Here is a 144,179-nt window from a genome sequence, read left to right as displayed (position 1 = left end):
GAAGAGGAGAGGAGCAAGAAGGAAAGAGAGGATCCTAGGGGTACGGGCCATGCTGGAGGCCACCCGTACGCCCGAATCTACCATGAGTGGAAGGATCAGGCCGCAAAGGGGACCGGCCCCTAACTAGTGAGAAGTGCAATATTCAACTAGAAACCGGAGGCTTCTGCATTTTCAGGGTGTAGTTGCCACAGCCGCAATTAATCGCCAAAAAGGTAGCCACACAAGATCCAGGGAACTTCAGGTTGCCCGCCAAGATCTGCGGTTACCGGCTTGGGACACTGTTTGCGAGGAGCAGGGCAGGAGGGTGAGAGCCAGCGCAGGATGACGACCAGGAGGGACACACAGAAAGGGGTCCCGCTAAGTGCTCTTGAATTACCTGAGGGTTTGCTGAACCCCTCCCTGAGTAAACACCGGAGGACGTGGGTGGTTATGAACTGCAGTTGTAACCAGGAGCAACGTGAGAATCGTGAGTAAAAACCCTGAAGACTGCACCCCACTGTCTCTGTGAATCATTGCAGCGCCATCATCCCCTGCACCACACTGCACAACCACAGTTACTTCATCATCTACCATCACCGCACCGCCCTGGAGCTTAGCTCTACCTGTGGAGAGCTGATCCAACTCTGCTGCATTAACATCAGCTCCAGAGGACCTGGTGCGCAGCGGCGGCTCCATATAGCCGCATACCACAGGTGGCGTCACGAACATTTCATAAAAACTATAATCCCCTTTCCCAAATTCCCCTTTTATTGACCGCCCCGGGTCACCGCCACTGTGACATCTCCCCTAGCAACGACTGGCCCAGCTACCGAGTACCCCACGGCCCAGGGGGCGCATCACGTTAACCCTATAACAGTGTCAGCAGCAGATCCTCACCCCATAACAGTGCTTCATGACATTTTTGCTTCAATTCTTTTTTTCTATTTTCCTCCTCCTAAAACCTAGTTGTGTCCTATGGTCCAGTGTGTCTTATAGTCTGAAAAATACGGTACTCCAATCCCTTCTTGGAGTGATTTTATGTATGCCAGATATTTTAGGGCAAATTTAAAAATACTTCAATGGAACGTGCAACTTTTTGAACTAAAAAATTGCGAAACAGATAAGACAAAAAAAGAGCATAAAGTGCATTGTTATTTTGCACAAAAGTTATGAACCACTTACACCAATTTTAAAAATTTGGCTCAAAAAACAGAACATGACAAAAAAATAAAACTGACTTAAAGAACCAGAACTGCTCTTTGCTCTGATTCATAGATAGGGGACTGATCTATGTCCTAATAGGAAATATATACAGGGTTGTTTTCATGATACAACCCCTTTAAGGAAACACTAAACATGCAAAAGTGAAAAAAAAAGTTTTATACAGTATATGCCAGTTATTCCTTTTTTATTCTCATCATCCATTTTAATCCTATTTTGTTTCATTAGCATTAAAAATAAGAAATATGAGTATAGAAAGAAATCCTCTATGTGTCATAAAATATCAAGCATCCTCTCTCCCTTTTCCTCATTACTATGCTGAGTCTAGCTGTAAGACAACTGACTGCAGCAGGAGCCACCCCCTCCGCCCTGCTTCTGCATGTTGCTTAAACAAAGACTGGGCAAATTTATCTCCTGTTTACTTTTATCATTCATTTCTAGGTTTAGCGTACCTTTATCTAGTATTTTTAAATATATGTCGTTATACAGCAAGTATTAATCAACTGGGAACAGATTGTCCAACGTGAGCTTGATCATAATCACCATATTGGTGTTGGACTCTCTAGTTTTATGACATACCACACTTCCTATAGCTAGGAATACATGCAAATCCCCAGTAAAATTATTGTAGATCTCATTATTACATAAAAGTTAGCATTATTCTCATCCATACTTGTGCAGGATAAGCTGCTGCCCTGTTCTAAAAGTTTTCAACTACAGACCAGAAAAACCAACCACCTGATCTTGCAATTGGGGTCCTCCAATAAAGTAAACATGATGGAGAGGCTTTGAAGGCAAATCTACCCCCAGAACAGCCATACTCATAAGACTACATACATCGTTTTCCAGTATATTTCGCCTCCCCCCAAAACGCAGTTATCAGTCCTTTTTAATATTATTTACAAGTGTCAACCACAGCTGCACATGTCCTAGTGATATATCAGAGGCCTCACAAACTGTGATAGGATTAAATCACCTGTCTAATTTGTAGTGATTTTGCCTGGAAATGGGTGTCAAAGTCACGGATGTTGCGCAGTGAAGTGACAAATATTCAATCAGGGTTCTCTAGTGAAGACTACGAGGCTAAACTATACATCCTCTTTTTGGCAAAGAAACCAAGATACCTCATGGGGACTGTAGCAACAAGACCCCTGTGAAGTTCCTCTTAAACCCATTACTCCAAGGATGGCATGCTTGACTTACCCATTTCAAAGACACTGTGCTGTTTCAGTGCAGGGATTAAAGGAGTGAAGTTGTTAAAAGCAATTTTATCTTGCACCTACATGAGCAGTGCTTTGACATTCCTTTCAATGAGTCAAGATCCTTGTTGCGCTACCAATTTATACACCACTGAAAATCTAAATCCTATTTGATTTGCATTGCGAAAATGTAACTGGGAAGGTTCCTAACCATCCAGCAGTAAACATCAAAGGTTCCCTTTTGCCACTAGTTATATTGCTTTGGGGCCTGGGGCGCTTGGTTTCAAAAAGGAAGAATTCCCTTAGGTACATCTTGCAGAGCATATAACAAAAATTCATAACTTAACTGAGAACAGAATTGTATGACTTGCATCTTCCTAAGGAAAGTTAGGGTACGCTTTTAAAAAAATTAAAAAAAATGTTCCTGTGATTTTTTTTTTTCTCTACAATATATGCGTTTAAAAAATGAAAAACGATTCACTGGTATAAGTTATAGTGCTGTTTTATATTCTAACCCCTGGAAACTCCATTACACACAATCTGCGCTTTATCTTACAAGATGCAGTCATTGTTGGAACAGTCAGTGACTGTCACAAAAAATTATGTTCAAAAGATTGTCTAATTGTGCATGCTCATATTAATAAGCATAATAGACTATTAAACCTTGCATTTTCCAACAGTATGAGACTGGGGTGCAGACTACAGATACAAGCAAAAATACTTATTAGGTATTATCCAATTTAGAGTGTAGTGTCAAATGTAAAATACAGATTTCTTCGGCACATCTGTACCCATACCATACCTGTCATATACTATACAATTGTGGCAGTTTGCATTAACCCCCCCAGGCCATTTTCCGTTTTTGCGCTTTCGTTTTTTGCTCCCCTTCTTCCCAGGGCCATAACTTTTTTATTTTTCAGTCAATATGGCCATGTGGGGGCTTATTGTTTGTGGGAAAAGTTGTACTTGTGAACGACACCATTGGTTTTACCATATTATGTACTGGAAAACGGGAAAAAAATTCAAAAGTGCAATTACACAGTTGTTTTTTTTTTTTTTTTTTTTACCAAGTTCACTATATGGTAAACCTGACATGACATTATGATTCTACAGGTCATTACGAGTTCATAGATACCAAATATGTATAGGTTCTTTTTTATGTAAGTGGTGAAAAAAAAATCCAAAGATTGTTAAAAGACATTTTCTGAGACCCGTAGCGTCTCCATTTTTCAGGATCTGAAACCAAGTGAGGGCTTATTTTTTGTGCGCCGAGCTGACATTTTTATTGATACCATTTTGGGGTACATACAATGTTTTGATCGCCCGCTATTGCATTTTATTGCAATGTTGCGGAGACCAAAAAAACATAATTCTGCCATTTTGATTTTTTTCTCGTTACGCCGTTTACCGATCCAATTAATTCTTTTTATATATTGAAAGATCGGGTGATTCTGAATGCGGCAATTTATTGTTTTATTTTGAATGGGGCAAAAGGGGGGTGATTTAAACTTTTATATGTTTTTAATTTTTTTAATATTTTTAAAAACCTTTTTTTTTACTTTTCACTTGCTTCAATAGTCTCCATGGGAGACTAGAAGCTGCGATATTCTGATCGCCTGTGCTACACACAGGTGATCATCAGTTCGCTTGTGTGTAGTAGAAATGTTCACTTGGTATGAGCGACAACCACTGGGCGGCGCTCATAGCATCCCGGCAATGACAACCGCAGGGGTCTTCTGCAGACCCAGGGTTGGGACTTATGATGTCCTTCTGCCGCGGATGTTAGGGGCACATGACAGCTAATCAGATCAGCTATCATGTCCCCGGAAAGGTGCGGGCTCATCGCCGGAGCCCACACCAAAAAGAGAGACCCGACATGTACCATGTCATGTATGGCACATGTCAGAAAGGGGTTAAGTGCATCTCTGCTAAAGAATATTCTTATTGATAGCAGAGAGAACAAGTTATCTCCATTCACAACACAATAGCAGTGACTAGGGAATTCTAGCAAATCATGCCACACCATGACCAGACCACATGTTATCACCACATAGTGACCAAATAATACTGATCACTAACAAAACCTCTAGTGCTCAGTCCTGCGTCTCGTCACGTCATTGCTTTTGTCCTGGCTTCTATACTCACCTCTTCGACGTTTTCATTCTTTCATTTTTCATTTCACGTTTTTGTGTACTTGATCTGTATAGCAGGCTCTGACTCCACAGACAGATTATACTGTTGTATTATACACAGCTTTGTATTTCTATGTATTGTATTCTAGGGAGAAGAAAGGAGATTTTTTTTCTTCCTATAAAATTGCTAAAAAATAATGAAAAAACAGTTAAATATTGTCATGTTTAATGTGCTTTTTAAAATATAATGAACATCACAAATCTCACCTCTATACTCACCTCTCCGACGTTTTCATCGCTCCGTAGCTCCTCCTCAGGGGCTGGGCCGCTTCTCTCAACTCTGTGCATAAATTAAGTTTAATTTATTCACTTCACTTGCCATTGAGTCTCTCCCAGGACTCAAACTTTTCTTTGTTGGCAGGCGGCAGCTTTTTCTATGAGCTACAGATCATAATGATACGATTTTGGTAATCTTGACCTCTATTGAAGGCAGTGAACCCAGGAGCAGATTATACATGTACATTGGATACAGCAGTGTATTTTTTAGTACCTGTATACTGAGGTGAAAAAAGTCAGATTTTTTATTCCTATAAAACTAATAAAAATAATAAGCGATTACAAAACTGTAGTTTTTTTTGTGAGAGCCTCCCCCAAGTCTCAAACCCACAACCCTCAACATCCCAAGCAGGAGCTGAACATACTAAGCCACAACAGGGAATGCAGTTAGGAGAATTTTGTCTGCTTGATCTGCATAGCAGGCTCTGACTCCACAGACAGATTATACTGATGTATTATACACAGCTGTGTATTTATATGTATTGTATTCTAGAGGGAGAAGAAAATAGATTTTTTTTCTTCCGATAAAATTACTAAAAAATAATGAAAAACACTTAAAATATTGTCATGTTTAATGTGTTTTTACAATATAATGAACATCCCAAATCAGCAAATAGCACGGACATATTTGGTGTCCCTGTAATCGCAACGACCCGCACAACACAGCGATCAGATTATTTACGTGAATCGGTAAATGACATAAAAATTGGCTGCTTCTTGTGCAAGGATATTGGACCTCTTTCACTGCCATAATTCTAAAATCTGGGTTTGTATTGCCCGTAATATTTGTCCAGCTTCGATCCCCACTCTTCCTTGGACATGATCCTCTCTCTCACAAAATAAAATCCCCGTGTCCTATGGTGTCAAGCAAACATTAAAGACAATTTACTTAACCTCAATGAGAGGTGTTTTGATCATCGATCCTGGGTGTCCCTTGATTCCTATCATTGACAATCCTGGTTTCCACCAGGGCTGTTGGCACACTCCTTTCTAGGGGGCTCCAGGAAATCTCCTCTTAGACTTAACCACATAGCCCCAGATGGTGAACTCCTCCCTCTCCCCACTATTTTAGGGAATCATACTATACTGCCTTGTCATAAGTTTGAATACGTTCAACTTAAACACTTTCATACCTCCTTGAGTGTGGGATCTGGCTGCCTCGCTCCTTATCAGTCTTTGAGAGATCATGTGTGGCTCCCTCTTCCACCCCGCATGCCATTGCATTCATTTATAAGTTATTATCGGAACCAGACACAGCTCAACTTCCATCATTCTGTAGGGCTTCGGAAAGAGAACTACGCAAAACTTTCACACATGATCAATGGACTAAATGTCCCACTTGTCCCACAAATCAGATATTGCATCCAAATCGCAAGAAACTAGTTCTCATGGGCGTACCCAGGATCAAAACTAGGGGGGGGGGCAGCCATGGTCGTTCAGGTTGTAAAATTTTAAAACGAAAAAGGTGAATGAAATGAAAATTATATGTAATTATAGAAGTGCTTTATTAGTTATTACAATTAATTGCTTGCAAAAAATTTTGATTTTTATTCTAATTACATGTCTTATACTAATATCATTTTTCTTGGGTTTGAAGAAAACTTGTTCAAAATTTAGTTTCAATCCAGTCCTGATTTTCCTTGAAGAATTTCCGATGTCAGTCTGTCCTCTCCCATTGTACTTCTGAGCCAGGTCTTTACCCTTCGAAGGGTACTGAAAGATCATTCAACAGTAGCTGTGGTGGACGGGAAAGCACTTAAAATGAAGAGTGCGTGTAGTAGACGGGCATGGCGTCAGGAGATGGAACAGGATCCTTGAGGTGAACAACTGGCTGAGACGATGGTGCAGACAACAAGGATTTGGATTCCTGGACCACGGTGTGAATTACCTCTATGACGGACTCCTTGCTAGAGACGGACTACACCTCAACAAACCCGGGAAACACACATTCGCCAGGAGACTCGCAACACTCATCAGGAGGGCGTTAAACTAGAAGAAGAGGGGATGGGAAGAAAAACGTCAGACACGAACATGCAACCAGAGAACATACTAATGAAAGATATGAAGTGCGACAAAGAAGGTCCAAGACAAGATACTTGGAAGGGAGGTAAGAAAATTTCTAATACAATCCACAGGGAGAAGATTGGAACAAAACAAAATCGTGTAAACTGCGTGCTAGCAAATGCCAGGAGCCTGACAAACAAGATGGATGAACTGGAAGCAGAAATATCTACAGGTAACTATGACATAGTGGGAATAACCGAGACATGGTTAGATGAAAGCTATGACTGGGCAGTTAACTTACAGGGTTACAGTCTGTTTAGAAGGGATCGAAGAAATCGGAAAGGAGGTGGAGTCTGTCTATATGTAAAGACGTGTCTAAAGCCTACAATACGGGAGGATGTATGGGAGGGAAATGAGGAGGTCGAGTCCTTATGGGTGGAGATACATGGGGCAAAAAACAATAATAAAATTATCATAGGAGTCTGTTATAAACCACCAAATATAGCAGAAGCCACGGAAAGTCTATTAATGAGACAAATAGACGAAGTAGCAAAAAATAACGAGGTGATTATTATGGGGGACTTCAACTACCCCGATATAGACTGGGAAACCGAAAGTTGTAGATCTCAGAAAGGAAACAGGTTTCTATCAATTATCAAAGACAATTATTTGTCACAACTTGTGCAGGAACCAACTAGAGGGACGGCCCTTTTAGACTTAATATTAACTAACAGGCCAGACAGAATAACTGAGGTGCAGGTCGGGGGGCACCTGGGAAATAGTGACCACAACATTATACAATTCCACATGTGCTTCAGTAGGGTGCCCAGCAAGGGAGTCACAAAAACACTGAACTTCAGGAGGGCAAAGTTTGATCAGCTAAGAGATGCCCTTCACCTTATAGACTGGGATAGTATCTTTAGTAATAGGAGCACGGAGAGAAAATAGGAAATTTTCAAAACAGTCCTACATAGTCACTGTAGAAGGTACATACCTTATGGGAATAAAAGGGCTAGGAATAGGAGGAAGCCAATGTGGCTAAATAAGGAAGTCAAGAGGGCAATGAAAAACAAAAAAAGGGCTTTCGGTAAACTTAAACAAGAAGGCAGTGAGGAAGCGCTAATATCTTATAGGGAAAAAAACAAAATCTGTAAGAAACAAATAAGAATAGCAAAAGAGGAGACAGAGAGACTAATTGCCAAGGAAAGTAAAACGAATCCCAAACTGTTCTTTAACTATATAAACAGTAAAAGGATTAAAACTGATGGCGTTGGGCCATTGTAAAATAACCTGGGTAAAATCATAGAGGGCGATGAGGGTAAAGCAAACCTACTCAATAGCTTCTTCTCCACTGTTTTCACAAAAGAAAACAATTTATCGGAGGAAATGCAGAGTGATAAAGTAAACCCTCCGCTAAATATCACCCACCTAACCCAGGAGGAAGTTCAGAAACGCCTAAATAATATCAAAATAGACAAGTCACCAGGCCCAGATGACATACACCCCCGGGTACTAAAAGAATTAAGTAATGTGATAGACAGGCCGCTGTATCTTATATTCAAGCACTCTTTATGGACAGGGACTGTCCCACTAGACTGGCACCAAGCAAATGTGGTACCAATATTCAAAAAGGGGTCTAAAAGTGACCCTGGGAACTATAGACCAGTCAGCTTAACGTCTGTTGTGGGTAAATTGTTTGAAGGATTTCTTAGAGATGCTATTGTAGAATATCTTAATGATAATAACTGTCTAACTCCATATCAACATGGATTCATGAGGGATCGCTCCTGCCAAACAATCGCCTTCTACGAGGAGGTGAGCTCACAGCTGGACCGGGGAGAGTCAGTGGATGTTGTATACCTTGACTTCTCCAAAGCGTTTGATACCGTGCCACACAAAAGGTTGGTATATAAAATGAGAATGCTTGGTCTGGGGGATAATGTGTGCAAGTGGGTAAATAGCTGGCTGAGTGATAGAAAGCAGAGGGTGGTTATCAATGGAGTAAGCTCAGGGTGTGTCAGGGTTACTAGCGGGGTGCCTCAAGGGTCTGTCTTGAGCCCTATATTATTTAATATATTTATTAATGATCTAGTGGAAGGGTTGCATAGTAAAATAGCAATATTTGCAGATGATACTAAACTTTGTAAAGTAGTTAATACAGATGAGGACAGGGCACAGCTACAGGAGGATTTGGAGAAATTGGGGAGTTGGGCTAAAAAATGGCAAATGGGGTTCAATGCCGATAAATGTAAGGTCATGCACATGGGAAAGAAAAACAGCAGTCACCCATACATATTAAATGGGAAACCGTTGGGGAAATCTGACATGGAGAAGGACCTGGGCGTCTTGGTTAATAGCAAATTAAATTGGAGTGCCCAGTGTCAGGCAGCAGCTGTGAAGGCAAATAGAGTCATGGCATGCATCAGAAGAGGAATAGGGGCATATGATGAGAACATTGTTCTTCCTCTGTATAAAGCGCTGGTAAGGCCGCACTTAGAATATTGTGCACAGTTCTGGGCTCCGGTGCTCAGGAAAGACATATTGGAGCTAGAGAGGGTACAAAGGAGGGCGACTAAGGTAATAAAGGGAATGGAGGGACTAGAATACCCAGAGAGGTTGTCAAAATTAGGCCTATTTACATTGGAAAAGAGAAGGCTTAGGGGAGACCTCATAAACATGTATAAATACATCAGGGAGCAGTACAGAGATCTCTCCCATGACCTGTTTATACGAAGGATGGTGACAAAGACGAGGGGGCACACTATGCGTCTGGAGGAAAGGAGGTTCCTGCACCAGCATAGAAGGGGATTCTTTACGGTCAGAGCCGTGAGACTCTGGAACTCTCTGGGAGAGGAAGTGGTGATGTCCAACTCACTTAAATAGTTCAAGAGAGGCCTGGACACCTTTCTTGAGAACAATAAAATTACATCTTATGCTTAGTTAATTAATCCAGGGATTTAATCTGACTGCCAGATTGGAGTCGGGAAGTGAATTTTTCCTCAATGATGTAAATTGGCCTATACCGCATGGTTTTTTTGTTGCCTTCCCCTGGATCAACGCTGCGGAATAGCTGCAGTGCACAAGAAATAGGCTGAACTGGATGGACGCTTGTCTTTTTTCGGCCTTATAAACTATGTAACTATGTAACTATATAACTATGTGCCTTGTTGCAGGGAAAAAAATATTAGCCTCCTCAAAAAGTGCAGCCACTTCAATGTTTTTAACCACTTGTCCTTTCTCCAGGTCCGGACCGGTTCCTACTCCCAAGGCCCAGGCCCTTCCAAATTTCAATAATTACACAGTGAGTGAGTGTATTGTGTAATTTACACTGCCTGGCTGCCACAGTCACTAGCAGCCGGCCCACAGTAACAGGACAAGCACTCCGCTCCGGCGGGATTCTCAGAGACAGGAAACAGGGGAGGCAGGCAGCGTGCTACGTCAGCACGCCTCAGGAGTCAGGACCCTGATCAGGTGACATGCGGCGTGCTGTGTCACTCAGCATGCGTTAAAGGTAATCCCGGACAGACCCTATGCAGTGACACTGCGCAGTTCCGGCCGCCGGGTGCAGAGCAGAGCAGTCACCTGCGGCCGGCCGCAGAGGGAACTTTCGCTGGCCGCGACCGCCGGTGATCTAAGTGTGTGTGCGGCAGGGCCGACTGCAGGTTTTTGTGGGCCCCGGGCGAAAGAGTCTCAGTGGGCCCCTTTAACACATACCACTATTCATGATGCACAGATACCGAAGAGAAATATATATATAGTACAATGCAAAGATTTCACTTCTTACATTACATGAGTGATATCTATTGTAAATTCCACAATAGCTCAGAAACCAGCAAATCGCTCCAAACAGTATACTGGCCCCCATAAAATGCTCCATACAGAATACTGGCCCCCATAAAATGCTCCATACAGGCTACTGGTCCCCATATAACGCTCCATACAGGATACTGGCCCCCATATAACACTCCATACAGGATACTGGCCCCCATATAAAGCTCCATACAGAATACTGGCCCCCATATAACGCTCCATACAGAATACTGGCCCCCATATAACGCTCCATACAGGATACTGGCCCCCATATAATACTCCATACAGAATACTGGCCCCCATAAAATGCTCCATACAGAATACTGGCCCCCATAAAATGCTCCATACAGAATACTGGCCCCCATATAATGCTCCATACGGAATACTGGCCCTCATATAACACTCCATACAGGATACTGGCCCCCATATAACGCTCTATACAGAATACTGGCCCCCATATAACGCTCCATGCAGGATACTGGCCCCCATATAACGCTCCATGCGGGATACTGGCCCCCATATGATGCTCCATACAGAATACTGGCCCCCATATAACGCTCCATGCAGGCTGTTCCCCACACATAATGCCCCACGCAGGCTGTTCCCCCCACATAATGCCCCATGCAGGCTGTTCCCCCCCATATAGGATGTCACTACCCCTTATAATGCCCCATGCAGAATGACACATACCCCGCCTTCCTTATAATGCCCCATGCAGGATGTCACACACCCCACCTCCCTTATAATGCCCCATGCAGGATGTCACACCCCCCCTTATAATGCCCCATGCAGGATGTCACACACATCCCCCTCCCTTATAATGCTCCATGCAGGATGTCACACACCCCCCCTCCCTTATAATGCCCCATGCAGGATGTCACCCCCCCTTATAATGCCCCATGCAGGATGTCAATCCCCCCTTATAATGCCCCATGCAGGATGTCAAACCCCCCACCTTATAATGCCCCATGCAGGACGTCACACACCCCCACCTCACCCCCCTCCCTTATACTGCCACAGGCCTCCATACAATAAAAAAAAATAATCAAATACTCACCTCACGTCTCACCTGCTGCCGCTGCTCCGGACTCCAGCGTCACCGGCCTCATCCCGCTCTGCGCTGTGAATGCTCAGGAGAGAGCACGGTGTACAGACGTCACCGCGCCCTCTGACCTGAGACGTCACAGTGCAGCTGCCGCGGAGGATGCAGGAGCTGCTGCGGAGGCACGGGGAGGGGTAAGTATTGTGCCGGGTGCTGGGGCCCTGAGCAAGCGGGGGGGAGAGGGCGCTGTCACCGCTCTTCTCCGCTCATGGGTCCCATAGCGTGCGGGGCGCCCGACGGGTGCACCAGGTGCTGACGCCGGCCCTGGTGTGAGGCGTGCGTCCCTGCTTCTAGGGGGGGGCAGCTGCCCCCCCCGCCCCACGGTGGGTACGCCCATGCTCCACATGGTAACGTGTCCCCTCTGCCTTACACAGGTGGTACCCGAGTGTATCTAACTTATGCTGGCACTGCGGTGTGGAGGAGGGAACTATGACTCACATTTGGTGGTACTGCCCAGTCCGGGAGCCTTTTGGGAGGGAGTTATTAAACTCATTAAAGAAATTACTGGAGTAATGATCCCCACTACCCCGGAAGCAATACTTTTGCATATGTTCCCCATGTCCAATTCTCTTACAAAAAAATCTTTATTATGTCATCTTTTGCAAGCTGCTAAAAAGGTAATTCCATGCCATTGGAAATCGACCCTCCCCCCCTCTATGGAGGAATGGTTTGCTGAAATAGCCTTGACTCACTGCATGGAATCCTTTATTACTCAGTCTCAACTCGAAAAGAATACCACGGCTACCAAATGGTTTCACTGGGAGGTTTTTCTTTTGTCCCCTTTGTACAGAAATATTCTGAAATAGTCCATTTTATTTCTAAGCATACTCTTTGGGTCTTCATCTTATCCAATTAATTGTAGGCGTTATTTGTTCCTCAGGTCCGAATTTCTGCCAAAACTGTCTTCCCCTTCTTTACCTTCCTCTTATTTCCCCCTCTTCCCGTCTTCTTCCTTTCCATGGCCCTTTTTGTCACAGCTTATTTCCCTCCTTTCCTTTATGATATTGTCAGGTTATTTTTGCACCTGTATGCATAACAAATCTTCTCTTTATACATATTGTTGTATCTTATTGTAATTCCATGTAATGTGCTTAAAGGGGTATTCCCATCTCCAAGATCCTATCCCAATATGTAGTAGGTGTAATAATAATAATATTAGCAAATACCTCCAATTAGAAATGTAGTATAGTATTTTTGATTCGCTATATCTCTTTCCTCATGTGCAGGCATTGCAGGACCTTAGGTATCTATGGTTACGACCACTAGCAGCTAGCTGTCACTTTATCAGTGGACGTAACCATGGATACCTAAGGTCCTGCATTGCCGGCACATAAGGAAAGAGACATAGCGAATCAAAAATACTATACTACCATTTCTAATTGGAGGTATTTGCTAATATTATTATTATTACACCGACTACATATTGGGATAGGATCTTGGAGAAGGGAATACCCCTTTAACTTCTCTATATTGATTGTCTGTTTTTGAAAAAATTTTCAATAAAACTTTAATTTGAAAAAAATCTTTTTTGTTAACGTATTTCTGCTGGATCCGTTCTAACTGATGATTACAGGACATTTGAACATAGCCTAAATTTAGGGAGTCTAACATTTTCTGTCCTTGGGCCATCATGGTCTTATCTCCTCACTGAGCTCATTCTAGAGGTCATTAGACTATCTTTTTTAAAAGAATGGTTACAATATGTCTGAGAATAGATGTGCCAGCCATTCTTCCATTTCTTTTTTGCTTGTATGTTACATTATATAGAGTTCCTCAATATATTTATATGTCATCCCCCATTACCTTTTACATCTCTCCTTATGTCTTGTATCTTAGCTAAAACATGCTAGTAAGTAGCACAATAGACACTTTTATAATGGGTAGTGCATAATCACTGCATATTTCTGGGTTATGTGCTTCTGAGGACTAATTAGTGATGCCTTCCTCAGGAGAAACCTGGTTGTGGCCTCGTATAATATGGGGCTAGCCGGTGTCACCTACGAGTTTGGGACACAGACCCTTTTTCTGTTTGCTTTGATGTTTTACTCATTGAGTATTATGTTTACACCCCAAATCCCTCCTAATCCTGGAAATCAAACCTATGAAAGCAATTTAGGAATGATCATAACCCCTCTATGAAGGCAATTACTGTATCTCCTTAATATTTGTATCCCTGTGCCCCACATTGCCACATGAGACACTTAATAATCTGTTGAGGCAGTGTGGGCTGCAGTGAGCTGCAGAGATGTAAGCATTAAAGGGAATCTGTCAGGTTTTTGCTATGTAATCTACGGACACCATGAAGTAGGGGTTAAAACACTGAACTCAATGATGTGTCACATGTCCGGCTGTGTGCTGTTTACTTAGACTCAACCTTTAATTACCTTGTGATTAACATTGCTGTGACTAGCTGGTCTTGTGAGCCCTGGTCCGACTTCACCCCCTTCTGTGATAAGCACCTCACTGTCTATAGCTATGTGCATGAGAGCCTGGTGTGGGCGGGGTTAGCTGTGGTGGGGGCAGGTTCAGCTTTCTCACCTCTGCTGTATTGCTAAATCTAAAAACTCTGATTGTGTCAGAACGGTTGCACCCAGTAAACTAAGTGATACATCGTTGGATTCAGGGTCTCTTTTCCTACATTATGCTGCTCTCAGATGAAATAGCAAAAAACTGCTGACAGATTCCCTTTAAGTAAAAATTATTTTAACTCCGCAGCTGTTCTGAATCTAAAAGTAATGGATCTAGGCAATAAATGAGAGCGTGATCCAGCTCACCCACGTTAAATTAGCCAGCGAATCCTCAGCTCGGATGAAAAACCACTCCTGCTTGGTGGTGGCAAAGGGAAAAGATAGGGATATCCAGACGTTTTTTGGATAAAAAATTTCAAAACAGTTTTATTAGTAGAATTCAATAAAAACAGAACATTCCAAGTACTATAGAAAAAAAATGTGAGAAATGTGAAAATGTTCTGTTTTTATTCAATTCTGCTAATACATTTTTTTCACATTTTTTATCCAAAAAACTGCTGGATGGATCAAGGCACCCTCCAAACTGCATCTGTTGATTATTAACCTCGGACTCCGTTATTACAAAAGGATCTGGAAAAGATTCCTGCAAGGGCAAACACATGGCAGATGAAGTTTAATGTTAATAAATGTGGAGTAATGCACCATGGCCGGGGTAATTATATTGCTGCATTAAATGTAAATAAATTAGAGATTACAGAACAGGAGAATAACTTGAGTATTCTGGTTAAAAGTAAGCTGTACAGCAGTGCTCAATGTCAGGAAGCAGCTACAAAAGCAAACAAGATTTTAGGGTGTATAAAAAGAGAGATAAAATCTTGTGATCCAAATGTATTATTATTAAATAATTATTACTCGTCTATAAATCCCTTGTAAGGCCACATCTAAAATATGGGATCCAATTTGGGCTTCACATTTTAAAAAAGATATTTGGAATTTAGAGTCAGTTCAAAGGCAGAAACTAGATTATAACAAGATCTCATTTATATGTATAAATACATATGTGGTCAATGCATGGTACTGGCACATGACTTATCACTTTCCAGGACCTTACAAAGGTTAATGGAACATTTGTTACATCTGAAGGAAAGACAACTCTGGCAGCTAAGTAGGAAAGGGTTCTTTACAGTCAGAGCAGTCAGATTGTGGAATGCCCAACCACAAGAGGTAGTAATGGCAGACACTATAGCAGCATTTAAAAAAGGTCTGGATAAGTGTTGATCAAGTATGTATCATTAACCCTGTCTGACAGGCAATCTCAGCATGTGTCAGAGCTGTCTAACAGCCGTGAAACTTTCAGGCACGGCGACAGTGAATGAAATGCCGAGCACGACAAAATACTCGGCGAGCACCCAAGTGTGCTTGCCGGAAAGGGTTAATGATACATTCTCGATCAACACTAGTCTGGATACTTGTTTAACAAAAAATGACATTGTGAGTTATAAGTAATCTTGCAACAGAAAATGTATAACTTTGAAGTTAGTTTGAACTTTATGGTCCTAGGTCTTTTCTTTTTTCAACCTATATAAACTATGTAACTGTGTAGAATATACATTAGGGAAATGCTTGAAGTGCAATTCCCTATAATATTATTCTACAAGTAATTTCCACTTAAATGGTTTCATTGTAAAGTGCTAGTTATAAGCCCAATCTCTGGATCTAAAAAGTGCAAAACACTCCTGAAAAACTTGCACGTTTAATCTGTAATTTGTATTTCTTATGGTGCCTAAGGGAAGTCATAATCATAAGGCACCTGCCTGGTGACAAGTGCAGTTATTTGCCTCTATAATGAAAGCAAATTTCCAATGATGAAAGGGTGCAGTTATTTGCCTTTATAATGAAAGCAAATTACCAATGATGAAAGCAGGGCCAGCGTCAGCACCCCGCGCACTCGGGCAAATGCCGGGGCTCTGAGCAGGCGGGGGGGCCCTCACCGTCGGGCACCCCGCGCGCTATGGGACCCGTGAGCGGAGAAGAGCGGTGACAGCGCCCTCTCCCCCCCGCTTGCTCAGGGCCAGCACCTGGCACAATACTTACCCCTCCCCGTGCCTCCGCAGCAGCTCCTGCATCCTCCGCGGCTGCTGCACTGTGACGTCTCAGGTCAGAGGGCGCGGTGACGTCTTTACACCGCGCTCTCTCCTGAGCATTCACAGCGCAGAGCGGGATGAGGCCGGCGATGCTGGAGTCCGGAGCAGCGGCAGCAGGTGAAACGTGAGGTGAGTAGTTGATTTTTTTTTATTGTATGGAGGCCTGTGGCAGTATAAGGGAGGGGGGTGAGGTAGGGGTGTGTGACATCCTGCATGGGGCATTACAAGGGGGGGATGACATCCTGCATGGGGCATTATAAGGGGGGGTGACATCCTGCATGGGGCATTATAAGGGGGGTGACATCCTGCATGGGGCATTATAGGGGAGGGGGGGTGTGACTTCCTGCATGGAGCATTATAAGGGAGGGGTGTGTGTGTGACATCCTGCATGGGGCATTATAAGGGAGGGGGGGTGACATCCTGCATGGGGCATTATAAGGAAGGCGGGGTGTGTGTCATCCTGCATGGGGCATTATAATGGGTGGTGACATCCTATATGGGGGGAACAGCCTGCATGGGGCATTATGTGGGGGGAACAGCCTGCGTGGGGCATTATGTGGGGGGAACAGCCTGCGTGGGGCATTATGTGTGGGGAACAACCTGCATGGAGCGTTATATGGGGGCCAGTATTCTGTATGGAGCGTTATATGGGGGCCAGTATCCTGCATGGAGCGCTATATGGGGGCCAGTATTCTGTATGGAGCATTATATGGGGGCCAGTATCCTGTATGGAGTGTTATATGAGGGCCAGTATTCCGTATGGAGCATTATATGGGGGCCAGGTTTCTGTATGGAGCATTTTATGGGGGCCAGTATTCTGTATGGAGCATTTTATGGGGGCCAGTATTCTGTATGGAGCATTTTATGGGGGCCAGTATTCTGTATGGAGCATTATATGGGGGCCAGTATCCTGTATGGAGCGTTATATGGGGGCCAGTATTCTGTATGGAGCGTTATATGGGGGCCAGTATTCTGTATGGAGCTTTATATGGGGGCCAGTATCCTGTATGGAGCGTTATATGGGGGCCAGTATCCTGTATGGAGCGTTATATGGGGACCAGTATCCTGTATGGAGCATTTTATGGGGGCCAGTATTCTGTATGGAGCATTTTATGGGGGCCAGTCTCCTGTATGGAGCATTTTATGGGGGCCAGTATGCTGTTTGGAGCGATTTGCTGGTTTCTGAGCTATTGTGGAATTTACAATAGATATCACTCATGTAATGTAAGAAGTGAAATCTTTGCATTGTACTATAAATATATTTCTCTTCGGTATCTGTGCATCATGAATCATGGTATGTGTTAAAGGGGCCCACTGAGACTCTTTCGCCCGGGGCCCACAAAAACCTGGACCGGCCCTGGATGAAAGGGTTAATACTTGGGCCCTGCATCAGTAATAGCTCCTGTGGTAACTATGACAACTATTATGAGATCATAAACAAGTGTCATAAAGAAGATTCCATAAAAAAAAGGGCGCACTGCTACAATCAGGGACATTACTGATGCGCCTGAGGACGTTGAGCTTGACCACCCCATGTAATGTGCCAACCTTGGTGTAATTTGGAGGTTCTAGCAGGGAAAGGGGTTGTCTGCTATAGAGACCCCCAGGGCATAGGAAGGTAACAGAGGGGTATCCCCAGCACAGGATTCCCTTCTGTTACCCTCTACAAAGAGCTGCTCTCTTTTGGGAGTTCATGAACGGATCTATGACTTTAATGGGTGATAAATTGGGAGGGCAAGAAGGAAAGGGGAGGGGGTATTTATCCTATTAGGGGTTTCCATAACAACAGTCCTTTTAACCAAGTGTCCAACTTCTTGAGACTTGGACCTGGATCTGTAAGTGAGAAATGATACATCCACCTGAGCAATCAGATCAACCAAATTCGTTCTAGCAGTCAATGTGGTGACAGATATCGCAGCCAGATCTCTCCCATATCCAATTTATTACATTTATAGTCTATGTTTGGAATGTCATTCTTTGTAAATCTGGTAAAATGTACAAATTGTAAAATTCTGCAGTTACATCTGTTATATATCGGCATTAACTCTCTAAGCCCAAGGGAAGGGCAATCTTCCAGCCATGGTTCCCTGGAGGTTTCCTCCACAGGGGGTTTTCCTCTCCTGAGTGCTGGAAGGTGACTATTCATGAGTCGGGGGTTGTGCTATTTTCAGTGTCATGTGAATTTAAATAAAGTTGAGAATGTTTGACACCTAATTGAAATGCTTTGGGCATTTATTTTCTGTGCTTCGGCCTGATTCATTTTGTTTGGGATTCGTGGTCCAGCACCCATCACTAAGTTATACTTCTGGATATCTGCCGGCCGCAGTTTTGCCACAGGGGTTGCCCCTGCTCTGGGTAGTATAATTGAGCAGAGAAGACAAGCATTACAGCACAGCACCTGCAAGTGTGCACTCATCCTCGAAATAAGGACTTATACTACAGCAGTGTTACAATCAGCTTCCTCGCCTCATTCACACAGTGAGTATTTTGGGCAGTAATTTACATCAGTATTTGTAAGCTAAAATCCATAGGGAAACAAACACGGAGAAAAATTAATAACTGAAACAATTTTACCTCTTCTGTGTTTTAGATCCACTCCTGGCATCTGTTAACAAATACGGATACAAAATATCGCCATGTAAAAGTGCTCTAAATCCTTACTGACTGATTTGACAGTTTGAGTTGCATTGAAGCAGCAGCAGAGGTTGAAAGCATTAGGCCACGGCCCCACTATCAGTATTTGGTCAGTAATCGATCAGTACTTTTTCTCAGGAGTGGGAGCCAAAACCAGGTGAGGAACAATCAGAGAAAAGTTATAATAGAAACAAGTGCATCAATTCTGCATTTATCACCCACTCCTGGTTTTGGCTCCCACTCCTGAGAAAAAATACTGACCGAATACTGACCAAATACTGATAGTGGGGCCGTGGCATTAAAGGTGTTTTCTTGTTTCAAAAACCCCCGTCCACCGGTTGCCATTTAAAAAACAAATTACTTTCCTCAGCCTCCCCTGGAAAGACTGTGCAGAATATGATCACTTTTATGATAAGTGCCTCGATATCCTCACCTCACAACCAGCTACTGTATCTGAGTTAAAGACACACTCATTTAGGCCACGGCCCCACTATCAATATTTGGTCAGTATTCGGTCAGTATTTTTCTCAGTAGTGGGAGACAAAACCAGGAGTGGGTGATAAACGCAGACTTGGTGACTTGCTTCTATTATACATTTTCTCTGATTGTTCCTCACCTGGTTTTGGCTCCCACTCCTGAGAAAAAATACTGACAGAATACTGACCAAATACTGAAAGTGGGGCCGTGGCCTTAGGCTAAGTTCTGCTGTAATATGCAAAAAGTTCTGCTGTAATATGCAAAAAAAAACATATTACAGTGTATTACAGTTCCAGCAAAGTAAATGACATGTACAGTATATAATCAAAAAGGCAAAAAAAGTCAGCTCACCCATAAGAAGATCCATGCACAGAGACTTGTAATGTGGCGAGAGGTGGGCAGAAGCAAAAAACAATGATCCAGCATCAGAATCTTCTATTATAAGCCATACTTTATTGTGCAGAAATAGAGAAAGGAAGTCACAACTTTATCTCTAAAAAACATTAAAAACGCATTTGACGACTGTCTTAATCATTGCATGTTTCTGCTTCTGACATGTAAGTAAATCTCACGCCCCTGTGCCTTTTTAACACTAAATTATTTGAAATGCATTGAGTTTTGGAAATCTGCAGCAGTCACTTTCTCTATCCTGAACCTGTGCTGTCTGCCCCGACCTCAGACCTTCTGACCTCGTCCTGGTCTTCTCCCTCCTGTACCTGGTACCTGTGCCTGTCCCTGCTGCAGTTCCAGGGACTGCCCTGGAGTGGTACCTGGTGTCTACCGGCAGCCCAGCCTATCCTCACCACCAGAGGCGCTAATGAAGACTCAGTAGACACCTAGTCACACCCCTCCAGGGTAAGCCCAGCCCGTTGTGCAGTGGGTCCACATCCACCAGCGTTACATTCACCCACAAGCATTACAGCTGCATAGCAAATGTGCTACCAATATTCAAGAATAGGACAACATCTGAGCCTGGAATTTACAGGCTGGTAAGTTTAACCAGTACTGTGGGCAAAATCTTTGAGGGTTTTCTAAGAGATGCTATATTGGAGTATCTCAATAAGAATAACTAAATTTCCCAATATCAACATATGTTTATGAGGGATCTGTCCTGCAAACTAATCTGCTAAGATTCTATGACGAGGTAAGTTCAAGATTGGACCAGGAAAACACAGTGGATGTTGTCTATCTGGACTTTTCAAAGGCATTTGATATGGTGCCACACAAAAGGTTGATACATAAAATTATAGCAATGGGACCAGGGCAAAATATGTGTAACTGGATTAACAACTGGCTCAGTGATTGGAAACAGAAAGTGGTTATTAATGGTACACACTTAGATTGGGTCACAGTTAACAGTGGGGTGCCACAGGGATCAGTAATGGCAGGGGTGGACATATCGCCGGTGCAGCTGCCCCGAGGCCCTGAGTTGAAGGGGTCCCACGACAATGGCGCACATCAAGCTGATATGTATTGCGACGCAGGGAACCTGCTGGCTCCCTACATTGTCATATATGCCGGTGGTCAATCAGAGGCTGGCAGCTGACGTCGGCGTGCCCCTGACTCGGGGAACATGGCAGTGACATCATGCGCCATGGCTCGCATGCCGAAGATCATGTTTCGCAAGATGGGAGCAGCAGATCAGAGGCAGGACCCGCTGGACAGAACAGAGGACAAGCGTTTCACCTAACACATCCTTCCGCACATCGGGAAAAAGTCCTCACCAGCTGGACTGGGGCAGGGTTCCTGGACTAACGTGCTGCTACTCTTCAGTGTGTGGAAGCTACATACCTCAGCCTGCTCCTGCGAGGTTGGCTGGCCATAGGTAATGATCATGCTGACTGGCTGATGCGTCATCTCTTCTTTCATCCTTCACGTTTATAACATGAATGTGAAGAAAAGGAGGTTACGTGGGAGAAGGGGTGCGGCGTTGTTCCCTGCGCAGCGGAAGATACCAGGAGACACCAAGTGACACTGTAGTGTAGCTACAAGCCCATCTGGCAATTGCCAGAATTGCCAGATTGCCAGTCCGGCCGTGGAAACATGTACAAGATTATCTCAGCACAGAAGCATTATTTTTTAAACATAACCAATTTTGGAACTTCTTATTCAAAGATCTATTGATTTAAACTTTGATTAAAATTAACTTTGTTGGTAGGAAAACCCCTTTAAGTGAGGCAATTTCTTTCAAAGAGCAACATGACCATGTGGGGGTGAACCGTCTTGACACACTAACAAAAATAAAACCTCTCCCGGACTACAAAAATGGTAATAATCAATAATCTAGTACCCACAACAAGACATCCAGACACCTTTGAAACAATGAATCATCCAGGTTCCAAACGCTCTAGCAGTAAAGAATCTCCTTTTGTGTTGATGATTTCTCCCTTGTTCAGTCCTTCGTAATGATAATTAGACAGGTCTCTGTATTGACTTTTGATATAACTATTCAGTTATTATGTCACTACTAAACCATGTAATTTTTCAACTGAATAGCCCCAATTTTATTCATCTTTTTGGGTGCTGCAGTTAATCACCTCTGAGCCTCTTCACTTCAGTTATTTCTTCTACAGGTGCTAAAAACTGAACACAGTGGTCCACATTTAATATGGAGCATATTTTGTCCCAGTGTGTTTGGAGAGTGACGATGGTGAGAATCGCTCCTATTTTATTAAACGGAATGTGCCATCAGAAAATGGCCTATTGTTACAATCAGGTCTTTTATAGTAAATGTATTTTTAAACCTTTTTGATAATGTTTTTCTTCCAAATATTTCATATCACTATATATCAAAAATACTATTTTTCACACTAACCACTAAGCATAAAACAAAAGCACATGCAGATTAGATATCTGAATACAGGGGTATAAATAGTGGGTGGCTGGTAGATATGATCACCCCTTGAAGAAGGTTTTCTACCGAAACGTGCGTCGGGGTGACGCTAACAACGGTTCAATTGGTGGCCGAGCAACGATCCAGGTATACCTTTCCCTAATATCTGGACACAAACTATTGGTACTATTTATATATGTACTTTGGGAGTGACAATTTTTAGTATATTGGGTATCCTGGATGCCTTATAGGGACGCATATGTATCATGGGGAAGGAACAATCTCTAATTTTGAGTTATTCAATCATGTGGTTACACTATTGGCATTAATAGGATACTAATATTGTCGATTGAATATAGATATTTTCATTCTCCCCATAAGCATTTGCGCTATGTTAGTCCACCATTTGTGGCGGGTGCGTCACAAAATTTTATTATTTTTGTGATCATGGTCTTAGCACTCTGTTTTTCAGGACATGTTTCGTATGTGTATTTACATGATGGGATATTTTTCAATAAAGGATTATTTTTTTACATATGAACAAGTGTGACCATCCTTTTCTCTGCTCAGCAGAGACCTCCTTTTTCTAAGCATAAAACTAGAATTATAGTTCCAGTTCTGTACAGATGTTTCAGCAGTTTCATTATCATCACAGACAGGTTCACAGTGAAAACTGACATCTCCATACCCAGCTGATAACACAGGATACAACATTCACAACAAATGATGTCACAGCTCACCTCCCTTTTCACATTGACCTATGCATAGATTACAACATGCCTAGTTTATGGCTAGGCATGGATAGTTACAAACTACAGAAAGCTTAGTATACCACTTTACAAACAAATAGGGTCTCAGCAGGCTATTGCTACTAATGGCTGTGTGAACAACAAACAGCAACGCCTCATTCAGTTGTTTATGAATCATTTACGTGTTCTATCCATAATTTTCATGGACAGAAAAGGTACCCATTAAAGTCTATGGCGCTGTTCACATTATCATGCATTTTAGAGACCATGAGTCCGCTATAAAAACATGGAGATGTCAGTTTTTAATCAGAATCATGGATCAAAATTACCCATACAAGTCTATGGGGATGTGAAAATTACAGACAGCACAATGATAGCAACGTTGGGCCATTTGTGTGCTATCCGTGATTAACAATGCAATGAATAGGAGAAACTCTGCAGTTGCTTTATTTTGTTTTTTTAATACTTATGGTAAAACTGAGACACTGACCAAACTTGATGAAACTTGGATCCAAAACACTGATGAACAACAGTCCGTCAAAATAAAGGATGTGTGAATGATGCCTTAGGAGGAAATTAATATTAGGCCTAGTGGCCAGTGTAAAAAGCGCAAGAATTTCTTTTTTAAATATACAAAATGAAATACAAAAAAATGTACAAATTTTTACAAAAATACATTTAGCATAAAAACTAATTTAAACAGCAGGTCATTACCTAATTACACATTCACTTTAACAAGCGCATGTCTCTTTAAATGTAGTGCTTTTTAAAATATCGGCCTGTTGAAACTACCTTTTACACTGGCTGTTATCAGCCGATTTAATGAAAATAGAATAGTAAATATGCGCAAACATTCCATATTAGATTTATGAGTTGTAAAGTTGGAGAACTATGTACTCCACATCTATGCCCCTACTGAGAATCTTGCCTGGTGGCGCTACAACATCTTTTCCAGTCAGTTAAGCCCAGTGTTTTCCCATTAATGTGAAATGCTGATGAATTTTCTCAAAGTACATCATTTTACCTTTATCAGGATTAGGCCAGGGTCACACAGCCATCCATTCTCTCATGTGAGAGAATCGGGGTCAATTATGCAAATACTCTCGGATAAAACTGTCAGAGTTTGATCCAAGTGTCAGTGCACTGTGCTGCGATGCTCTCACAGAGCATCGCAGCACAGGTGAGGAGAAGACTGAGAATTTAAATTTCTCCATCGACTCTGTGCGAGTACATCGGACTGCACTCAGATGACATCCGAGTGCAGTCGATGTTTCACACACACCAATAGACTTGTATGGGTACGCGTGTGGCGAGTCTCACAGCACGCTGAGATTGTTTTTTCATGCCAAATTTAAACTTGTATTTTTTTAAACTTTTTTTTACTGTGTTCAATAGTCCCCTTAGGAGACTTGAAGCTGCGATCGTCCGATCATAGCAAGTACTTCAGCAATGCTATGTAGAGCAAAATTCACGATCTCCTATGAACGGGCCGGCGTTCACAGGAGGATCACGTCAGCAGACTCCCGGCTGTGATGACAACACATTGGCATCCCATGATCATGTGACAGGGATCAATGACGCGCTTCCTGTCTGCTCGTGTTCAACGCCACTGTCAGTGATGGACAGCAGCATCAAACTGGTTAATAACCACGGGTGGATCTCAGATCCACCCACAACTGTTAGAGACACTTGATGGCTGATTAAATCAGTCATCAAGTGAGGGAAAAGATACAGGCTTAGCATATGAGCCCGCAACAATGGCAGGGACACGGCCAATGATGTAAATATACATCATTAGTTGTGAACAGGTTAAACAGCAGAATTTCTGTGCAAAAAAGCAGCATTCCCAAGTAATTAGCGTTTTCAGTCAAATGCAAATGAGGCATTAAGTGCTCGGTCACACCCAGAGCTATTATCAAGCCACTGTCTCCTGAAGTGGTTTCCCCACCCAGCACTTACCTCTTTAGTATTTCACGTTCCATATATGGACCACAGGGAGTGGAATGATTATGGGGTTCACAACCCGAAATTACAGCTTATAGATACATATGAGGATGTATGTTCAACTTGGGAGACTTGCGGGTAGACCAGGCATTGCAGTCCGTGTATGGACTGTATAATACACTCGCGTCAACCCAGGTTTATCTGGACTAATAGCTAACATCTGTGTGACAATGCAAGGGAATCAGACAATCAGCTCTTGCTATCAAGATAAAGAGGCAAGTGCTGGGTAGGGAAACAACCTCAGGAGGCAAGGACTTGTTAAGTGCTTTATCACACCCAGAGCATTTAAAAGGAATCTGTCACCCCCTGGGACCTATCAGACCTCTAATAAGGGCATACAGGTGATAGAAATGCGAATCCATACTTACCTGTATGTCCCATATTAGAGAACAGAAATCGGCCTTCATATCTAGGATCAGGTTACCAGGCCACCAGTCAATACATTGTGCCTATCACCCATGCGCCTACTCAAATAAACATGAAAAAAACAGAGGAATAGCAAGTATATATGGCAGTAAGATAGATTTTTATTTATAATTGATTAAAATGCATCCATCAACAGTCATAAAATATTTAGTCTCCAAATTTCAATCAAAAATAGAAGAAAGTGCAAAGTGTTAGAAAGGCCATTGAATCACCCTAATATAGGTCCCCCGGTAGTATTCATAGGTCCAGCCGAAAGCTGAAGTATATAGTATAAAGTAGTATGCATCGATGCTACATCCTGTAAATCAAATAAGTCCTACTTACCACTAGGTGTAATGGGGGAATATATGGGGGACAGCAATGAGTAGTATCCCGGCAGAAAAGGAGCCCCGACGCGCGTTTCGCCGCTAAAGCTGCTGGCTTTCTCAAGAGGCATGTGTGTAATTGAGCAGCAGGACCTTATATGTACCTCCCCGAAAAATCACATGACACAATTGCGGTCATGTGATTGGGAGGTTACCTAGCAGTAGGTGCTCAATGGCGCATGCGTCAGGTCCCGGGATCCCACGTCACCCGGCGGCGCACATCCGGAAGCACAGGAGCCTGCATACCGGAAGTGCGCGGCCGAGGGAGAAGACAGCAGAGCGTGGGCCAGGTAACCAGGAAACCATGGCGCATGCGCACCGCACCATGTACTGCAGGGTAGCGGAATATTGGACAGAACTGAATAAAGTGGTTAAAAGATACATATAAAAGTAGCCAGTGATGTTCCAACACCTCCAATGTAGTAAATCAATCTGGATAACAGTATTCATGTTGGTACATATCAAGGGAAAATACAATTTCCAATACTGGAAAAACAACGCTGCTTGCAAATGACAAACAATTTCTGAAAGCGAATAGATGAAATGATCCATCAAATTCTCCCTGTAGTGAAGATGATTCAAAGACTACAATCACGTCCCACTCCGATACTAATAAAAAAAGAAAACAGAAATAAACAATGAATAATTAAAAATAAATAAAATAAAAACTAATAATGCCGGGATTTAAATAATGGGGCAAGTAAGGAACTTGGACCGGAAATGAGAAGGTTCATAGGAAGGAAGCGAAACCTAATGCCTCATTCAGACCTCGCGGAGCCATGGAATCGATGCTGGTAATCCATTTGGCCTCTTTCTGGACTAGGACTCTTCCCCAATCACCTCCACGGGATCCCAAATGCAGAATATCAATTCCACGTATCCTCAAGGATTTAGGGTCACAATTATGATTACGTTGAAAGTGACATGGGAGAGTCCTAAGTTCCCAGCGGTCGGTCACTGACCTGGCCGCACGAATGTCACGCACATGCTCCCGCACTCGCACTCTGAGCTCCCTAGTAGTCAGGCCAATATAAATTAATTGACACGCACACGTGGCGTAATAGATTACATGTGTCGAGCTGCATGAGATGTAATTGCGGATCTGAAACTCACGGGAGCCATCAGATGAGGTGAAGGAGGCATAGCGCACGACATTGGCGCATGCCAGGCAGTGACCGCATGGATAGAGGTCTAGTTGCTTCGTAATAGCTTTTTATTAAATTAGTTTTGACAAGCTTCCCGTCCAGGGAACAAAAAAAATTTTTCCGCCTATTAGCTTCATTTCCATATCCCCCCCCTGCACATCACAGGGTCCTGCAAAGTTTACCCTGTATGGAAGGCACAGTAATCCCTGCCGTCTGTGTAGCCTTGTAGAGTAGGGAACTTGTGCGCAGGCGCTAGGAAGGCAGAGTGACTCACCGGCGCCTGCGCACAAGTTTCCTGTTCCACGAGGCTACACAGAAGAGCGACTTCCGTACAGGCGCGGGATCCGGCCGGGAACTTCACGTCCCAGGCCCTGTGACGTACAGGGGAGGGGGTGGGGATATGGAAAGCGAATAGGCAGAGATTTCTTAGCGAGCCCCGGACGCGAAGCTTGCCAAAACTAATTTAATAAAAAGCTATTACAAAGCAAGTAGACCTCTACTATGGAGCATACAGGTAAGTATAGATTCACATTTCTATCACCTGTATGCCAATATTAGAGGTCTGATAGGTCCCAGGGGGGTGACAGATTCTCTTTAATACCTCCTTTACATATGAATTAAAATACTATTTACTCTGGAATATAGTGACAGATGATACAAAGGTATCAATGGATTTACATTTTAAAGACCTGCATTCCCATATAAGGGTTTGCTTACTGATAGATTCCCTTTAACCCCTTTACTCCCGAAGGCTGTTTGCATGTTAATGATCAGGCCAATTTTAACAATTCTGACCACTGTCACTTTATGATGTAATAACTCTGGAAAGCTTCATGGATCCCACTGATTCTGAGATTGTTTTTTTCATGATAGTGGTAAAATTTCTTCAATATGACTTGCGTTACTTTGTGAAAAAAATGGAAATTCATCAAAAATGTTGCAATTTTCAAACTTTGAATTTTCATGCCCTTAAATCAAAGAGATGTGTCACACAAAATAGTTAATAAATAACATTTCCCACATGTCTACTTTACATCAGAACAATTTTGGAACCAACATTTTTTTTTGTTAGGAAGTTATAAGGGTTAAAAGTTGCCCAGTGATTTCTCATTTCTTCTACAAAATTTATTAAACCATTTTTTTTTTTAGGGACCAAATCACATTTGAAGTGACTTTGAGGGGTCTATATGACAGAAAATACCCAAAAGTGACACCATTCTAAAAACTGCACCCCTCAAGGTGCTCAAAACCACATTCAAGAAATGTATTAACCCTTAATTTTTTTATTTTTGCAAGGATAGCAGTAAAAAATGGACCACAAAATTTGTTGTGAAATTTCTCCTGAGCACGCCGATACCCCATATGTGGGGGAAAGCCACTGTTTGGGTGCACGGCAGGGTTCGGAAGGGAAGGAGCGCCATCTGACTTTTTGAATGTAAAATTTGCTTGAATAATTAGCGGACGCCATGTCACGTTTGGGGAGCCCCCGATGTGTCTAAACAGTGGAAACCCCAAACAAGTTACCCCATTTTGGAAACTAGACCCCTCACGGAACTTATCTAGATGTGTGGTGAGCACCTTGAACCCCCAGGTGCTTCACAGAAGTTTATAACATGGAGCAGTGAAAATAAAAAAAATCAAACTTTTTCCACAAAAATGATGTTTTAGCCCCAAATTTTTTATTTTCACAACGGTAAGAAGAGAAAATGGACTGCAAAAGTTGTTGTACAATTTCTCCTGAGTACGCCGATACCCCATATGTGGGGAAAATACATTGTTTGGGTGCACGGCAGGTGTTACGACACAGCTGTCAGGTGACAAGGGATCAGTGGCTCCTACCCTGACCCTAACACTAGGGGGCGCCCTAGCTCGCCCTATTCCCCAGGATACCTCTGAAGGTGAGGATGCCATGGCCTCCGCCCTCGCCCTAACTCCTGAGTTAGCCCTCCACTTGATAGGGGATCAGGGGATTCTGTGGTCTCCTATTCTGGTCCAGCCAGGGCTGATGCTGCTCAGCATTTTCATTAGTCCCAATGCCTAGCTGGTGCACGAGATGGACGAGTTGTTTCCCGGGTCTTTATCCCTAGCAACATGAAGCGTAGGTTGCGGAGGGAAACAGGGCTGCTACAGCCTAAGTCCAGGATTCTCTGCACTGAGGATGCCTGTGACATGGCGGACCGTGATTGGTGGTTTGGGAGTCAGCTGATCCGGTGACCTGGCACCGCCTGATTGGTCGCGGGTGACGTCACCAATGATGCGACGGTGGGCAGGGCTTAATCTTTAAAAAGCCCGCCCACAAACATGGCGGTGCGCTCTGATCATTGAGCAGTGATGTTGTTGTGTGGACGCTTGGTCGTTTGAGCTCCACGGGTGCTTTAGTGGAAATAGGCAGGTTTAGTGGAAATAGGCAGGTAGCTTCGTCTGACAGTCTGGCTCCGACTAAGGCGTCGCCATACACCCCGAGCAGTCTGCAGACGCTGTATTCCCAGAACCGCTTGTAAGCCACGTGGAGAGATTCTCCTCAGTCCGGTAGCACGCCGGCTGAGAGCACTTATACGCCGGCGTGAGTCACACATGCATCCTAGCGCCAACTGTGTAGTCCCTGTGCTGCAACAGGACTACAGATACTTTATTTATCACACATCTCTCGTGCAGTTAACGGAGATAGTGCGAATTCCTATTCCCGCTCCGGTGTGCTGTAACACGGAAGGGATTGTTATTTAAGCTGGTTGTTTTACCTTCTCACCCGGAAGGTGTTCGGCCGCAGTCCACCAGGCTGCATCGCGGACCCCGGGGTCGGTTGCGTTCCATTATAATAAAGTTGTTTGCAACCATCCCCTTGACAGTATCAGAGCGCCAGGGTCTTGCCGAACATGGCTGACAACCAGCAACTGCAGCGCTATATACAGCAGCTTGAGGCCAGACTTAGGACTCTGGAACAAGCTGACCCGGTAGCTGATATCACTGCAGTAGCTACCCAGGCGGCTTCTCAAGCAGCCAATCTGGATAACTCGGCTGCGATAAATGCTGCGGCAGCTGCAATTGCTCCATTACCCCGTTTTGCTCTCCCGGAAAAATTTTCTGGTGACAGCAGATTTTGCAGAGGTTTCATTAACCTATGCTCCATTCAATTGGAGATGATGGAGGCACGGTTCCCCTCCGAAAGGGCCAAAGTGGGTTATGTCATCTCGTTACTCTCCCACAGGGCTCTGGAGTGGGCTACTCCTCTGTGGGAGCGCAATGACCCGGTAGTGGCTAATGCGGGTCTCTTTCTTAATGCCCTAAAGAGTGTTTTTCTTGGTCCTCAGGTGACGCATGATACGGCTCTTAAGCTTCTTGCGTTGGTCCAGGGTTCGGTAACCGCCAGCCACTATGCCATCCAGTTCAGAACCTTAGCGGCTGAATTGGATTGGTCTGAGCGGTCTTTAATCCCGGTGTTCTGGAAGGGTCTGGCTGGGCACATTAAAAATGCTCTACCAGAGAGATTCCAACCTCCCTGGAGGAGTTAATCTCTCTCGCTAACCGAATAGATTTGCGTCACGCAGAACACAAGTTAGAGCTGGAGGTCGCCAGACCTCAGTGTCTGTTGGCACCATCCTTCTCTAGACCCATTTCCAAACCCATGACTCCCGACCCAGAGCCTGAGGCTATGGATATATCCCGAACTGAGTCTAGCTCTTCTTGTTCCCGACCTGTATAACAGTCGCGAAACATATGGGGCGGAGACTTGAGTATATCATTCAAGCACACGCGATACTCGATGCATACCCGAGCACCCGATACAAACTCAAGTAGCGAGCACTTGCGCTTAACACTAGTCGCCATATCGTCATTTTTTTTATTTTGAAAAAATCCCAACCCTAATACAACCCTAACCGTAACACTAATCCTGACCCTAACACAACGCTAATCCTAGAGTTTATTTTTTACACAGTTCCTCGTGCGGTATAAGTGATTAGATGACTTTATTATTATTGCGATTTCAGCGATATCAGCTTCAGATCAGGTTTTTATGATTGGCAGCTGTCACACACTAAAAGACGCTTTTTTTTTGCAAAGACTAGTTTTTGTATCGTCATATTTCGATAGCTATCATTTTTCCATATTTTGGCCGACAATCATGTAAGAGCTTGATTTTTGCAGGACAAGTTGATGTTTTTATTGGTACCATTTTCGGTCACGTGACACGTTTTTTGATCGCTTTCTGTTCCAATTTTTGGGAGACCGAACAAAAACCAACAATTCAGGAATTTTTTTTTTATGCCGTTCCACATGTGCTAAAATTGATAAGGCAGCTTTATTCTTCGGGTCAGTACGTTTACAGCGATACCACATTTATATTGTTTCTTTATGTTTTGGCGCTTTTACACAATAGAAAAAGATTTTTTTTTGCATCGCTTTATTCTGAGAGCTATAACTTCTTTATTTTTCGGCAGAAAGAGCTGTAGTGCAGCTTGTTTTTAGAGGGACAAGATGACATTTCCAGCGGTACCATTTTTATTTACATTCATCTTTTTGATCACATTTTATTCCATTTTTTGTTCGGCGGTATAATGATAAAGCATCATTTTTTGCTTTATTTTTTTTTTACTGTGTTCACTAAAGGGGTTAACTAGTGGGACAGTTTTATAGGTCAGGTCGTTCCGGACGCGGCGATACCAAAATACAGGTGCGTCTCACAAAATTAGAATATCATCAAAAAGTTAATTTATTTCAGTTCTTCAATTCAAAAAGTGAAACATATATTATATAGAGTAATTACAAACAGAGTGATCTATTTCAAGTGTTTATTTCTGTTAATGTTGATGATTATGGTTTACAGCCAATGAAAACACAAAAGTCATTATCTCAGTAAATTAGAATACTTTATAGCAACAGCTTGAAAAATGTTTTTAAAATCTGAAATGTTGGCCTACTGAAATGTATGTTCAGTAAATGCACTCAATACTTGGCCGGGACTCCTTTTGCATCAATTACTGCATCAATGCGGCGTTGCATGGAGGCGATCTACTTGTGGCACTGTTGAGGTGTTATGGAAGCCGAGGTTGCTTTGATAGCAGCCTTCAGCTCGTCTGCATTGTTGGGTCTGGTGTCTCTCATCTTCCTCTTGACAATACCCCATAGATTCTCAATGGGGTTAAGGTCATTGGTACTGGTACTTTTGTCAGTGTGGACAGGTGCCAAGTTCTGCTGGAGAATGAAATTTCCATCTCCACAAAGCTTGTCGGCAGAGGGAAACATGAAGTGCTCTAAAGTTTCCTGGTAGACAGCTGCGCTGACTTTGGTCTTGATAAAACACAGTGTACCTACACCAGCTGAGGACTTGGCTCTCCAAACCATCACTGAGTGTGGAAACTTCATACTAGACCTCAAGCAGCTTGGATTGTGGCCTATCCACTCTTCCTCCAGACTCTGGGACCTTGATTTCCAAATGAAAATTGGAACTCTGGGACCTTGTGGAATGTGTCAATGACAGCCTTCTGGACATCTGTCAAGTCAGCAGTCTTCCCCATGATTGTGGAGCCTACTGAAACAGACTAAGGGACCTTTTTAAACGTTTAGGAAGCCTTTGCAGGTGTTTTTTGTTAATTATTCAAATTCACTGAGATAATTGACTTTTGTGTTTTCATTGGCTGTAAGCCATAATCATTAACATTAACAGAAATAAACACTTGAAATAGATCACTCTGTTGGTAATGACTCTATATAATATATGAGTTTCACTTTTTGAATTGAAGAACTGAAATAAATTAACTTTTTTATGATATTCTAATTTTGTGAGATGCACCTGTATGTATACTTTTATTGTTTTTTTCATAATAATATTTATTCATGGGCACAATATATTTTTATTTTTTTGGCTTATTTTTTTAATATATATTTTTATGATTTTTTTTCACTTTTTTACTTTGTCCCACTATGGGACTTTCATTTTTTGCAGGCTGATCGCTTGTATAGCATAGGGATGCAGTAGCTGTCAGCTCTGCGCATGATCTAACTAACTTGCTGATGCCAGGTGACCTGGATGTCATCATGACAACATCGGGTCACCATGGCAATGATCAGGACCCAGCGTTGACAGCGCGGGATCTCCGATCCAAAGTCAGAGAGACTCTCTTACCTCTGACTGCCCGGAAATGTTGCAATTGACTTCATTTTGGGGGTTAATGTGCCAGGAGCGGTGCAGAACCGCTCCTCGCACAGAGTGCTGGGTGTCAGCTGTCAGAATCAGCTGACACCCGACGGCCATCGCCGAGGTGTAATAATACATACTTGGTCATTAAGGCCCAGGGCACAGGGTTGTATTATTACACTTCACATCAGAAAGGGGTTAAGGCAGGTGCACATCCACATATATTCTCATTCGAGGGAATCAGGCCAATTATGCAGATCACACTCTGATCACACACTGATCAGAGTTTGATCAGAGTGTGATCCAATTCTCTAAGATGAGAATATGGAGAGAAAAAATTCTCAATCTTCTCAATTTTCTTAGTTCATTCATGTCATTAGAGTGCAGTCCAATGGTTTCCACCCACTCAATGACATGCATGGCCAAGTGCAATCCGAATATTGGATCCAACTCAGGCATGCAGCAATTTTTCCCTCGGACCGTCTCAATTCAAGGAAATAATCGGACATGTGCACGGCCCCATAAAATAAAATTGGTCTGACCAAAAACACAGCCATGTGCACGAAGCCTTAAAGAGGACTTCTCACTAGATTTTTTTACTTAAACAGCACCTCCTCCAATAGGTGCAGTGCCATTGACTCTGGAAGTCTATTTTTTTCTTTTTACTTTTGAGCCCCTTAATTCCAAAGTTATGCTCCCTGCCCAGTAATAATGATGGTGATTCCACACCAGATGTCCCATACCTCTGAACCAAACACTCTTGTTTGGAAGAAGAAAACCACTATGACTTGCCAATAAAAAAGTACAATAGATGGCAACAATTTTTACTAGTTGAATTAGTATTGTAGAGCAGTTCTTCTCTTTGGTGTGAGTTCACATTGAGCTCAGGTACTTACATACTTTCTTTTGCAAGAGAAGGTGTCCTAAATAACATCATCTCTCTGGCCAAAGCCATTGAAATCATAAGTAGGTGCGGTTTCCTGAACTCACTCGATTGAGATACCGAAAATACACAAGACACAAACAAAGCAGGAAGACAAACACAGTTAAGAAAACATTGCATTCAGATCTTTCAATTGCTTCCCATAGGAATCTTGTTGGTAGGACAACCTGTGTGACCTTTGTTAACAGCTTCTGTGAGCAAACAGCCTCCAGGTGTAAAAGATACCTTGGCTGTGCAAACCAAAATAACACATTTCACTAGGCGGGGTACATGAAATACATCCGGGGAGTTGTAAAGGGATCAAATTGTTTTCCATTCTGTGCAGGTAGGGAAATCACTGAGAAGAGGTGTGTGCCAGCCAGGGTTCATGTCCTACAAAAACAAGCTTTGGCTGGGTAGCCATTGTTAGCCTTCTACAAGTACACGCATCACCATTTTCTGCATGGCATAGCAGATTAAACAGCACAGATATGTGTGGCAATGCAAAGGATGGGTTTATACAGTATTACATACAAACACATGGAAGTTGGATGTGATGGATCATGTGATCTAGCAAAAAATATCCTATTATACCTCAAGTTACAATATTATATACTTCTGGGAGAACCATAGTTAGTTGACCATTCTGTAACATGAGACCTTAACTATGGAAACAGTAGTAAATGGTTCCAAAGCCCAAAAAATGTCACTGAAAATATATAAAAAAAAAAATATGAATGTAAATTAAGCATATATTTAATACAGATATAGCAAATCATTAGATATAAATGGTTAGTCATCTGCTACTGGAGGCTCTAAATCACTTTCTACATTGAGGATAGAAGCTTCTTCGGGGTCCGTACTGAAGAAACATGTACCAGTTGAGATCTTGAAAAAAGTACAGTAGATAGCAGTATAGTGTTATAAATCTTACCAAATTCCAGCATTTGTCCTCTGCCCAGGTCCACTGGCCACCTTGGTAGGATGAGAAGCAGAGCTTCTGGCCAATCGGACATCTGAGTGACCAGAACAGGGTAGCAGCTCAGCAGGCAAATTGAAGATTAGGTGGCAAACAGTGTTCCCATCAACCTATTTAACTCTCCTACCTGTAATGCTCTGTACCAGCAAGGGTATTCTGTATAGTACTTGGTGCTTATTTGGACTGTTAGGCCACACTCACACGTAGAGTATTTGGTCAGTATTTTATATCAGTATTTGTAAGCCAAAACCAGGAGAGGAACAATCAGAGAAAAGGTATAATGGAAACACCTCACCAATTCTGTATTTATCACCCACTCCTGGTTTTGGCTTTCAAATATTGATACGAAATACTGACCAAATACTGACCGTGTGACCGTAGCCTTATTTTAATTTTCTGTCCCTGACCATTCTTCTAGATTGACCAATGGATGGCCACTCTGGCTTGACTACTGACTGTCTCACTATAAAATACCTGACTCCATTCTTAGTTCTGATTCTGGCCATTTTTTTTTTTTTTTGATTCTCAACATTTTATTTTAAGCTAGTGTGTGGTTTTCCTCAGCTCCCTCACTCACTCAACATCTCCTCTGTAGATGCAATCTGGGGTCCCTTGTAGAGAAGAGCGGATCGATCTGCAGAGGATCAAGTTTGAGTCGAATTTCCGGAAATTCATGGTTTCACGCAAAGTTGAACACTTAAGATTAATTTTGTGGTTAGCAAAAAAAAAAAAATTGCCCAGCACCTTTTCCCACACTCCTGAAACATCAAAGAGAGGGCTAATTTCTTTTTGTGAGGCTATCTGGGCTTCCCCATAATGCACTGCAGCTATAACATCTTATGGATTATCATACATTGTACAGTGGTGGTTAGTACCTGGGCCATCACAGATCAGCGGTTCCTAGCAGATCACAGTTTGTAGAGCATAGTCATTTTCCATTCCCAGTTTCACTGGGTAAGACTCTCTCTCTTTCCTGCAGAGTGTAATCTCTTATGATCATCAGGGTCCTCTCTCTCCTATAGAATAGAAGCTCTTATGATCAGCAGGATTTTCTTTCTCTCTCCTCTCCCCCACGTGTATTTTCTTAGCAATTACAAGATTTCTGGTATCGAGATTCGTGCAAGCTTCTTCATCACAAATTGAATTTTCAGGGAAAATTTGGTGAAGATGTTGAACTTGAATTGCAAAAGATCGGCTCATCTTTAGTCCTTTACTTCTTTAGTCCTTTAAAGGCCTGATACAAGTTAACTAATCAGGATCACCTTAGAATCTAAAAGAGTGACCAGTGCAAAACCTTCATGGAGCTAATGATACATTATATGAAGTATATGTAGTAATTTACTGTATTGTAGAGAATGCATATGTTCACATAACAAGCTAGTAAAGACATAAATAAGTATACTCTGCAAATTGCTACATAAGTGACATTTATTAATGTTCTGCTATATTTACACTTTTAACATCGTAAAATTTTAAAGTGAATTGCCCCATGGCAAATAAAGGTGCATATCAGTCTACACAAAATGCAACGTTTTGCTTACAGATTTTAAAATCACATGAAAGTACACGTAAGTTATGTATGACCCCCACCCAATCTATAGCAGACAGCCCGACCCATGTTAAAAAACAAATACATCCAGCTACTTAAATTTTCCAGTCCCAGTATACAGGTTAAAGCCAACGACAGCAGAATGTGCCTTCAGTTTAGATGCCATCTTATTCTGCCAGTGACTGCAATATAATATGAATAGTCTACAACTATTTCTTAGATTCAAGGAATTTCCTGACTAGAACAGCAAAGTAATGGCTTTTCTACACAAAAGGTTAATTAATATCTTAAATGTTAAATCTTAATGTGCAGGAAGATGATGAAGACAGAATCACAAAATTATTATAGCAGTATATCAGATAAAAAAAATAACTATTATTTATAAATTGTTAAAATACTAAAGTGCATGTGCTCACAAATTTGTGAGCACGTGCACTTTAGTATTTTAACAATTTATAAATAAGTTACTTTTTATCTGATATACTGCTATAATAATTTTGTGATATCCTGTATCAGTGTTGACAAGCCTATTTGCTAGATTATGAAAACAGAATCAGTATATACGAAAGCTAATCAATCAATCATTCTGGAAGTTATGCCCATTTCCACCATGTGTCTATTACAGGATAAATTAAAGGGCACGGACATCTGCCACATTTCTAATCCCACATAAGATTAGAAAAGTATCATTATTAATGATTCATTAACAGTTAAAGGGGAAACAGACCTTACTGCGACCTTCCAATGTGGTGGAGACCTATCAGGAGATCACATCCTTAGCATCTTAGCGCTCACATATCCTCCAATTCCCAAACTTATAGGAGCAGACAAAAGCCCAATCTCATCACCATATTCTACAAAGGGATTTGGGAACTTATATGGTGTCACCGACATTCTGGAAACCAGTGGAGGTCCAAGCTCATAGATTCCTCTAGTGTGATCTGCTTAGCATTTCCCCACTAAATAACGTCTCATTAGGGTTTCTATTTATATGACTGATTCCAGTTGCAATAGTCAAGCTCTTGGGCCAACATTTTGCAGCATATAAGCTAATTCCAGCTCATCCAGTTATATTTCAACATATGTTCCTCAAAAGTCATCAACTTCTGCTGACATACAGTATAAAAAAAAAAAATGATTCACAGGGTGCACTATAGACAAAAATTACATATCAGGCTTATGTCCGTTCAGACATTCCATTTGTCTCTTCCGCTTTAGGAGCATACAAACCTAATAACTGATCCGTTGCATGGGATTTGTTTGGTGCTTTTTTTTAGAAACAAAAAAAGGCCTGCATGCAGGAACTTTTTCTTCTGTTCAAAAATATGGAACCCTAAAGGACCCCATAATAAACAATATAGTCCCTTTGCTTCCTCTTGTATAACTAATGCAATGGATTGCCTATTACTATGGTCTGCTTCTTAAAACGGAAGAGACAAAGGGAATGTCTGAACGGATATGTGAACAGCAGTAGTCCGCTCCTTACTAGACTGGAATCACACATGCAGTTTTGATACAGTTTTTTGGACTTCTAGCTAGGAGAGGAACCCAAAAGACAGGAAAGTATAAAGGGAAGACTTGTATTTCTTTCTTTTGTGTCCAGTCCTGGGCTTGGATCAGAAGACTGCAGGGTGTGTGAGAGATATACGGTACATGTTATTACACTGCACTCTAGGCTTAGGTATAGGTAACTAATGAAGGTCACTGCCACGGTTTATGGTGTACTTTTCATTTTTGGGAAATATATTGGGCGATATTGAACTCCTTTAAAAAAAAATCATATATTGTATATAACCTCATGTGGTTATTAATTAAAGAACTTATCACTAAATAATTGCCAATGATTCATGCAGGACTAGTACAGCATTTCTAAACTTATCTTGGGTTTAGCAGCTCCACATTTAAAGTGAACCTTATACAAAGAGGCCGCCATTTTTTTCTACATTCATAAGATTGAAACCTCTCGATAATCACAAATATCAAATGCTGCGACCCCATGAATAATGGTTCAGTTTACTGAGCATATGTACATGGAGGTGTATACATACTAGGAATAGCAGATCTTAATTCCAAACATCCTTCCTTTGCAAAAGCAAGTCTAGTGTACTCTAGAGATTGCGCTGTGAAATTAAGAAGTCAATATCTAAAGCTTGTATACTTTTTTTTTTTTCTTCCCCCAAAGCGGAACACAATACAATACACGAAAAACATCTGTACGGCAGTTGGATGAAGAATATGGAAAAACAAGGTAAAGCGAGACTGCCCTCTGCTGGCAGAAGGAGTGCAGGTTAATGTTGTCTTTGTGTGTTACAAACAATATATAAGGCTTTATTAGTAATTCACAAACTCGATTGCAATAGCTTTGATTTATACAGTAGCCACTAATGATTCCAGAAGAATAACAACAAAATTCTGCAAGAACTATTCAAAGTTTACACCTAAAAACAAACAAAAAGGAAATGCTTATTTTCTCCTTCCTCGACCACAGTAACTTTGCCTATTTAAGATGTTCAGTTATTTTAAAAGGACTTTTATTTTACTTTTCTTTCATAAAGCAGATATTTTTTCCCTCTTCGGTGTGTGGAACTCCGAGCCTCTTCCTGCAGGTGCCATTGCTTTTCATCAGTTGGTTTTCTGGAGAGGCAGGAAGGCAGGGACGACAACACTGCAATGAGAAGCGGATATGGAAGGTCACACCAATAATAGGGTCTATTTCCCTTATGCAGAGCAGAGAACTGTATGCGTCACTAAAGGTATTGGTAAAGTCACAGAATGTTTCAGGACACTGCCAGGTACCCTTCATATCATGGGTTAGTAAGTCATAGATTGTAAGCTCAGGATTGTAAAGTGCTGCAGAATATATTATAGAAATAAAAATCATTATTATTATTATTATTATTAACTGCTAAGCTCACTGTGATATGTAGACTCATGAGTAACAATTGTGGCCGACATGAATGTATGACACTGGAAATCCCCACCAAAGAGATCCAAAGTTTCCTAAAGTTATCTGAACCCATCATTATAAGTGGGATTGGATGACAGTCTAACGTGTATGGGGGTACTCCAGGCTTTCCCCACCCCCGACAGATGATGCCAGGGGAGAAGAATATCAGAATTCCATCAGCCGATTCTTTTTGTTCTCAGTGGAGATAAGCCGCTGCCAGAGGAATCGTTTGGCCAAGTGGAGAGTTACTACATATGCTAGTCAGGAGGAACGTCAATCGATCGTTCAGATGACAGCTGTCTAGTGTGTATGGGGACCCTGAGATGTCATAGATACCTATCAGAAAAGCATAACATTGGGGAGTATGAATGGAGACCTTCACTAATTTACAAAATCAGGCTGGGTGCAGACGACCGTTTATTCTCTCATCCGAGAGAATCGGGCCGATTATGCAAATCACTATATTCTGATCAGAGTATGAGCATATTGTGCTCCAATTCTCTTGGATGAGAAAAATGATGAAGAAAAAAAAATCTCCATCTTCTCCATTCTGTCAGTCTGTGGAAATTGGACTGCACTTAGATGTCATGTGAGTGCATTGCGATGTTTTCCATGGACTCATTTACCTGCATGGCCGAGTGCGTTCCGGATATCAAATCAAACTCGTGCATGCTGCAATTTTGCCTTGGACTGGCTTGGTCAAAGGAAAAAATCTGACATGTGCACAGCTCCATAGAATAACATTGGTCTGAGTGTGATCTGATGTCTTGTTGGATCGCATTCGGACCAAAAATACGCTCGTCTGCAAGAGCCATCAGGGAGATTATGCACAGTAAACTTAAGACTTATGCGCCACAAATTTAAGCTAAAATGTGTGTGCAAATTTGGTGGACATTGTCACATCTTAAAAAGGGAAGATAGGTTTAGCTTTACATTAACAAATATCTTGAATATACAGTCATGGCCAAAAGTATTGAGAATGAGACAAATAGTAATTTTTCCAAAGTTTACTGCTTCATTTTTTGTAATGGCAATTTGCATATACTCCTGAATGTCAAAGAGTGATCAGCTTAACAGCAATTACTGTACTTGCAAAGTCAATATTTGCCCAGAAAATGAACTTTAACCCCCAAAACACATTTCAACATCATTGCAGTCCTGCCTTAAAAGGAGCAGCTAACATCGTTTTAGTGATTGATCCATTTACACAGGTGTGGGTGTTGATGAGGACAGGGCTGGCGATCAATCAGTCATGATTAAGTAAGAATGACATCACTGGACACTTTAAAAGGAGGCTGGTTCTTGGTATCATTGTTTCTCTTCAGTTAACCATGGTTATCTCTAAAGAAACACGTGCAGCCATCATTGCACAGCACAAAAATGGCCTAACAGGGAAGAGTATCGCAGCTACAAAGATTGCACCTCAGTCAACAATCTATCGCATCATCAAGAACTTCAAGGAGAGAGCTTCCATTATTGTCAAAAAGGCTCCAGGGCGCCCAAGAAAGAGCAGCAAGCGCCAGGACCGTATCTTAAAACTGTTTCAGCTGCGGGATGGGACTACCAGCAGTGTCGAGCTTGCTCAGGAATGGCAGCAGGCTGGTGTGAGTGCTTCTGCACGCACAGTGAGGCGGAGACTCTTTGAGCAAGGGCTGGTTTCAAGGAGGGCAGCAAAGAAGCCACTTCTCTCCAGAAAAAACATCAGGGACCGACTGATATTCTGCAAAAGGTACAGGGAGTGGACTGCTGAGGACTGGGGCAAAGTCATTTTCTCTGATGAATCCCCTTTTCGATTGTTTGGGACATCTGGAAAACAGCTTATTTGGAGAAGAAGAGGTGAGCTCTACCACCAGTCTTGTCTCATGCCAACTGTAAAGCATCCTGAAACCATTCATGTGTGGGGTTGCTTCTCCGCCAAGGGAATCGGCTCACTCACAGTCTTGCCTAAAAACACAGCCAAGAATAAAGAATGGTACCAGAATGTCCTCCAAGAGCAACTTCTCCCAACCGTCCAAGAGCAGTTTGGCGCCCAACAATGCCTTTTCCAGCATGATGGAGCACCTTGCCATAAAGCAAAGGTGATAACTAAATGGCTCATGGAACAAAACATAGAGATTTTGGGTCCATGGCCTGGAAACTCCCCAGATCTTAATCCCATTGAGAACTTGTGGTCAATCATCAAGAGACGGGTGGACAAACAAAAACCAACAAATTCTGGCAAAATGCAAGCATTGATTACGTAAGAATGGACTGCTATCAGTCAGGATTTGGTCCAAAAGTTGATTGAGAGCATGCCAGAGAGAATTACAGAGGTCTTGAAGAAGAAGGGGCAACACTGCAAATATTGACTTGCTGCATTAACTCATTCTAACTGTCAATATAACCTATTGGTACTCATAATATGATTGCAATTATATTTCTGTATGTGATATAAACATCAGACAAACACTAATAAAAGCCAGAGGCCAGCAGATCATGTGAAAATATAATTTTGGTGTCATTCTCAAAACTTTTGGCCATGACTGTACTATATTTTGAGGATTATAAGTCGCTCCGGATTCCACTTTGCCAATGATTTTCTCATGGTGAGCTTCAGGAAAATGGCCGCCACGGGCAGCACATGCACAGATTGAGATTTTGGGAGACGAAATCTCGTCTCCCGAGATTGTGATCTGCGCATGTGCCATGTTTCCGAAGCCCACCACGGGAAAATCACTGGAAAAATGGACTTCGCTCACTGGCACCAACATCTGAGAGCCCAGGGCCCACAGCATCGCCCCGCTCCTGTCGCCGGCCTCCTGAAGCAGTGACCTGCCTCCTGTTACCCCGCTCCGCCGCCTGGTAAGCTCACTGCTCACTTCAGATTATAACACGCACCCTCATTTTCCTTTTTTGGAGGAAAAAAAGTGAGTCTTGTAATCCAAAAAATACAGTAATTTTGTGGCAATACTACACTATATATCATTAGTAACCCCTTCCCTCTGCAAACAATTTTCGTTTTTACATTATTGTTTTTTCCTCCCCCTCTTTCAAGAGTCACAACTTTTTTTTTATTTTTCCGTCGACATTGATGTACGAGGGCTTGTTTTTTGCAGGACGAATTGTAGTTTTGAAGGACGTCATTCATTTTTTCCATTCATTGCACTGAAAAACGAGTGTGGTGAAATTGGGGGAAAAAATGTATTTCCATCGTGTTTTTTTGCGTTTCGTTTTTACGGCGTACATTCTGTGGTGAAGGTTACTCTGAATCACGATTCTCCAGGCCAGTGCAAATGCAGCAATACCAAACTTGTATAGATTTTTTTTTATATATGGAGAAAAAAAAATCTGAAATTTGTTAAAAAACAAAACAAATATATACAATTTTTTTTTTTTTTTGCTTGTGTCACCATTTTCCGAGACTCATAATATTCTTGTTTTTCCATCAACTGAGCTAGGTGAGGGCATGTTTTTTGCATAACACGCTAATGGTTTTATATTTTATATTTGGCTATATACAATGCTTTTATTGCTTAATTTTTAGGGAGGAGTAGTGAGCAAAAAAAAAACAAAAGACCACATTCCTGGCATTTTGATTTTTTGATTTTTTTTTCTAGGTCATGGCATTTACCAAACAGGTTAATTCATTTTCTATTTTGATAGACCAGAAGACCGAACTTTTATAAACATCCTGATACTAAATATGCTTATACTTTTTATTTCTTTATTTTGAATGGGGAAATGGGCAATTTAAGCTTTTATAATTTTATTTTTATTTTTTTATATAGTTAAAAAAAAAAATTACTTTTATTTTAAAGGTCCCCCTAGCTGACATGAACCAGCAATAGTCTGTTCGCTTTTACTATATACTGTAATGCTACAGTATTGCAGTATACAGTATTACTCTTGGTCTCCTTTGAATATAATAGCTGAGCTTCAGAGGAGTACCAAGATGGCAGCAAATTGTGCCTTCAGCAGGCCCCCGGCTACCAAAGTAAGCCATTGGCACCCCATTAGCGCATCACAGACCACTGATAGGAGCTGGTAAGTGCAAGAAGCAAAGCTCGTTCCATTTAAATGCCGCTGTCAAGAGAATGACAGTGGCGTGTAAATGGTTAACAGCCGCGGCCTGAGCTCCTACTTAGCCATGTGTGTTAGAGACAGATTCCGGCATTGTAATATAACCGGTATCTGCCGTGTGTGGAGCAGAGCTGTAGAGTTGGTACAACTCCGAGATTTCCCTGACTTTCGCCTCCACACACCTGCCTCACTACTGAGTACATAAACTGCAGCACAGATTCATCTCACTGCCTCACTACTGAGTACATAAACTGCAGCACAGATTTATCTCACTGCCTCACTACTGAGCGTGTACATAAAGTGCAGCACAGATTCATCTCACTGCCTCACTACTGAGCATGTACATAAAGTGCAGCACAGATTCATCTCACTACTGAGCGTGTACATAAAGTGCAGCACAGATTCATCTCACTGCCTCACTACTGAGCATGTACATAAAGTGCAGCACAGATTCATCTCAATGCCTGACTACTGAGCATGTACATAAAGTGCAGCACAGATTCATCTCACTACTGAGCATGTACATAAAAGTGCAGCACAGATTCATCCCACTGCCTCACTACTGAGCGTGTACATAAAGTGCAGCACAGATTCATCTCACTACTGAGCGTGTACATAAAGTGCAGCACAGATTCATCTCAATGCCTCACTACTGAGCATGTACATAAAGTGCAGCAGAGATTCATCTCACTACTGAGCATGTACATAAAGTGCAGCACAGATTCATCTCACTGCCTCACTACTGAGTGTGTACATAAAGTGCAGCACAGATTCATCTCACTGCCTCACTACTGAGCGTGTACATAAAGTGCAGCACAGATTCATCTCACTGCCTCACTACTGAGCATGTACATAAACTGCAGCACAGATTCATCTCACTGCCTCACTACTGAGCGTGTACATAAAGTGCAGCACAGATTCATCTCACTGCCTCACTGCTGAGCGTGTACATAAAGTGCAGCACACATTCATCTCACTGCCTCACTACTGAGCGTGTACATAAAGTGCAGCAGATTCATCTCACTACTGAGCATGTACATAAAGTGCAGCACAGATTCATCTCACTGCCTCACTACTGAGCGTGTACATAAAGTGCAGCAGATTCATCTCACTGCCTCACTACTGAGCATGTACATAAAGTGCAGCACAGATTCATCTCAATGCCTCACTACTGAGCGTGTACATAAAGTGCAGCACAGATTCATCTCACTACTGAGCGTGTACATAAAGTGCAGCACAGGTTCATCTCACTGCCTCACTACTGAGCGTGTACATAAAGTGCAGCAGATTCATCTCACTACTGAGCATGTACATAAAGTGCAGCACAGATTCATCTCACTGCCTCACTACTGAGCGTGTACATAAAGTGCAGCAGATTCATCTCACTGCCTCACTACTGAGCATGTACATAAAGTGCAGCACAGATTCATCTCAATGCCTCACTACTGAGCGTGTACATAAAGTGCAGCACAGATTCATCTCACTACTGAGCATGTACATAAAGTGCAGCACAGGTTCATCTCACTGCCTCACTACTGAGCGTGTACATAAAGTGCAGCACAGATTCATCTCACTGCCTCACTACTGAGCGTGTACATAAAGTGCAGCACAGATTCATCTCACTGCCTCACTACTGAGCATGTACATAAAGTGCAGCACAGATTCATCTCACTACTGAGCGTGTACATAAAGTGCAGCACAGATTCATCTCACTACTGAGCGTGTACATAAAGTGCAGCACAGATTCATCTCACTGCCTCACTACTGAGCGTGTACATAAAGTGCAGCACAGATTCATCTCACTACTGAGCATGTACATAAAGTGCAGCACAGATTCATCTCACTGCCTCACTACTGAGCGTGTACATAAAGTGCAGCACAGATTCATCTCACTGCCTCACTACTGAGCATGTACATAAAGTGCAGCACAGATTCATCTCACTGCCTCACTACTGAGCGTGTATATAAAGTGCAGCACAGATTCATCTCACTGCCTCACTACTGAGCATGTACATAAAGTGCAACACAGATTCATCTCAATGCCTCACTACTGAGCGTGTACATAAAGTGCAGCAGATTCATCTCACTGCCTCACTACTGAGCGTGTACATAAAGTGCAGCACAGATTCATCTCAATGCCTCACTACTGAGCGTGTACATAAAGTGCAGCACAGATTCATCTCACTGCCTAACTACTGAGCGTGTACATAAAGTGCAGCACAGATTCATCTCACTGCCTCACTACTGAGCGTGTACATAAAGTGCAGCACAGATTCATCTCACTGCCTCACTACTGAGTGTGTACATAAAGTGCAGCACAGATTCATCTCACTACTGAGCGTGTACATAAAGTGCAGCACAGGTTCATCTCACTGCCTCACTACTGAGCGTGTACATAAAGTGCAGCACAGATTCATCTCACTGCCTCACTACTGAGCGTGTACATAAAGTGCAGCACAGATTCATCTCACTGCCTCACTACTGAGCATGTACATAAAGTGCAGCACAGATTCATCTCACTGCCTCACTACTGAGCGTGTACATAAAGTGCAGCACAGATTCATCTCACTGCCTCACTACTGAGCATGTACATAAAGTGCAGCACAGATTCATCTCAATGTCTCACTACTGAGCGTGTACATAAAGTGTAGCACAGATTCATCTCAATGCCTCACTACTGAGCGTGTACATAAAGTGCATCACCGATTCATCTCAATGCCTCACTACTGAGCATGTACATAAAGTGCAGCACAGATTCATCTCACTGCCTCACTACTGAGTGTGTACATAAAGTGCAGCACAGATTCATCTCACTGTCTCACTACTGAGCGTGTACATAAAGTGCAGCACAGGTTCATCTCACTGCCTCACTACTGAGCGTGTACATAAAGTGCAGCACAGATTCATCTCACTGCCTCACTACTGAGCGTGTACATAAAGTGCAGCACAGATTCATCTCACTGCCTCACTACTGAGCATGTACATAAAGTGCAGCACAGATTCATCTCACTACTGAGCGTGTACATAAAGTGCAGCACAGATTCATCTCACTACTGAGCGTGTACATAAAGTGCAGCACAGATTCATCTCAATGCCTCACTACTGAGCGTGTACATAAAGTGCAGCACAGATTCATCTCACTGCCTCACTACTGAGCGTGTACATAAAGTGCAGCACAGATTCATCTCATTGCCTCACTACTGAGCGTGTACATAAAGTGCAGCACAGATTCATCTCAATGCCTCACTACTGAGCGTGTACATAAAGTGCAGCACAGATTCATCTCACTGCCTCACTACTGAGCGTGTACATAAAGTGCAGCACAGATTCATCTCAATGCCTCACTACTGAGCATGTACATAAAGTGCAGCACAGGTTCATCTCACTACCTCACTACTGAGCGCGTACATAAAGTGCAGCACAGATTCATCTCACTGCCTCACTAGTGAGTGTGTACAAAAAGTGCAGCACAGATTCATCTCACTGCCTCACTACTGAGCGTGTACATAAAGTGCAGCACAGATTCATCTCACTGCCTCACTAATGAGCATGTACATAAACTGCAGCACAGATTCATCTCACTGCCTCACTACTGAGCGTGTACATAAAGTGCAGCACAGATTCATCTCACTGCCTCACTACTGAGAGTGTACATAAAGTGCAGCACAGATTCATCTCACTGCCTCACTACTGAGCGTGTACATAAAGTGCAGCAGATTCATCTCACTACTGAGCATGTACATAAAGTGCAGCACAGATTCATCTCACTGCCTCATTACTGAGCGTGTACATAAAGTGCAGCAGATTCATCTCACTGCCTCACTACTGAGCATGTACATAAAGTGCAGCACAGATTCATCTCAATGCCTCACTACTGAGCGTGTATATAAAGTGCAGCAGATTCATCTCACTACTGAGCATGTACATAAAGTGCAGCACAGATTCATCTCACTGCCTCACTACTGAGCGTGTACATAAAGTGCAGCAGATTCATCTCACTGCCTCACTACTGAGCATGTACATAAAGTGCAGCACAGATTCATCTCACTGCCTCACTACTGAGCATATACATAAAGTGCAACACAGATTCATCTCAATGCCTCACTACTGAGCGTGTACATAAAGTGCAGCACAGATTCATCTCACTGCCTCACTACTGAGCGTGTACATAAAGTGCAGCAGATTCATCTCACTACTGAGCATGTACATAAAGTGCAGCACAGATTCATCTCACTGCCTCACTACTGAGCGTGTACATAAAGTGCAGCAGATTCATCTCACTGCCTCACTACTGAGCGTGTACATAAAGTGCAGCACAGATTCATCTCACTGCCTCACTACTGAGCGTGTATATAAAGTGCAGCACAGATTCATCTCACTGCCTCACTACTGAGCATATACATAAAGTGCAACACAGATTCATCTCAATGCCTCACTACTGAGCGTGTACATAAAGTGCAGCACAGATTCATCTCACTGCCTCACTACTGAGCGTGTACATAAAGTGCAGCACAGATTCATCTCACTGCCTAACTACTGAGCGTGTACATAAAGTGCAGCACAGATTCATCTCACTGCCTCACTACTGAGCGTGTACATAAAGTGCAGCACAGATTCATCTCACTGCCTCACTACTGAGCATGTACATAAACTGCAGCACAGATTCATCTCACTGCCTCACTACTGAGCGTGTACATAAAGTGCAGCACAGATTCATCTCACTGCCTCACTGCTGAGCGTGTACATAAAGTGCAGCACACATTCATCTCACTGCCTCACTACTGAGCGTGTACATAAAGTGCAGCAGATTCATCTCACTACTGAGCATGTACATAAAGTGCAGCACAGATTCATCTCACTGCCTCACTACTGAGCGTGTACATAAAGTGCAGCAGATTCATCTCACTGCCTCACTACTGAGCATGTACATAAAGTGCAGCACAGATTCATCTCAATGCCTCACTACTGAGCGTGTACATAAAGTGCAGCACAGATTCATCTCACTACTGAGCGTGTACATAAAGTGCAGCACAGGTTCATCTCACTGCCTCACTACTGAGCGTGTACATAAAGTGCAGCAGATTCATCTCACTACTGAGCATGTACATAAAGTGCAGCACAGATTCATCTCACTGCCTCACTACTGAGCGTGTACATAAAGTGCAGCAGATTCATCTCACTGCCTCACTACTGAGCATGTACATAAAGTGCAGCACAGATTCATCTCAATGCCTCACTACTGAGCGTGTACATAAAGTGCAGCACAGATTCATCTCACTACTGAGCATGTACATAAAGTGCAGCACAGGTTCATCTCACTGCCTCACTACTGAGCGTGTACATAAAGTGCAGCACAGATTCATCTCACTGCCTCACTACTGAGCGTGTACATAAAGTGCAGCACAGATTCATCTCACTGCCTCACTACTGAGCATGTACATAAAGTGCAGCACAGATTCATCTCACTACTGAGCGTGTACATAAAGTGCAGCACAGATTCATCTCACTACTGAGCGTGTACATAAAGTGCAGCACAGATTCATCTCACTGCCTCACTACTGAGCGTGTACATAAAGTGCAGCACAGATTCATCTCACTACTGAGCATGTACATAAAGTGCAGCACAGATTCATCTCACTGCCTCACTACTGAGCGTGTACATAAAGTGCAGCACAGATTCATCTCACTGCCTCACTACTGAGCATGTACATAAAGTGCAGCACAGATTCATCTCACTGCCTCACTACTGAGCGTGTATATAAAGTGCAGCACAGATTCATCTCACTGCCTCACTACTGAGCATGTACATAAAGTGCAACACAGATTCATCTCAATGCCTCACTACTGAGCGTGTACATAAAGTGCAGCAGATTCATCTCACTGCCTCACTACTGAGCGTGTACATAAAGTGCAGCACAGATTCATCTCAATGCCTCACTACTGAGCGTGTACATAAAGTGCAGCACAGATTCATCTCACTGCCTAACTACTGAGCGTGTACATAAAGTGCAGCACAGATTCATCTCACTGCCTCACTACTGAGCGTGTACATAAAGTGCAGCACAGATTCATCTCACTGCCTCACTACTGAGCGTGTACATAAAGTGCAGCACAGATTCATCTCACTACTGAGCGTGTACATAAAGTGCAGCACAGGTTCATCTCACTGCCTCACTACTGAGCGTGTACATAAAGTGCAGCACAGATTCATCTCACTGCCTCACTACTGAGCGTGTACATAAAGTGCAGCACAGATTCATCTCACTGCCTCACTACTGAGCATGTACATAAAGTGCAGCACAGATTCATCTCACTGCCTCACTACTGAGCGTGTACATAAAGTGCAGCACAGATTCATCTCACTGCCTCACTACTGAGCATGTACATAAAGTGCAGCACAGATTCATCTCAATGTCTCACTACTGAGCGTGTACATAAAGTGTAGCACAGATTCATCTCAATGCCTCACTACTGAGCGTGTACATAAAGTGCATCACCGATTCATCTCAATGCCTCACTACTGAGCATGTACATAAAGTGCAGCACAGATTCATCTCACTGCCTCACTACTGAGTGTGTACATAAAGTGCAGCACAGATTCATCTCACTGTCTCACTACTGAGCGTGTACATAAAGTGCAGCACAGGTTCATCTCACTGCCTCACTACTGAGCGTGTACATAAAGTGCAGCACAGATTCATCTCACTGCCTCACTACTGAGCGTGTACATAAAGTGCAGCACAGATTCATCTCACTGCCTCACTACTGAGCATGTACATAAAGTGCAGCACAGATTCATCTCACTACTGAGCGTGTACATAAAGTGCAGCACAGATTCATCTCACTACTGAGCGTGTACATAAAGTGCAGCACAGATTCATCTCAATGCCTCACTACTGAGCGTGTACATAAAGTGCAGCACAGATTCATCTCACTGCCTCACTACTGAGCGTGTACATAAAGTGCAGCACAGATTCATCTCATTGCCTCACTACTGAGCGTGTACATAAAGTGCAGCACAGATTCATCTCAATGCCTCACTACTGAGCGTGTACATAAAGTGCAGCACAGATTCATCTCACTGCCTCACTACTGAGCGTGTACATAAAGTGCAGCACAGATTCATCTCAATGCCTCACTACTGAGCATGTACATAAAGTGCAGCACAGGTTCATCTCACTACCTCACTACTGAGCGCGTACATAAAGTGCAGCACAGATTCATCTCACTGCCTCACTAGTGAGTGTGTACAAAAAGTGCAGCACAGATTCATCTCACTGCCTCACTACTGAGCGTGTACATAAAGTGCAGCACAGATTCATCTCACTGCCTCACTAATGAGCATGTACATAAACTGCAGCACAGATTCATCTCACTGCCTCACTACTGAGCGTGTACATAAAGTGCAGCACAGATTCATCTCACTGCCTCACTACTGAGAGTGTACATAAAGTGCAGCACAGATTCATCTCACTGCCTCACTACTGAGCGTGTACATAAAGTGCAGCAGATTCATCTCACTACTGAGCATGTACATAAAGTGCAGCACAGATTCATCTCACTGCCTCATTACTGAGCGTGTACATAAAGTGCAGCAGATTCATCTCACTGCCTCACTACTGAGCATGTACATAAAGTGCAGCACAGATTCATCTCAATGCCTCACTACTGAGCGTGTATATAAAGTGCAGCAGATTCATCTCACTACTGAGCATGTACATAAAGTGCAGCACAGATTCATCTCACTGCCTCACTACTGAGCGTGTACATAAAGTGCAGCAGATTCATCTCACTGCCTCACTACTGAGCATGTACATAAAGTGCAGCACAGATTCATCTCACTGCCTCACTACTGAGCATATACATAAAGTGCAACACAGATTCATCTCAATGCCTCACTACTGAGCGTGTACATAAAGTGCAGCACAGATTCATCTCACTGCCTCACTACTGAGCGTGTACATAAAGTGCAGCAGATTCATCTCACTACTGAGCATGTACATAAAGTGCAGCACAGATTCATCTCACTGCCTCACTACTGAGCGTGTACATAAAGTGCAGCAGATTCATCTCACTGCCTCACTACTGAGCGTGTACATAAAGTGCAGCACAGATTCATCTCACTGCCTCACTACTGAGCGTGTATATAAAGTGCAGCACAGATTCATCTCACTGCCTCACTACTGAGCATATACATAAAGTGCAACACAGATTCATCTCAATGCCTCACTACTGAGCGTGTACATAAAGTGCAGCACAGATTCATCTCACTGCCTCACTACTGAGCGTGTACATAAAGTGCAGCACAGATTCATCTCACTGCCTAACTACTGAGCGTGTACATAAAGTGCAGCACAGATTCATCTCACTGCCTCACTACTGAGTGTGTACATAAAGTGCAGCACAGATTCATCTCACTGCCTCACTACTGAGCGTGTACATAAAGTGCAGCACAGATTCATCTCACTGCCTCACTACTGAGCGTGTACATAAAGTGCAGCACAGATTCATCTCACTACTGAGCGTGTACATAAAGTGCAGCACAGGTTCATCTCACTGCCTCACTACTGAGCGTGTACATAAAGTGCAGCACAGATTCATCTCACTGCCTCACTACTGAGCGTGTACATAAAGTGCAGCACAGATTCATCTCACTGCCTCACTACTGAGCATGTACATAAAGTGCAGCACAGATTCATCTCACTACTGAGCGTGTACATAAAGTGCAGCACAGATTCATCTCACTACTGAGCGTGTACATAAAGTGCAGCACAGATTCATCTCACTACTGAGCATGTACATAAAGTGCAGCACAGATTCATCTCACTGCCTCACTACTGAGCGTGTACATAAAGTGCAGCACAGATTCATCTCACTGCCTCACTACTGAGCATGTACATAAAGTGCAGCACAGATTCATCTCACTGCCTCACTACTGAGCGTGTACATAAAGTGCAGCACAGATTCATCTCAATGCCTCACTACTGAGCGTGTACATAAAGTGTAGCACAGATTCATCTCAATGCCTCACTACTGAGCGTGTACATAAAGTGCATCACCGATTCATCTCAATGCCTCACTACTGAGCATGTACATAAAGTGCAGCACAGATTCATCTCACTGCCTCACGACTGAGTGTGTACATAAAGTGCAGCACAGATTCATCTCACTGCCTCACTACTGAGCGTGTACATAAAGTGCAGCACAGATTCATCTCACTGCCTCACTACTGAGAGTGTACATAAAGTGCAGCACAGATTCATCTCACTGCCTCACTACTGAGCGTGTACATAAAGTGCAGCAGATTCATCTCACTACTGAGCATGTACATAAAGTGCAGCACAGATTCATCTCACTGCCTCATTACTGAGCGTGTACATAAAGTGCAGCAGATTCATCTCACTGCCTCACTACTGAGCATGTACATAAAGTGCAGCACAGATTCATCTCAATGCCTCACTACTGAGCGTGTATATAAAGTGCAGCAGATTCATCTCACTACTGAGCATGTACATAAAGTGCAGCACAGATTCATCTCACTGCCTCACTACTGAGCGTGTACATAAAGTGCAGCAGATTCATCTCACTGCCTCACTACTGAGCATGTACATAAAGTGCAGCACAGATTCATCTCACTGCCTCACTACTGAGCATATACATAAAGTGCAACACAGATTCATCTCAATGCCTCACTACTGAGCGTGTACATAAAGTGCAGCACAGATTCATCTCACTGCCTCACTACTGAGCGTGTACATAAAGTGCAGCAGATTCATCTCACTACTGAGCATGTACATAAAGTGCAGCACAGATTCATCTCACTGCCTCACTACTGAGCGTGTACATAAAGTGCAGTAGATTCATCTCACTGCCTCACTACTGAGCGTGTACATAAAGTGCAGCACAGATTCATCTCACTGCCTCACTACTGAGCGTGTATATAAAGTGCAGCACAGATTCATCTCACTGCCTCACTACTGAGCATATACATAAAGTGCAACACAGATTCATCTCAATGCCTCACTACTGAGCGTGTACATAAAGTGCAGCACAGATTCATCTCACTGCCTCACTACTGAGCGTGTACATAAAGTGCAGCACAGATTCATCTCACTGCCTAACTACTGAGCGTGTACATAAAGTGCAGCACAGATTCATCTCACTGCCTCACTACTGAGTGTGTACATAAAGTGCAGCACAGATTCATCTCACTGCCTCACTACTGAGCGTGTACATAAAGTGCAGCACAGATTCATCTCACTGCCTCACTACTGAGCGTGTACATAAAGTGCAGCACAGATTCATCTCACTACTGAGCGTGTACATAAAGTGCAGCACAGGTTCATCTCACTGCCTCACTACTGAGCGTGTACATAAAGTGCAGCACAGATTCATCTCACTGCCTCACTACTGAGCGTGTACATAAAGTGCAGCACAGATTCATCTCACTGCCTCACTACTGAGCATGTACATAAAGTGCAGCACAGATTCATCTCACTACTGAGCGTGTACATAAAGTGCAGCACAGATTCATCTCACTACTGAGCGTGTACATAAAGTGCAGCACAGATTCATCTCACTACTGAGCATGTACATAAAGTGCAGCACAGATTCATCTCACTGCCTCACTACTGAGCGTGTACATAAAGTGCAGCACAGATTCATCTCACTGCCTCACTACTGAGCATGTACATAAAGTGCAGCACAGATTCATCTCACTGCCTCACTACTGAGCGTGTACATAAAGTGCAGCACAGATTCATCTCAATGCCTCACTACTGAGCGTGTACATAAAGTGTAGCACAGATTCATCTCAATGCCTCACTACTGAGCGTGTACATAAAGTGCATCACCGATTCATCTCAATGCCTCACTACTGAGCATGTACATAAAGTGCAGCACAGATTCATCTCACTGCCTCACTACTGAGTGTGTACATAAAGTGCAGCACAGATTCATCTCACTGCCTCACTACTGAGCGTGTACATAAAGTGCAGCACAGATTCATCTCACTGCCTCACTACTGAGCGTGTACATAAAGTGCAGCACAGATTCATCTCAATGCCTCACTACTGAGCGTGTACATAAAGTGCAGCACAGATTCATCTCACTTCCTCACTACTGAGCGTGTACATAAAGTGCAGCACAGATTCATCTCAATGCCTCACTACTGAGCATGTACATAAAGTGCAGCACAGGTTCATCTCACTACCTCACTACTGAGCGCGTACATAAAGTGCAGCACAGATTCATCTCAATGCCTCACTACTGAGCGTGTACATAAAGTGCAGCACAGATTCATCTCACTGCCTCACTACTGAGCGTGTACAAAAAGTGCAGCACAGATTCATCTCACTGCCTCACTACTGAGCGTGTACATAAAGTGCAGCACAGATTCATCTCACTGCCTCACTACTGAGCGTGTACATAAAGTGCAGCACAGATTCATCTCAATGCCTCACTACTGAGCATGTACATAAAGTGCAGCACAGGTTCATCTCACTACCTCACTACTGAGCGCGTACATAAAGTGCAGCACAGATTCATCTCACTGCCTCACTACTGAGCGTGTACATGAAGTGCAGCACAGGTTCATCTCACTGCCTCACTACTGAGCGTGTATATAAAGTGCAGCACAGATTCATCTCACTACTGAGCATGTACATAAAGTGCAGCACAGATTCATCTCACTGCCTCACTACTGAGCGTGTACATAAAGTGCAGCACAGATTCATCTCACTGCCTCACTACTGAGCGTGTATATAAAGTGCAGCACAGATTCATCTCACTACTGAGAGTGTACATAAAGTGCAGCACAGATTCATCTCAATGCCTCACTACTGAGCGTGTACATAAAGTGCAGCACAGATTCATCTCAATGCCTCACTACTGAGCATGTACATAAAGTGCAGCACAGATTCATCTCACTGCCTCACTACTGGGCATATACATAAAGTGCAGCACAGATTCATCTCACTGCCTCACTACTGAGCATGTACATAAAGTGCAGCACAGATTCATCTCACTGCCTCACTACTGAGCGTGTACATAATGTGCAGCACAGATTCATCTCACTGCCTCACTACTGAGCGTGTACATAAAGTGCAGCACAGATTCATCTCACTGCCTCACTACTGAGCGTGTACATAAAGTGCAGCACAGATTCATCTCACTGCCTCACTACTGAGCGTGTACATAAAGTGCAGCACAGATTCATCTCACTGACTCACTACTGAGCGTGTACATAAAGTGCAGCACAGATTCATCTCAATGCCTCACTACTGAGCGTGTACATAAAGTGCAGCACAGATTCATCTCAATGCCTCACTACTGAACATGTACATAAAGTGCAGCACAGATTCATCTCACTACTGAGCGTGTACATAAAGTGCAGCACAGATTCATCTCACTACTGAGCGTGTACATAAAGTGCAGCACAGATTCATGTCAATGCCTCACTACTGAGCGTGTACATAAAGTGCAGCACAGATTCATCTCAATGCCTCACTACTGAGCGTGTACATAAAGTGCAGCACAGATTCATCTCACTGCCTCACTACTGAGCGTGTACATAAAGTGCAGCACAGATTCATCTCAATGCCTCACTACTGAGCGTGTACATAAAGTGCAGCACAGATTCATCTCACTGCCTCACTACTGAGCGTGTACATAAAGTGCAGCACAGATTCATCTCACTGCCTCACTACTGAGCGTGTACATAAAGTGCAGCACAGGTACATCTCACTGCCTCACTACTGAGCATGTACATAAAGTGCAGCACAGATTCATCTCACTGCCTCACTACTGAGCGTGTACATAAAGTGCAGCACAGGTTCATCTCACTACTGAGCGTGTAAAGTGCAGCACAGATTCATCTCACTGCCTCACTACTGAGCGTGTACATAAAGTGCAACACAGATTCATCTCAATGCCTCACTACTGAGCGTGTACATAAAGTGCAGCACAGATTCATCTCAATGCCTCACTACTGAGCGTGTACATAAAGTGCAGCACAGATTCATCTCACTGCCTCACTACTGAGCGTGTACATAAAGTGCAGCACAGATTCATCTCACTAACTCACTACTGAGCGTGTATATAAAGTGCAGCACAGATTCATCTCACTGCCTCACTACTGAGCGTGTACATAAAGTGCAGCACAGATTCATCTCACTGACTCACTACTGAGCGTGTACATAAAGTGCAGCACAGGTTCATCTCACTGCCTCACTACTGAGCGTGTACATAAAGTGCAGCACAGATTCATCTCACTGCCTCACTACTGAGCGTGTACATAAAGTGCAGCACAGATTCATCTCACTGCCTCACTACTGAGCGTGTACATAAAGTGCAGCACAGATTCATCTCACTGACTCACTACTGAGCGTGTACATAAAGTGCAGCACAGATTCATCTCAATGCCTCACTACTGAGCGTGTACATAAAGTGCAGCACAGATTCATCTCAATGCCTCACTACTGAACATGTACATAAAGTGCAGCACAGATTCATCTCACTACTGAGCGTGTACATAAAGTGCAGCACAGATTCATCTCACTACTGAGCGTGTACATAAAGTGCAGCACAGATTCATGTCAGTGCCTCACTACTGAGCGTGTACATAAAGTGCAGCACAGATTCATCTCAATGCTTCACTACTGAGCGTGTACATAAAGTGCAGCACAGATTCATCTCACTGCCTCACTACTGAGCGTGTACATAAAGTGCAGCACAGATTCATCTCACTGCCTCACTACTGAGCGTGTACATAAAGTGCAGCACAGGTACATCTCACTGCCTCACTACTGAGCATGTACATAAAGTGCAGCACAGATTCATCTCACTGCTTCACTACTGAGCGTGTACATAAAGTGCAGCACAGATTCATCTCACTGCCTCACTATTGAGCATGTACATAAAGTGCAGCACAGATTCATCTCAATGCCTCACTACTGAGCGTGTACATAAAGTGCAGCACAGATTCATCTCACTGCCTCACTACTGAGCGTGTACATAAAGTGCAGCACAGGTTCATCTCACTACTGAGCGTGTACATAAAGTGCAGCACAGATTCATCTCACTGCCTCACTACTGAGCGTGTACATAAAGTGCAGCACAGATTCATCTCACTGCCTCACTACTGAGCGTGTACATAAAGTGCAGCAGATTCATCTCACTGCCTCACTACTGAGCGTGTACATAAAGTGCAGCACAGATTCATCTCACTGCCTCACTACTGAGCGTGTACATAAAGTGCAGCACAGATTCATCTCACTAACTCACTACTGAGCGTGTATATAAAGTGCAGCACAGATTCATCTCACTGCCTCACTACTGAGCGTGTACATAAAGTGCAGCACAGATTCATCTCACTGACTCACTACTGAGCGTGTACATAAAGTGCAGCACAGGTTCATCTCACTGCCTCACTACTGAGCGTGTACATAAAGTGCAGCACAGATTCATCTCACTGCCTCACTACTGAGCATGTACATAAAGTGCAGCACAGATTCATCTCACTGCCTCACTACTGAGCGTGTACATAAAGTGCAGCACAGATTCATCTCACTGCCTCACTATTGAGCATGTACATAAAGTGCAGCACAGATTCATCTCAATGCCTCACTACTGAGCGTGTACATAAAGTGCAGCACAGGTTCATCTCACTGCCTCACTACTGAGCGTGTACATAAAGTGCAGCACAGATTCATCTCACTGCCTCACTACTGAGCGTGTACATAAAGTGCAACACAGATTCATCTCAATGCCTCACTACTGAGCGTGTACATAAAGTGCAGCACAGATTCATCTCAATGCCTCACTACTGAGCGTGTACATAAAGTGCAACACAGATTCATCTCAATGCCTCACTACTGAGCGTGTACATAAAGTGCAGCACAGATTCATCTCAATGCCTCACTACTGAGCGTGTACATAAAGTGCAACACAGATTCATCTCAATGCCTCACTACTGAGCGTGTACATAAAGTGCAGCACAGATTCATCTCAATGCCTCACTACTGAGCGTGTACATAAAGTGCAGCACAGATTCATCTCACTGCCTCACTACTGAGCGTGTACATAAAGTGCAGCACAGATTCATCTCACTAACTCACTACTGAGCGTGTATATAAAGTGCAGCACAGATTCATCTCACTGCCTCACTACTGAGCGTGTACATAAAGTGCAGCACAGATTATATACACGCTCAGTAGTGAGGCAGTGAGATGAATCTGTGCTGCACTTTATGTACACGCTCAGTAGTGAGATGAATCTGTGCTGCACTTTATATACACGCTCAGTAGTGAGGCAGTGAGATGAAAGTGCAGCACAGATTCATCTCACTGCCTCACTACTGAGCGTGTACATAAAGTGCAGCACAGATTCATCTCACTGCCTCACTACTGAGCATGTACATAAAGTGCAGCACAGATTCATCTCAATGCCTCACTACTCAGCGTGTACATAAAGTGCAGCACAGATTCATCTCACTGACTCACTACTGAGCGTGTACATAAAGTGCAGCACAGATTCATCTCAATGCCTCACTACTGAACATGTACATAAAGTGCAGCACAGATTCATCTCACTACTGAGCGTGTACATAAAGTGCAGCACAGATTCATCTCACTACTGAGCGTGTACATAAAGTGCAGCACAGATTCATCTCAATGCCTCACTACTGAGCGTGTACATAAAGTGCAGCACAGATTCATCTCAATGCCTCACTACTGAACATGTACATAAAGTGCAGCACAGATTCATCTCACTACTGAGCGTGTACATAAAGTGCAGCACAGATTCATCTCACTACTGAGCGTGTACATAAAGTGCAGCACAGATTCATGTCAGTGCCTCACTACTGAGCGTGTACATAAAGTGCAGCACAGATTCATCTCAATGCCTCACTACTGAGCGTGTACATAAAGTGCAGCACAGATTCATCTCACTGCCTCACTACTGAGCGTGTACATAAAGTGCAGCACAGATTCATCTCACTGCCTCACTACTGAGCGTGTACATAAAGTGCAGCACAGGTACATCTCACTGCCTCACTACTGAGCATGTACATAAAGTGCAGCACAGATTCATCTCACTGCTTCACTACTGAGCGTGTACATAAAGTGCAGCACAGATTCATCTCACTGCCTCACTATTGAGCATGTACATAAAGTGCAGCACAGATTCATCTCAATGCCTCACTACTGAGCGTGTACATAAAGTGCAGCACAGATTCATCTCACTGCCTCACTACTGAGCGTGTACATAAAGTGCAGCACAGGTTCATCTCACTACTGAGCGTGTACATAAAGTGCAGCACAGATTCATCTCACTGCCTCACTACTGAGCGTGTACATAAAGTGCAGCACAGATTCATCTCACTGCCTCACTACTGAGCGTGTACATAAAGTGCAGCACAGATTCATCTCACTGCCTCACTACTGAGCGTGTACATAAAGTGCAGCACAGATTCATCTCACTGCCTCACTACTGAGCGTGTACATAAAGTGCAGCACAGATTCATCTCACTAACTCACTACTGAGCGTGTATATAAAGTGCAGCACAGATTCATCTCACTGCCTCACTACTGAGCGTGTACATAAAGTGCAGCACAGATTCATCTCACTGACTCACTACTGAGCGTGTACATAAAGTGCAGCACAGGTTCATCTCACTGCCTCACTACTGAGCGTGTACATAAAGTGCAGCACAGATTCATCTCACTGCCTCACTACTGAGCATGTACATAAAGTGCAGCACAGATTCATCTCACTGTCTCACTACTGAGCGTGTACATAAAGTGCAGCACAGATTCATCTCACTGCCTCACTATTGAGCATGTACATAAAGTGCAGCACAGATTCATCTCAATGCCTCACTACTGAGCGTGTACATAAAGTGCAGCACAGGTTCATCTCACTGCCTCACTACTGAGCGTGTACATAAAGTGCAGCACAGATTCATCTCACTGCCTCACTACTGAGCGTGTACATAAAGTGCAACACAGATTCATCTCAATGCCTCACTACTGAGCGTGTACATAAAGTGCAGCACAGATTCATCTCAATGCCTCACTACTGAGCGTGTACATAAAGTGCAACACAGATTCATCTCAATGCCTCACTACTGAGCGTGTACATAAAGTGCAGCACAGATTCATCTCAATGCCTCACTACTGAGCGTGTACATAAAGTGCAACACAGATTCATCTCAATGCCTCACTACTGAGCGTGTACATAAAGTGCAGCACAGATTCATCTCAATGCCTCACTACTGAGCGTGTACATAAAGTGCAGCACAGATTCATCTCACTGCCTCACTACTGAGCGTGTACATAAAGTGCAGCACAGATTCATCTCACTAACTCACTACTGAGCGTGTATATAAAGTGCAGCACAGATTCATCTCACTGCCTCACTACTGAGCGTGTACATAAAGTGCAGCACAGATTATATACACGCTCAGTAGTGAGGCAGTGAGATGAATCTGTGCTGCACTTTATGTACACGCTCAGTAGTGAGATGAATCTGTGCTGCACTTTATATACACGCTCAGTAGTGAGGCAGTGAGATGAAAGTGCAGCACAGATTCATCTCACTGCCTCACTACTGAGCGTGTACATAAAGTGCAGCACAGATTCATCTCACTGCCTCACTACTGAGCATGTACATAAAGTGCAGCACAGATTCATCTCAATGCCTCACTACTGAGCGTGTACATAAAGTGCAGCACAGATTCATCTCACTGACTCACTACTGAGCGTGTACATAAAGTGCAGCACAGATTCATCTCAATGCCTCACTACTGAACATGTACATAAAGTGCAGCACAGATTCATCTCACTACTGAGCGTGTACATAAAGTGCAGCACAGATTCATCTCACTGCCTCACTACATCCTGCATTGTACTGCTGTACCCAATGTATTATATATTTTAGGAGTCAGAGTCGGTCCATTTTATACCAACTTCACCAAAATGGACACCGACTCTATAGCCCTGGTGTGGAGAGAGCTTTTTCCTGTGCCTCCTACATGTACGTGATATTGCGCTAAGGGGTAAAAGTTTTCCTCCTTCAGGAAGCAACATTTCCATGTTAGTGGCTTTAAATCATATGTGCTTTAGAACATGGCGTGTTATCCTGCCAGAAGTAGCCACCATAAGATGGGTAGATGGTCTTTACAATACTGCTCAGCTGGTATTAAGGGGCCTGTTTTGTAGTAACAAAAAAAAATCCATTGACCCCAAGTCTGGCCTGCTGTTTTAAATCTATGTGACTTACACTGATCGGAACTGCTCTCAGTCACAAAGCGTTCTCTCCCTCAGGCCTAGTGGTCGCAGAATGTCTTTGTTTTACGCTATATTCTCTAGACCAGGAGCACACAACCTGTGGCCCAGTGGCCACATACAGCCTGACCTGCCACTTTGTGTGGCCCCATTCATCTGCGTACAGTATTTACCATGACAGAGGGAAGAAGATAAGCACTGCTCAGGAGCCAGGATGGACAAACATGAATAGATTGCTGTGTAACCACATCTGGATCCCCAATACATCAAGAGAAAGGGGTTCCTGGATACCTGTTTAGCATTCCAGACAGACAAATGTGAGGGAGTGCTTCTCTCACTAATCCATTTTATGGAAAGGTGAAATTCAACTAGCTACTACAACACCCATAGTCTTCAATGGAGAGAGTTATAGGCGTGCAGGGTCTCCTCCTCTGATTGGGGGAGAAGAATACCCCCATTCGCCAGATGTGTAGGAGTTCGGGTAGTGGAACCTGCATCTCTTAGACATTCATGGCATATACATTTGACATGCCATAAAAATCTCAAAAGGTAATAGTCCTTTAAGTTTCACTGCAGTCCTTGGAAGCAGTTCAATAGGGCAAAGTGGCCCTTGGACCAGAGCAGGTTGGGCACATCTGATCTAGAGACTATTGAGCATGAAAATCCCAGGGGATCACCAGTTTCTGACATATTGCCTGGCACCAGCACAGCCAGTCACTAAGATGACTTATTTTCCCCTTTCTAGTGTTTGGGTCGAACAATCACATGAACCTCTTGACCAGGTCTGAAGTGGCTGATATCTGCCAGTGGATGGGTCTACCATGTAAAAAGGCAACTGAGTGTATTACATAATATATATGGGTTTGTATAAAGAGGCTACAAAATGTATTACGTAATACATACACACAATCATTTACAGCTATGTACAATTACCAATGACTTACCATTAATAAATAAAGAGAACCCTAGTTCTGGGAAGAGTGGAAAAGTTTTCTGGCATCTTCCGAACCTTTGCATAATTAATAAATCCTCTAAGAAACAGGAGGAATCCTAGAAAAAAAATATTGTATGTATATGAGGTTACATTCTCTGTAACATAACCGACATGGCAATCGCTGCTAACAGATCACTGATGAAGGCTCCAAAAGTATTTAACCCCATATCATCATATGTTGGAGAAATGTAAATCACATGGCATGGCTGAGTATGAAGCTGCCATTGTTTTGGGCAAGCTGATGGCTGGGCTGTAAGTCATGCATTATCAGGGTGTATTCACAGTGCGTAAATCAAATATATCCATAGCCTCCTCCTTATTCACCAAATGGACGCCAAAAGAGTGTTTTTTGATCTACATTGGGCCAATGCATATCAGTACACCATTTTTTTTACTGCAGAGTGTACTTTTTCTTTATTTTAACATGAAAGCCAATGAGTAATGCATGCCACTGCATACATATATATATACAGAGAATGAAAAATCAGCCTAATGAATACATCTGATATACAATGTAAATGCACCCGTATGAGAAATATGGGGTCTGGCTAAGTTAGTTCAAAGATCTTGTTTCACTTGTAGAAGCCTTATAGCCAAAAACAGTGACTATTCGCACATGTGGAAGCACCCATAGGGTGACCACAGACCACATCCTATCACATTTGGCTTAAAAAAATCGGGTGGTAATTGGCATCACGGTGGGCAGTTTCGAAATCCTGTAGCAAGGTATAGAGTCAGCAATCATCCTTTCACTTATTAAAGGCCAAGTTAAAAATGTGCAAATTAGTGGTGCACTTTTATGGATGCTCATATCAGGCATAAAAAGAAATTCCAAATGCAGTATGCGCCTTTTATTAGACACAGTTCTCATCCCTCTTTGATCTCATTGGTCTAAAATTACTAATTAGTAAATGTTGGCCACGGTGTCCCCATATACTGGCTAAAATTCCACTTTCTGTAGAATAAAAATACTACAAGACTTATACTTACCCAATACCAGGAACACCCACCAGAGCCAGTATTGTCCATCAAAATATCCAGGAAAGTAGGTGGAAAACTGTGTGGGAAAATAAAAAAGCAGCATGTTGTGATCATGTATAACAAGGGTATAACTTATTTTTAAATGAGGACATGCCGATCTTTTATATCAGCAGATATGAAAATCTGAAGATTAAAATACACTACATGTACAGACTATGGACGGAATGAACTTCTAGTCTTGCTATATACATCTTCCCCACTAGAGGTCAGGCTTAGCCATAACAAGTCCTTATTACAAAGGAAAGCAGAATGCAGGAAAAGAAATGGGAGGCAGTAAGAGAAATGGGGGCGCACAAAATCTAAGGCCCAACCTAAACCTTAAGCCTCATTCAGACATCCTTGTACGAACCGTGATGAATGGACTGGCCACGGGTCTCCTCACCAGAACTGGACAGCCTCAGACTTCAGTGTAGGAACAGTGCAGTCCCTACACTGACCACAAGGTGTTACACAAGACGATGATGAGTTATAGAGAAGTCAGTAATTGAAGTAAATATATAAGTATTTTTATGTATCAGTTGAAATGACAACAATTGTAATACTAAGCAGTCCATCCCTTTCGGACAATTTTCTACAGCATATCTGCATTTGTACATTATTGCATTTGTATATAATAGATAAAACCTGTGTAGTGCCATGGAAGAGTATAACATTCTATAGCATAACTAGGAAATCTATGGCCTCTGAACACATCCAGCCCTTTGGCTGTTGCTATCCGGCTCGCGGTCCAGGACAGTCAGTCAATGGGCTGGAAACAGTGGCATACCACCACTAAGTTGGGGGAGCTCGGTGCTGAAAGGCACTATGATCTCTTTGCCTTGCGTGACACTTGCAAGGGTATGTGCATCCTATAGATGCAGATTCCATTTAATAAAATGGTGGAACAGGGAGAAGTTGGCTGCCTCTGCGATTCGAGACTCCGCACAGAAGGCGTGATGATGTCACTAAATCGCGCCTGATGTGCAGAGCCACTGCCTGCAAACAGCAAAAATAGAGCCGTGCAACAAGGTAAAAAGGGCAAGGTGAGTAGCAGTTATTTATTTATTTTTTCTTGTCAGTCACTCGTGGAATATGTGGGGCCGTCATACTGAGTGCATGGGGGAAGGGGCATCATACTGTGTACAGGACCTGTGTGATCCATCGTACTGTGTGGGGTAATCACACTGAATTTTACGGTGTATGGTGGGCTGTTGATCTAGGTACAAAAACTAAACAGTAGGAGCAGTATGATTTACTGTTGGTTTTCTGTTTTTTGTTGTTTTTTTTTTTTGAACTTTATAAAAACCAGTGAATTGTACAGTTTTGTTTAGCTGTTACTGATGAGGATACATGTTACAATAAGCCCTATTGTAACATGTTTTAGTAGTAGCAGCTAGCCAGCTTACAAATTTCTCAAAATTAAGTGAATCTGTCAGCAAGTTTTTGCTATGTAATCTGAGGACAGCCTGAGGTAGGGGTTAAAACACAGAATTCAGCCATGGGTCATTTCTGAGGCTGTGTGCTGCTGTTTACTTACAATGAAGGTTTTATCAGTAGGTGATTATCATTGCTGGGACTAACATACTTACTAGACCAACCATGCCCCTTCCAGTAATAAGCACCTCACTTGTCTATAGACTATGTACATAGAGAGCCTGATGTGGGCGGGGGCCGCTTTCTCTGCTCTGGATATGTCTAAGAACTCTGACGGTGTCACAACTGCTGCACCCGGTAACCTAAGTGATACATCCTTGGATTCAGGGTCTGTGTCTCTACATCATGCTGCTCTCAGATGAGGCAGCAAAAACCTGCTGATAGATTCCCTTTAAGTGATGAAATTCATACTTCTATAAAATAACAATAATAAAAATTTATTGATCAGAATTAATTTCATATTGGTTAGGCCCTGCATAACAGTCACCTTCTCTTGTGTGGCCGCTTGGACAAACTAATTGTTCGTCCCTGTTCTAAAGGAAACCATTAGTATCACTGATAATAATAATAATCTGATGACAGATGCACTTTTCTGCTACACAAAGTGGTGTACATCATGTGATATTGCAATACAGAAGAAGTCTATAGGTAAAGGAAGCTTCTTGCTATGTAGAAGCACTGCCCAGACTAACACCTATTATAATTCAGCACTATGTATCAGCATTAACAGGAATGGTGACAGCTTTGCACATGATGATAGAAGCTGCTAATTAACTGGATGATTAAAATACCCATCCATCTAATGATGACTCAGGGTCTAATCATTTTACCTCATTTGCATAGATTTACAAAATGTTTGGACTACACCTTTGTGCGGTGATTGGCTGAAAGTTTATTTTGACGCCAACGTAGTTATGTGATTAATATCCTGTAGATGTGTCATCAGGATTCTCAATACTAAATTACAGGTGACTGAAGAGCTGAATATTCTCTATGTAGCATATGCCATACATGTTAATGCCTCCGGCTAATCCTTTGGGTTTGGACATTGTAAAATACTTGCAATCAGGAGCGGACATATCATTGGTGCAACCTGTGCGGCCGCACATGTGTCCAAGAGTTAAGGGGGCCCATTCTACCTCCAAAACAGGTGCAATTTTGCATTTTTAGGAGCTCTCGGGCTGCAAAGGGCCCATGTATTGCTCTTGCACAGGGGCCCTTTTCTGTCTATGCCCACCAGTGCTTTCAATAACACTTACTCTCACAATTAAGATCCATTTAATCAAGGAGAGGCCAAATCCAGAAATGGCCCCGTATCTTCCAGCCGCTGAAGTAGTCAGACAGAATGAGAGGAAGAATCCGATCCAGTTAAACAGGAATGCCACTGGGAAAGGAAAAGATACACTTGTTACATTAGATATTAGAATAAGCGACACTATTACCTTGCTCATTTACCTTATTATAAATGGCAAGATTCACCTTCTAGGAAAAAAAAATACTAGAAAAAAAAACTGTGGCTATGTTTTTAAAAAGCATGCCTACGAGTTGTGTCTGATATTCTGGTATTGGAGCTCAGTCCCATTTACTTACAATACCACACGCAGACATCTGGTGCAGTTTCTGGAAAAAAAATACACTTTATTGATCCTAGAACTCCCTTAAAAAAAATAAGAGGGAGTCGTAGAGGACAAAATTCTCTCCTTGTAAGTGGGTCACATTCACTTGTGTCTTTTTTCTTCTAATCATAATTAGTCCTTTGCAGAGGAACTTAGTTTGTCTTCCATACTTGTGTTCCCATAACAATTGCAGAGCCTCTTTTACTATAACTGCTTTGTGCGGTCAACTGGGCATTACCATTACCAATGTCAAAGGAAAGTGTTCGTTAACTGGCAGCAATGATTGGACAGGGTAATAAATGTATAGGGATATACCTCCAACTAGTAAAACCCAGTCACCTTATTAGTAAATTTGTAGGAGGACTTACAGAGGACCAGAACCATGCAGAATTGTTATATTGATGGAAACAGTTATTTACTAAAACAGGCATACCAGGGGAGTCGACAGGTCCTCTTCAAGGACAAGACGGGAGATAAGATTTATATTTATTACGTTTTATTAATTCTTCTGAGCATTTGGACAAGTGGACAATCTATTTATCATGATGGCCACGAGTCCAGTTGATGAGACCCCTGCTGATTTTGCCAGAGATGGATGAAGTCAGCTGCTGATTGTCTCCCCACTGCCTGCTGCAAAGTGGTATTACATTCTCCTGTTTATCCCACAAACTTTTTTTATACCCTCTCCACTTCAGCCATTTTTCTTTTCTTTTTTTTGCGCTTTTGTATTTCCCCTCATCTTCTGACAAAAGCCATAACTTTTTTTATGTTTCCATCATCATAGCCAGGCCTGTTTTAGGGGGAACAAGCTGTAGTTTTGAATGTCACTATTCATTTTACCATACATTGTACTAAAAAGTTGGAAAAAAATCCAAGTGGAGTGAAATGGTGAAAAGAATGCAACTTTGCCATTTTGGGGGTGTTTTGCTTTTACAACGTTAATGTATGGCAGATAAAAATGACTGGATCTGTAACTTTTATTTTTCATTTGATGGAGCTGGGTGAGGGCTTACTTTTGCATAGTGAACTGACATTCTTTTATACCATTTTGTCTTACACATTATGAGCCCAATTAATCAAAGCTTTCATGCCAGAATTCTGTCTTAAAAGCTTTGCAAAGGTGCAAAATTAAGGCGCAACTCGAAGTCAATATACTTACTGAAAAATGTGAGCATAAATATTCCATCGTTTCCTATCCTGAGCTGGTCTGCATCATCAAAATCATCCCTCGCCACAAAATCGTCATCCTGTCACATATAGAAAGTCACTTATCAGAACACAATGATTATCCAAGGAAGAAGTCTTGACTGTCAAGATAACAACACATTAAAACGATGGGAGAGATTGATCAGTAAAATGCTTGAATCTACAAGAATGAAAATGATCCAACTGCTGCGGCTTTGAAAATGGCGCATGTGGCATTATAGTGTGCAACTTCCTAGGAATGTTAGAGATTTTTTTTAATCAAAGGGGTCAGATAAAGGGGTTGTCCACTATTAGGGCAACCCCTTCTTGAAGTAAATGTTTTGGCCCAGATAATATAAAAAAGCCTATACTCCCCTCCGGTGTTGGCGCCATTCCAGCGGTGTCAGCACTTGCAGTCCCGGGACTCCCATGCGGTATTTGTGACACGTGAGCCCGGCGCCCAATCAGTCCTGGTGTCACTGTTCCCGCCTTTTGTACAAACTGAACATGAAGAAGTCCGGGCTGCAGCTTTGTCTTCAGGTTCAATCTGACAGGAGGAGGGGACAGCGATGCCAGCCCTGATTGAGCGCCAGCATCACGTGTCGCAACAACAGCACAGCCCTGGGACCGCAAGTGCCGACACCTAGGGAACGGTGCCAGCATGGGTGGAGAGTATAGGCTTTATGATTTTATCAGAACCAAGGGTATGAGAAGGAGTTGTCCAAATAGTGGACAACTTCTTTAAGTACAAAAAAGCTCTCTCAATACAGAAAGCTATGTTTTACAGCCTAAGAAATGAGCTAAGCATGGGGAAAGGAGTCTAGGCACTGGCACGAGTCCACTGGATGGCTACCTCCGGCTTCTCCCCACTTAGCTTGGCTTACCTTAGAGGTCCTTCCTACACAGAAATAGTGGAAAAGCTGTCAATCTAGCCAATCTAAGTGGGAAGAAGCCAGAGGGACCCACCCTGCAGTCACTTACACCTGTGCCTGGAATACTCTATCCATGCCTGACTAGTTTTTCCATCTGCATTTTCTCATCACAGTGTTTCAGAGTAAAACATACTATAGCTGTCTGTAATAAAGGAATCTCTGTATTGTATCCTGGCAGTATTTCAGGCAGCATGAAATGACCGACAAATTCACTTCAAGCATTCTCAAGACTACACGTTTAGACATTAGTACGTTTTTAATATTCATCTTGTATGTTTGGCTTCTCTTAGCCACTTCCTTTAAAGGGGTTTTCCCACAAACAAAATACATTTTAATTAATAGATCTCGGAATAATAATAAGTTTCACAATTGGATGTGTTAAAAAAATATGTTCCTGTGCTGAGATAATCTTATAAATGTGCCCCTGCTGTGTACTGTGTAATGGCTGTGTCTGACCGTGAAGGAACATGGTCTGATCATACCACAGATACTGGACAGGGGGGAAACATAAAAGAGAGGATACAGATATTACAGCGCCTCTTGATAAAGATAAGCGAAACGCGCGTCGGGGCGCGTTCCTTACTGGCAGCACTGTCTGGGGCTCTCCTGGCATCCTGTGGGCTCTCCCTCACCTGTGTTTATGTAGGCTGGGTGAGTAATTTATACCATACTCTAGGTACGTGTTGGACACGGCAACCTATAATAATATGGTGTAAGATATGTGTATATTTCATTCTTAGATTTGAATCCCATCTCGGTTACCATTTACTATTTTGCGATTTGCACATGATATTTATTACCATATTGACTGAGCTGATTTTCGTCCCATAATGGGGTATTTTTTTTACTAATGGATTGTCCATATCTTTTGATCGATTTGGCTATATACCCATTAAGGTTTGGACTGCCCAGCATTTGATTCCCAGGAAATGCCTTGTTTCTGGCACCTTCTCTCCCTATCCCCTTGCCTTGTTATCTTTGCATAACTTTTATCACTTTGGTAATGTATTATGAATAAAGACTTTGTCCTTTTGCCAAATTACTCTTTTGTTCTCCCTTTTTTTGTTGCATGTTACTAATGAGTAGGCAATACGAACCTGGTGCCTGAAAATTATGTCTTAGCACCATGGTTCGTCTTATATTATGTATTTGGCCAGTTTTTTTCTTAGATATTACAGCACGGGATCACAAATGATTCTGTTTGTGAGTAAAACATTTTACTGACCATTTTTAAACAATGTTTTACCTCACAGAAAGAATCAGATGTGATCCCATGCTGTCCTATCTGTATAGTATTTCGCTTCCTCCTCTGCCCAGGAGCTGTGGTATGATCAGACCATGTTCCTGCACGGTCAGACACAGCCATTACACAGCACACAGCAGGGGCACATATATAAGATTATCTCAGCACAGGGACATTTTTTTTAAGCACACCCAATTGTGAAGCTTATTATTTTTCAAAGATCTATTGATTAAAGCATTGATTAAAATTAACTTTGCTTGTGAGAAACTCCTTTAATTTCTTGTGAGAAAACTCCTTTAACCCCTTTACTACCTTGGGTTTGTCCATTTTCGTTTTTCAGTCAATATGGTCATATGAGGGTTGTTTTTTTTTGCGGGACGAGTTTTACTATTGAATGACACCATTTGTTTTACCATATCTTGTATTGGAAAACAGGAAAAAAAGTCAAAGTGCAGTGAAATTGCAAAAAAAGTGCAATTTCATTTGTGTGTTTTTTAAACCATGTTCACTAAATGCTAAAACTGACCTGACATTATGATTCTCCAGGTCATTACTAGTTCATAGATACCAAACATGTATAGGTTCTTTTTTATTTAGGTGGTGAAAGAAAACCCAAAGTCTGCAAGAAAAAGAAAAATGGCGCCATTTTCCGAGACTTGTAGGGTCTCCATTTTCCGGGATCTGGGGCCGAGTGAGGTCTTATTTTTTGCGCACCGAGCTGATATTTTTTTTAGACGATTTTAGAGTAGCTACAATCTTTTGATAGCCCGTTATTGCAATGTTGCGGCAAACAAAATACTGTAATTCTGGCATTTTCATTATTTTCCTCATTACACTGTTTACCGATCAGATTAATTATTTTTATATATTGATAGATCGGACGATTCTGAACTCTGCGATACCAAATATGTGTATATATATATTTTTTTATTGTTTTATTTTGAATGGGGCGAAGGGGGGTGATTTGAACTTTTATATTTTTTACGTATTTTTAAAAACTTTTTTTTTTCTTTACACATGCTTCAATAGTCTCCATGGAAGACTAGAAGCTACAATCCTCCGATCGCCTGTGCTACACACAGCAGGGCTTCAGCTGGGCAGCGCTCATAGCATCATGGCAATGACAACCACAGGGGTCTCCTGCAGACCCCGGGTTGTTATACCAACCCATCGCCAACCCGCAGTTATGTGACATGGGCACTGATGGGCCAGATTAGTGCTGCGCTTCCGGTAAGCGGAGGTTAAATGCTGCTGTCCGAGATTGACAACGGCATTTAACTATTTAACAGCTGCGAGTGGATCGCGATTCCACCTGCAGCTGTTAGGGGCACATGACAGCTGTACTGATCAGCTGCCATGCGCCCGAAAACATGCGGGCTCAGCGCAGGAGCCTGCAAAGAGTGCAGGTATATGACCTTGGACATACTCATACGTCCAACGTCATTAAGGGGTTAATCTATACTGTGTGGAACATTCAAAATTCCACAAACTGAGGTCAATAAAATAAAGTCTTAGTACAGAAGACTTACTCTTCCAGGAACCAAGGGTATTGTGGCTTCTGCTTTAGTCCTTTCTGCTTCATCATAGCTAGGGAGCGATGTTGCCACATTGTATGATGGTGGTTTTGGAAATCCTGGCTCATCCTTATAGTCAAAAAATGCTGTAATGAAAGAAAACAAAACACATTCTAAGGAAAAAAACATGTAACACAAATATCCTCAAAATGCACATTTTTAGTAAATTCTTGCCAAGTGGTAAAGAAATGTAAGCAATTTAAGATGTATCATGTAAACTATAGCAAGGAAAGAACAATGGAGTGGCTAAGAAATGACCACTTAAATAACAAAAACATGATTTTATTAAGATATCATTTAAAAATAGGTAAGAAGGAATGCAGCTTTCACATTAGTAGCATGATCCCAAAAAATGTCACATTTTAGCCAATATAACCAAAAGTAAGTTTATTGTATTGTTGATAAATATCTAGGGTACTTGAGGTGATCTGATTGTCAGTGAATGATTAGATAAATATAAAACACCATGATCAATAAATGGAGCTAAATCAAAAGGTAGCATGCAACATGTAACAATCAGCGCTAGAATGAATATACTGGTCTAAATATGCAATGAGAATATTAATAAGTATATATGAATGTATGCACAGTAATCATAATGCGCACCAATCGCACATGAGAATGCAGTTATAACAACCAATTACAGATCTATGAAAGTATAGTTACAACATAGAGCTTGAGAATGATTAAAGAAGCACTCCCACCAAAGTTTTTATTCCCTTAATATATTGCAATCATCACATTATATAGCACTGTGTACTTACAATTGCTCATTTTGCCCTTCTACCCAGCTAATTCTTCTCTTTTCTCTGCTCTATGTAGAAACAGGAGTTCTCTTCTCCCTGTATTTATTATTCCCCTCTAACTCTTCACCAAGCTGCTCCACTTCTCCCCCTGCCAGGAACTTTTGCAGTAACTCATGCAGGGAAAATTTACCTCCCGTTTCTACATAGAGCTTACAAGGGTTAATCATATGAAGTCATATACTTAACGGAAAACAGAAGAATTAGCTGGGTAGAATGGCAAATTGAGTAATTGTAAGTACACAGTGCTGTATAATATGATAATTTCAATACATAAATAGGATAAAAATTTTGATGGGAGTGCTTCTTTAATTACAACTATAAAATGTAATTAACATTATGTAGAAATCACTATGTAGTTAGTAGTATCTAAATAAGTCAGTGTGGATCAGTGGTTAGCACTGTTGCCTCACAACGCTGGGATCCTGTGCTCAAATCCCACAAAGAACAACATCTGTAAGGAGTTTGCATGTTCTCCCCGTGGTGCATGGGTTTCCACCAAAGACATGCTCGTACAGAATGCAGATTGTTAGTCCCAATGGGGAAAGTGATGATGAGGTCAGTAAAGCGGTGTGGAATTAATGGTGCAATTAAAGTGAGTAATATACTGTAAATAAAGTGTCATTAATGAGTAGCCCATGTAGTTAAAAAGCAGACATTGTCAGATACAGATATAAAGCTGTCCTTACACATGATTAGAGTGAATATCCTCCATCCTACCCAAGAAGCATCTCTCATCCGGCTTTATCGAGGTTTATCCACCCCTCAGCTCTTATCAGCTTCGCTGGTGGCCGGATATACATATTGTATGGAGCTGCACTGCATAGCTCAATATGTACCAACTGCTGCTGACTAGTAGTGCAGCTCTTCACAGCAGCCGCTACACGTTGCATAGGATGTGCCATATGTCCGGAAAACCCTTAAAGGGAATCTAACAGATTAATGCATGCCGCCAGCATGTATCAGACACTGACAGCATGATTTCAACCATGTACGGTTAAAGAGAATCTGTCAGCAGGTTTTTGCTATCTCATCTGACAGCAGCCTGATGTAGGCAAAGAGAAGCTGAATCCAAGGATGTATCACTTAGATTACTGGGTGCTGCCGTTCTCACACAATCATAGTTTTCAGATTACGAATGAAGCAGAGCTAAGAAAGCACCAGGCACTCCATGTACAAAGTCCATAGACAGTGAGCTGCTTAGTTGCGGACTAGTCCAGGAATATTAATCTCTTAGCGATCAATCCTTCACAGTTAGTAAACAACAGCACACACTTTGACAAGTGACACATCCCTGAATTCTGTGTCTCAGCCTCTATGTCCTGTTGTCTTCAGAAACCTGCTGACAGTTTCCTTTTAACTCTGAAACAGATAATGGACGGCCTTGTAAATTATTGTTAGTGATTTAATCTGGATTCGATGAGAAATTGGAAGCCAGTGAAGTATTTTGCAGCAGGCAGAGGAGTAGCGAGAGGAGAGGTGGATTAATCGGGCAGCAGAGTTGAGATTGATTTGGAGAGGTGCAAGAGTGTTATTTAGGAGACCACAGAGAAGGATATTGCTGTAATCAAGGAAGGCCATGATGGGGCATGCACTAACATTTTAGTATATTCATGGTTGAGGAAGTAACGGAGTCTGAAAATATTTTTGGAGCTGAAGGTTGCAGGAGGAGGTAATAACTTCGAGGAGCGGTTTGAAGGACAGGACTGAGTCCAGGATTACACCGAGGCAGTGGACCTCCGGTACAGGGGAAAGCATGATGTCTTATATTGTGCTAAATCGGGTAGGGTGGTGGAGTGAATGAGATGGAAGAAAGATGATTAGTTTTGTCCACATTCAGTTTTAGAAAACATTAGGAGAAGCGCGATGATATGACTGGTAGGAAGGCAGGTATATCAGCGTATAGGTGGTACAGGAAGCCATTGGACTTCATCAGTTGTCTCAGGCCCAAGAAATAGATGGAGAAGAGAAGGGGTCCCAAAAATTAGCCTTGAGGATTGAAGTAGTGGGGACGGAAGCCAGATTGTAGGTTGACGAAGAGTGTGTTAGAGGAGAGGCGGGAGGAAAGTTCAATGTTCACTGTCAACTGCTGCCAGTGTAGAGCAAAGCAGTTGTGACAAGTTTGACATCAGGTTGCTGCAGTCTGTTAAGGCAGTGATTGAGATGACAGAACTCAGTCATCTCAAATGCTGCCTATGCAGACAGCAGCTTCCAGATGACAAAGTCATCATAATTGGTAGGCTTTGCACTGGTAGAAGACAAACACTACTGGTTTAGCTCCCCTCTTCAAGAAGAAGGGTCGGGAGACACGGTGATTTTAGACACTTCCCGTGCCTAATAACAGCTTTCAGTCAGCTGGACGAGATCAGGCTGAGGTGTAGGCAGCTCCTGCGTGACTGAAGGAAAGGGAAAGGCGCATGCTCGACAACTAGAAGAGAGAATGAGATGGATGGACGTAGTGGTGAGTAATATTAATACTAGAGTGCCTCAAGCTAAACCTTGAGGGTACATATCTTTTGAAAGGAGAATGATTTTTAATAGGTTTAAATTGCAAGTATTTCTTTCTATGAGTCATCAACATTATCTACATGTTATATGGTGAACCAACCCTTTCAAATGTACAAAGCTAAAGACGTGCACACGTGTAACCATCGGTTCTCTATATGGTTAGACGGGATCACGAGAGCCCCAATTCTCGCGAATGGCAGGGGTATTTGACCCGCCTATTACACAATTAAAGGGGTTGCCCACTACTAGGACAACTACTTCTTGATCTAAATGTTTGGCCCCAATAAAATAAATAAGTCTATACTCACCTCCCCCATGCCAGAGCCATTACAGCGGTGTCGGCACTTGAGATCTTGGTGCTCGTGCGGTTGTTGTGACCTGGCGCCCAAACAGCACTGGCGTCACTGTCACCACCTTCGAACAAATCGAACATGAAGAGGAAAGTCCAGGCTGCAGGTGATCTCTGTCTTTTTCTTCGTGTTCAATTCGACAGGAGGCTGGGACAGTGATGCCACAGCTGATTGGGCACTGAGGTCAAGTGTCACAACAACAGCACGGGAGCCCCGGGGAGAGCGAGTGCCGACACCGCAGGATTGGCGCCGGCATGGGAGGGGAGTATAGGTATTTTTATTTTATCGGGGCCAAGCGTGGGGTATGACAAAGAGTTATCCAAGTAGTGGACAACTTTTTTAAGGTCAATCATGTGAATATGGCATTAATGTGGGAAAAAACCCTTAGTAAGTTACTGAAATCTATATGGCTACAAACAAAAATATGTGGAAACTTGAGTAACAACTGACACTATTATCTGTCTTCTGGTAGTCAGATAAGATCAGTAACATATGACTGGTCTGAGTACAACGGTGCTTGTACTGATACTAATGTGTATGTTTCCTGCATAACAGAGGAAATATTGGTTTTAGTGCTGCTAATTATTTCTTTTTTTTTTGTTACATTTTTAACACAGTATGATGCACAGCTCGTATAATGGAAAAAAAAATGAATTCACCTGCGTTCTCTCCAGCGATGCTGCTATAAGGAGGGGGAGCATCTGACGAAGCCTGGGGACTTTCTACGGGTTCTTCTTCATTCTGCAACTGTGATTAGAAACATCAGTAAGGACTAAAACCCACACAAATGACTGTACAAAAGCATTGCAAGAGATACATTTAAAAGGAGAGGATAATGGAGGCAGCCACCATGCCTGAACAGCTGCATAAGGGTGCCCACGATCAGGAGCCGCTGCAGGTTTGACGCTGCGTGCTTATGCAGCGCCAAACCTGCAGCGTACAGATGTTACAGAATAGTGGATGGGATTTGTAGAAGTCCCATGTCCACTATGCGGCCATCTGTGCCTGCGGATCACCCACAGACATGCAGCACGTCTTTCAAGACCGTACCGTGTCAATTTCTCTTACGGAGTCGCTAGTCTCCGCAAGAGAAATCTGATCAGTACAATGTATAGGATGCGGTGAATCAGCATGGTTCAATGAATACATGCGGATTCACCTGCGTTCAATAGAACGCAGCGCTTTGGACGCAGCATAAAGTATGCTGCGTCCAAAGCTCCGCTTGTCCGGATCGTGTGCACATACCTAAGACAGAACAGAAATTTCCTTTAAAGCAGTCATCTGGACCGAACATCATGTTATAAATAAAAGTTAGATAAAAGTAGATAAAAGTTAGCTAAACTCGCCGACCATCTAATGTGTGTGGGGCCTCCTGACTCTCCTCAAGCAGATGATGTCAGGGGTGAAAAGGATCTGGTAGATGGAAATTCAACATCTGATCCTTTAGTTCGGCAGGGTGATACACAACACAGGAACGTTCGGCCGAGCCAAGCATTCAGGTGTATGGGGAAGACAGGAGAGACGGTCGTTGACCGAATGATCATTTGGCCACCAGCTATCTACGGTGTATGTCCAGCTTTACAGTAGCAATATAGGCATTCATGAGGCTGTTGGTTCCGATGAAGAAACTATTATCATTATAGCATTATAGTTGTGTGAATGTACATTAACTTATTTTCAAGAAATCTTATCACGGAAGCAGCTTTTGCTGCATTAGTGACAGCTTTCTATGCAGAGTCACAGAAGAGCGTGCAATAAGCACATGTATGTTTGGCTCCTCTGTTATTGATACGGTCATATTTTAAGGGTACAAACAGCACCACATGAGACAGACACCTCTGCATAACCCGACGGACTCCATCATAAGTCATGGGGTGGTCCGATGGGTGTTGCTGGTTTGGCTCACATACTAGCAAACAAGTCCTCTGCATCAACAGCCCCCAAGATCATCTTTTAGGGTCCAAATTCTTTTATGAAACATATATTAGAAATGAGAGCACTATATGTATACAGTCAGAAGGATTTCATGCCTGAACTGATTATTTTCTTTCTATTCTATTGCTTGTAACATGATGCTTTTACAGAGCAGCTCTCTTTAAAAGCAATAGCAGCATTTGCACTTAACCCATTCTTCCCTGCAGGACTGCAGTATCTTATATATTATTTAGTAATCTTAGCATTTCATCTGAGAGCACTTAACAGAAGAGCTGTACATCAGGAATATGTTTTCTTCTTCCCTTACATTATCTAATCTAATCCATTTCCACCACAAATGAGGCAGCATAATGTGGAGCAGGGCAGGATGGAGCACTCCGAGATACCGGCTTTCCAAACTGTGGGTTTGGAAGAAATGTTGGAAAGTAGATCTCAGAAATATAACCGGAGTCATTAAATAAAGACGTAAATAAATAAATAAATAATAATAATAATAAAAAAAAGATACTGCAAAATGGCACAAGAAAAAACACCATATGTTGTATGTGTGACGCGTAATAGTTCTGGCTGTATATAGATTTTAATCATCCTGAAACAGCTTTACGTATAAAAGTTTATTGTTCTATATTATATAATAAGTAACATCCCTATGTATAGCTAACTGCACATTGTGACAGAACCTTGTTCCCATATCTGCCAGGCCTGTTAACCAACGTGCTAATCCTTTCTCAGGAAAGATGCTATATATAGGATATCTGTAGAACAGCACATTACAACAACAGCGCATGTGCTTTATGTAACAGCTCTACTCCCATTGTATGAGATAGATATATTAGATATCCATCTTGCTATCTACACATATACAGTTAGGTCCAGAAATATTTGGACAGTGACTCAAGTTTTGGCATTTTAGCTGTTTACCAAAACATATTCAAGATACAGTTATATAATCAATATGGGCTGAAAGTACAGACTCTCTGTTTTAATTTGAGAGTATTCACATCCTAATTGGAGTAAAGGTTTAGGAATTACAGCTCTTTAATATGTAGCTGCCTCTTTTAAAGGGACTAAAGGTAATCAGACAATTATCTCAAAAGCTCTTTAAAGGTCTGCATGGGCTATTCCCCCATTAATCCATTATCAATTAAGCAGGTAAAAGGTCTGGAGCCAATTCCAGGAGTGGCATTTACATTTGGAAGCTGTTGCTGTGAACCCACAGCATGCGGTTAAAGGAGCTCTCATTAGACGAGAAACAGACCATTAATAGGCTGAAAAAAAAGGAAATCCATCAGAGAGATAGCAGAAATGTTAGAAGTTAAAAAAAAAAAAAAAAAAAAAAAAAAAAGAGTGCACTGGTGAACTTGGTAACTCAAAAAGGACTGGACATCCATAGAAGACCACAGTGGGGATGATCATAGAATCTTTTCTATAGTGAAGAAAAACCCCTTCAAAACATCCACCCAAATGAAGAACACTCTCCAGGAAGTAGGTGTTTCAGTATCTAAGTCTATCATAAAGAGAAGACATCATGAGATCTAATACAGAGAGTTCACCACAAGGTACAAACCATTAATCAGCCTTAAAGAAGTTGGCCACAACTTTTTATTATGTCCCCAATGTATCCCCAATGGAAAAGTGTCTTTGTAATTACCTTCTGTTGCAGGTTCTGCCTGTGAGTGGCGCTATCGGTGGCTGCTCACAGGCATCATGTGACCCCGTGCTGACATCACGACAAGTGAGGCATAACTCAGCGCTGGGGTCCCCGCGGTGGCAGCTGGGTTGTGGGCAGGGTTATTCCCCGCGTCACACCCAGCATCCATCGCGCGCATTCCCAATGAATGGGGAGAGGGAGAGCGCATGGTGGATGCTGGGTGTGACGTGCGGGGTAACCCAGCCCACAACCCAGCATCCACGGGTGGAACACAGAAGAGGGACCCTCGGCTGCAGCCTGGACTTGTCGTGACGTCAGCGGATGTCAGAGCCAGCTGCAGCCGGGGGGTCACGTGATGCCTGTGAGTGGTCAGCGATAGCACTGCTCACAGGCAGAACCTGCAACAGAAGGTAATTACAAATACACTTATGGGCCCGGGGAGGATACATTGGGGAGGGGATAATAAGTAGTGGACAACCCCTTTAAAAATAGAAAGGCCAGATTGGAGTTTGCCAAAAAAAAAACATTTAAAGAAGCCAGCACAGTTCTGGAAAACAATTAAAATTTCCCATCATTCTGTACCCGAATGATGGGAAGAATAAAGTATGGAGAAGGCTTTGGACGGCTCATGATTAAAAACACACCAGATCCTCTGTAAAACATGGTGGCGGCAGTCTGATGGCACGGGCATGCATGGCTTACAATGACACTGGGTCACTAGTGTTTATTGATGATGTGACTGAAGACAGAAACAGCAGGATGAATTCTGAAGTGTATAGGGCTGTATATTCTGCTCAGATTCAACCAAATGCAGCATGGTTGATTGGATGGCGCTTCACACTACATATAGGCAATGACCCAAAACTGTGAAAGCAACCCAGGAGTTTATTAAGGCAAAGCCGTGGAATATTCTGCAATGGCCGAGTCAATCACCAGATCTCAACCTCATCGAGCATGCATTTCACATGCTTAAGACAAAACCTAAGAAGAAAGACCCACAAACAAGCACCAACATAAGTAATTTGTAGTAAAGGTCTGTTAAAGTATCATAAAGGAAGAAACGCTGTGTTTGGTGACGTCCATGGTTTCCAGACTTCAGGCAATCATTGCCTGTAAAGGATTCTCTACAAAGTAATAAAAATGAACATTTTATTTATGGTAAAGTTAATTTGTCCAATTACTTTTGAGCCCGAAATGAGGAGGCTTTGTAGAAAAATAGTTGCAATTCCTAAACATTTTACAGGAGATTTTTGTTAAACCCCTTTAATTAAACCTGAAAGTCTACACTTCAACTGCATCTCAGTTATTTCATTTTAAATCCAAAACCGTGGTATGCAGAGCCCAAATCACAAAGATTCAGTCACTGTCCAAATATTTCTGGACCTAATTGTATATACACATACAGAAGGATAACACAATCAATACCCCAAAAATTTACCCCAACACGCATAGTATGATGAACCCACAGACCTTCCCGCACACAGTATGATGTCCTCCCAGAACTCCACCTCACATACGGTATGATGACCCTTCCTCCCACCCCAGCTCCACACACACACACACACACACACACACACACACACACACACACACACACACACACACACACACACACACACACACACACACACACACACACACGCACAATATGGAGGCCATCACATTGTGTGGTGGCCATCATATCGTGTGGAAGGGGTTGTATGAAGCCTCCCCACAGTCTCTCACAAACAGTATATTTACCCCATAGCATCATGCCCCCACAGACACCCACAAAATCCCACAAATGAAGGCCCCCCACTGCACACCACACAGTATAATGACCACCACAGCACCCCCCCCCCCCCACACACACAGTATAACACCACACAGGCAGTATGATGGCCCTTACAGACCCCCACACGCAGCATGATGGCCCCCACAGACCCCCACATGCAGTACGATGGCCCCCACACAAGTACTGACACTATCATCTCTGCAATTCTGAACTATTGTTATACATTGCATTCATTCCTTTAAAGCCAGCATGGTCATCTCTGCAATCCTGAGCTATTGGTATATATTTTCATCTCTTACTGAATTTGTAGCCTGATGTTTTCTTTAGTTTATGAGCCATGCTGGTCTGTAAGCCTGTTTATTTCTCCGTGGATTTATGACCTCCTGCTGTCTTAAGCTAGTTGATTGATTGTTAACGAGCTAATTTAGGGATAGATCTAAGAGTGAACTTTCCTATATATTCAGACACAGCTTTGGGGAAGCATTTATGTAGGGGGGCATTTATGTCCATTTTATCCAATTCCATTTATCAAAGTCCCAGGCAGTTAATCATGGCAGGAGGCAGGTAAGACATTCAAAGAAAACTACTTTCACAACATTTGCATTGCAACAAATAAGCAGCATATGTATTTGTATAATTTATATTCTAGCTGCTGCACTCACTCACATACACCGTCCTTACACACATTCTATGTACTCTATCCATATCGGCCCCTCTCTCCTCTCCTATGTACAGCACTCATGCTCTTTTCACAACCCTAAACTGCACAGATCCATTCACTCCCACCATATAAAACAAGAAATGCTCTCACAAATCACTTAACCATCTGCTCAGTCTATCCTCCTTCTCCTAGTCGCAGGAGATATCTCTCCCAACCCTGGCCCTTCTTGTAATAGTAAGTCGATCCCCTCCCCTGCTACACTCAGAAACCCTGCTAATCTCATTAATATTCCTTGCATGCCTTCTGTCTCCAACTGTGCCCTTTGGAATGCTCGGTCAGTATGTAACAAACTCTCCTACATCCATGACTTTTTCCTTTCAAATTCCCTTACCTTCTGGCTCTTAATGAAATCTGAATCCAGCAGCCGGACAACACCGCCGCTGCTGCTCTCTCATATGGTGGCCCAGTTTTCACATACCCCCAGACCTGAGAGCAGACAAGGTGGAGTCGTTGGTCTGCTCCTATCAGCCAAATGTACTTTTCAGGTTATCCCCCCAGTACTCTCACTTATCTTCCCTTCTTTTGAGGTCCACACTGTCAGACTCTACCAGTCCTCCTCCTTGCTAGCGGCGGTTGTGTATCGCCCTCTGGGCCCCTCTCATCAGTTCCTGGATCACTTTGCCACCTGGCTTCCTCACTTTCTATCCTGTGACATCCCAACCCTCATCATGGGAGACTTCAACATCCCCATCAGTAACCCACTCTCCACATCTGCCTCCCACCTTTTATCTCTAACCTCCTCCTTTGGCCTTTCGCAGCTTACTAACTCTCCTACTCACAAAAATGGAAACACGTTGGACCTGATCTTCACTCGGCTCTGCTCAGTGCATGATTTTACTAACTCCACTTTCCCGCTCTCTGACCACAACCTTCTGTCATTCTTTGTCAGTAACTGTAGCTCAGCTCAGGACACCTCCACTTACCACACTTAAAAAAATATACGTGGCATTAACACCCAGAAACTTATAAAGAAAATGCAGTCATCATTGGCCCCGATCTCCTCCCTCTCATGTCCTGACTCTAAACTAAAACATTATAATGATACACTGCAGAGTGCCCTGGATGAAGCTGCTCCTCCTACACTTAGAACAACTCGGCACAGACCGCGACAACCCTGGCACACGTTACAAACACGTTTTCTCCAGCAGTGCTCCAGGTGCGCTGAACGTCTGTGGAAAAAATCCAATCTGGCCGAAGATTTCATCCATTATAAGTTTATGCTTAAAACATACAACTCCGCCCTTCACCTCTCCAAACAAACCTATTTCAATACCCTCATCACCTCACTTTCCAAAAATCCTAAACGCCTCTTTGACACTTTTCATTCCCTGCTCCATCCAAGAGTGAAAGCCCCGACTACCGACCTCAGCGCTGACGATTCGGCTAATTATTTCAAAGAAAAAATTGACCATATCAGACAGGAAATTTTCTCCCAATCCCCTAATACCATGCACGGTTCTCCCTCTCCCATGGCATCTAGCTCACTCTCTGTCTTTGAACCAGTCACAGAAGAAGAAGTAATCAGGCTCCTTGCATCTTCTCGCCCTACTATCTGCACCAGTGACCGTATTCCCTCACATTTCCTTCAGTCCCTTTCCCCGGTTGTCACCACTCATCTATCTAAAATATTTAATCTCTCTCTATCTCATCCAGTATCTTTCCCTCCTCATTTAAACACTCCAGCATACATCCATTACTTTAAAAACATCTGCTGACCTTAACTGTGCTGCTAACCTGTCTCCAATCTTCCAATCATATCTAAACTCCTGGAACGCTTGGTCTACTCCCGCCTAATCCGCTATCTCTCAAATAACTCTCTTGACCCTCTACAATCCGGTTTCCGCTCTTTACACGCCACTGAAACTGCCCTCACTAAAGTCTCTAATGATCTACTAACAGCTAAATCTAATGGTCCCTACACCCTGCTGATTCTCCTGGATCTCTCTGCAGCATTCGACACTGTGGATCACCAGCTCTTCCTCACGATGCTCCACTCTATCGGGCTCAAGGACACTGTTCTATCCTGGTTCTCCTCCTACCTATCTGACCGCTCCTTCACTGCATCTTTTGCTGGCTCCTCTTCCTCCCCTTTTCCCCTTACTGTCGGGGTTCCTCAAGGATCTTTCCTAGGCCCCCTCCTCTTCTCCTTATACATCACCCCTATTGGACAAACAATCACTAGATTTGGTTTTCAGTACCATCTCTATGCTGATGACACCCAATTATACACATCGTCTCCTGACCTCACCCCTGAATTAATATAAAACACCAGTGATTGTCTTTCCACAGTCTCTAACATTATATCCTCCCTCTATCTGAAAGTGAACTTCTTGTGTTTCCTACCTCCACTAACCTACCTATGCCCAATATTGCCATCTCCGTGTGTGACTCCACCATTACTCGCCAGCAACAAGCCTGCTGTCTTGGGGTCATACTTGATTCAGATCTTTCCTTCTCTCCCCAGTCACTCGCCCGCTCATGTCATCTCCACCTCAAAAACATTTCTAGAATTTGACCTTTTCTTACCTTTGACACTGCAAAAACTCTTACTGTCGCTTGGATTCATTCTCGTCTGGACTACTGCAACTCTCTACTAATCGATCTCCCTCTTACTAAACTCTCCCCTCTCCAATCTGTCCTGAATGCGGCAGCCAGGATCATATTCCTCGCCAAAAGCTACACTGATGCCTCCACTCTGTGCCAGTCGTTGCATTGGTTACCCATCTGCTCTAGAGTTCAATATAAACTCATCACCCTTACCCACAAAGCACTCCATGCTTCAGCATAGCCCTACATCTCCTCCCTCGTCTCAATCTACCACCCTACCTGTGCCCTCCGTTCTTCTAATGACCTAAGATTAACATCCTCAATAACCGAACATCCCACTCCTGTCTCCAAAACTCACGTGCTGCGCCAAATCTTTGGAACGCACTACCCAGGACTTTTCGTTTAGTCCCCAATACCCATAGTTTTAAGCATGCCCTAAAAACGCATTTCTTTAGACTGGCCTATCGCCTCACCTCACTTATCTAACTATACCTTTTTTTTTCCATACAACACTTCCTTCCAAATCACGAACCTCATATCATCTGTTCACACACTGCCATGTACTTAATAGACTTCTGTGTCTATACTTGTTCACATAATGCTAAATGAACCAGTCACCAACCAGATTACCCTATTTATTTCATTGATGCTTGACCGTACAACACAAGCAATTGTTACCATCCACCTTTCAATCCTCAGATTGTAAGCTTGCGAGCAGGGCACTCTTTCCTCCTGGTATCTGTTGATTTATGTGATTATTGTTATTCTGTAATGTCTTTTATTGTCTATACAAGTCCCCTCTAAAATGTAAAGTGCTGCAGAATATGTTGGCGCTATAGAAATAAAAAAATATTATTATTATTAAAAATAAATCATCCCCGTTCTTCCGATGCAGTGCTCCGCTCTGTGCAATCCAGTAGAGAGGGAAACCTAACAGAGCCATAATAAGTGTACTGGTGAAAAAAAAACCAATGGATTAGTCATGGATTTTGTTCCATGACCCCAGTCTGAACAGAGCATTAGATTTCAATGGTATATACAATATAATGGTTGGTTACTCCTAGAACTATAGTATTTTGAAAAAAAAATTCTGCTTTACTCTATTGTCCTTCCAGACAGTGTATAGCATCAATATATCCTGGGGATTTATGAACACAGGGCCTTAATGAGGATTTTTTAACAGATTTGTTGCTTCAGAGTGGCACAACAAGATAGAGACGTGCCAAAGGACAAAGTAACTCTGCAGCTCTAAGTGGATTTCAGCCAAACCCTGCTGGGTTCTTTAAAGGGGATATCTTACTGCTCGGAGATTAGCATGGCCAACTATTTATAGCCAGGCTTTTCTATTTCTCAGTGTTTTTGTGCACTGTTCCATTTACTAATGCCGCAAAGTTACGCTTTCTCAAGGGAAATCCCACCTTATGCATTAAATCAATAAAAGGCACTGAGTGGCTTCAGTAGTCACATCTTTGTGTTGGGTCTCTGACAGAGACTGGCGGACAGTGATTATGGGCAGACTTGGAGAAGGAAAGGCAGGGGTAAGGAATTGTACCTTTTATGGGGTTTTTTTTTACCCATTTTGAGACTTTTGTAAAAAAAAAAAAAAAAAAAAAAGTTACTCTCCAAAAAACCATTTAAGGCAAAATAAATATTACAACCAATAATAAAATAACTAACCAAAAAAAGTAGAATAAAAATAAAAGTCACAATGCTCAAGATGAACAAATTAGGAGGTTCTCAAGCAAGAAATTAATAACATGTCATGCCACTATTGATCCTTTAAACAGAGCGGCCAATCTCATACAGAGAGGTAAATGCATATTCTGGACTAGGCTCTCCTGCTCAACAATTTCTCATTTGTGTCTCAAATTGATAAATGGCATAAATATCTTATCACATTACTCCTTTTGAAAACAGAAATAAATAATGCCATGCTGACACTTCTGTATGTGTTATAAAGAGGACCTTTGCCCAAAATTGGACACATGATGTAACTGCAGAGCGGAATAAAACATTTGTTTTTTTTTTTACTTCGCCTCTTTGTTGTGGAGTATTTGGCATCTAATAGTGCCCAATTGGACACTATCAGATACCGTAGTTTTTACTGTGGGTGTGTACTTCTCCTCCCCATATGATGCGAACCAATCATAAGCAGGTAGCAGAACAGCAGAAAAAAAACGCCCCATCATAGCTAAGAGCAAGTTTCTCAGTGTGTGAGATGTAATGATATAGCTCTCATCTCATGGTCTAACACAGTGCACTATTCAGTGGGAGGGGAGGGGAAGTGCTGCAGAGTTTAGTGGTGTCACATTACAAACCCTTCTGTCAGATCTCCTAGCATGGTTACCTCTGCTTTACTGTTCCTCCCCCACACTGCGTGTCTGAAGATCTCAGTAATAACACTTGTGTCTGCTGAACTCAACTTGTATTAGCTCTGCAGTGGGACCAGACCAGGCTGTCATTAAATCTCACACAAGAGTAGCCCAAAACAGACTGCTTCTGTGTGACATGTAATGACATCCTGCTCTCACTGCAAAGCGATTACAAGTTGCCCTGAGAACATCAAATATAAATCTGATTACATCTCACATGCTGAGATACATGCTCTAAGCTATAGTTGGAGCGTGTTCTTCTTTCCTTTGAGTGTTGCTGCCTGCTTCAGATTGGCCAGCACTACACAGGGAGAAGTACATACCCTCAGTAAAACCTGTCTGCCATAGGCAACGTTCACACGTTCAGTATTTTACATTAGTATATGTAAGCCAAAACCAGAAGTGGGTGAAAAATGCAGAAGTGGTGCACATGTTTCTATTATACTTTTCCTCCGATTGTTCCGCTCCTGATTTTGACTTGCAAATACTGATGTAAAATACTGACCAAATACTGAACGTGTGAACGTGGCCTTAGGGTATAAGTCTGCAGTCACTATGTGAGTATGCACTCTGTGAGGATTCCCCGGTGACAGGAGCGGAGGGAGCGTGACTATGTGAGGGGAGCACAACTATGTGATTTGCATACATGCGGTCACGTGCCAACTACACCTGCGTGGCCTTGCTAAATACAAGTGTATTGATCAAGGATGACATGTCTAGCTGGGAGCTGTGAGTGACTGCAGACTTGTACCTTAAAGCTGGACAACCCTTTTAAAATAGATAATTCATTAGGAGTCAAATACTTTAATTGCTGATATCTCCGTAATGATTTAGTCCGCTCTGCAGCCACTATTACATATTGAGTCTAGCTAAACAAGAAACTTTTGATGAAAGGTCCTCATAAAGGCTTGTCTTCTGTTCTCCTAGCATCTTTCCAGTTGACCCTGGTAAGACTACCATTTGGTTTGCCATTTATGCAGTGCAAATGTCTGGCACACAGTGGTCACATGTGGTCATGTTACTTTTTGAAATGGAAATAGAATATAAGCAGAGAAGGCACAATCCCTTCCGCCAAAAACACATTTGCTGAGTGCCAGACATCTCTACGTGAAAAATAGGAAGGATCACAGATAATCAGTGTCACAGCACACTAAGCCAAACTCGGCACATCTGTGGACACATCATTTATATAAGTATTGCTTTAGTAGACACCAGAGGCCTCTGGCACTGCTTACCTGGGCATAAAGCAATGCAACCAAGCAATTAAGTAACTTACTTTTTCCTAGAGAAGAGAAGCCCCGAGATCAAAGCACTAGTAGGTGCTGACAACAATGACATTTATAAGGCCAGTGTAAACCCCTTAAGGACAGGGTGATTTTTTTGTTTTTGAGACCATGTTTTGGGGGACAAGATGTAGTTGTGAATGAAACCATTCAATTTACCATACAATGTACTGAAAAACAGGAAACAAATTTCATGTGCAGTGAAATGATGAAAAAAAACAAAACATCATTTTTTAGTGTCTTGTTTTTACAGCGTAAGAGCAATAACAAACACATAGTTTTAGATATTTTATATTATATTTTAGTGGATACAAATAAAAAAGTGGAACTTTATAATTATATATATATATATATATATATATATATATATATATATATATATACACACATACATATATACATACATATATACACACACACCGTATAAGCTCGAGTATAACTCGACCTGAGTATAAGCTGAGGTACCTAATTTTACCACAAAAAAATGGGAAAACTTATTGACTCGAGTATAAGCCTAGAGTGGGAAATGCAGCAGCCAGCTACAGGTAAATTTCCCCATCGTGGTAAGTATTGCCCCCTCACCCCCAATCCTGGTATTCATGGCCCCCTCACCCCCAATCCTGGTATGCATGGCCCCCTCACCCCCAATCCTGGTATGCATGGCCTCCTCATCCCCCAATTCTGGTATGCATGGCCTCCTCATCCCCCAATCCTGGTATGTATAGGACCCCCTCATTCCCCAATCCTGGTATGTATGGCACCCCTCATCCCCCAATCTTGGTATATATGGCACCCCTCATCCCCCAATCCTGGTATGTATGGCACCCCTCATCCCCCAATCCTGGTATGTATGGCACCCCTCATCCCCCAATCCTGGTATGTATGGGACCCCTCATCCCCCAATCCTGGTATGTATGGGACCCCTCATCCCCCAATCCTGGTATGTATGGGACCCCTCATCCCCCAATCCTGGTATGTATGGGACCCTTCATCCCCCAATCCTGGTATGCATGGGACCCTTCATCCCCCAATCCTGGTATGCATGGGACCCTTCATCCCCCAATCCTGGTATGCATGGGACCCTTCATCCCCCAATCCTGGTATGCATGGGACCCTTCATCCCCCAATCCTGGCATGTATGGCACCCCTCATCCCCCAATCCTGGTATGTATGGCACCCCTCATCCCCTAATCCTGGTATGTCTGGCCTCCTCATCCCCCAATCTTAGTATGTATGGCCCCATCACCGCACACATAAAAAAAATAAACACTTATACTCACCTTCCTTCCTCACCTCTGCTCCAGCGCTGCGTCCTGTTCTCCTGCAGCAGCTCATTTCAGCATCTGAGAGTACATAGCGTCACAGCCATGCACTCTGACACTGATGTGAGCTGCTGCCGGCATATTCACTCCTCTCCACGCAGGGACTATGTGCGTGGAGAAGAATGAATATGCATTCTCTTTAGTAGCGGGCACAGTCAGAAGGAGCCACGGCTCAGCGCTCCTCCGTGTCCGCTACTAAAGAGAATGAATATTAATTTCCCTTTAGCAGCGGGCACACATGGTAGCTGCAGCAGCGGCTACTGCGTGTGCCCCGCTCCTCCACCACGGCAACCCCCTCCCCCCCCACCATCCACCAACGGAATCTCTATATACTCTATACCCGAGTATACCATATACCCGAGTGTAGTGGTGGGGGGGGGGTGTTGCACAGTGGGGGGGGGGTGTTGCACAGTGGGGGGGGGGGGGGTTTGCACAGTGTATATATATATATATATATATATATATATATATATATATATATATATATATATATATATATATATATATATATATATATATATATATTTTGTTTGTGTCCCTATTTTTTGACACATACATTTTTTATTCTTTTTGAAATGCACCTTATGAGATACATTAATATTTTATTTATTTGGGCAATTACACATGCAGTAATATTATATATGTAATTTTTTTCATTTTTACATTTAGAATTAATCCCCATTGGGGACTTGAAACTGATCACCTATTAATTTAACGCAATAACCATAGTATTGAAGTATATGACGAAATTGACAATCTCTGAGAGCGGCAGCTGAGCTTCAGTTCTAACATGGCAGATAAGGGGATCTTCACTAGGTCCACGGCCGCCATGACAAACGGCATCCCGTTTGCATTAGATGTGACAGTAGTCATTCCGATTGCATCGGCTGCTCTCAGGTCCGGCCGGCTATATAACAGAACCCGTTGTATGAAAATGACTTGGTTTATTACCCTGCTCCATATAGTAATGGTGTTACATGGGTTAAAGGGAGTGTATCATTAGAAAATGATTATTTAATCCATGTAACTATCTACATAAAAACATTGAAATCTTCCAGTTTTCTCAACAGCCGAAAGAGCAGTCATGATATAGATTTTTCTTTAGCTCATCAAGAGAATGCCAAGAGTGTGCAAAGCAGTCATCAAAGCAAAAGGTGGCTACTTTGAAGAACCTAGAATATAAGACATATTTTCAGTTGTTTCACACTTTTTTGTTAAGTATATAATTCCACATGTGTTAATTCATAGTTTTGATGCCTTCAGTGTGAATGTACAATTTTCATAGTCATGAAAATACAGAAAAATCTTTACATGAGAAAGTGTGTCCAAACTTTTGGTCTGTACTGTAGCTCACTTATTAGCTTTGATGTATAGACCAGATATACAAAACGTGCAGCGGTATGTCAGTATTATTAAAGGGGATATCCACTACAATAGTTCTATATAACTGTATGTACTTTGTATTTTTTTAATCGACAGTACGTTGTAAATTTATTTTATTATAACTATCCACATCACAAAAAAATATAGACAGGTCATGCGGAAAATGTTGTCTAAACTCAGTTGCATGGGTAATATCCATGTTGCCACTTCAGGCAATAATCACACTCAATATAACGTCATGGCGGGTAAAGTGGGTGCCAGTGAGTAACATTATTATTACTGAATGCTTTACTTTGGATAGGATTATTACAATAATTTTTAGCTGTCAGAATACCAAATGCCACAAATGATTACAAACAGAGTAGACTATTTTATGCTCCGACACAACAAATAAAAAAACAAAATAGAATAGCGTAGTGGAATTTTTCTCTACATTTCCACATGCATACTGTATTTCATGCAGAGAAGTCATCAACTGCTTCCTAATTGTGCTGACTGCTGTGGAGAAGTTATGAATCAATCCCTGGTTTTTGCTGTAATTACAGGTATATGAGATCATTACCATTCATATGAAAGCCAGCTTCCACAACGACATCCTCATAGCAGCAAACAGCGCTATTCCCAGGACTACTGTATACCAGCTGAAAAATCCAGCACACTCACATTTTTTTCAAGCAGCTACTGATACATTATTTCTTTGTTAACCTGTTGTTATTTTTTACTTTTTATTTTGTATAATAATGGGAGAGACCATCTTGCCTTATCAGCAATTAGCAGAATTCAGAGATCTGCTTTACAGCAGCCATATTGCTCATAGTAAGCAGAAGAGTGGAGATCATCAGTTATTTACATCAATAGATGACAAATCTGAGAATCACAATAATAAATTCAGTGGGACGCAACGTCAAAGCTACATGGAGTACCTCAAACTATGTATTCTTTAAAGGGTTGTCCGATAGAAACACGTTATCATCATCATCTATCCACACTGATCAGCAGAATGGGGCAGTTTTATGCATGTTAGAATGGATTCACTCTCTATGGGACTGCACTCGGCTTATTCTAGCAACCCCATAGAGAATGAATGGAGCTGCAGTCGAGCATGTGCAGTGCACTGCCACTCCATTCTAAAAGGCATAAAACTTTTGCGGATCGGTCCCAGTGGTCGGACCCCTACCGATCAATAAGTTATCACCTGTCCTGTGGATAGGTTATAACATGTTTTCACTGGACAACCCCTTTAAAAAGGGAAACTGATAATTGATCGGGACTAGAAGAAGCTGCCAGAAACCTGCCTTTTGCACTAGTTACCCGTGCAGCGCGATCCTCGGATGGCTTTTAAATGTATGTTTTTTTGCTGAAGCACAGCAGCATTTCAGAGTAAAACATACTTGGCTGAAATTACACATCCAGTTTCTGATACATATTGCCTGTTGTTCGGGCAGCATATTAGGTTTCTTTAGCCCTCCCTCTCCATGTCTTCTAAATGCTGGGATCGCTATAGATCGCGGCATTTAGGGGTTAAATGGCTCGGGGCAGTGACAGCCAAGGCTCTGTTTTCACTTAAGCCGAGCTCACAGCGGGGATCATGCAGGCGCTGCTCGTGTTCCCACATGATCGCCATGACGTAAATTTATGTCATTTTGCAGGAACCCCTTCCCGACCATATCGGAAACTTATGTCAAATGTCGTGAAGGGGTTAAGAGGACCAGACAGCTCTCCTGACATGTATACCTGGTATGCCCCATGAAAAAATAATTCTGGCTCATATTTTCTTGTGGTGCTGTTCCCGACGTCTGATATTGGCTGCAGCGCTGACGTCACGTCAATAGCACTGCAGCCAACAACTGAGCTCAGTGGCTCCGCCCGTGTACACGAAAGACCCCACTCAGAAGAACTGAGCTTACCAATTGGCAGCTGTGCTCTCGACACTGTCACTGCTGCACCAGACACCGAAAGCAGCGGCGGGGACACACTGGTGGACACAGGGGCTCTAGTAAAACAAAGTTTATTTGTGTGTTTTTTTTTAAACAATCTGCAATCAGGGGACAAATATTCACAGAGAAACAACACAATGCTAAGTTACAGAAATGGATTCTACATGATTGCTTTTGTCATGGGCAATAGAAAAATAGACATATCACACATGGTGACATGACACTGAAATATTCCTCAATGATAAGCTCCTCACAACATGCTAGGACCCTGGGCAATCAGCTCTAGTCTGCAGGGAAATACAGCAGAAAGCATTACATTTCACTGCAGAAATGAAGAATTAATCAGTTCCCAGGATACAGATGTGCTGGTTCCTACCATCATATATCAATTCATTATTCCCTATTTAAAATTGGGATTACAGAAGAACCCCATACTGATATCAGCCAACTGTAATCTAATATGTATGGGGGCCCTGACCCAAATGAGGGATCATCTGGTCAAGGGCCCCCATTCACATGATATCAGTTTTTAAGGCTTGGACAGACCAAGGATAATACACTGCTCAGAAAAATAAAGGGAACACTCAAATAACACATCCTAGATCTGAATGAATGAAATATTCTCAATGAAGACTTTGTTCAGTACAAAGTTGAATGTGCCGACAACAAAATCACACAACAATCATCAATGGAAATCAAATTTATTAACCAATGGAGGCCTGGATTTGGAATCATCCCCAAAATTAAAGTGGAAAAACACACTACAGGCTGATCCAACTGTGATGTAATGTCCTTAAAACAAGTCAAAATGAGGCTCAGTATTGTGTGTGGCCTCCACGTGCCTGTATGACCTCCCTACAATGCCTGGGCATTCTGATGAGGTTGCAGATGGTCTCCTGTGGGATCTCCTCCCAGACCTGGACTAAAGCATCCGCCAACTCCTGGACAGTCTGTGGTGCAACGTGACGTTGGTGGATGGAGCGAGACATGATGTCCCAGATGTGCTCAATCGGATTCAGGTCTGGGGAACGGGTGGGCCAGTCCATAGCTTCAATGCCTTCATCTTGCCGGAACTGCTGACACACTCCAGCCACATGAGGTTTGGCATTGTCCTAAATTAGGAGGAATCCAGGGCCAACTGCACCAGCATATGGTCTCACAAGGGGTCTGAGGATCTCATCTCTGTACCTAATGGCAGTCAGGCTACCTCTGGTGAGCACATGGAGGGCTGTGCGGCCCTCCAAAGAAATGCCACCCCACACCATTACTAACCCACTGCCAAACCGGTCAAGCTGAAGGATGTTGCAGGCAGCAGATCTCTCTCCACGGCGTCTCCAGACTCTGTCACGTCTGTCACATGTGCTCAGTGTGAACCTGCTTTCATCTGTGAAGAGCACAGGGCGCCAGTAGCGACTTTGCCAATCCCGGTGTTCTGTGGCAAATGCCAAGCGTCCTGCACGGTGTTGGGCTGTGAGCGCAACCCCCATCTGTGGACGTCGGGCCCTCATACCACCCTCAAGGAGTCGGTTTCTAACCGTTTGTGCAGACACATGCACATTTGTGGCCTGCTGAAGGTCATTTTGCAGGGTTCTGGCAGTGCTCCTCCTTGCACAAAGGCGGAGGTAGTGGTCCTGTTGCTGGGTTGTTGCCCTCCTACGGCCCCCTCCACGTCTCCTGGTGTACTGGCCTGTCTCCTGGTAGCGCCTCCAGCCTCTGAACGACACGGCAAACCTTCTTGCTATAGCTCGCATTGATGTGCCATCCTGGATGAGCTGCACTACCTGAGCAACTTCTGTGGGTTGTAGAGTCCATCTCATGCTACCACAAGTGTGAAAGCACAGCCAACATTCAAAAGTGACCAAAACATCAGCCAGAAAGCATTGGTACTTAGATGTGGTCTGTGGTCCCACCTGCAGAATCATTCCTTTACTGAGGGTGTCTTGATAATTGCCAATAATTTCCATCTATTGTCTATTCCATTTGCACAACAGCATGTGAAATTGATTGTCAATCAGTGTTGCTTCCTAAGTGGACAGTTTGATTTCAAAGAAGTTTGATTTACTTGGAGTTATACTCAGTTCCCTTTATTTTTTTGAGCAGTGTATATAGCCAATTGCTAGATTCCTATAAACAGGTGAATATTAAGGCACCTTAGTAAGTGTAGAACGTAGCATTCTTCACATACAATACTCCTTCCAAGCCAGCAAGCACGGCTAAGAATGCAAAGCTATGTATATTGATATTTAGCAGAAAGTGGTAAAGCTTTTGACCATGCATTACAATTGGCCAAAAGACAGCGTCACTGTGAAAGTATTGTGTTTCCATGAGCGGCTGTAATAGCAGAGATAACATGTACTAATTGTTGTCGGTTATTTCTAAGGAAGTCATGGTCTAGATAGAGATGGAAGTGAACACTCATTACTTGGCTGATCATGTCTATACTGCCGACATCATGGCTATCAGCATAAGGAAATACTATTACTGATTTATAGAGAAAAATGAGATATAAAGAGAATAGCAAGTAAGTGGTGTCTAGTAATATGCAATGTGAGTATTATAATCCATCTCCACAAGTCTTACAAGATGGTGTCCACTGAGTCATCCGATGTGCCTCTGATGGTGCGACGGTCAAGTCACCTGACCGCTGCAGCCAATGAGAGGCCTCAAGAAACTGTAAGTAAGTGGCCTCCAAACCCCGGCTTTTCCCCAGTATTTGCCTGCCTTCAGCTGCATTAATACTCATTTGGAGTACAGATAATGGCAGTGAAAGGGACAGCTTGGCACCTGGGTCTCACTAATTCTGGGGATAAATCCGTTTAAATGTCGAAGTGTTGCCCAATTTTTCATTGCCCACTGGGTACCTTAATATCGGATCAGAAAAGGACATTCTCCAAGTTTCATGGATCACATTCTCACAGATGAGTGAATGGATCTGTGAGACTATGGGTCCGATAAAAAAAAAATATATATATCAGATTGCATTTTACACAGACAGAGCCTGCCGCAGGAGATTCTTCTGATAAGTACAAGACTAAGGCTGTGTGCCCACTATGCGTTTTTTAAGCGTTTCTGCAGTGGCAATTTCGCCACAGAAAATGCTTGGTAGAAGGTCTGCCATGTTGCCCAATGATAATCCACATGTGCTGTGCACATGCTGCGGAAATTTCCACTGCGGATTATCAATGGGGAAAAATCCACAGCACTACCAATTATTTTGCTTAATCGCGGCGTTTTCGTCGCCATTGACTTGCATTGAATCGCTTAATATCCGCATCACTGCATCTGCACATGGGGATATTAAGCGATTCAATGTGGGATGGTACCCGGGTCTGGAGAAGAGGAGACTCATCCAGACCCGGGTACCATAGAAACTGTAAAAAAATAAGAATTTTAAATAAAAAAATACATTATACTCACCTTCTGATGGCTCCCAGTCTCCTTAGTGATGCGTTCTGGCTCCCCGGCAGCCCGCAATGGTCTAAAAGGACCTGCCATGAAGTCATTTAGTCATGTGACGGGTCACGCGACCGCTGACACCGGAGGTCGCGTGACTTGTCACATGACTAAATTAAGTCATGGAAGGTCCTTTTACATAACCGTGAGACACTGGGGAGACCGGACGCATCGGATAAGGAGACTGGGAGCCATCGGAAGGTGAGTATAATGGGTTTTTTTTTGGTTTTTTTTACCATTTTTATTCTTTTTTTTTTAACTAACTTGGTCACACTATATAAAATCCATGCCGTCTGCATGGATTTATATAGTGTGACCAAGTTGACAAGCACTTTCCAAGTGATGCTAAAATCGTTTGGAAAGCGCTTGATAACCCGCATGCGAAATCGCATGATCAAAAAGCTTCACATCCGCATGTCCCTGGCAGGAAAAACGCATTACAATAAGCATGTACAATCCGCATGCGCTTTTTCTGCCAGGGAGATGCAGAAACGCTCAGGAAAAATCTGGAGCATTTCTGCATCGTGGGCACATAGCCTTAGAGGAGGCTGGTGGTGACCTTTTCACTGCCATCACCTGTACTCCAAATGATTACATTCTGATATCAGTGCAACTAAAGGCAGGCAAATAGACAGGAGAAAACCAGGGGTTTCGAAGCCAATTGCAAACTATTTTTGGTTTACAGAAATGAAGACAAATCCCGTTACAAAGGACAATAACTTTCCATGCTGGACAAAATTAGAAAAAAAAAGTTACTTTTTGGGTTTATGCAGGCGAATGTATAAATTAGACGTTAGCTGTCAGATTTTTGATCAGATAGCACAAGGACGGCACACTGACATCTTCAGATGAATATTTTTTCTCTCAGACTGTCAGTGAGCAAAAGTAAGAAAATAAAAAATTGCAGCATCCACTATTCTCTTAAGTCTTGGATGAGACTCGCCCAAGCAAGTCTTTGGTAAGGTAAAAAAAATGAGATCCCACACAGAACATCCGTGTGGCATCCAATATGTACAGATACATTTCTTTTATAAACCCAGGAAACTGTATAAGCTCATGTACATTTTTTAATGTAGATGTTAGAAAACGGATAACACAGGCGTTAAAAACACACATACGGCTGGCACACGGATAATACATGGACGTAAGAAACACACATACGGCTGGCACACGGATAATACATGGACGTAAGAAACACACATACGGCTGGCACACGGATAATACATGGACGTAAGAAACACACATACGGCTGGCACACGGATAATACATGGACGTAAGAAACACACATACGGCTGGCACACGGATAATACATGGACGTAAGAAACACACATACGGCTGGAACATGGACGTAGAAAAAACAGACATATGGCACATGGATAAGACACGGACGGTCTTTAGCAGATATATACAGACACACTATTTAGCTTGATATTATATCATAGTTTTACAATGTACAGACATATATGAGACATAGGGGGTGGTGCTGTCACTGAGGCCGGCTCTGTCATGTGAGGCAATAAGAGGATGTGCACACCAGGCCTTTTAGAAAATGGTGTAACCGCCAAGTTTTTCAAGCAGAAGACGCTCCAGGAAGACGCTGGCAGTGTAATTCTGGTGCCTCTGTGGTAGAGTTTTGTAGCGGCTTTGGTGCCAGTGTTTGTTTTTTTTCAAAAAATAGGGTTTCCAAGCAGGAAGGCGTCTGAAGAATGGTCACATCACTCTTTACAACTGTATCAAGTCTTTAGGAACATGAAGGGGATAAAAGACAGAATATATGCCCAGCAAGCACTTTACATTACAGTGCACATGTTCATTCTTTTTAAGCCTTTATTTAACGCTTTTTCAGATGGTCAGACAGTATCTGCCTGAAAAAGACGCGGTGTACACCAACCCTCACATGGTCCATATAATTACTGATATAGCGGATATATGGGGGTAGTGGCATCACCACACGTTATCAGACATCCATCATGTACACTGTGCTCCCTGACACATATGGAAATCATGACATTACAGTCACTAGAATTAATTAGTAATGCAGCTTCGCCTGTAGTTGCAGATACATAACAGACATGTTACATGCCACTATGTGCTTTACCATATAACGGGAGATCCCCACAGTGATTCACCTTGAGCTCTATGAAAATGCTTGTGCATATCACGGAAACATGTGTGATCCTAAAGAGCACACTTGTGGTTTATATACAGAACAAGAGTGTTATAGGTGGCAGTGCCCGTATATGTACAGTATATGGTGTACATAAAGGACATACACCATATACATGTACGGGCACTGTCGCCTGTAGGGTATGTGTAGGACATGCCCCTACAGGCGGTAGTGTATATATAGAACATGACGCTATAGGTGGCAGTGCACATACATGTATACAGTGTATATATAGAACATGACGCTATAAGTGGCAGTGCACATACATGTATAAAGTGTATATATAGAACATGACGCTATAGGTGGCAGTGCACATACATATATATAGTGTATATATAGAACATGAAGCTATAGCTGACAGTGCACATACATGTATATAGTGTATATATAGAACATGACGCTATAGGTGGCAGTGCACATACATGTATATAGTGTATATATAGAACATGATGCTATAGGTGGCAGTGCACATACATGTATATAGTGTATATATAGAACATGACGCTATAAGTGGCATAGCACATACATGTATATAGTGTATATATAGAACATGACGCTATAGGTGGCAGTGCAAATACATGTATATAGTGTATATATAGAACATGACGCTATAAGTGGCAGTGCACATACATGTATACAGTGTATATATAGAACATGACGCTATAAGTGGCATAGCACATACATGTATATAGTGTATATATAGAACATGACGCTATAGGTGGCAGTGCACATACATGTATACAGTGTATATATAGAACATGACGCTATAGGTGACAGTGCACATACATGTATACAGTGTATATATAGAACATGACGCTATAGGTGGCAGTGCACATACATGTATATAGTGTATATATAGAACATGACGCTATAAGTGGCAGTGCACATACATGTATACAGTGTATATATAGAACATGACGCTATAGGTGACAGTGCACATACATGTATACAGTGTATATATAGAACATGACGCTATAGGTGGCAGTGCACATACATGTATATAGTGTATATATAGAACATGACGCTATAGGTGGCAGTGCACATACATGTATATAGTGTATATATAGAACATGACGCTATAGGTGGCAGTGCACATACATGTATATAGTGTATATATAGAACATGACACTGTAAGTGACAGTGCACATACATGTATATAGTGTATATATAGAACATGACGCTATAGGTGGCAGTACACATGCATATATATAGTATATATATAACTTGACGCTATAGGTGACAGTACACATACATGTATATAGTGTATATATAGAACATGCCCATATAGGTGGCAGTGCACATACATGTATATATAGAACATGACGCTATAGGTGGCAGTGCACATACATGTATACAGTGTATATATAGAACATGACGCTATAAGTGGCAGTGCACATACATGTATAAAGTGTATATATAGAACATGACGCTATAGGTGGCAGTGCACATACATATATATAGTGTATATATAGAACATGAAGCTATAGCTGACAGTGCACATACATGTATATAGTGTATATATAGAACATGACGCTATAGGTGGCAGTGCACATACATGTATATAGTGTATATATAGAACATGAAGCTATAGCTGACAGTGCACATACATGTATATAGTGTATATATAGAACATGACGCTATAGGTGGCAGTGCACATACATGTATATAGTGTATATATAGAACATGATGCTATAGGTGGCAGTGCACATACATGTATATAGTGTATATATAGAACATGACGCTATAAGTGGCATAGCACATACATGTATATAGTGTATATATAGAACATGACGCTATAGGTGGCAGTGCAAATACATGTATATAGTGTATATATAGAACATGACGCTATAAGTGGCAGTGCACATACATGTATACAGTGTATATATAGAACATGACGCTATAAGTGGCATAGCACATACATGTATATAGTGTATATATAGAACATGACGCTATAGGTGGCAGTGCACATACATGTATACAGTGTATATATAGAACATGACGCTATAGGTGACAGTGCACATACATGTATACAGTGTATATATAGAACATGACGCTATAGGTGGCAGTGCACATACATGTATATAGTGTATATATAGAACATGACGCTATAAGTGGCAGTGCACATACATGTATACAGTGTATATATAGAACATGACGCTATAGGTGACAGTGCACATACATGTATACAGTGTATATATAGAACATGACGCTATAGGTGGCAGTGCACATACATGTATATAGTGTATATATAGAACATGACGCTATAGGTGGCAGTGCACATACATGTATATAGTGTATATATAGAACATGACGCTATAGGTGGCAGTGCACATACATGTATATAGTGTATATATAGAACATGACGCTATAGGTGGCAGTGCACATACATGTATATAGTGTATATATAGAACATGACGCTATAGGTGGCAGTGCACATACATGTATATACAGAACATGACGCTATAGGTGGCAGTGCACATACATGTATATAGTGTATATAAAGAACATGACGCTATAAGTGGCATCGCACATACATGTATATAGTGTATATATAGAACATGACGCTATAGGTGGCAGTGCACATACATGTATATAGTGTATATATAGAACATGACGCTATAGGTGGCAGTGCACATACATGTATATAGTGTATATATAGAACATGACGCTATAAGTGGCAGTGCACATACATGCATATAGTGTATATATAGAACATGACGCTATAGGTGGCAGTGCACATACATGTATATAGTGTATATATAGAACATGACGCTATAGGTGGCAGTGCACATACATGTATATAGTGTATATATAGAACATGACACTGTAAGTGACAGTGCACATACATGTATATAGTGTATATATAGAACATGACGCTATAGGTGGCAGTACACATCCATATATATAGTTTATATATAACTTGACGCTATAGGTGACAGTACACATACATGTATATAGTGTATATATAGAACATGCCCATATAGGTGGCAGTGCACATACATGTATATATAGAACATGACACTATAGGTGGCAGTGCACATACATGTATATAGCGTATATATAGAACATGACGCTATAGGTGGCAGTGCACATACATGTATATAGTGTATATATAGAACATGACGCTATAAGTGGCATAGCACATACATGTATATAGTGTATATATAGAACATGACGCTATAGGTGGCAGTGCACATACATGTATATAGTGTATATATAGAACATGACGCTATAAGTGGCAGTGCACATACATGTATATAGTGTATATATAGAACATGACGCTATAGGTGGCAGTGCACATACATGTATATAGTGTATATATAGAACATGACGCTATAAGTGGCATAGCACATACATGTATATAGTGTATATATAGAACATGACGCTATAGGTGGCAGTGCACATACATGTATATAGTGTATATATAGAACATGACGCTATAGGTGGCAGTGCACATACATGTATATAGTGTATATATAGAACGTGACGCTATAGGTGGCAGTGCACATACATGTATACAGTGTATATATAGAACATGACGCTATAGGTGGCAGTGCACATACATGTATATAGTGTATATATAGAACATGACGCTATAGGTGGCAGTGCACATACATGTATATAGTGTATATATAGAACATGACGCTATAAGTGGCATAGCACATACATGTATATAGTGTATATATAGAACATGACGCTATAGGTGGCAGTGCACATACATGTATATAGTGTATATATAGAACATGACACTGTAAGTGACAGTGCACATACATGTATATAGTGTATATATAGAACATGACGCTATAGGTGGCAGTACACATACATATATAACTTGACGCTATAGGTGACAGTACACATACATGTATATAGTGTATATATAGAACATGCCCATATAGGTGGCAGTGCACATACATGTATATATAGAACATGACGCTATAGGTGGCAGTGCACATACATGTATATAGTGTATATATAGAACATGACGCTATAAGTGGCATAGCACATACATGTATATAGTGTATATATAGAACATGACGCTATAGGTGGCAGTGCACATACATGTATATAGTGTATATATAGAACATGACGCTATAAGTGGCATAGCACATACATGTATATAGTGTATATATAGAACATGACGCTATAGGTGGCATAGCACATACATGTATATAGTGTATATATAGAACATGACGCTATAGGTGGCAGTGCACATACATGTATATAGTGTATATATAGAACATGACGCTATAGGTGGCAGTGCACATACATGTATATAGTGTATATATAGAACATGACGCTATAGGTGGCAGTGCACATACATGTATATATAGAACATGACGCTATAGGTGGCAGTGCACATACATGTATATAGTGTATATATAGAACATGACGCTATAAGTGGCATAGCACATACATGTATATAGTGTATATATAGAACATGACGCTATAGGTGGCAGTGCACATACATGTATATAGTGTATATATAGAACATGACGCTATAGGTGGCAGTGCACATACATGTATATAGTGTATATATAGAACATGACGCTATAAGTGGCATAGCACATACATGTATATAGTGTATATATAGAACATGACGCTATAGGTGGCAGTGCACATACATGTATATAGTGTATATATAGAACATGACGCTATAGGTGGCAGTGCACATACATGTATATAGTGTATATATAGAACATGACGCTATAAGTGGCATAGCACATACATGTATATAGTGTATATATAGAACATGACGCTATAGGTGGCATAGCACATACATGTATATAGTGTATATATAGAACATGACGCTATAGGTGGCAGTGCACATACATGTATATAGTGTATATATAGAACATGACGCTATAGGTGGCAGTGCACATACATGTATATAGTGTATATATAGAACATGACGCTATAGGTGGCAGTGCACATACATGTATATATAGAACATGACGCTATAGGTGGCAGTGCACATACATGTATATAGTGTATATATAGAACATGACGCTATAAGTGGCATAGCACATACATGTATATAGTGTATATATAGAACATGACGCTATAGGTGGCAGTGCACATACATGTATATAGTGTATATATAGAACATGACGCTATAGGTGGCAGTGCACATACATGTATATAGTGTATATATAGAACATGACGCTATAAGTGGCATAGCACATACATGTATATAGTGTATATATAGAACATGACGCTATAAGTGGCATAGCACATACATGTATATAGTGTATATATAGAACATGACGCTATAGGTGGCAGTGCACATACATGTATATAGTGTATATATAGAACATGACGCTATAGGTGGCAGTGCACATACATGTATATAGTGTATATATAGAACATGACGCTATAAGTGGCATAGCACATACATGTATATAGTGTATATATAGAACATGACGCTATAGGTGGCAGTGCACATACATGTATATAGTGTATATATAGAACATGACGCTCTAAGTGGCATAGCACATACATGTATATAGTGTATATATAGAACATGACGCTATAGGTGGCAGTGCACATACATGTATATAGTGTATATATAGAACATGACGCTATAAGTGGCATAGCACATACATGTATATAGTGTATATATAGAACATGACGCTATAGGTGTCAGTGCACATACATGTATATAGTGTATATATAGAACATGACGCTATAAGTGGCATAGCACATACATGTATATAGTGTATATATAGAACATGACGCTATAGGTGGCAGTGCACATACATGTATATAGTGTATATATAGAACATGACGCTATAGGTGGCAGTGCACATACATGTATATAGTGTATATATAGAACATGACACTATAAGTGGCATAGCACATACATGTATATAGTGTATATATAGAACATGACGCTATAGGTGGCAGTGCACATACATGTATATAGTGTATATATAGAACATGACGCTATAAGTGGCATAGCACATACATGTATATAGTGTATATATAGAACATGACGCTATAGGTGGCAGTGCACATACATGTATATAGTGTATATATAGAACATGACGCTATAAGTGACAGTGCACATAAATGTATATAGTGTATATATAGAACATGACGCTATAGGTGACAGTACACATACATGTATATAGTGTATATATAGAACATGCCCATATAGGTGGCAGTGCACATACATGTATATATAGAACATGACGCTATAGGTGGCAGTGCACATACATGTATATAGTGTATATATATAGAACATGACGCTATAGGTGGCAGTGCACATACATGTATATAGTGTATATATAGAACATGACGCTATAGGTGGCAGTGCACATACATGTATATAGTGTATATATAGAACATGACGCTATAGGTGGCAGTGCACATACATGTATACAGTGTATATATAGAACATGACACTATAGGTGACAGTGCACATACATGTATATAGTGTATATATAGAACATGACGCTATAGGTGGCAGTGCACATACATGTATATAGTGTATATATAGAACATGACGCTATAGGTGGCAGTGCACATACATGTATACAGTGTATATATAGAACATGACGCTATAGGTGGCAGTGCACATACATGTATACAGTGTATATATAGAACATGACGCTATAGGTGGCAGTGCACATACATGTATATATAAAACATGACGCTATAGGTGACAGTGCACATACATGTATATAGTGTATATATAGAACATGACGCTATAGCTAACAGTACACATACATATATATAGTGTATATATATAACATGACACTATAGGTGACCGTACACATACATACATATAGTGTATATATAGAACATGACGCTATAGGTGGCAGTGCACATACATGTATATAGTGTATATATAGAACATGACGCTACAGGCGGCAGTGCACATACATGTATATAGTGTATATATAGAACATGACGCTACAGGCGGCAGTGCACATGTATGTCATCTGTATAGTGTGTGTATATATATAGAACATGACGCTATAGGTGGCAGTGCACATACATATATAGTGTATATATAGAACATGACGCTATAGCTAACAGTACACATACATATATATAGTGCATATATATATATAACATGACAATATAGGTGACAGTACACATACATATATATATATAGTGTATATATAGAACATGATGCTATAGGTGACAGTACACATACATATATATAGTGTATATATATAACATGACGCTATAGGTGGCAGTGCACATACATGTATATAGTGTATATATAGAACATGACGCTATAAGTGGCAGTGCACACACATGCATATAGTGTATATATAGAACATGACGCTATAGGTGGCAGTGCACATACATGTATATAGTGTATATATAGAACATGACGCTATAGGTGGCAGTGCACATACATGTATATAGTGTATATATAGAACATGACGCTATAAGTGGCATAGCACATACATGTATATAGTGTATATATAGAACATGACGCTATAGGTGGCAGTGCACATACATATATATAGTGTATATATAGAACATGAAGCTATAGCTGACAGTGCACATACATGTATACAGTGTATATATAGAACATGACGCTATAGGTGGCAGTGCACATACATGTATATAGTGTATATATAGAACATGACGCTACAGGCGGCAGTGCACATGTATGTCATCTGTATAGTGTGTGTATATATATAGAACATGACGCTATAGGTGGCAGTGCACATACATATATAGTGTATATATAGAACATGACGCTATAGCTAACAGTACACATACATATATATAGTGCATATATATATATAACATGACAATATAGGTGACAGTACACATACATATATATATATAGTGTATATATAGAACATGATGCTATAGGTGACAGTACACATACATATATATAGTGTATATATATAACATGACGCTATAGGTGGCAGTGCACATACATGTATATAGTGTATATATAGAACATGACGCTATAAGTGGCAGTGCACATACATGCATATAGTGTATATATAGAACATGACGCTATAGGTGGCAGTGCACATACATGTATATAGTGTATATATAGAACATGACGCTATAGGTGGCAGTGCACATACATGTATATAGTGTATATATAGAACATGACGCTATAAGTGGCATAGCACATACATGTATATAGTGTATATATAGAACATGACGCTATAGGTGGCAGTGCACATACATATATATAGTGTATATATAGAACATGAAGCTATAGCTGACAGTGCACATACATGTATATAGTGTATATATAGAACATGACGCTATAGGTGGCAGTGCACATACATGTATATAGTGTATATATAGAACATGATGCTATAGGTGGCAGTGCACATACATGTATATAGTGTATATATAGAACATGACGCTATAAGTGGCATAGCACATACATGTATATAGTGTATATATAGAACATGACGCTATAGGTGGCAGTGCACATACATGTATATAGTGTATATATAGAACATGACGCTATAAGTGGCATAGCACATACATGTATATAGTGTATATATAGAACATGACGCTATAGGTGGCAGTGCACATACATGTATATAGTGTATATATAGAACATGACGCTATAAGTGGCATAGCACATACATGTATATAGTGTATATATAGAACATGACGCTATAGGTGGCAGTGCACATACATGTATATAGTGTATATATAGAGCATGACGCTATAGGTGACAGTGCACATACATGTATATAGTGTATATATAGAACATGACGCTATAGGTGGCAGTGCACATACATGTATATAGTGTATATATAGAACATGACGCTATAGGTGGCAGTGCACATACATGTATATAGTGTATATATAGAACATGACACTATAGGTGGCAGTGCACATACATGTATATAGTGTATATATAGAACATGACGCTATAGGTGGCAGTGCACATACATGTATACAGTGTATATATAGAACATGACGCTATAGGTGGCAGTGCACATATATGTATATAGTGTATATATAGAACATGACGCTATAAGTGGCATAGCACATACATGTATATAGTGTATATATAGAACATGACGCTATAGGTGGCAGTGCACATACATGTATATAGTGTATATATAGAACATGACACTGTAAGTGACAGTGCACATACATATATATAGTATATATATAACTTGACGCTATAGGTGACAGTACACATACATGTATATAGTGTATATATAGAACATGCCCATATAGGTGGCAGTGCACATACATGTATATATAGAACATGACGCTATAGGTGGCAGTGCACATACATGTATATAGTGTATATATAGAACATGACGCTATTAGTGGCATAGCACATACATGTATATAGTGTATATATAGAACATGACGCTATAGGTGGCAGTGCACATACATGTATATAGTGTATATATAGAACATGACGCTATAAGTGGCATAGCACATACATGTATATAGTGTATATATAGAACATGACGCTATAGGTGGCAGTGCACATACATGTATATAGTGTATATATAGAACATGACGCTATAGGTGGCAGTGCACATACATGTATATATAGAACATGACGCTATAGGTGGCAGTGCACATACATGTATATAGTGTATATATAGAACATGACGCTATAGGTGGCAGTGCACATACATGTATATAGTGTATATATAGAACATGACGCTATAAGTGGCATAGCACATACATGTATATAGTGTATATATAGAACATGACGCTATAGGTGGCAGTGCACATACATGTATATAGTGTATATATAGAACATGACGCTATAAGTGGCATAGCACATACATGTATATAGTGTATATATAGAACATGACGCTATAGGTGGCATAGCACATACATGTATATAGTGTATATATAGAACATGACGCTATAGGTGGCAGTGCACATACATGTATATAGTGTATATATAGAACATGACGCTATAGGTGGCAGTGCACATACATGTATATAGTGTATATATAGAACATGACGCTATAGGTGGCAGTGCACATACATGTATATATAGAACATGACGCTATAGGTGGCAGTGCACATACATGTATATAGTGTATATATAGAACATGACGCTATAAGTGGCATAGCACATACATGTATATATAGAACATGACGCTATAGGTGGCAGTGCACATACATGTATATAGTGTATATATAGAACATGACGCTATAGGTGGCAGTGCACATACATGTATATAGTGTATATATAGAACATGACGCTATAAGTGGCATAGCACATACATGTATATAGTGTATATATAGAACATGACGCTATAGGTGGCAGTGCACATACATGTATATAGTGTATATATAGAACATGACGCTATAGGTGGCAGTGCACATACATGTATATAGTGTATATATAGAACATGACGCTATAAGTGGCATAGCACATACATGTATATAGTGTATATATAGAACATGACGCTATAGGTGGCATAGTACATACATGTATATAGTGTATATATAGAACATGACGCTATAGGTGGCAGTGCACATACATGTATATAGTGTATATATAGAACATGACGCTATAGGTGGCAGTGCACATACATGTATATAGTGTATATATAGAACATGACGCTATAGGTGGCAGTGCACATACATGTATATATAGAACATGACGCTATAGGTGGCAGTGCACATACATGTATATAGTGTATATATAGAACATGAAGCTATAAGTGGCATAGCACATACATGTATATAGTGTATATATAGAACATGACGCTATAGGTGGCAGTGCACATACATGTATATAGTGTATATATAGAACATGACGCTATAGGTGGCAGTGCACATACATGTATATAGTGTATATATAGAACATGACGCTATAAGTGGCATAGCACATACATGTATATAGTGTATATATAGAACATGACGCTATAGGTGGCAGTGCACATACATTTATATAGTGTATATATAGAACATGACGCTATAGGTGGCAGTGCACATACATGTATATAGTGTATATATAGAACATGACGCTATAAGTGGCATAGCACATACATGTATATAGTGTATATATAGAACATGACGCTATAGGTGGCAGTGCACATACATGTATATAGTGTATATATAGAACATGACGCTATAAGTGGCATAGCACATACATGTATATAGTGTATATATAGAACATGACGCTATAGGTGTCAGTGCACATACATGTATATAGTGTATATATAGAACATGACGCTATAAGTGGCATAGCACATATATGTATATAGTGTATATATAGAACATGACGCTATAGGTGGCAGTGCACATACATGTATATAGTGTATATATAGAACATGACGCTATAGGTGGCAGTGCACATACATGTATATAGTGTATATATAGAACATGACGCTATAGGTGGCAGTGCACATACATGTATATAGTGTATATATAGAACATGACGCTATAAGTGGCATAGCACATACATGTATATAGTGTATATATAGAACATGACGCTATAGGTGGCAGTGCACATACATGTGTATAGTGTATATATAGAACATGACACTATAAGTGGCATAGCACATACATGTATATAGTGTATATATAGAACATGACGCTATAGGTGGCAGTGCACATACATGTATATAGTGTATATATAGAACATGACGCTATAGGTGGCAGTGCACATACATGTATATAGTGTATATATAGAACATGACGCTATAAGTGGCATAGCACATACATGTATATAGTGTATATATAGAACATGACGCTATAGGTGACAGTACACATACATGTATATAGTGTATATATAGAACATGCCCATATAGGTGGCAGTGCACATACATGTATATATAGAACATGACGCTATAGGTGGCAGTGCACATACATGTATATAGTGTATATATATATATAGAACATGACGCTATAGGTGGCAGTGCACATACATGTATATAGTGTATATATAGAACATGACGCTATAGGTGGCAGTGCACATACATGTATATAGTGTATATATAGAACATGACGCTATAGGTGGCAGTGCACATACATGTATATAGTGTATATATAGAACATGACGCTATAGGTGGCAGTGCACATACATGTATACAGTGTATATATAGAACATGACACTATAGGTGACAGTGCCCATACATGTATACAGTGTATATATAGAACATGACGCTATAGGTGGCAGTGCACATACATGTATATATAAAACATGACGCTATAGGTGACAGTGCACATACATGTATATAGTGTATATATAGAACATGACGCTATAGCTAACAGTACACATACATATATATAGTGTATATATATAACATGACACTATAGGTGACAGTACACATACATACATATAGTGTATATATAGAACATGACGCTATAGGTGGCAGTGCACATACATGTATATATAAAACATGACGCTATAGGTGACAGTGCACATACATGTATATAGTGTATATATAGAACATGACGCTATAGCTAACAGTACACATACATATATATATAGTGTATATATATAACATGACACTATAGGTGACAGTACACATACATACATATAGTGTATATATAGAACATGACGCTACAGGCGGCAGTGCACATACATGTATATAGTGTATATATAGAACATGACGCTACAGGCGGCAGTGCACATGTATGTCATCTGTATAGTGTGTGTATATATATATATATATAGAACATGACGCTATAGGTGGCAGTGCACATACATATATAGTGTATATATAGAACATGACGCTATAGCTAACAGTACACATACATATATATAGTGCATATATATATATAACATGACAATATAGGTGACAGTACACATACATATATATATATAGTGTATATATAGAACATGACGCTATAGGTGACAGTACACATACATATATATAGTGTATATATATAACATGACGCTATAGGTGGCAGTGCACATACATATATAGTGTATATATAGAACATGACGCTATAGCTGACAGTACACATACATATATATAGTGTATATATATAACATGACACTATCGGTGACAGTACACATACATATAGTGTATATATAGAACATGACGCTATAGGTGACAGTACACATACATGTATATAGTGTATACATATAATATGACGCTATAGGTGGCAGCGCACATACATATATATAGTATATATATAACATGATGCTATAGGTGACAGCACACATACACATATATAGTATATATATATATAACATGACGCTATAGGTGACAGTACACATACATGTATATAGTGTATATATAGAACATGCCCATATAGGTGGCAGTGCACATACATATATAGTGTATATATAGAACATAACGCTATAGGTGACAGTACACATACATATATATATATAACATGACTCTATAGGTGACAGTACACATACATGTATATAGTGTATATATAGAACATGTCCTTATAGGTGACAGTGCACATACATGTATATATAGAACATGACGCTATAGGTGACAGTGCACATACATTTATATAGTGTATATATAGAACATGACGTTATAGGTGGCAGTGCACATACATGTATATAGTGTATATATAGAACATGACGCTATAGCTGACAGTACACATACATGTATATAGTGTATATATAGAACATGACGCTATAGCTGACAGTACACATACATGTGTATAGTGTATATATAGAACATGACGCTATAGCTGACAGTACACATACATGTATATAGTGTATATATAGAACATGACGCTATAGCTGACAGTACACATACATGTATATAGTGTATATATAGAACATGACGCTATAGGTGGCAGTGCACATACATGTATACAGTGTATATATAGAACATGACGCTATAGGTGACAGTGCACATACATGTATATAGTGTATATATAGAACATGACGCTATAGGTGACAGTGCACATACATGTATATAGTGTATATATAGAACATGACGCTATAGGTGGCAGTGCAGATACATGTATATATAGAACATGACGCTACAGGCGGCAGTGCACATGTATGTCATCTGTATAGTGTGTGTATATATATATGTAGAACATGACGTTATAGCTGACAGTGCACATACATGTATACAGTGTATATATATAGAACATGACGCTATAGGTGGCAGTGCACATACATATATAGTGTATATATAGAACATGACGCTATAGCTAACAGTACACATACATATATATAGTGTATATATATAACATGACGCTATAGGTGACAGTACACATACATGTATATAGTATATATAGAACATGGCGCTATAGGTGACAGTACACATACATGTATATAGAGTATATATAGAACATGCCCATATAGGTGGCAGTGCACATACATATATAGTGTATATATAGAACATAACGCTATAGGTGACTGTACACATACATATATATAGTATATATATATATATATATAACATGACGCTATAGGTGACAGTACACACACATGTATATAGTATATATAGAACATGAAGCTATAGGTGACAGTACACATACATATATATAGTGTATATATATATAACATGCCCATATAGGTGACAGTGCATATACATGTATATAGTGTATATATAGAACATGACGCTATAGCTGACAGTACACATACATGTATATAGTGTATATATAGAACAAGACGCTATAGCTGACAGTACACATACATGTATATAGTGTATATATAGAACATGATGTTATAGGTGGCAGTGCACATACATGTATACAATGTATACATAGAACATGACGCTATAGGTGGCAGTGCACATACATGTACAGTATAGACCAAAAGTTTGGACACACCTTCTCATTTAAAGATTTTTCTGTATTTTCTTGACTATGAAAATTGTACATTCACACTGAAGGCATCAAAACTATGAATTAACACATGTGGAATTATATACTTAACAAAAAAGTGTGAAACAACTGAAAACATGTCTTATATTCTAGGTTCTTCAAAGTAGCCACCTTTTGCTTTGATGACTGCTTTGCACACTCTTGGCATTCTGTTGATGAGCTTCAAGAGGTAGTCACCGGAAATGGTCTTCCAACAATCTTGAAGGAGTTCCCAGAGATGCTTAGCACTTGTTGGCCCTTTTGCCTTCACTCTGCGGTCCAACTCACCCCAAACCATCTCGATTGGGTTCAGGTCTGGTGACTGTGGAGGCCACGTCATCAGGCGTAGCACCTCATCACTCTCCTTCTTGGTCAAATAGCCCTTACACAGCCTGGGGGTGTGTTTGGGGTCATTGTCCTGTTGAAAAATAAATGATGGTCCAACTAAACGCAAACCGGATGGAATAGCATGCCGCTGCAAGATGCTGTGGTAGCCATGCTGCTGCAGTATGCCTTCAATTTTGAATAAATCCCCAACAGTGTCACCAGCAAAGCACCCCCACACCATCACACCTCCTCCTCCATGCTTCACGGTGGGAACCAGGCATGTAGAGTCCATCCGTTCACCTTTTCTGCGTCGCGCAAAGACACGGTGGTTGGAACCAAAGATCTCAAATTTGGACTCATCAGACCAAAGCACAGATTTCCACTGGTCTAATGTCCATTCCTTGTGTTCTTTAGCACAAAGAAAGTCTGTTCTGCTTGTTGCCTGTCCTTAGCAGTGGTTTCCTAGCAGCTATTTTACCATGAAGGCCTGCTGCACAAAGTCTCCTCTTAACAGTTGTTGAAGAAATGTGTCTGCTGCTAGAACTCTTTGTGGCACTGACCTGGTCTCTAATCTGAGCGGCTGTTAACCTGCGATTTCTGAGGCTGGTGACCTTGATAAACTTATCCTCAGAAGCAGAGGTGACTCTTGGTCTTCTTTTCCTGGGGCGGTCCTCATGTGAGCCAGTTTCTTTGTGGCGCTTGATGGCTTTTGCAACTGCATCTGGGGACACTTTCAAAGTTTTCCCAATTTTTCGGACTGACTGACCTTAATTTCTTAAAGTAAGATGGCCACTCGTTTTTCTTTACTTAGCTGCTTTTTTCTTGCCATAATACAAATTCTAACAGTCTATTCAATAGGACTATCAGCTGTGTATCCACCTGACTTCTGCACAACACAACTGATGGTCCCAACCTCATTTATAAGGCAAGAAATCCCACTTATTAAACCTGACAGGGCACTCCTGTGAAGTGAAAACCATTTCCGGTGACTACCTCTTGAAGCTCATCAAGAGAATGCCAAGAGTGTGCAAAGCAGTCATCAAAGCAAAAGGTGGCTACTTTGAAGAACCTAGAATATAAGACATATTTTCAGTTGCTTCACACTTTTTTGTTAAGTATATAATTCCACATGTGTTAATTCACAGTTTTGATGCCTTCAGTGTGAATGTACAATTTTCATAGTCATGAAAATACAGAAAAATCTTTAAATGAGGTGTGTCCAAACTTTTGGTCCGTACTGTATATCTAGAACATGACGTTATTGCTGACAGTACACATACATGTATATAGTGTATATATATAGGACATGCCCATATAAGTGGCAGTGCACATACATGAATATGGTGTATATATAGGACATGACGCTATAGGTGACAGTACACATACATATATATAGTGTATATATAGAACATGACGCTATAGGTGACAGTGCACATACATGTATATAGTGCATATATAGAACATGACGCTATAGCTGACAGTACACATACATGTATATAGTATATATAGAACATGACGCTATAGCTGACAGTACACATACATGTATATAGTGTATATACAGAACATAACGCTATAGCTGACAGTACACATACATGTATATAGTGTATATATAGAACATGACGCTATAGCTGACAGTGCACATACATGTATATAGTGTATATATAGGACATGACGCTATAGGTGACAGTACACATACATATATATAGTGTATATATAGAACATGACGCTATAGGTGACAGTGCACATACATGTATATAGTGCATATATAGAACATGACGCTATAGGTGACAGTACACATACATGTATATAGTGTATATATAGAACATGACGCTATAGCTGACAGTACACATACATGTATATAGTGTATATATAGAACATGACGCTATAGCTAACAGTACACATACATGTATATAGTGTATATATAGAACATGACACTATAGCTGACAGTGCACATACATGTATATAGTGTATATATAGAACATGACGCTATAGGTGACAGTACACATACATGTATATACTGCATATATATAACATGACGCTATAGGTGGCAGTGCACATACATATATATAGTGTATATATAGAACATGACGCTATAGGTGACAGTGCACATACATGTATATAGTGTATATATAGAACATGACGCTATAGGTGACAGTGCACATACATGTATATAGTGTATATATAGGACATGACCCTATAGGTGACAGTACACATACATGTATACAGTGCATATATAGAACATGACGCTATAGGTGGCAGTGCACATACATGTATATAGTGTATATAAAGAACATGACGCTATAGGTGGCAGTACACATACATTTATATAGTACATGACGCTATAGGTGACAGTGCACATACTTGTATATAGTGTATATATAGAACATGACGCTATAGGTGACAGTGCACATACTTGTATATAGTGTATATATAGAACATGACGCTATAGGTGGCAGTGCACATACATGTATATAGTGTATATATAGAACATGACGCTATAAGTGGCATAGCACATACATGTATATAGTGTATATATATAACATGACGCTATAGGTGGCAGTGCACATACATGTATATAGTGTATATATATAACATGACGCTATAGGTGGCAGTGCACATACATGTATATAGTGTATATATAGAACATGACGCTATAGGTGACAGTGCACATACATGTATATAGTGTATATATAGAACATGACGCTATAGGTGACAGTGCACATACATGTATATAGTGTATATATAGGACATGACCCTATAGGTGACAGTACACATACATGTATACAGTGCATATATAGAACATGACGCTATAGGTGGCAGTGCACATACATGTATATAGTGTATATAAAGAACATGACGCTATAGGTGGCAGTACACATACATTTATATAGTACATGACGCTATAGGTGACAGTGCACATACTTGTATATAGTGTATATATAGAACATGACGCTATAGGTGACAGTGCACATACTTGTATATAGTGTATATATAGAACATGACGCTATAGGTGGCAGTACGCATACATTTATATAGTGTATATATAGAACATGACGCTATAGGTGACAGTACACATACATTTATATAGCATATATATAGAACATGACGCTATAGGTGACAGTGCACATACATGTATATAGTGTATATATAGAACATGACGCTATAGGTGGCAGTGCACATACATGTATACAGTGTATATATAGAACATGACGCTATAGGTGGCAGTGCACATACATGTATATAGTGTATATATAGAACATGACGCTATAGGTGGCAGTGCACATACATGTATACAGTGTATATATAGAACATGACGCTATAGGTGACAGTGCACATACATGTATATAGTGTATATATAGAACATGACGCTATAGGTGGCAGTGCAGATACATGTATATAGTGTATATATAGAACATGACGCTACAGGCGGCAGTGCACATGTATGTCATCTGTATAGTGTGTGTATATATATATATATGTAGAACATGACGTTATAGCTGACAGTGCACATACATGTATACAGTGTATATATATAGAACATGACGCTATAGGTGGCAGTGCACATACATATATAGTGTATATATAGAACATGACGCTATAGCTAACAGTACACATACATATATATAGTGTATATATAGAACATAACGCTATAGGTGACAGTACACATACATATATATAGTATATATATAGTATATATATATATATAACATGACGCTATAGGTGACAGTACACATACATATATATAGTGTATATATATATATAACATGACGCTATAGGTGACAGTACACATACATATATATAGTGTATATATATATATAACATGCCCATATAGGTGACAGTGCACATACATTTATATAGTGTATATATAGAACATGACGCTAGAGGTGGCAGTGCACATACATGTATATAGTGTATATATAGAACATGACGCTATAGCTGACAGTACACATACATGTATATAGTGTATATATAGAACATGACGCTATAGCTGACAGTACACATACATGTATATAGTGTATATATAGAACATGACGCTATAGGTGGCAGTGCACATACATGCATATAGTGTATATATAGAACATGACACTATAAGTGGCAGTGCACATACATGTATACAGTGTATATATAGAATATGACGCTATAGGTGACGGTGCACATACATATATACAGTGTATATATAGAATATGACGCTATAGGTGGCAGTGCACATACATGTATATAGTGTATATATAGAACATGACGCTATAGCTGACAGTGCACATACATGTATATAGTGTATATATAGAACATGACGCTATAGGTGGCAGTGCACATACATGTATATAGTGTATATATAGAACATGACGCTATAGGTGACAGTGCACATACATGTATACAGTGTATATATAGAACATGACGCAATAGGTGACAGTGCACATACTTGTATATAGTGTATATATAGAACATGACGCTATAGGTGACAGTGCACATACTTGTATATAGTGTATATATAGAACATGACGCTATAGGTGGCAGTACGCATACATTTATATAGTGTATATATAGAACATGACGCTATGGGTGACAGTGCACATACATGTATATATATAACATGACACTATAGGTGACAGTGCACATACATGTATACAGTGTATATATAGAACATGACGCTATAGGTGACAGTACACATACATTTATATAGTGTATATATAGAACATGACGCTATAGGTGACAGTGCACATACATGTATATAGTGTATATATAGAACATGACGCTATAGGTGGCAGTGCACATACATGTATACAGTGTATATATAGAACATGACGCTATAGGTGGCAGTGCACATACATGTATACAGTGTATACATATATATAGAACATGACGCTATAGGTGACTGTGCACATACATGTATACAGTGTATATATAGAACGTGACGCTATAAGTGGCAGTGCACATACATGTATACAGTGTATATATAGAACATGACGCTATAGGTGACAGTGCACATACATGTATATAGTGTATATATAGAACATGACGCTATAGGTGGCAGTGCACATACATGTATACAGTGTATATATAGAACATGACGCTATAGGTGGCAGTGCACATACATGTATACAGTGTATACATATATATATAGAACATGACGCTATAGGTGACTGTGCACATACATGTATACAGTGTATATATAGAACGTGACGCTATAAGTGGCAGTGCACATACATGTATACAGTGTATATATAGAACGTGACGCTATAAGTGGCAGTGCACATACATGTATATAGTGTATATATAGAACATGACGCTATAGGTGACAGTGCACATACATGTATACAGTGTATATATAGAACATGACGCTATAGGTGGCAGTGCACATACATGTATACAGTGTATATATAGAACATGACACTATAGGTGGCAGTGCACATACATGTATACAGTGTATATATAGAACATGACGCTATAGGTGGCAGTGCACATACATGTATACAGTGTATATATAGAACATGACGCTATAGGTGGCAGTGCACATACATGTATATAGTGTATATATAGAACATGACGCTATAGCTGACAGTGCACATACATGTATATAGTGTATATATAGAACATGACGCTATAGGTGGCAGTGCACATACATGTATATAGTGTATATATAGAACATGACGCTATAGGTGACAGTGCACATACATGTATACAGTGTATATATAGAACATGACGCAATAGGTGACAGTGCACATACTTGTATATAGTGTATATATAGAACATGACGCTATAGGTGACAGTGCACATACTTGTATATAGTGTATATATAGAACATGACGCTATAGGTGGCAGTACGCATACATTTATATAGTGTATATATAGAACATGACGCTATGGGTGACAGTGCACATACATGTATATATATAACATGACACTATAGGTGACAGTGCACATACATGTATACAGTGTATATATAGAACATGACGCTATAGGTGACAGTGCACATACATGTATACAGTGTATATATAGAACATGACGCTATAGGTGACAGTACACATACATTTATATAGTGTATATATAGAACATGACGCTATAGGTGACAGTGCACATACATGTATATAGTGTATATATAGAACATGACGCTATAGGTGGCAGTGCACATACATGTATACAGTGTATATATAGAACATGACGCTATATGTGGCAGTGCACATACATGTATACAGTGTATACATATATATAGAACATGACGCTATAGGTGACTGTGCACATACATGTATACAGTGTATATATAGAACGTGACGCTATAAGTGGCAGTGCACATACATGTATACAGTGTATATATAGAACATGACGCTATAGGTGACAGTGCACATACATGTATATAGTGTATATATAGAACATGACGCTATAGGTGGCAGTGCACATACATGTATACAGTGTATACATATATATATAGAACATGACGCTATAGGTGACTGTGCACATACATGTATACAGTGTATATATAGAACGTGACGCTATAAGTGGCAGTGCACATACATGTATATAGTGTATATATAGAACGTGACGCTATAGGTGGCAGTGCACATACATGTATACAGTGTATATATAGAACGTGACGCTATAAGTGGCAGTGCACATACATGTATATAGTGTATATATAGAACGTGACGCTATAGGTGACAGTGCACATACATGTATACAGTGTATATATAGAACATGACGCTATAGGTGGCAGTGCACATACATGTATACAGTGTATATATAGAACATGACGCTATAGGTGGCAGTGCACATACATGTATACAGTGTATATATAGAACATGACGCTATAGGTGGCAGTGCACATACATGTATACAGTGTATATATAGAACATGACGCTATAGGTGGCAGTGCACATACATGTATACAGTGTATACATATATATATAGAACATGACGCTATAGGTGACTGTGCACATACATGTATACAGTGTATATATAGAACGTGACGCTATAAGTGGCAGTGCACATACATGTATATAGTGTATATATAGAACGTGACGCTATAGGTGGCAGTGCACATACATGTATACAGTGTATATATAGAACGTGACGCTATAAGTGGCAGTGCACATACATGTATATAGTGTATATATAGAACGTGACGCTATAGGTGACAGTGCACATACATGTATACAGTGTATATATAGAACATGACGCTATAGGTGGCAGTGCACATACATGTATACAGTGTATATATAGAACATGACGCTATAGGTGGCAGTGCACATACATGTATACAGTGTATATATAGAACATGACGCTATAGGTGGCAGTGCACATACATGTATATAGTGTATATATAGAACATGACGCTATAGGTGGCAGTGCACATACATGTATACAGTGTATATATAGAACATGACGCTATAGGTGGCAGAGCATTAGGCTATACCAGGCTCCGCATATAATAACCACACAGCAATACACGGCCGCCTCTCGTACACCGCGTCCCCTGGTTTCCGGGTGTCAGGCTGCAGTAGATCAGCTCTGGGGCCTAGTACATGGCGGCTCATCCTCGGGCTTGCACAGACACCTCCCGCCCCTCCACATACATACCTGCTGGTATCTACTGCTGCTCTGCTCCGACATGTCAGCTGGAGATGACCAGGCAGAGGCCAAATAGACCCGAGAGCGAAGAGAACAAGACGGCGGCGGCCGAGGAGAGCAGATGGTGAGAATGATCCAGAGATGATAACACTGCCCAATGGAGGGAGGAGGGAGCGCGGTGAGGAGGAGACTGGCTGAGGGGAGCTGTGCTCAGCGAGCAGCACTGTGTGCACACATAGATAGTGTATACCGTGTACACGGCATACAGGCTGTGTGTATATACTCAGCATGCAGCCTGTATATCTATGTACTTTATACTGTCTGTGTATATATATATATATATATATATATATATATATATACCGTATACAGACTGCGTGTATATACTCAGCATGCGGCCTGTATATCTATGTACTTTATACTGTCTGTGTATATATATATATATACCGTATACAGGCTGCGTGTATATACTCAGCATGCAGCCTGTATATCTATGTACTTTATACTGTCTGTGTATGTATATATATATATATATATATATATATATATATATATATATATATACCGTATACAGGCTGCGTGTATATACTCAGCATGCAGCCTGTATATCTATGTACTTTATACTGTCTGTGTATATATATATATATATATATATATATATATATATACCGTATACAGGCTGCGTGTATATACTCAGCATGCGGCCTGTATATTTATGTACTTTATACTGTCTGTGTATATATATATATATATATACCGTATACAGGCTGTGTGTATATACTCAGCATGCAGCCTGTATATCTATGTACTTTATACTGTCTGTGTATATATATATATATATATATATATATATATATATATATACCGTATACAGGCTGTGTGTATATACTCAGCATGCGGCCTGTATATCTATGTACTTTATACTGTCTGTGTATATATATATATATATATATATATATATATATATATATATATACCGTATACAGGCTGCGTGTATATACTCAGCATGCGGCCTGTATATCTATGTACTTTATACTGTCTGTGTGTATATATATATATATATATATATATATATATATATATTATTATTTATTATTATAGCGCCATTTATTCCATGGCGCTTTACATGTGATAGGGATATACATAACAAAAGCATTTACATAATCTTAACAAAACGAGTCAGCGACTGGTACAGGAGGAGCGAGGACCCTGCCCGCGAGGGCTCACAGTCTACAAGGGATGGGTGAGGATACATTAGGTGAGGGTAGAGCTGGTCGTGCAGTGGTGTGGTGGAGCGATGGTTACTGCAGGTTGTAGGCTTGTCGGAAGAGGTGGGTCTTCAGGTTCCTTTTGAAGGTTTCCACGGTCGGCGAGAGTCTGATATGTTGGGGTAGAGAGTTCCAGAGTAGGGGGGAAGCACGGGAGAAATCTTGTATACGATTGTGGGAGGAGGAGATAAGAGGGGAGTAGAGAAGGAGATCTTGTGAGGATCGGAGGTTGTGTGCAGGTAAGTACCAGGAGACTAGGTCACAGATGTATGGGGGAGACAGGTTGTGGATGGCTTTGTATGCCATGGTTAGGGTTTTGAACTGAATTCTCTGGGCAATGGGGAGCCAGTGAAGGGATTGGCAGAGAGGAGAGGCCGGGGAATAGCGGGGGGACAGGTGGATTAGTCGAGCAGCAGAGTTTAGGATAGATTGGAGAGGTGCAAGAGTGTTGGAAGGGAGGCCACGGAGCAGGAGGTTGCAGTAGTCGAGGCGGGATATGATGAGGGCATGCACTAGTGTTTTTGCAGAGTCTTTGCTGAGGAATGCATGGATCCGGGAGATGTTTTTGAGTTGGAGTCGGCAGGAGGTGGAAAGGGCTTGGATATGTGGCTTGAAGGAGAGATCAGAGTCCAGGGTTACCCCAAGGCAGCGAGCTTGTGGGACTGGGGAGAGTGAACAGCCATTGACGTTGATGGATAGGTCGGATGGGGGATGTGAATGAGAGGGTGGAAAGATGATGAACTCTGTTTTATCCATGTTGAGTTTTAGAAATCTGTCGGAGAAGAAGGATGAGATGGCGGACAGACATTATGGGATTCTGGTTAGTAGGGAGGAGATATCGGGTCCAGAGAGGTAGATCTGTGTGTCGTCAGCATAGAGGTGATACTGAAAGCCGTGAGACTCTATGAGCTGTCCCAGGCCGAAGGTGTAGATGGAGAAGAGCAGAGGTCCTAGAACTGAACCTTGGGGGACACAGACAGATAGGGGGCGAGATGAGGAGGTGGTGCGTGAGTGGGAGACGCTGAATGTCCTGTCTGTTAAGTATGAGGAGATCCAAGATAGAGCCAAGTCCGTGATGCCAAGAGATGAGAGAATCTGGAGTAAGAGGGAATGGTCCACTGTGTCAAAGGCAGATGACAGGTCCAGAAGGAGGAGGATGGAGTAGTGTTGCTTGGATTTGGCATTTAGTAGGTCGTTGGTGACTTTGGTCAGGGCAGTTTCAGTCGAGTGATGCGGTCGGAAGCCAGATTGTAGATGGTCGAAGAGGGAGCAGGAGGAGAGGTGGGAGGACAGTTCAAGGTGGACATGTTGTTCTAGAAGTTTTGAGGCAAAGGGGAGGAGTGATATGGGGCGGTAGCTGGTCAGAGAGGAAGGGTCAAGGGAGGGCTTTTTGAGGATGGGTGTGATTGCGGCATGTTTGAAACATGAGGGGAAGACTCCGGTTGTTAGTGATAGATTGAAGAGGTGGGTTAGGGTTGGGATGAAGACTGTGGTGAGGTTAGTGATGAGGTGGGATGGGATTGGGTCAAGTTCGCAGGTGGTGAGGTGTGATTTGGAGAGTAAAGAGGAGACTTGACCTTCTGTAATGGTGGAGAAGTGGGGTTTGGAGGAGGAGGGTTGAGTAGATATGAGGAGGGGTTGTGTGGACTTTAGGCAAACATTTTGTCTGATGGTGTCAATCTTCTGTTTGAAGAATGAGGCAAAGTCGTCGGCTGAGATGAGAGAAGAGGGAGGAGGTGCTGGGGGACGAAGGAGAGAGTTGAAAGTGTTAAATAGCTGTTTAGGGTTGTGAGATAGGGAGGATATGAGAGATGAGAAGTAGGTTTGTTTTGCTGTAGTGAGTGCGGACTTGAAATTAGTGAGGGATTGCTTGAATGCGATGAAGTGCTCGATGGAGTGAGACCTTTTCCATCTCCGCTCCGCAACCCTGGAGGCCCGGCGCAGTTCTTTGGTAAGTTTAGTGTGCCAGGGTTGCCTGTTGAATGTGCGAGGTGTGGTGTGTGTGAGAGGGGCGATCGAGTCTAGAGCTGAAGCTATTGTGGTGTTATATGAAGCAGCAGCAACGTCTGCATCGTGTAAGGAATTTATGTCTGTGAGAGGAAGGAGGGATTCAGAGAGAGAGTGTAGGTCAAGGTGTTTGAGATTTCTGCGAGGGTGTGTGAGTTTGTGGAGTGGGGATTGTGCACCCGGAGAGGAGAGGGTAGAGAATGTGAGGAGGTTATGGTCAGAGAGAGGGAGTGGTGAGTTAGAGAGGTTAGATAGGGAACAGAGGCGGGTGAAGATGAGGTCCAGTGTGTGGCCATCTTTGTGGGTGGGTGTGGAAGACCATTGAGTGAGTCCAAAGGAGGAAGTGAGGGATAGGAGCTTAGAGACAGACGAGTGGGGAGTGTCAATGGGGATGTTGAAGTCACCCATTATGATAGTGGGGATGTCAGTGGAAAGGAAGTGAAGCAGCCAGGTGGTGAAATGGTCTAAGAAGGTGGTGGCTTGCCCTGGGGGTCGGTAAACGACGGCCAGTTGGAGGTTGGAGGGGGAATAGATGCGCGCACAGTGCACCTCAAAAGAGGGGAGTGTAACGGAGGGTGGCAGTGGGATTTTGGTGAAAGCGCAGAGTTCTGATAGGAGGAAACCTACGCCTCCACCATGTTTGCCATTGGGGCGGGGAGTGTGGGAAAGGTGGAATCCGCCATATGAAAGGGCAGCTGGGGAGGCTGTGTCAGAGGGGGTGAGCCAGGTTTCGGTGATGGCGAGGAAGGAGAGTTTGTTTGTAATGAAAAGATCGTGGATGAGGGAAAGTTTGTTGCAGACAGAGCGAGCGTTCCATAGAGCTCCTGTTAGTATAGCTGAGGAGGTGGGCATTAGTTGGATGGGTATGAGGTTAGAAGGGTTGCGACAGTTTGAGGAAGGTCGTGGATAGGAGGTAGAAGTGACTGTGGGGATATGGCGAGGAGGACCAGGATTTGGAGAGATATCTCCAGCAGTGAGGAGGAGCAGAGAAAGTGTTAGCAGGTGGGAGCAAGAGAGAGCATGAGGTGGCTGTCTGTGTTTGGAGATCCAGGATTGAATGTTGAGGAATAATTTGGAGGAGGAGGTGAGATGAATGGGGAGGATAGAGGGAGAGATGAAGAGTTTCTTACTAGGTGTAGGGATTTGAGGGGTTATTAGAAAGTGGAGGACTATATAGGAAAAAGGGAGAGCTAACAGAAACATAGTTAAAAGAGAGTGAGTGGTCAAAGTGTTGGTTACCTGACTCCTGCCCTGACTAACTGCCTCTGAAATAACTGCCACTTCTCTCCGAAACCACTTTGCACAAGAGCATGCGTGCACCCCTTACAGAGAGTCTAAATATATAGGCCACATTAAACTATATCAGGTGAAGGGCATTGTGGGAACGGCTTGTGGATAAATTAACAGCTGGTCATTTCAACAGGAGATGGCTGGGTGATCAAAGACAGAGCCAGGACTCTAGTCTCTGCAGTTTAGCACCTCTAAAAATCAGATAAGGTATATAGTGGGGAAGGGACAAACATATGTGAATATTGATTGGAGTGGGACAGATGAAGCAGGGGAATTATGCAGAGCATGTACCAGAGAGATGGGTCAGCAGAGCATTAGATGACAGATGATTAGATGACATATATATACCATATACAGGCTGTGTGTATATGCTCAGCATGCAGCCTGTATATCTATGTACTTTATACTGTCTGTGTGTATATATATATATATATATATATATATATATATAAATATATATACCGCATACAGGCTGTGTGTATATACTCAGCATGCAGCCTGTATATCTATGTACTTTATACTGTCTGTGTGTATGTATGTATATATATATATATATATATATATATATACCGCATACAGGCTGTGTGTATATGCTCAGCATGCAGCCTGTATATCTATGTACCTCATACTGTCTGTGTGTGTGTGTGTGTGTATATATATATATATATATATATATATATCAGTACAGACCAAAAGTTTGGACACACCTTCTCATTTAAAGATTTTTCTGTATTTTCATGACTATGAAAATTGTACATTCACACTGAAGGCATCAAAACTATGAATTAACACATGTGGAATTATATACTTAACAAAAAAGTGTGAAACAACTGAAAATATGTCTTATATTCTAGGTTCTTCAAAGTAGCCACCTTTTGCTTTGATGACTGCTTTGCACACTCTTGGCATTCTCTTGATGAGCTTCAAGAGGTAGTCACAGGAAATGGTTTTCACTTCACAAGTGTGCCCTGTCAGGTTTAATAAGTGGGATTTCTTGCCTTATAAATGGCTTTGGGACCATCAGTTGTGTTGTGCAGAAGTCTGGTGAATACACAGCTGATAGTCCTACTGAATAGACTGTTAGAATTTGTATTCTGGCAAGAAAAAAGCAGCTAAGTAAAGAAAAACGAGTGGCCATCATTACTTTAAGAAATGAAGGTCAGTCAGTCTGAAAAATTGGGCAAACTTTGAAAGTGTCCCCAAGTGCAGTTGCAAAAAACATCAAGCGCTACAAAGAAACTGGCTCACATGAGGACCACCCCAGGAAAGGAAGACCAAGAGTCACCTCTGCTTCTGAGGATAAGTTTATCCAAGTCACCAGCCACCAGCCTCAGAAATCACAGGTTAACAGCAGCTCAGATTAAAGACCAGGTCAATGCCACACAGAGTTCTAGCAGCAGACACATCTCTTCAACAACTGTTAAGAGGAGACTTTGTGCAGCAGGCCTTCATGGTAAAATAACTGCTAGGAAACCACTGCTAAGGACAGGCAACAAGCAGAAAAGACTTGTTTGGGCTAAAGAACACAAGGAATGGACATTAGACCAGTGGAAATCTGTGCTTCGGTCTGATGAGTCCAAATTTGAGATCTTTGGTTCCAACCACCGTGTCTTTGTGCGACGCAGAAAAGGTGAACGGATGGACTCTACATGCCTGGTTCCCACCGTGAAGCATGGAGGAGAAGGTGTGGGGGTGCTTTGCTGTTGACACTGTTGGGGATTTATTCAAAATTGAAGGCATACTGAACCAGCATGGCTACCACAGCATCTTGCAGCGGCATGCTATTCCATCCGGTTTGCGTTTAGTTGAACTATCATTTATTTTTCAACAGGACAATGACCCCAAACACACCTCTAGGCTGTGTAAGGGCTATTTGACCAAGAGGGAGAGTGATGTGGTGGTACGCCAGATGACCTGGCCTCCACAGTCACCAGACCTGAACCCAATCGAGATGGTTTGGGGTGAGCTGGACCGCAGAGTGAAGGCAAAAGGGCCAACAAGTGCTAAGCATCTCTGGGAACTCCTTCAAGATTGTTGGAAGACCATTTCCGGTGACTACCTCTTGAAGCTCATCAAGAGAATGCCAAGAGTGTGCAAAGCAGTCATCAAAGCAAAAGGTGGCTACTTTGAAGAACCTAGAATATAAGACATATTTTCAGTTGTTTCACACTTTTTTGTTAAGTATATAATTCCACATGTGTTAATTCATAGTTTTGATGCCTTCAGTGTGAATGTACAATTTTCATAGTCATGAAAATACAGAAAAATCTTTAAATGAGAAGGTGCGTCCAAACTTTTGGTCTGTACTGTATATATATACCGTATACAAGCTGTGTGTATATACTCAGCATGTAGCGTGTATATCTATGTACTTTATAAGGTCTGTGTGTATATATTGTAATGCAGCGGGTTGCGGCATTACTGTAATGGTCCAGGGTGTGTTCTGGCTGACCATGTACCTCTCCCTCAGGTGACTGATCACATGACTGACATCAGCACAGGTCCTGTGCACACAGAAGGACTGACCACATGATTGTGACATCAGCACAGGTCCTGTGTGCACTGAAGGATATATAAATCCTGGTGCTTTTGAAACAGTGTGAAAAAGGTGTGAGGCCTGTTCCCTGTGTGTGGGACACCGTTGGCCTGGTGGGGCCTAGAAAGAGAGGCCTGGTGAAGCCTGGAAGGCAGAGGCTGGATCCACCTGTGTTTAGGATGCCAGTAGCCTTGGAGGGCGAGAGAACTAATCCCTGTGTGGGACTCCACTAGCCTGGAAGGCAGAGGCTGGATCTCCCCTGTGTTTTGAGATACCAGTAGCCTTTGAAGGTACGTGGCCCGGAGGCCCCATCTGGGAAGCTTTAAAGCCACAGCGGTGGCAGAACCGAGCTGAGAGAAACAGCTAAAACCCGGCAAAGGTAAAAACGCTGTTTGATGTGGACATGTATATTGTTACCTTGCTAAAGGCTGTATCTGGAGCCAAGTGGACATAGCAGTCACTGGAAAGGCTCTTGGACATTATATGTGTAATATGTCGGCGAGCCACTGAGATGGACAATGTTATGAGCAGTTTATGATAAGTAATAAACTGCTGGATTGTGAAATACCGGAAATTCGTTACATGTGTGCTTTAATTGACCCGGTGAAGCGAGTGCCCCTCAGCATGATGAATAGCGCTGCCTTACAATATATATATATATATATATATATATATATATATATATATATATATATATACACATATCGTATACAGGCTGTGTGTATATACTCAGCATACAGCATGTATATCTATGTACTTTATGTAACGGGTCCGGGAGGCGGACTGAAACGGGTCCGGGAGGCGGAACCTCTGAGCTACTATACAAGGGGGCGGCCCTTGTAAGGGAGCGGGTGGCAGTCTCTGGGTGAACGGACAGGGAGTTACGGCAAGTGATCAGGGCAGTCTCTGGGTAAGGGGTAGGTACGACCTGTGATGGCAGAGCCTCCGGGTAGGCTAGCAGGCAGGTGGTAGATGTGTGCTCCCAGGTGAGCAAGCGAGAGTCTCTGGAATAGCAGGTGGTCACGGCACGTGACGGCGGAACCTCCGGGCTGGCAGGCAGGTAGGTAACGGAGAAGCGCTCCCAGGTGAGCGGGCAAGAGTCTCTGGAATAGCTGATGGTCACCGCACGTGACAACGGGACCTCCGGGCTGGCAAGCAGGCAGGTAACGGAGATGCGCTCCCAGGTGAGCGGGCAAGAGTCTGGAGTAGCTGGTGGTCACAGCACGTGACAACGGAGCCTCCGGGCTGGCAAGCAGGCAGATAACGGAGAAGCGCTCCCAGGTGAGCGGGCAAGCTGGTCCATAGACAGACTGACCGGAGTAGTAAGGCAGACCGTCGGACCTCAGGCAAGCAGGCAGGTAGCTGATATGCGCTCCCAGGTGAGCGGGCAGGCTGGTCCTTTAGACAGACTGACAGGAGTAGTAAGGCAGACCGTCGGACCTCAGACTGGCAGACAGGTAACAAGTATTCAGGCAGGAATCAGGCAGGTAACTGGCAGGTACTGGCAGGTAACTAGCAGGAAACTGGCAGGAAACTGGCAGGAAACTGGCAGGTAACTGGCAGGTAACTGGCAACGGGACCTGAGGGCTGAAGCACAGGTGAGACACAGGTGCAAACAACATTGCTCGGGCACCTCCATTTTGGAGGAGGTGCCTTATATATGATGAAGTCCTCCGGCCATTGGCCGGGGACTCTTTAGGGCGGCGCGCGCGGCCCCTTTAAGAGGAGGGGAGCGCGCGCGCCCTAAGCACAGGGGCCGGGAAGGAGCGCGCGCTGAGAGCAGAGCAGGAGGAGGACGCCGGGACGGAGCGCGCGCTGACAGCAGAGCGGGGGGAGGAGGCCGGGCACGGAGCAGAGCGGTGAGAGGAGCAGCGTCCCTGCCTAGCAGAGGGCAGGGACGCCGGCACTACAGTACCCCCCCCTTTAGGCCCCCCCTTTTTTAGGCCAGACAGAAATTTAGCTAGGATGAGAGGGGCATGGATGTTCTCCCGGGGCTCCCACGTTCTCTCCTCAGGACCAAACCCCTTCCAATCTACCAGGAAAAAGGTCTTTCCTCTTACCCTTTTGGTGGCAAGAATGTTCTCTACCTCAAACTCGTCCTCAGCAGAAACCGGAGCAGGAGGCGTACCTGTAGACTTGGAAAAAGAGTTAAGTACCACAGGTTTGAGGAGAGACACATGGAAGGAGTTAGGGATCCGTAAGTTGGCCGGGAGTTTCAATTTATAGGCCACCGGGTTGATCTGACTGATGACCTCCAGTGGGCCGATGAACCGAGGCCCTAACTTATAGGAAGGGATCTTGAGCCGGACATATTTGGACGAGAGCCAGACTTTATCCCCAGGGCGGAATTGAGAAGGGTCCAGACGTTTTTTGTCAGCGTGTCTTTTCATACTCTCGGATGACAGAAGGAGTGCGGACCGGGTACTCTCCCATATGGAGGAAAATTTGTTAACAAGAGATTCCGCAGCCGGATTGTCCGCCGAGGTGGAGACGGGAAACGGGATCCGAGGATGCTGACCGTAGACTACAAAAAACGGGGATTTGGAGGAAGACTCGCTCTCGTGATTGTTGTACGAGAATTCGGCCCATGGCAGGAGATCCACCCAGTCAGAATGGTGGGCATTAACGAAGTGCCGAAGGTAACTGGTCAGGTTCTGATTGATCCGCTCCACTTGACCATTAGACTGTGGGTGGTAAGCGGAGGAGAAGTCCAGGGTGACGTCCAGCAATTTACAAGTGGCTCTCCAGAAACGGGAAGTGAACTGTACCCCACGATCCGACACGATGTGACGGGGCAGGCCATGAAGACGGAAGATGTGGCGGATAAAGTCTTTAGCCAGCTCGGGTGCAGACGGAAGACCTGGCAGTGGAATGAAGTGAGCCATCTTGGAGAAGCGGTCAGCGACCACCCAAATGACCGTACAACCGGCAGAGACGGGCAGATCAGTAATGAAGTCCATCGCTATATGCTGCCAGGGGGCAGCAGGTACTGGCAGAGGTAGGAGGCGGCCGGCCGGCAGGTGTCTCGGAACTTTGTTGCGGGCGCAGGACACACAGGCAGAAACAAAGTCTATTACATCCTTGTGCAGGTTAGGCCACCAGTAGTGCCGGGTAATAAGCTGGAGGGTCTTTTTCTGACCGGCGTGGCCAGCTAGTTTAGACGAATGACCCCAGTGTAGAATCTTCTCCCGATCAGGTACTGGTACGAACGTCTTACCAGGAGGAAGACGATTTAGACTCACGGGAGCCACCTGCATTACTCTGGCGGGATCGATGATATGTTTCGGATCCTCCTCGAGATCAGACACCAGAAAGGATCGAGACAAGGCATCCGCCTTGACGTTTTTGTCAGCCGGGCGAAAATGAAGGACAAAATCAAAACGAGCAAAAAACAAGGACCACCGGGCTTGGCGCGGGTTAAGTCTCTGGGCATGCTGGAGGTAAGCCAAGTTCTTGTGGTCAGTGTAAATTATTACCGGGTGAAGAGCCCCCTCGAGCAGGTAACGCCACTCCTCCAATGCCAGTTTGATGGCCAATAACTCTCGGTCTCCTATGGAATAGTTGCGCTCAGAGGAGGAGAAGAGTTTAGAGAAGAAGCCACAAGTTACCATCCTCCCGGAAGATGATTTTTGAGTAAGTACCGCTCCGGCTCCAGAGGAGGAGGCGTCAACTTCCAGGAAGAACTGCTTGTTGCCATCTGGGCGATGCAGCACCGGGGCGGAAGAGAAGGCCCGTTTAAGGGAAAGAAAGGCCTCCTCTGCTTCGGGTGGCCACTCTTTGGGATTAGTACCTTTACGGGTGAGCGCAGAAATTGGGGCCGTCCGGGAAGAGAAGTGTGGTATGAAGAGGCGGTAGTAGTTGGCGAAGCCCAGGAAACGCTGAATGGCCTTCAACCCCTCCGGTCGGGGCCATTTCTCGATGGCAGACAGTTTCTCAGGATCCATTTGAAGGCCGGTCTGAGAGATAATGTAGCCCAGAAACGGAAGCGAGGTCTGCTCAAAGAGGCACTTCTCAAATTTAGCGTAGAGATGGTTCTGCCTTAGCCTGAGCAGGACCTGACGAACGTCCCTCCGGTGAGTCTGGAGATCCGGAGAGAAGACCAAGATGTCGTCCAGGTACACCACTACGCAGGAGTAGAGAAGGTCCCGGAAGATGTCATTGACCAACTCTTGAAAGACGGCAGGAGCGTTACAGAGACCAAAGGGCATTACCAGGTATTCATAGTGGCCGTCCCGGTGTCACGGGTGTGTTGCCACGAAGATCGTCACGAGTACACAGCCTGACTTCTCGCAGCTGACTTGTTGGTGCTTTGTGTTTTCTCGGCAGTGTAGGAGTTAATTCTCTCTCTCTCTGGGCTAGCTGAGGTCCAGCCTCGCCCAGCTGCAATCAATGCTTCTTTAGTGAGACTCCTTTATATTCCTGCAGGTCTGTTTGGGAGGTGTCGGTGAAAGCTTTTCATTCAGACTTACAGAGCGGATCGTGGTGTTTGGAGTTGCTGAGATAAGTGTATTTGGAAGTGTGTTTTCCCTTTCCTCGCTTTATCATTTATCTCCTTTCCCGTTGGTGTTCCCTCTGTTGTAGTTGTTTAGAAGTTGTATGCAAGGTGGTTTTGGTTTTTCCCTTGTACTGTCTCGTTCGTCTAAATTCTGTGTGTGGGCATATTATTTCTGGTTCCCTATTGTTGTGATCGGGGTCCTTCTCAGGACTAGATTACTTAGGTGCAGGGATCCTCAGAAGGTAGGGGTTACGCTGGCGGCCTGGACCTCTGTACCTTTAACAGTACCTCCAGGATGAGGGATTAGTCAGGGCCCCAGCTTAGGGTCAGCTTAGGCCCCCTACCTCCAGTATTCTGTGACAGTGTGACATTTTCACCGACCATCTTAGTTTTTCTCCAGCTACCATGGATCCAGTAGCCGGTCTAGCTCGGCAGTTGCAGAGTTTGTCCATGGGGCTGGCGGACGTTAGGTCCAAGGTTTTGCATCCTCTGGAGCAAGCCGGACCAGAACCTAAAGTAGCTCTCCCTGACAGGTTCACTGGGGGGCGGGACAAGTTTTTTGTTTTCCGGGAGGCATGCAAATTGTACTTTCGGCTGCGGCCTCGGTCATCGGGCAGTGAAGAACAAAGGGTGGGAATTGTCATCTCGCTCCTACAAGGGGACCCACAATCTTGGGCGTTCTCTCTTCCCCCAAGCTCCCCGGTTCTCCAGTCAGTGGATAGGTTTTTCGCTGCTCTGGGACTCGTATATGATGACCCAGATCGGATCTCCCTTGCTGAGTCTAAGTTACGTAGGATTCAGCAGGGAGATCGTCCGGCGGAGGAATTCTGTTCGGAGTTCCGTAGGTGGGCCACGGACACCCAGTGGAATGACCCGGCTCTTAGGAGCCAGTTTTGTCATGGTTTATCCGACAAATTACAGGATGTGTTGGCACAGTATGACTCTCCCGCGTCACTGGAAGCCGCTATGGCCCTTGCTATTCGCGTTGACAGACGGCTTCGGGAGAGGTGCGGGATAACTCTACCCCCTGTAATGTCTCCACCTCCTACAAGGTCCCCTCATATGGTGGTTCCCCTGGTCAGTCCGGAGGAGCCTATGCAATTAGGAGGGACATCATTTCGGGGAAGGGGACCGGTGGTGCGCCATAAGACAGGAAGGTGTTTTCTCTGCGGGAAAAAGGGACATTTTATTGGGGGGTGTCCATCCCGTCCCTTGCAGAGTAAAGAGTCGTCGAAAAAACTGTTGATCCCAGGTTGTGTGGTGGACGGCAATCTGGGAGTAGGTATTTCGTCCCTAGGTTCGTCTCAGTTTCTCGTACCGGCGGAGGTGGTGGTGGGTACGAGAACTGAGAGGATATCTGTTCTTCTGGATAGTGGGGCCGGGGCTAATCTGGTTGATGCTCGGTTTGCCCGGGTTCAAGGTATGCGATTGAGTGAGTTGGCTAAACCCATCCCCATATTCTCGATCGATGCCAGACCTCTCGGTCAGGGAAGTTTTTTGCAAGCTGTGCATGGCGTAAAACTTCAAGTGGGGGCAATACATAAAGAACTGTTGTCTTGCTACGTGTTGGAGGGTCTTCCCACTCCTATAGTGTTGGGCCTTCCTTGGTTAGCTAAGCATAACCCGGTTATTAATTGGCAAACCAGAGAGATAAGCCAATGGAGTAAATTCTGTAATAAAAACTGCATGAACACGGTCATCGGTGCGGTTACTCCTTGGGTCTTACCTCCATTTCTGGCGGACTTTGAGGATGTATTCTCGGAGAATGGGTGTCAGGAACTACCTCCTCATCGCATGTATGACTGTTCTGTAAAACTGCTCCCTGAGGCCAAGTTACCTAAAGCTAGGTTGTATAACCTTTCTGGTCCTGAGAGGCAGGCCATGAAGGATTATATTTCTGAAAGTCTGGCTAAGGGGCATATTAGACCTTCATCTTCTCCGGTGGCCGCGGGGTTCTTCTTTGTTAAGAAGAAAGATGGAGGCCTACGCCCTTGCCTGGATTTCCGTGAACTTAATCGGATTACGGTCCGAGATCCGTATCCGCTCCCACTTATTCCCGATCTCTTTAATCAGATCGTGGGCGCCAAATGGTTCTCTAAGTTGGATCTCAGGGGGGCGTACAATCTGATTAGGATGAAGGAGGGGGATGAGTGGAAGACGGCTTTTAACACTCCGGAGGGGCATTATGAGAACCTTGTCATGCCATTCGGTCTGACTAATGCCCCGGCGGTGTTTCAACACTTTGTTAATGATATTTTTCGCCACCTGGTGGGACAGTTTGTTGTCATATATCTGGATGATATCTTAATTTACTCGCCGGATCTGGTGTCTCATCAGGAGCACGTTAGACAGGTGTTACAGATCTTGCGGGATAATAAACTGTATGCCAAGTGGGAAAAGTGTGTGTTCGCCGTACAGGAACTCCAGTTTTTAGGCTTCCTGGTTTCAGCGTCCGGTTTTCGTATGGACCCTGGGAAAGTGCGGGCAGTTCTTGAGTGGGATCGACCGGAGAATCTTAAGGCACTACAACGTTTCCTGGGGTTTGCTAACTATTACCGGAAGTTCATTCGTAATTTCTCGTCCATGGTTAAGCCTCTCACAGACATGACTAAAAAGGGGACGGATTTTTCTAGGTGGTCTGACAAGGCTTGTCAAGCATTCTCCTCCTTGAAAAAATGTTTTGCCTCGGCACCCATACTCATTCAACCTGATGCGTCACAGCCATTCATTGTAGAGGTAGACGCTTCCGAGGTAGGGGTGGGAGCAGTATTGTCACAGGGTTCGTCCCCTGGTAAGTGGCATCCGTGCGCCTTTTTCTCTAAAAAATTGTCGTCCGCTGAGAGGAATTACGATGTCGGCAATAGGGAACTCTTGGCCATTAAGTTAGCTTTTGAGGAGTGGCGCCATTTTTTGGAGGGGGCAGTTCATCCGGTCACCGTCATCACCGATCACAAGAACCTGCTATATCTGGAGTCCGCTAAACGTCTGAATCCCAGACAAGCTAGGTGGTCATTGTTTTTTACCAGGTTTAATTTCGTCGTTACATATCGTCCTGGGTCTAAAAATGTAAAGGCGGATGCCTTATCTCGTAGTTTCCCTGGGGCCGGGAATACGGACGACCCGATTCCTATTCTTCAGGAGGGGGTGGTGGTTTCGGCAGTATGCTCTGAGCTGGAGGAGGAGATATTGGAGGCTCAGGGAGACGCCCCTGTTGGACCTCCGGGGAGACTGTTCGTTCCAGATCAGTTGCGACAAAAGGTGATCGAGGCACACCATAACTCAGTTTTTGCAGGACACCCGGGGAGTAAAGCAACTGTGGATCTCCTCTCGCGTCGGTTTTGGTGGCCTAACTTACATAAAGAGGTGGTAACTTTTGTCGCGTCCTGTGGGGTTTGTGCGCGCTCTAAGACCTCACATACCCGTCCGTCTGGGGCCCTCTTACCTTTGAAGATCCCGGAGCGTCCTTGGACTCATCTGTCTATGGACTTTATTACTGACCTCCCTCCGTCTTCGGGTAAAACGGTCATACTCGTTGTAGTGGACAGGTTCAGCAAGATGGCACATTTTATCGCTCTTCCGGCTCTCCCTAATGCTAAAACTCTTGCGCAGGTGTTCATTGGGGAGATTGTGAGGCTTCACGGGGTACCCTCCGAGGTGGTGTCTGATCGGGGGTCTCAGTTTGTGTCCAAGTTCTGGAAGGCGTTTTGTGCACGGCGGGGGATGCATTTGTCATTCTCGTCGGCTTTTCATCCTCAGACCAATGGTCAGACTGAACGTATGAACCAGAGCTTGGAGACATATCTTCGGTGTTTTGTGTCAGAGAACCAGGAGGACTGGGCTTCTTTCCTACCTCTGGCAGAGTTTGCTCTCAATAATAGGCGGAGCGAGTCCACTGGTAAGTCCCCGTTTTTTGGGGCATATGGTTTTCACCCCCAGTTTTGTACTTTCAGTAGGGGGGGCTCTTCGGGGGTTCCGGAGGAGGAACGATTTTCCTCATCTCTCGCTTCAGTATGGAGAGGGGTGCTGAAGAATCTGAATACTATGGGGAACCGATACAAACGTATGGCTGATAGGAGGAGAGTGTCTGGTCCGGACCTAAGTGTGAACGATCAGGTATGGTTGTCTACCAGGAATATTAAACTTAAGGTTCCCTCCTGGAAACTGGGTCCCAGGTTCATCGGGCCGTACAGAATCAGTTCTGTTATTAATCCGGTGGCATTCCGTCTTGACCTCCCCCCTACGTTTAAAATTCACAACGTGTTTCACAGATCATTGCTTAAGAGGTATGTGGCGCCGGTGGTACCGTCACCTTTACCTCCCCCTCCTGTGGTTGTCAATGGTAACTTGGAGTTCCAGGTATCGAGGGTCATTGATTCACGCTTTAATCGCCGGTCCCTTCAGTACTTGGTTCATTGGAAGGGGTATGGTCCTGAGGAGAGGATGTGGGTTCCTGCGTCGGATATTAACGCAGACCGATTAGTTCGGGCCTTCCACACGACTCACCCGGATAAACCTGGCCCTGAGGGTCCAGAGGCCCCTCGTAGAAGGGGGGGTACTGTCACGGGTGTGTTGCCACGAAGATCGTCACGAGTACACAGCCTGACTTCTCGCAGCTGACTTGTTGGTGCTTTGTGTTTTCTCGGCAGTGTAGGAGTTAATTCTCTCTCTCTCTGGGCTAGCTGAGGTCCAGCCTCGCCCAGCTGCAATCAATGCTTCTTTAGTGAGACTCCTTTATATTCCTGCAGGTCTGTTTGGGAGGTGTCGGTGAAAGCTTTTCATTCAGACTTACAGAGCGGATCGTGGTGTTTGGAGTTGCTGAGATAAGTGTATTTGGAAGTGTGTTTTCCCTTTCCTCGCTTTATCATTTATCTCCTTTCCCGTTGGTGTTCCCTCTGTTGTAGTTGTTTAGAAGTTGTATGCAAGGTGGTTTTGGTTTTTCCCTTGTACTGTCTCGTTCGTCTAAATTCTGTGTGTGGGCATATTATTTCTGGTTCCCTATTGTTGTGATCGGGGTCCTTCTCAGGACTAGATTACTTAGGTGCAGGGATCCTCAGAAGGTAGGGGTTACGCTGGCGGCCTGGACCTCTGTACCTTTAACAGTACCTCCAGGATGAGGGATTAGTCAGGGCCCCAGCTTAGGGTCAGCTTAGGCCCCCTACCTCCAGTATTCTGTGACAGTGTGACACCCGGGTGTTGAATGCCGTCTTCCATTCATCCCCCTGACGAATACGAACCAGGTTGTACGCCCCACGAAGGTCCAGTTTGGTGAAGATCCTAGCCCCCCTCAGACGATCAAATAATTCTGGAATGAGCGGAAGGGGGTACTTATTCTTCACCGTGATCAGGTTTAGGCCTCTATAGTCTATACAGGGACGGAGAGAGCCGTCCTTCTTTTTGACGAAAAAGAAGCCTGCTCCCGCCGGGGAGGTAGATTTCCGGATGAATCCTCTGGCCAGATTCTCCTCAATATATTCGGACATTGACCGGGTCTCAGCAGCGGATAAAGGATAGATACGCCCACGGGGAGGAGTAGTACCAGGTAGCAGATCGATGGGACAGTCGTATGGTCTATGTGGTGGTAATGTCTCTGCCTCCTTTTTATTAAAGACATCTGCATAAGACCAATAAGGAATCGGAAGTCCAGGTAGATTAGCTGGGGTAGGAGAGGGACGGACGGGATGGGCGGGAACCAGGCAGGTTTTATGACAGTCTTGTCCCCAGCGAAGGACCTCTCCGGTTTGCCAGTCTAGCACGGGTGCATGTCTCTGGAGCCAGGGCAGACCTAGCAAGAGGGCGTGAGAGAGTCCAGGCAGAACATGAAAGGAGATACTTTCAGAATGCAGCATTCCCACCTGCAGGGTAATGGATTCGGTGATGAGTTGAATGGGGCGAGGTAAGAGGCCCCCATCCACGGCAGCGACAGACAAGGGTACAGCCAGAGGTTTGGTGGGGATGCGGTATTTCTCAACCAGGGACTGTGAAATAAGGTTCCCGGCTGCTCCAGAGTCAAGTTGGGCTAGTTCGAAATAACGGTTCTCCCCGTAGATGATCGAAACTGACAACAGCAGGGATGGAGAGGATTTATTCTTGTCTAGGTGGACCTCTCTGAGCGAACCTAGACACAGGCGTTTCCCGACCTCTCCGGGCAGGCACGGATCCGGTGCTCCTTACTGCCACAGTAGAAGCAGCTCCCCTCGGCACGGCGTGAGTCCTGACGGGTTTTGACCATCTTGGTCTGGTCGACCTGCATAGGCTCAGGAGAGTGTACCTGGGGAGAGATGGAGGGAATGACGGGTTTCTGGAAAGTAGGAGCTAAACGTGGAATCCTTCTCTCACGGGTGACCTCTTTGGCACGCTCCTGAAACCGTAGGTCAATTCGGGTGGCAAGAGTTATTAAGTCATCGAGAGTGGTAGGAATGTCCCGACCGGCAAGTTCATCTTTAATACGGCCGGACAGACCCTCCCAGAAGACGGAAACCAGAGCGTCGTTATCCCAGGCCAGCTCCGAGGCAAGGGTACGGAACCGTATGGCATATTGGCCCACGGTGAGACTCCCCTGACGGAGGCGTAGCAACGATGATGCAGTTGAGGTCTTCCGTCCGGGTTCGTCGAAGACTTTCCGGAAAGCCGTGAGAAAAGCAGGCAAGTTGGACACCAGGGGGTCTCCTCTCTCCCATAGAGGATTCAGCCAGGCCAGGGCCTCCCCGGTGAGATGGGACATGATGAAGGCAATTTTGGCCCGGTCGGAGTTAAACTGGTAGGACAAAAGTTCAAAATGCAGGGTGCACTGATTCAAGAAGCCCCGAGCCTGGACGGGGTCGCCTCCGAAGCGAGGAGGTGCAGAAAGCCGGGGTCCGGGGTAGGATACCATAGTATTAGTGAGCAGCGGAGCCGCCGGATTGCAAGATATGGCACTGGCGGAGGTTGTTGGTGGATCAGACAGAGTGTTCAGGCGAGTATTAACATTCCGCAGGTGACCCAGGATGGCCTCCTGTTGGGACCTCTGACGGGACAGTTCAAGACAGAGGTCCGAGAGCGAGGGAGCTTGGGTGCCACCGGGTTCCATGGCCCGAGCAAACTGTAACGGGTCCGGGAGGCGTACTGAAACGGGTCCGGGAGGCGGAACCTCTGAGCTACTATACAAGGGGGCGGCCCTTGTAAGGGAGCGGGTGGCAGTCTCTGGGTGAACGGACAGGGAGTTACGGCAAGTGATCAGGGCAGTCTCTGGGTAAGGGGTAGGTACGACCTGTGATGGCAGAGCCTCCGGGTAGGCTAGCAGGCAGGTGGTAGATGTGTGCTCCCAGGTGAGCAAGCGAGAGTCTCTGGAATAGCAGGTGGTCACGGCACGTGACGGCGGAACCTCCGGGCTGGCAGGCAGGTAGGTAACGGAGAAGCGCTCCCAGGTGAGCGGGCAAGAGTCTCTGGAATAGCTGATGGTCACCGCACGTGACAACGGGACCTCCGGGCTGGCAAGCAGGCAGGTAACGGAGATGCGCTCCCAGGTGAGCGGGCAAGAGTCTGGAGTAGCTGGTGGTCACAGCACGTGACAACGGAGCCTCCGGGCTGGCAAGCAGGCAGATAACGGAGAAGCGCTCCCAGGTGAGCGGGCAAGCTGGTCCATAGACAGACTGACCGGAGTAGTAAGGCAGACCGTCGGACCTCAGGCAAGCAGGCAGGTAGCTGATATGCGCTCCCAGGTGAGCGGGCAGGCTGGTCCTTTAGACAGACTGACAGGAGTAGTAAGGCAGACCGTCGGACCTCAGACTGGCAGACAGGTAACAAGTATTCAGGCAGGAATCAGGCAGGTAACTGGCAGGTAACTAGCAGGAAACTGGCAGGAAACTGGCAGGTAACTGGCAACGGGACCTGAGGGCTGAAGCACAGGTGAGACACAGGTGCAAACAACATTGCTCGGGCACCTCCATTTTGGAGGAGGTGCCTTATATATGATGAAGTCCTCCGGCCATTGGCCGGGGACTCTTTAGGGCGGCGCGCGCGGCCCCTTTAAGAGGAGGGGAGCGCGCGCGCGCCCTAAGCACAGGGGCCGGGAAGGAGCGCGCGCTGAGAGCAGAGCAGGAGGAGGACGCCGGGACGGAGCGCGCGCTGACAGCAGAGCGGGGGGAGGAGGCCGGGCACGGAGCAGAGCGGTGAGAGGAGCAGCGTCCCTGCCTAGCAGAGGGCAGGGACGCCGGCACTACACTTTATACTGTCTGTGTGTAGATATATACCGAATACAGGCTGTATGTATATACTCAGCATACAGCGTGTATATCTATGTACTTTATACTGTCTGTGTGTATGTGTGTGTGTGTGTATATATATATATATAATACTAGCTATTGAACCCGTTCTACGCCCGGGTGGCGAGCATTTTTATTGGTATATGGTCTCCCATGCTGGTATGTGCTGCCCCCCTCCTTGTATTTGTGCTGCCCCCATCCTGTCCCCACCATCCAATCCTGGTATGCGTGGCACGCCTCACCCCCAATCCTGGTATTCGTGGCACCCATCACCCCCAATCCTGGTATGCGTGGCACCCCTCACCCCCAATCCTGGTATGCGTGGCACCCCTCACCCCCAATCCTGGTATGCGTGGCAACTCTCACCCCCAATCCTGGTATACGTGGCACCCCTCATCCCTATCCTGGTGTGTATGGTATCCCTCATCCTGGTATGCATGGCACCCTATCCCTCACCCCCAATCCCGGTATGCGTGGCATCCCTCATCCCGGTATGCGTGGCACCCCTCACCCCCAATCCCGGTATGCGTGGCACTCCTCACCCCCAATCCCGGTATGCGTGGCACCCCTCATCCTTATCCTGGTGTGTATGGTATCCCTCATCCTGGTATGCATGGTACCCCATCCCTCATCCCTATCCTGGTGTGTATGGTATCCCTCATCCTGGTATGCATGGCACCCCATCCCTCATTCCCAATCCTGGTATGCGTGGCACCCCTCATCCCCAATCCCGGTATGCGTGGCACCCCTCACCCCTAATCCCGTTATGCATGGCACCCCTCATCCCTAATCCCGGTATGCGTGGCTCCCCTCATCCCCAATCCCGGTATGCGTGGCTCCCCTCATCCCCAATCCCGGTATGCGTGGCTCCCCTCATCCCCAATCCCGGTATGCGTGGCTCCCCTCATCCCCAATCCCGGTATGCGTGGCTCCCCTCATCCCCAATCCCGGTATGCGTGGCTCCCCTCATCCCCAATCCTGGTATGCGTGGTACCCCTCACCCCCCAATCCTGGTATGCGTGGTACCCCTCACCCCCCAATCCTGGTATGCGTGGTACCCCTCACCCCACAATCCTGGTATATGCATGGTCCCCTCACCCCACAATCCTGGTATGTGTGGCCCCCTCATCCCTTTCACACTGTACACACATACAAAAAAAATAAACAGTTATACTCGCCATTCTTCTCTGTACTCCAGCGCTGCAGCGTCCTGTTCTGCCGGAGGCCGGGGGAGGAGAGCGGCGCTGGAGCACCGCGCTGTCCGGCTCCATTTTGCTGAAGACACACTGTAAATGTGTCTTCAGTAAAATGGCGAAGGATAGCGCTATGCGCACGCGCCGATCCGACGCCTCACTCCGCCCCCGGTCTCTGGCCAGGAGAGAGGTGCCGCGGCAACGCTCCTCCCGGTCAGGTAAGTATGCAAGTATGGCGCCGGAGATCGCGGTATGCGTTCAGTGTCTACGCATACCGCGATCTCCGGCGCCATACACCTCCTCTTACCTGTAACGGCTGGATGCCTGCTTCTGTCTGGAGCCAGACTGCGCGTCACGCATGCGCAGTCTATCGAGGCTTCAGACAGAGACACGCATCCCCGGTTATATTATAGATATATATATATATATATATATATATATATATATATATATACAGTACAGACCAAAAGTTTGGACACACCTTCTCATTTAAAGATTTTTCGGTATTTTCATGACTTTGAAAATTGTACATTCACATTGAAGGCATCAAAACTATGAATTAACACATGTGGAATTATATACTTAACAAAAAAGTTTGAAACAACTGAAAATATGTCTTATATTCTAGGTTCTTCAAAATAACCACCTTTTGCTTTGATGACTGCTTTGCACACTCTTGGTATTTTCTTGATGAGCTTCAAGAGGTAGTCACCAGAAATGGTTTTCACTTCACAGGTCTGCCCTGTCAGGTTTAATAAGTGGGATTTCTTGCCTTATAAATGGGGTTGGGACCATCAGTTGTGTTGTGCAGAAGTCTGGTGGATACACAGCTGATAGTCCTACTGAATAGACTGTTAGAATTTGTATTATGGCAAGAAAAAAGCAGCTAAGTAAAGAAAAACGAGTGGCCATCACTACTTTAAGAAATGAAGGTCATTCAGTCTGAAAAATTGGGCTAACTTTGAAAGTGTCGCCAAGTGCAGTTGCAAAAAGCATCAAGCGCTTCAAAGAAACTGGCTCACATGAGGACCGCCCCAGGAAAGGAAGACCAAGAGTCACCTCTGCTTCTGAGGATGTTTTTCCGAGTCACCAGCCTCAGAAATCGCAGGTTAACAGCAGCTCAGATTAGAGACCAGGTCAATGCCACACAGAGTTCTAGCAGCAGACACATCTCTTCAACAACTGTTAAGAGGAGACTTTGTGCAGCAGGCCTTCATGGTAAAATAGCTGCTAGGAAACCACTGCTAAGGACAGGCAACAAGCAGAAGAGACTTGTTTGGGCTAAAGAACACAAGGAATGGACATTAGACCAGTGGAAATCTGTGCTTCGGTCTGATGAGTCCAAATTTAAGATCTTTGGTTCCAATCACCGTGTCTTTGTGCGACGCAGAAAAGGTGAACGGATGGACTTTACATGCCTGGTTCCCACCGTGAAGCATGGAGGAGGAGGTGTGATGGTGTGGGGTTGCTTTGCTTGTGACACTGTTGAGGATTTACTCAAAATTGGATGCATACTGAACCAGCATGGCTACCACAGCATCTTGCAGCGGCATGCTATTCCATCCGGTTTGGTTTAGTTGGACCATCATTTATTTTTCAACAGGACAATGACCCCAAACACACCTCCAGGCTGTGTAAGGGCTATTTGACCAAGAAGGAGAGTGATGGGGTGCTACGCCAGATGACCTGGCCTCCACAGTCACCAGACCTGAACCCAATCGAGATGGTTTGGGGTGAGCTGGACCGCAGAGTGAAGGCAAAGGGGCCTACAAGTGCTAAGCATCTCTGGGAACTCCTTCAAGATTGTTAGAAGACCATTTCCGGTTACTACCTCTTGAAGCTCATCAAGAGAATGCCAAGAGTTGTGCAAAGCTGTCATCAAAGCAAAAGGTGGCTATATACTGCATACAGTCTGTGTGTATATACTCAGCATACAGTGTGTATATCCATATATATACAGTATATATATCCATATAAGCCCTTAAATTTTATCAACGCAGGTGCTCAAACTGTTTTCCATTACTATTTGCACAGCTTTGAGGTCTGCCTCTTACGCTTCGACAAACTTTTTTGCACAAGTCTCTTTGGGTATTAATTTCTTGAAATGCATCTCTTATGTAATTTTTCAAATCACTGCCACTTTTTGGTTTTCGACTATAAACTTTGTCCTTGAGTACTCCCCAAAAGAAAAAATCCATTGGGGTCAAGTCTGGTGAACGTGCCGGGCCAATCAAGTGGGCCTCTTCGGCCAATCTATTTATTAGGAAATGTTTCATCAAGACACTCGCGGACTACTCTTGAATAATGTGGAGGGGCCGCATCTTGTTGGAAATAAAGGTCATTTGAATTAGGCTGTTGCTGTAACTGGGGAGCAACTTGATTCATTAGAATTTCGAGATACTTATCTCCTCTGACTGTTCCATCA

At 42.8% G+C, this 144,179-nt stretch overlaps 1 protein-coding gene across 1 annotated transcript; it reads right to left on the bottom strand.

Moving 5' to 3' along the window:
* Window positions 1-36,472: 36,472 nt before the first annotated feature.
* Window positions 36,473-120,915, bottom strand: NDFIP1 (Nedd4 family interacting protein 1). Its single transcript, XM_073651260.1, has 8 exons — window positions 120,735-120,915; window positions 76,223-76,310; window positions 71,858-71,988; window positions 68,128-68,215; window positions 66,612-66,736; window positions 63,889-63,955; window positions 62,849-62,954; window positions 36,473-39,276 (listed from the first exon to the last, which is right to left on the bottom strand). Exons 1-7 carry the CDS (start codon window positions 120,765-120,767, stop codon window positions 62,851-62,853), a joined length of 636 nt encoding a protein of 211 aa, XP_073507361.1. The 5' UTR covers window positions 120,768-120,915; the 3' UTR covers window positions 36,473-39,276; window positions 62,849-62,850.
* Between the last annotated feature and the right edge of the window lie 23,264 nt (window positions 120,916-144,179).

The sequence above is a fragment of the Phyllobates terribilis genome, unplaced genomic scaffold (assembly GCF_046119375.1).
Source record: "Phyllobates terribilis strain yellow unplaced genomic scaffold, ASM4611937v1 Scaffold_11__3_contigs__length_659146591, whole genome shotgun sequence".
Lineage (NCBI taxonomy): Eukaryota > Metazoa > Chordata > Amphibia > Anura > Dendrobatidae > Phyllobates > Phyllobates terribilis.
Note: the sequence above shows the minus strand (reverse complement) of the source record. Positions and strands in the feature narration are given on the sequence as shown.

Excerpts from the sequence above, each read along its gene's own strand:
- NDFIP1 (XM_073651260.1), bottom strand. The coding sequence starts at position 120,767 with ATGTCGGAGCAGAGCAGCAGTAGATACCAGCAG. Across the intron at positions 76,311-120,734 it reads GCAGCAGTAGATACCAGCAG|TTGCAGAATGAAGAAGAACC; the intron begins GTATGTATGTGG and ends TTCTAATCACAG. Across the intron at positions 68,216-71,857 it reads TACCCTTGGTTCCTGGAAGA|GATGACGATTTTGTGGCGAG; the intron begins GTAAGTCTTCTG and ends TATATGTGACAG.